Here is a 144179-nt window from a genome sequence, read left to right as displayed (position 1 = left end):
ACCTCAGCTTCCACCTCTGTAAAATGGGTTTGTTGTGAGGCTTCAGTGGGAGGTGCTCTGGAGCCGCAGGCAGCAAGTGCTCAATGACTGTGGCTGTGTTAGCTGGTGTCGCCAGGGGCCCAGGCAGGCGCTGGGGCTCCCAGCTGTGTTATCCCATAATCCCCACATCAGCTCTGACAGGACACTGGATGGGCAGAGAGCTGAACGAGACTGGCCTCAGGGGCTCGGGGTCTTGCTTGGGGAGCTTGGCTTTGGGCTGGTCCTGTAGCCCCGTGGGAGGTGGGTGGAGGGACAGAGAGGGCATTTTCTGCTCTGAGAAAAGTTGTAGTCTGGAAACCCGCACACTGGATTCCTTCCCTCCTTCCCTGTCTCACTCCTCCGGTCCCTGCTGGGGCTGCCTGGAGTCCCTGCAAATAAACCACTGGCTCCCACATCCTGGTCTCCCACCTGCTTCTTTCGGAACTCAGCCTGGCACAGTGCCGAAGCACTAACTGTAACCATGAACCCATCAGGTTCCTCCTCGGTCCTGGTCACGACATCCTGGCCTTTTTCATGTCTATCCCCCAATCCATCTGTATCACAAGGCCTTTCTTGGGCCTTCAGTGCAAGGTGAACTTTCAGGGATGGGCATCTGGCGGGTTCCAGACCCGAGGGGAGGGTTGGGTGGGCAGTGACCTAGGGCACCATTCACTTCTTGTTTGGAGGTGATTCTGAACCTGTTGATGGGTGTAATTAGCTAAGTCATCTCTGGAACTCATTCTTCATCGGTGTGATTTTTCACTTATCTCTTGATATAGACGTGTTTTTGCCTTGCAAAGTAACTAAGACAGAATTTCCAGCAGGTTAATGCTCCAGAGGTATCCCAGGAGGGTGTGTGACTGAGGCAACAGGAACAAGGGACAGACCCTAGACAGGGAGGCAGGAGATCTGGGGCAGCCACCACTGTCCAGCTGACCGGCTGTGTGGCCCCGGGCAGGCTGCTAGCTGTCTCTGAGTCTTCGTTTCACAGAACGTCAGCTCAGGAGGGCCTTAGGGATAGTACAGTCCAACTTGTCCTTCACACATGGGGAAGATGAGGCCCTGCGAGGGGAAGCGACTTGCACGGGTGTCTGAATGGAACAGAGCCTGAACCTCCTGGGTGCCCCCTGTGGCACCTGCTCCCCAGCTGGGTGACCTTGGGCCAGTTACCTGACTTCTCTTTGCCTCTGTTTCTTCATCTCAGGAAGTCAATTCACAGAAAAGCAATTCATCAAATGGATGGGGTTCCTTCCCTTACCAGCAGTCACTGCAAGTCCTGGTTTTTGCAGGTTTATGTCCTGGTTCTTTGTAGCTACAGTCCTGCCTGTTTCCGCCACTCTGGTGAAACAGCTGCCTGGTTTCTAGACCCAGACCAGGGCTAATGTATCTGCCTGTCTCTGAGCATCTCACGGATCATTGGGCAAATGAATTTTTGGTAATTGGTCACTTGATGAATTGACTATTTACTAAATGGATTTTCAGCATATTAACCCAGAATCGCTACTCCTTAGGACTGTTCAAAAGATTAAATGAGATAATGTACGAAAAACATTTAGCACAGGGCTGACACATAGTTGATACTCACTAAATGTTTCCATCACCACCATCATCATCATCATCATTATTGATGCTGTTGTTGTAGTGACAAAGTGGATGCTGGGCAAGTGGGGTGGTGAGACCCTAAGCTTGGTGGATGGGGCAGTGGAGGGGGGAGGGAGGGGCTGCAGGAGGAGAGTGGGGCCTAGACACCCATGTACTTCCCAGTTGCTGTGGACAAAAAATATTCCCTTTCAGCTTAAGTTGATTTAGGTGGTTGGCTTTTCTACCATTTTCAATGAAAACATTCCACACGATTTTCCACGTTGCTGTCTTGGCAGGGCAGAGCTGTGGGTGCAATGGAGTGACTGCTCTGGGCCAGGCGATGTGATGAATTTCCTCCCCCTCCCATCACCCGTCACAACCCTTCCAAGCCATCACCCCCATTTCAGAGTGAGGATGTGAGGATGCTGAGGCCCATGGAGAGGGAGGGACCTGTCCAAGACTCCAGACCGGGAGCTGGTCCAGCCACTCTCCTGCACCAGCTCTCTTCCCTCCCAGCTCAGTGCTCAGGCCCTTGGGCATCAGGGGACAGAGACTGAGGGGCACTGTCCAGTCACCTCTCTGGGTCAGTCTGTGGACCTGGCAGGAGTCAGGGCCTCCAAGCCCGGCTGATGAGACGGTTGGGGGGTTGAAATCTGAGCATCAGAAAAGACCAGATTTAGATACAGGGAATTTTTAAAAATTAGAGTTAAAATTTTTCTCAAGTTGATGAGCTGCTAGAAATCTTGGAAAAAACCCAACCCATTACATTAAAGGGTTGTGCACTCTTTGCTTCTAGAAGACGGTTATCCTCTCTCTTCCCCCTGTGTCTGCTTCACCCCCTCCGAGGGAAGTCCCACCTCCTCCTCCTCTCTCTCTCTCTCTCTCTCTCTCTCTCTCATTTCTCCCCCCCTCCCCTCGCTCCTCCCCTAGAGCTGTAACCAGTAAGGTCCCAGTAGTGGGAGGCAGGCCCCAGAGACTCCAGGCTGGGACATCTTCTTCCACCCTGGGTGATCAGGTCCAGTTAATAGTCAACCAAGGACCCGAGCAGCTATGCGTCAGCTTGCCCTTCCCCCACAGCCTCTGGCAATGGGGAGGAGGGAAGGACTCCTATTTCCTGCTGTCCCCTGCTGTCCCCAGAGCAGAGGGCTCCAGGAGTCGGGGCATCGCAAGATGTTTAGGAAGAAGAAGGAAGCTGAGGCTAGCTCTGCAATCCCTTACTAAAGCAAAAAGATGTTTTTAAGAAGTTTGGGCCACAACTGTCACCACAGCTGGCAATGACGAGGTGCTGCTGGGTGGTGGGCACGTTCCCCACATCACCTGCAGTGTCCCACCCACCCTTCCAGCTGCAGGCAGGAGGTGGACACTCACGGAGGCCAAGGGCAGCAGGGCCAGAATCAAACGCGGGTCTGTCCACCCCTGGCCCTGGCTCCTCCCACTGGGTGGGCGGCCTCTGAGGCTCCATCCCTCTTTCCCTCACTCATCCACTCCTTCCTCCAGTAAACATGGCTGAAGACCATCAGGGCCCAGACCCTTGGGAAGCTTGGGGTCCAGCACAGGCCCCAGAGAAGATACAACGTGGGCCTGGGGCCCAGAGGGGTGCAGACCACTGATCGGCTTATGGGGAAACAGGAGGGTCAGGAGGCTTGGGCTGGATTCAGTCAAAGCTGGGAACTGATTACGCAAATGGGGGCGGGGAAGGCAGCACAGAGACCTAAGAGGCAGGGAGAGGGCAGCAGGGCCCGAGGAAGAAAGACTGCCAGACCCCTCTCCTCTCATCCTGGCTCCATGCCCTCCCTCTGCAGCCCAGCCTTTCCTCTTTCCTCTCCATGGGGCCCACAGGCACCAGAGTATGTCTCCCATGGCTAGCCACCAGCAGGGACTGGCCAGGGTCTCTCAGGTCAAATCCAAGCCTGGTTGGTCTGGCCTGGGTCAGGTGTCAGCCCTGGTCCAATCAGCAGAGGCCGGGAGCCTGGTGGTCCCATCCCTGCAGGGCCCAGAAGGAAGGAAGGAATAAATGAATGAATGCTAACAGGGAACAGAAGTCTTAAAACAGGAGGAAGTCTTAAAACAGGAGGAAGTCACAACCCCTGGTTTTATATTTTACTCAAGCAGCTGTTCTAAATAGAATCATCACTAATAATAAAAATGAATATTCATTGCAGATTGGTAAGTGCTGGGCCTGTGCTGAGGGCTTTACACTCATTTTCTCATTTGATCTCTAACCACAACCTTGGAGGAGGTGAGGGTGCTCTCACCCTTACAGGGGAGGACAGGAGACCCTCGGTGCAAAGCGCCCCAGGGCTGTGGCTGGTGAAGAGTGAAGCTGGGCCCTGAGGCCCTGCTCGTGGGACTCCAGGTCCTTCTTAGAACCTAAGTGCCCCAAGAGCAGGGACCTCTGTGTCTCGTTCAGTGCTCATCCCCAGTGCCTAGTGCAGTGTCAAGCACATAGTAGACGCCCAATGAATACCTGACCAATAAATGAGCGAATGTGAGATCCCTTCTGTTTCCCCAACATTTTCACAAGGTGGGAGGCTTCTCATGCACCTTGTGCTTACCCAGGCCATGGCTCATGAGCCCAGTTTTCAAAGTAAAGTGCTCCTGGTTTGGAGAGGTCTAATGACTCACCTGGTGCTCCAATGGGCTCCACTGGGCTCCACTGGAACGTGAACCCGGGACCTGGGCTCCTAGAGGATTCTGTATGGTATGCACAGTGTAGACTCTGGGCACAGACAGACCTGGTTCAAGTCCTGGTTCTGCCTTTCCCCAGGTGAGTCATGGTGGGTGACTTGCTTAAGCCTCAGTGGGTCTCAGTTTCCTTTTCTGTAAATTGGGAATGATGGTAGTCCTACTTACAGGGCAGCTATGAGGTTTAAATGAGAAATGGATACAGAGCCGGGGTCCTCAACCTTGGTCCTATTGCCATTTATAGGATGTGTAACAGCATCCCTGGCCTCTACTCACGATGCCAGTAGCATTCTCCACCTCCCCCCAGGTGTGACAACCAGAAATATCTCTAGATGTTGCCAGGTGTCCCCTGGGTGGGCACCGCAGCAGTAGAGCCGTGAGCACAGAGGAGGCGCAGAGAGCACTAAGGACTGTGATTTACTATCATGACCGTGATGGTGTCTGTGGGCCGGGCCTGTCTGCTACTGCATCCCTGAGACCCATGCTGGCCTGGCACACAGTAGGTGTTCAGAATCCACTGCCAGTGGCTGGGGTCCCCTCTGCCCAGCTGGATGGACCTCCCTGAAGCCCCTCCTGCGAAAGGAACAGCAGCAGAACCACGCGACTCTAAAGAAGGGACAATTTCATGGAATTCTCAGCCTCTCCCTTCCTCCCTTCTTCTCACTCTCACTCTCCTCTGTGGTGTCAGCCGGGCTCCAGCAGAGCTGGTGGCAAAACGACAGGGAGCCAAAGTCTCGGTGCCCTTCGCTCCGGCTTTTATCTGCCTGATTTCATGCAGCCTGAGGCCTGGCTGCCGATCAGCTTGAGAAAGGTCCAAACTATACTAAATCATAGGGCATGAGTGAGCAGTAAGAGAACACTTGTCACCCACCTCCAGCCTGTTCCCTGAGGTTCCTGCGTCCCCAGTGCGGGGGGACTGTCTTGGTCTGTCTCATTTCCCCTGCCCTCTTCATAATTACACCTGTGGGACGTGAGGTGATTTTTTCCGGAACGAGAGCTGGAGGAGGCTGGGTGTGCTCGTCCCCACGCTGTAGCCAGTGATGGCCAGCATGCCAGCCGGGGAGCCCTCGGCCAGGGCGGTGCAGGGGTATAGAGCACACAGCAGAAACCACTCATGGAAAACAGCTGACGGTTAGGGTTATGGTCCCCATTTCCACTTTTGTTAATATATTTTAACAGCTTTATTGAGGTATAATGACATACAATAAACTTCCTTTTTTTTTTTTTTTTTTTTTTGTGGTACGCGGGCCTCTCACTGTTGTGGCCTCTCCCGTTGCGGAGCACAGGCTCCGGACGCGCAGGCTCAGCAGCCATGGCTCACGGGCCCAGCCACTCCGTGGCATGTGGGATCTTCCCGGACCGGGGCACGAACCTGTGTCCCCTGCATCAGCAGGCGGACTCTCAACCACTGCGCCACCAGGGAAGCCCTAAACTTCCATTTTTAAAGTGTGCAATTTGATGAGCTTGACATAGGTCTACACACGTGAAACCATTCCCACCGTCATGATAGTGAACAAACCCAAATCCTTAACTTTCCTCGTGCCCCCTTGGTCATCCCACCGTCCTGCCCTCCCTACTGCCTCTTCTGCTGATCTGCTTGCTGTCGCTATAGATTTGATTTCATTTTCTACAGTCCTACCGTATGTGTACTCAGCATAGTTATTTTGAGATTCATCTATGCTGCTGTATGTTTCAGTAGTTCATTTCTTTTTAATATTGAATGGTATTCCATTGTAGGGATATACAACAATTGGTTGATTCCTTCTCCGGTTAATGGACATTTGAGTTGTTTCCAGTTCTTGGCTATTACAAAGAAAACTGCTATGAACATTTGTGCACAAGCCTTTGTATGGATATATGCTTTCTTTGGGACAAATACTAAAGAGTGGAATGACTGGATCGTATGGTAGGTATATGTTTAAGTTTCTAAGAAATGAACATCCTGTTTTCCAAAGTGTATGGCATCAGCATGTAGATTTCAGTTGCTCCACATCCTCTCCAGCACTTGGTATAGTGAGTCTTTTTACTTTTAGTCATTCTAGTGGGTCTGTAGTGACCCATTATGGCGCTAATGACATTGAACACTTTTTCATTTGCTTATTCGCCATCCTTATTTTTCTATTTTGCTGATGTTTCTGTTCAAATCTTTGGTCATTTTTTAAATTAAGTTATTGTTTTTATTATTAATTTTCCAGAATTTTTATAGATTTTGAATACAAGTCCTTTATTAAATATATAATTTTCAACTATTTTCTTCTGGTTTGTGGCTTGTCTTTTTATTCTTTTTCGAAGAGCAGACATTTTAAATGTTGATGAAGTCCGATTTGTTGATTTCTTCTTTTAAGGATGCACTGTTGGTGTCATATCTAAGAAATCTTTGCCTAACTAAAGGTGATAAATATTTTCTCTTAAGTTTTCTGTAGAACTTTTTATAGATGTAGGTTTTGAATTTAGGTCTTGAATTTAGATATATAATAAATACTGAGCTAGTTTTTGTATATGGTGCGAGGTATAAATTGAGATTTTTTTTGCACGTGGACAGCCAATTGTTGAAAAGACTATCCTCTTTCCACTGAATTGCCTTTGCACTTTTGTCAAAAATCAGTTGTCATATATATATATATATATATATATATATATATATATATATATATAGGTCTATTTCTAGACTTCTGTTACACTGATCAATTTATCTACCTTTACCAGCACCACACTATTTTAACTACTCTAGCCTTACAATAAATGTTGAAGTCAGGTAGTGTTAGTCCTACAATTTTTCTCTTCTTTTTGGCCATTCTAGGTCCTTTGCATTTCCATATGATTTTTAGAATCAATTTACCGTTTTCTATAAAAAAAAAGACTGTTAGGATTTTGCTTGTTATTGCATCGAATCTATTCATTAGTTTGGGGAGAACTGACATTTTCCAACCAAGAATATGGAGTTTTTCTCCATTTATTTAGTTCCTTTTCAATTTCTCTCAACAATGGTTTGGATTTTTCAGAGCTCAAGTTGAACAGAGCTTTTGTCAGATTTGTCCCAAAGTATTTCATATTTTTGATGTTATTGTAAAGAGTGTTTTAAAATTTTTATTTCTGATTTTCATTGCTACTATATAGAAACACAATTGATTTTCACATATAGATTTTTTATTTTGCAGCCTTTCTAAATTTACTTCTTTATTCCAGCAGCTTTTGTTGTAGATTCCATTAGATTTCTACATTGGCAATCATGACATCTATGAATAAAAGCAGTTTTACTTCTTCCTTTCCAATTTCTTGCCTCTATTTCTTGTTCTTGCCCTTGGACATTGGCATTCCTTGTTTTCAGGCCTTTGGACTTAGATTAGAAGCTATATCATTCATACCCTGGCTCTCAGGCCTTTAGGTTTGGACTGGAACTACATTACTGGCTTTCCTGGACCTCCAGCTTAAAGATGGTAAATTGTGGCCTTCTCAGCCTCAGTAATTGCATGAGACAATCCCCATAATAAATTTCTTTCTATATATCTATATATATTCTTTTAGTTTTGTTTCTCTAGAGAATCCTAACTAATACATATAAGTATATGATTAATTTTATAAGTACCTGTCAAACCATTTTTTAGTGTTAATCTACTATTTTGCATTCCCACCAGCAATGTACAAAAGTTCTAGTTGATCTGCTTCCTTGCTAGCAATTGGTATTTTATTTTAGCCCTTCTAATAAGTATGTGTTGGTATCTCACTGTGGTTTTAATTTGTATACTTCTAATGGCTAATCATGTCAAACATCTTTCCATGTGCTTATTTGCCACTGTCTATGCTCTTTGGTAAAATCTCTCTCTATATCTTTTGCCGACTTTCTAGTTGGATTTTTTTGCTGTTGAGCTTTGAGAGTTCTTTATATATTCCAGACATTAGTCCTTTGTTGGATATGTGGTTTGCAAATATTTTCTCCTACTCTGTAGATTTTCTTTTCATCCTCTTAATGAAGTATTTTGAAGGGCAAAAGTTTTTATTTTGATGAAGTCCAATTTATCAATTTTTCCTTCTGTAGATTGTGCTTTTGGTTTCAAGTCTATGAAATCTTTGTCTAGCCCTAGATCTCAAAGCTTTTCTCCTATGTTGTTTTCTAAAAGCTTTATAGTTCTACATTTTACATGTAAGCCCATGATCCAAAGTTGAGTTAATGTTTATACAGGTGTGAGGCTTAGGATGAAGTATTATTCAGCCTATGGAAGTTCAACGCTCCAGCACTATTTGTTGAAAAGGCTGTTTTACTCCACTGAATTGCTTTTTTTAAAAAAATAGATCTTTATTGGAGTACAACTGCTTCACAACACTGCACTGGCCTCTGTCGCACAACAAAGTGAATCAGCCACATGCACACATATGTCCCCATATCCTCTCCCTCTTGAGCCTCCCTCCCACCCTCCCTATCCCACCCCTCTAGGTGGTCACAAAGCACCGAGCTGATCTCCCTGTGCTATGCTGCTGCTTCCCACTAGCTAACTATCTTATATTGGGTCGTGTATATATGTCGATTCTACTCTCACTTCTTCCCAGCTTCTCCCTCCCCCCATGTCCTCAAGTCCATTCTCTATGTCTATGTCTTTATTCCTGCCCTGCCACTAGGCTCATCAGTACCATTTCTTTTTCTTTTTTAAGATTCCATATATATGTGTTAGCATACGGTATTTGTTTTTCTCTTTCTGACTTACTTCACTCTGTATGACAGACTCTAGGTCCATCCACCTCACTACAAATAACTCAATTTTGTTCCTTTTTATAGCTGAGTAATATTCCATTGTATATATGTGCCACATCTTCTTTGTCCATTAGTCTGTTGATGGACATCTAGGTTGCTTCCATGTCCTGGCTATTGTAAATAGTGCTGCAATGAACATTGTGGTAGTTGCTTTTTTGATTGTTGGCATATTTCTGTGGATCTATCTCTGGGTCCTCTGCTCTGTTCCATTGATCTATATGTCTAACTCTCTGCCACTATCCTTACCTTTATTTTAATTGGATTGTTTTCTTATTTTTGAGTTTTGAGAGTTCATTTTTTGTTCTGCACACGAATCCTTTGTTGAATAAGTTGTTTGCAAATATTTTCTCCCACTCTGTAGCTTGTCTCTTCATTGTTTTGATAGTGTGTTTCCCCAGAACAATAGTTTTAAATTTTTATGACCTCCAAGGTACCATTTTTTTTCTTTTATGGATTATGCTTTTGGTGTCATTTGTAAGAACTCTTCATCTAAATCCAGGTCAATGATATTTTATGCTAAAATTTTTATTGTTTTATGTTTTCTATATTTACCTATGATCTATATTTATTTTGAGTTAATCTTGTGTGAGGTATAAAGTTTATGTCAAGGTTCTTTTTGGGGGGGTAGATGCCTATGGATGACCAATTGTTAGAGCACCATTTGTTGAAAAGACATCCTTTCTCCATTGAATTACTTTTGCATCTTTGTCAAATATCAAATGGTTGTATTGGTGTGAGTCTACTTCTGGACTATCTATTCTGTTCTACTGATTTATATTTCTGTCTCTTTACCAAGTACCACATTGTCTTGATTACTGTAGCTTTATAGTAAATCTTAAAATTAAAGTGTGTGATTCCTCCAACTTTGTTCTCTCTTTTAAAAATTGTTTATCTATTCCAGTTCTTTTGCCCTATCAGATAAATTTTAGAATCAACTTCTCTATGTATACAAGAAAATTCTGCTTGAATTTTGACTGGTATAGTATTAAGTCAATAGATAACTTTGGGGATACATAGACCTCTTATTGATTCTTCCGAGTCATGAACATGGTATGTCTTTTCATTTATTTAGGTCTTTTTTGGATTTCTTTCAACAGCGTTTTGTGGTTTCCAGCATACAGATACCATATATGATTTATTAGATTTATACCTGGTATTGCATTTCTCTTGGGGCTATAGTAAAAGGTATCATGTTTTCAAAGACATTTTTCACTGGATTTAGAATGATAGATTTACCGTGTGTGCGTGAGTGTGTCTCAATTATTTTTAAAGAAATTTTAAAAATAAGAAACAATTTACATTTCTGGTACTCTTTTTTTTAAAAAAGTTAATTAATTAATTAATTTTTGGCTGTACTGGGTCTTTGCTGCTGTGCGCGGGCTTTCTCTGGTTGCAGCGAATGAGGGCTACTCTTTGTTGCAGTGCATGGGCTTCTTATTGTGGTGGCTTCTCTTGTTGTAGAGCAAGGGCTCTAGGTGCGAGGGCTTCAGTAGTTGTGGCATGTGGGCTCAGCAGTTGTGGCTCACAGGCTCTAGAGCACAGGCTCAGTAGTTGTGGTGCAGGGGCTTAGTTGCTCCTCGGCATGTGGGATCTTCCTGGACCAGAGCTCAAACCTGTGTCCCCTGCATTGGCAGGTGGATTCTTAACCACTGCACCACCAGGGAAGTCCTCTGGTACTCTATGGCTTTCTGTAGAGCCATATTTTCATCTGGTATCATTTTTCTTCTGCCTGAAGATCTTTACATGTCTGAAAAAGTTTTTATTTCACTTTCATTTTGAAAGACAGTTTTCACTGTTATAGTATTGTAGGTTCAGAGGTTTGTTTTCCTTTCAATACTTTAAGGATGTGGCCTCACTGTCTTCTTGCTTTCATTGTTTCTGAAGAGAAATCTGCTGCCATTGTTACCTTTGTTCCTTTGTACTTAAGGTTTCTTTTTTCTCTGTTGGCTTTTAACCTCTTCTCTTTATCACTGGCTTTAGGAAAATTGATTATGGTATGCCTTGGTATAGTTTTCTTGCGTTTGGAATCTGTTGAGATTCTTAGATCTCAGGGTTTAGAGATGGTACCAAATTTAGAAAAATTTCTGCCATTTTTTTCTTCAAATATTTTTCTACTCCCACTCCTTTTCTCTTTTTTTTCCTTTAGGAACTTGAATTGCATGTACATCATCCTGCCTGAAGTTGTCCTGTAATTCATGGATGCTCTTTTCATTTCTGTAAAATTTTTTTTTCCCTGTGTTTTATTTTGGATAGTTTCTATTGTTATGACTTTTCATTCATCAATTTTTTCTTCTGCAATTTCATATCTCTTAATCCCATCTGGATTTTCATCAGACATTGTAATTGTCATCTCTAGAATTTGATCTAATTCTTTTTAAAATTTTCCATGTTTCTACATAGCATTTTGAACATAGGGAACACAGTGATAACAACAGTTTAAACGCCCTTGTCTGCAAATTCTAACATCTCTGTTGGTTCAGGGTTGGTTTTCTTTTTCTGTTTTTTTTTTAACATCTTTATTGGAGTATAATTGCTTTACAATGGTGTGTTAGTTTCTCCTGTATAGCAAAGTGAATCAGCTATACGTATACATATATCCCCATTTATCCTCCCTCTTGCGTCTCCCTCCCACCCTCCCTATCCCACCCCTCTAGGTGGACACAAAGCACTGAGCTGACCTCCCTGTGCTATGCAGCTGCTTCCCACTAGCTATCTATTTTACATTTGGTAGTGTATATATGTCTGTGTCACTCTCTCACTTCGTCCCAGCTTACCCTTCCCCCTATCTGTGTCCTCAAGTCCATTCTCTATGTCTGTGTCTTTATTCCTGTCCTGCCCCTAGGTTCTTCAGAACCATTTTTTTTCTTTTTTTAGATTCCATATATATATGTGTGTTAACATACGGTATTTGTTTTTCTCTTTCTGACTTACTGCACTCTGTATGACAGTCTCTATGTCCATCCACCTCACTACAAATAACTCAATTTCATTTCTTTTTATGGCTGAGTAATATCCCATTGTATATATGTGCTACATCTTCTTTATCCATTCATCTGTCGATGGACACTTAGGTTGCTTTCATGTCCTGGCTATTGTAAATAGAGCTGCAATAAACATTGTGGTGCATGACTCTTTTTGAATTATGGTTTTCTCAGGGTGTATGCCCAGTAATGGGATTGCTGGGTCATATGGTAGTTCTATTTTTAGTTTTTTAAGGAACCTCCATACTGTTCTCCATAGTGGCTGTATCAACTTACATTCCCACCAACAGTGCAAGAGGGTTCCCTTTTCTCCACACCCTCTCCAGCATTTATTTCTTGTAGATGTTTTGAGGATGCCCATTCTGACCGGTGTGAGGTGATACCTCATTGTAATTTTGATTTGCATTTCTCTAATAATTAGTGATGTTGAGCATCCTTTCATGTGTTTGTTGGCAATCTGTATATCTTCTTTGGAGAACTGTCTATTTAGGTCTTCTGCCCATTTTTGGATTGGGTTGTTTGTTTTATTGATATTGAGCTGCATGAGCTGCTTGTATATTTTGGAGATTAATCCTTTGTCAGTTGCTTCGTTTGCAGATATTTTCTCCCTTTCTGAGGGTTGTCTTTTCATCTTGTTTATAGCTTCCTTTGCTGTGCAAAAGCTTTTAAGTTTTTTTAGGTCCCATTAGTTTATTTTTGTTTTTATTTCCATTTCTCTAGGAGGTGGGTCAAAAGGATCTTGCTGTGATTTATGTCATAGAGTGTTCTGCCTATGTTTTCCTCTAAGAGTTTTATAGTGTCTGGCCTAACATTTAGGTCTTTAATCCATTTTGAGTTTATTTTTGTGTATGGTGTTAGGGAGTGTTCTAATTTCATTCTTTCACATGTAGCTGTCTGTGTTTCCCAGCATCACTTATTGAAGAGGCTGTCTTTTCTCCATTGTATATCCTTGTCTCCTTTATCAAAGATAAGGTGACCATATGTGTGTAGGTTTATCTCTGGGCTTTCTGTCCTGTTCCAATGATCTATATTTCTGTTTTTGTGCCAGTACCATACTGTCTTGATTATTGTAGCTTTGTATTATAATCTGAAGTCAGGGAGGCTGATTCCTCCAGCTCTGTTTTCCTTTCTCAAGCTTGCCTTGGCTATTTGGGGTCTTTTGTGTTCCATACAAATTGTTTAATTTTTTGTTCTAGTTCTGTGAAAAATGCCACTGGTAGTTTGATAAGGATTGCATTGAATCTGTAGATTGCTTTGGGTAGTATAGCCATTTTCACAATGTTGATTCTTCCATTCCAAAAACATGGTATATCTCTCCATCTGTTTGTATCATCTTTAATTTCTTTCATCTGTGTCATAGTTTTCTGCATACAGGTCTTTTGTCTCCTTAGGTAGGTTTATTCCTAGGTATTTTATTCTTTTTGTTGCAGTGATAAATGAGAGTGTTTCCTTAATTTCTCTTTCAGATTTTTCCAGGGTTGTCTTTAATTGATTGATTTTCTCCTCATTATGGGTCACATATTTCTACTCTGTATGTCTGCTAATCTTTAATTGGATACCATTCTCAATTTTGCCTTGTAGGATGGTTGATATTTTTGTATCCTTATAAATATTCTTGGGACCCAATTAAATTGCCTGGAAATGGTTTGATCCTCTTGGATCCTGCTCTGAAGCATCGTTAGGTGAGTCCAGAGCATCATTTAGCCTTGGGCTAATTTCTCCCACTACTTAGGCAAGATTCTTCTGAGTACTCTACCCAATGCTCTGTGAGTTAGGATATGGGAAAAGCGCTGTTCCCGTCCAGTGTGAGCACTGGGCACTGTCCCCTCCAATCCTCTTGAATGGTTCTTTCCTCAGACTCAAGTATTCCCGTCACTCATATATACTGGTTAGTACTCAGCTGAATACTCCAGGAGGACCCTCTGCAGATTCCCAGCATTCTTTCTGTGTAGCTCCCTCTTCCACAGTGCTCCGTCCTGTGAACTCTAGTTTTCTTGTTCTCCCTGGACTCACTGCTCATCATCTCTTCAATTCATTGTGCCCACTGGCTCCTGGATTCTGCCTCCCTGTATCATGAAACTCTCTCATTGTTTTCACTGGAGCAACCACTGACTCACCTCATTCATTCCTGTCTCTTAGGAATCACTGTCTCTCATTGTCTGGAGTTCAGTGTCTTGAAAACCGTGGTTTCATATATTTTGTTTGTTTGGTTGATTGGTCAGTTATTTCCAGCAGGAAGGTAAGCCCAGACTCAGTTCCTCCATCCTGGCTAGACGCAAAAGTCTGGCACATGGGTTTTCCCATGGCCATAAAAGGGCAGGGCAGACAACTCTTTTCTTTTCCAGGACTGAACAAAGTGAATGTTTCAAATCTCCATTCATCTCTGGACCAAGACCTGGGTTTGCCTTGTGAGAGAGAGTGCAACGTGGAGAACTTGTTCTTGCAAGGCTGTGCCCATCTGTGGGCCCTTTGCTGGAATGCAGTTCTTCATTATCATTCTCGATACTGTGGATTTAGCAGTCCGCCATCAATTTCCTAATAGTTTCTAGTGAAAAAGAGACATGAGCACTTTCAATGTACTTTTCAATTGTGAGACACATGCCACTTTTTAGAAATAGTGAAGTATGAAAAAAATCTTTAAAAAAATACAGAATTAATAGCTAATGAGTTTGGAGTGTTGACTCCATGCTAGGCCCTGGCTTGGGGCTTTCCAGGCATTATCTCCTTTAATTCTCCCAAAGAGCCTGTGGAGTGGGCACTGGTATGATGCTTATTTCACAGATGATTAAACTGAGGTTCAGAGAGGCGGGGTTTCAGACCAAGCTCACCCAGCTGATAAGTGGCAGAGTTGGGACTAAAACTCAGGCCTTTTGGGTTCCCCCAAAGTCCAAGCTCTTAGATGCTGGGCTGTGTGGCCCCTTAACGCACACACAGGTGCAGAACTGAGAGCCCCAGAGCAGAAGCAGGTGACCCTGGAGGAACCTTGCCCTCCCTTCTTCTTCCTACACCCTCTCTCCTGGCAAACACGTGCTGGACTTGTTATCTCTCCAGAACTGCCATCTCTCAGACTCATGTTTTCCTCTGTTGAAGTGCATACCACGGCAGTTGACTGCCACTAGAATTGAGAGAATGCGAAGAAAACATGACTTAAAAAACCAAAAATGATGTTTTAATGTTGTTGTCTTTTTCCTTTAGATGAAGCATGGTTCTCTAAAGCATAGTGTTATTTTTTTCTTCACTTCAAATAATATCTGTTGTTTAAAATTTATTTTATTTTATTTTTTTGGCCATGCCATGCAGCATGTGGGGTCTTAGTTCCCCGACCTGGGATTGAACCCATACCCCTTGCAGTGGAAGCATGAGGTCTTAACCACTGGACCGCCAGTGAAGTCCCCTAATATGTGCTGTTTTTAATTTTGATTATTGGGAGACTTTATTAGGATCCTGGGATAGCCCCACCCCCTCCTGTGTCCCCTGGGCCATCAGTCAGGGCAGATGGGGGTCTCATGGGTCATGAGTATGCCTAAGAGAAGGTGGCACCCTCCACTTGCTGGGGTGGGAGCAGTCCAAGGAAACTAAAAGAGCCCTGGCCTTGAGGGGGATGCGGGCTGAGACCTTGGCGCTTCCTGTGTGCTGGGCCTTGTGCTGGGTCTTTACAAAGTCCAGTTTCCTAGTTCTTCTGCTCACTCTGTGAGGTGGGTACTATTACTACTGCTGCTTCGCAGATGGGGAAACAGGTGCAACGTACTTGCTCAAGGTCACAAAGCTGCAATGAACGGGGCAGGAGATGGACCCCAGGCTGTGTGCAGCCATGAGCTCCCGCAAGAAAGGTGAAATCAGGCCTCAGATACAGACCATCCTGTGATCAGGCCTCAGCTTCTTCACCTGTAAATTGGAGAGAATGATACCTCCCCAGGGATGGCTGGATGGGGAAGACCAGCAGAGAGTCTCTGGGTGCTCCCTAGGGCCTTAGGGTTTCTATAAGATAGGCCTCTGTTGTGCCCCCATTGGTCCTCTTGGGAAAAGTGTGTGTGGCTTTTGCCAGAACCTGGAGAGGCTGGGCTAGTGACCACACCCAGGCCGAGTTGGGCAGGGGGTGGGTACCACGCACCCTCCCTCACCTGAGACAGGGACAGTGCCTGACTCAGAGATGGGCTGTGCAAAGTACTGAGCAGCGTACACGGCACACAGCAGGTGCTCCATAAATGGTGACTACTGTTTGCCATTTGCAGAGGGCTTTAAATAAAAGCTTCACAAGAAATGTTTGTGCTCTGTCTGTTGCTGTTGCAGGCGCCTAGGACAGAACCTGGCATGCAGTAGATGCTCAGTTAAATATTGGTTGAATGAATACACAAGGGGACGTCAGTGTGTTTTTACTGAGGCTGGACCTGGTGGGGCCCGGCTGCCGGACCTTCCAGCCCAGGGCTGTGTCTGGTTCACAACCATGTCTCCAGAGGCTGCCTGGGAGCCTTGCTCCTGCTCTGGGCAGCTGAGGATGATTCACCTCTGATGCCAGGGTTAAAAGAGTGTGCTGAGCTGTCTACCACTGTGCCCTGTTTCTGAGGTGTTGGTCCCCTTCACACACCCCCATACACACTTTCTCTCTCTTGTGTTGGGCGCGCGCACGCACACACACACACACGCACGCGCGCACACACGCGCACGGCAGCTGGATGTTACACTAATGGCCCCTCTTGAGCTCCTTGCATCCCTCACGATTTTCTGGCCTTAAGGGTGGGCAGAATCAGTGGCCAGGAAGCTGGAAGGTCTCCTTCCAACGAAGTCTTCTCCCTCTGATGCCTGAGAACCTTAGTGCCCATTTCTTAGAAAGTAGATGCTGCCCTGGGGGACCAGGCACCTTTGGGATTTCCAGGGTTTTTCCTGGGTGCAGTGTTGATGGTGGAGGGACAGAGCACGAGGGCTGGACTCCTGGGGGGAGAGGGAAGCTGCTGGAAGGGAGATGGGAGGCACCAGAAACCCATCCTTCCCTCCCACACTGTGCCCAGTCTGGCTGCCCTGATTCATTAGATGCCATCTGGTGCAGGTTCATTGAAGGGCTCTGCTGAGGAGATCACAACTCCCAGGGATGTCTCTAGGGTTTCTTTTTCCCTGCACTGGGTCCCATGGGATCCCTTCTTGCTCTGTATTCCCCATACGCTTTAAGAGCATCTGGTTTAGGCATCTCATTTCTCCCCTAGGGAATGAGGCTCAGAGAGGGGCAGTGACCTATCCATCGTCACACAGCATGTTGGTGCCAGTTCAAGACAGCCTGGATCTTCTGACTCTGTCATGAGTTTTTCCCTGATGCTGGTGATCAGGATGATCTAGCCAAGGGCACCTGGTTCCGGGCAGTATGTTGTGGGGACCTGGTGTCAGTGCTGAGAGGGTCTCGGTGCCAAGCGGCTGCTTTTGTCTCATATCTGGTTTAATTACTTGGTCTTAGTGATTCCAATTTCAGGAACATTTTTTTGTGTGTGTTTTTATTCTCTCATCTTTCATTGTGCTTTCTTTCTGGGTAATCCAAGGCTTGCAGGCAGCTAACTACGATGTGTACATTCAAATGAAATGCAACAAAACATAATTGAATGTATTTATTTCATGTCTGAGCAGTGGATTAATCTCCCTGGCACATCCTATTTCCTCTGTGCTCCCTCTGCTTTTCATCTGAGTATTCCCCCCCCCCCCCAGAATCTCTGGAATCTGAAAAGCCCTGTGGCTTCTGCTCGTTGGAGATAAACAAATGACCCTTACATTACAGCCTCAGTCTTCATGATAGATAGATTGTGTTCCTGGAGCAATGGAGAGGGAGCTACAAGCTGCCAGGTCCACATAGGCCTGGAAAGCCTGCCAGCCTCGGGGGGCGGGGGAGAGGACAGGGGTCTCTGCTGACGATGATCATTCAGAGTCTCCATGGGCAGGACTGGGGGTCTCGTGGATGCACCTGTCACTTACGCAGGGGTCCCTAAGTGACACTGTCATGTCTGCACACACGCTGGGAAAAGGCAGATCCTTCTTTGTTGCTCTAGAACTGAAGCTGGATGATCGTGATAATGATTTTCAGCCAAAGCAACCATCATGGGTCCCCAGTGAGTGGAGAGATTGACCAGGATGTCTTGGATTTGACCATGAACTGCGGGCTCAGCTCAGCCAGGAGACTGAGGCATCGGATGGGGTTGAGCAGGAAGGTTCTACTGCCTCAGTTTACTTGCTGTGTGACCTTGGTGAGTGACCCAACTCCCTGAGCCTCAATTTCCCCATCTGTACTATGGGCATATATCAGTACACTCTACAAGGAGTTGTAAGGAGGAGTAAATGAAATGATGCTTGTAAAATGTCAGCAGAGTGTCTGGTACACAGCAAGTCCTGAATTAATGGAGGCTAGTAATATTCATCCATCCATTTACTCTTTCACTCATTCATTCATCCATCCAGCCCACTTTGACATCTACTGTGTGCCAGGCTATGTGCCAGGCATCAGGGTAAGAAGAATAAAACCTCCTGTAGCCTCCAGTAGCTCACGATCTAATGGTGAGACTGACACAAGCTCTGTAGGAGGGACATCTGTTGGGTCTTCTGGGAACAGAGGAGGGACAAGCAGCAAAGGGAATCAGAAAAGGCCTGGAAGAGGTGACACTTGAGCTGAAGAGTGTGGTGGATTAGGGACCAGGGGGTTGGTCTGGGGACATGATGCCCAGGGACCGTGGGGACAAATGGAGGGAGGTGAGGTGGGGAAGGTGGGTTGAGCAGGCAGCGCTGGGAGCCATGGATGGTTCGGGCGCAGGGGAGGGATGTGGTCAGAGTGGCGGGTCCTCCCGCAGATGGGAGACTTGAGCGGAGACCATGTTCCTCTGGGGAGACCGTGTCCCTCCTGGCCCTCCTGCCTCTCAGGCCTCTATCTGGGGCTTCGCAGAGTGACTCTTATCCTCTGTCCCCTGACGCAGCCTCAGGGGCTCCTGGCTGGAAATGACATACCCTGAGTCCTCAGCTGTGGGTCGGGGGCCCCTGGTCCTCCATCCTTTCATCCTGTGTTGCTGTTTTGTTTTCCAGGCACCTTCTCTGAACTGGGTGAACTCCACCGATTCTTCTCCCTCCATGCCTTCCTCCCACCGGTATTTACTGAGCACCTACGATGTGCCAGGCCCTGTTCTGGGGGCTACAGCAGTGAATGGAACAATGACACTCCCCAGCCCTGAGCTCACAGCCCAGTGGGGGCACAGACAGTCCCCAAATAACCTGGAACCTGCCCTGTGACCAGTGTGCCCAGGATGAGGTTCCCAGGGCTCGGGGGCCTGCGCCGGGGTTTGACCTTGGCAGGAAGGTCGAGGAAGGCTTCCCTGAGGAGGTCTGAGGGGTGAGGAGGGGAAACTCTGGGGAGATGGTGAGGACGTGTGCTCCAGGACATGGGAACAGCATGTGCAAAGGCCCTGTGTTGGGGGAGAGGGGGTGATGAATTCAAGGTCTGAGTGGTGGTGCCTGAGGCTGGGTGGAGACTTGGTGCAGCTCATACAAGCCTACATGTCAGCCTGTGACTCTCCTGTTTAATAGACCTGGAGATGCCGAGGTGGGGAGGTGGGCGGCGCTGGGGCCCCACCTGGTACCACCATAGGACAGGATGATGTTGAAGCTGAATTTACCAGGGAAGGGGCCAGGGCTAGGGTCACCATCCAGCTCTAAAATCGTCCTCCTGCTAGGGGACAGCCAGGGCAGGGTCTGCCCAGCTTGCAGCATTGCCAGGTTGCAAAGGAAGGTCAGGACCATTTGCTAAAGTACTACTTTTTTGCCTGTTACTTTCTCTCCATTTCCTTCCCCAACTCTCCAAGCTGCTGGTTCCCAGAACACTTGCTATTCCTCCAACATGCCTCACCCTTCATACAAGCTGTGTCCTCGGCCAGGAACCACCCACTGACCCACTCTCTCCACCATGAGCCCAGGGGCTAATCCCACCTTCCCTCTGGGCCCAGATTCAATTACACCTCCTCCAGGAAGACTTCCAGGACACCCCAACCCTCTCCTTCCTCTGAAGTCCTGTGTCCCCAGCCTAGATACCGCCTGTTTTTAGGCACCAACCTCTTTCCTGGCCAGGTATGGGCCTGACTTACTTCTACCTACCATGGCTCCATACAATGGACAGTGAGGTCACCACAGGTCTCTGGACCCAGCTCAGGGCTGTGGTCCCGAGTATACCACGCTGGGCCAGTCCTGGGCAGGATCGGTGCCCACCCCTCACCCCTCCCCTGCTCCCCTGCCATGCCTCAAGCTCCTGGCAGGCCTCCCGTGAGCCCCGGTGGATATAACACACACCTAGGTCCAGAATCTCTGATATCTGGAGTCTGCACTTCTCAGGGTCTGTGGGTCTAAAATGTGCCCTTCCTGTCGTTTGCAGACCCCCTGATGCTCTGATTGTGGGAATTTGGGAGTCTGAGGTGCTCTGGCTCTGGTTCTGTGACTCGGGGAACCTGAGCGGGTGGGGCAATGGATGCTAAGAGCCTGTGGTTTAATGAGCTCGATTCAGCTCGCTTTAGGACTTTAGGAGTCTGAGAGTTAAGAGGCCATCAGAACGGCTGGGCACCGATGGGCAGGGCTGGGCGCGGTTGGAGCCCACCACAGGTGCGGGAGGAGCTTCAGGTTTAAGGGTTTGGGGGCGGGGCCCACCACAGCCTCCAGCTGAGGGCTCTGCACTGGCTCCACCCTGGCTGCCCCTGTGGAATGGGTTTATTACAGTTCCCGACAGCTAAAGCGCCTGCTTAATCCATCCAGCATGGAACGCAGCCCAGTGAAACCTGACTGCCTTCCCTGTCCCCGCCACTTGCACTCTATTCATCACGTGGCAGGAGTTAGAGTGGGGTGGTCACACTGAGGGGGAGCATTGACCCTGCACCCCCAGACCCCGAGGGTCAGAGCTGGTAAGCAGCGGGGGAGGAAGAGGGCCCTTCTCCAGCAGGAGAGGGTCTCTGAGAGTCAGTATGGGAGGTGGACAGGCCTGTGTCCCATGTCAGACCTGTGGCCAGAAGCCAGGAGGGGAATGAGGAAGTGGCCCAGGTGCGAGCGGGCAGGGAAAGAGCAAATCACGGGCATCTGTCCCCTGGCCCTTAGATCAGCTGGGTTCCCCTGGCCAGCAGGGCCTGCTCCAGTGCCACTCAGGGTTACCCACTCGCCCCTCCCTCATGTCCAGGGCTCCCTGCCCCCTGCCCATGGCTCTGACTTCTGCTTCCCGCCGTCATCCTGAAAACTGAAGACCCCCTCCAGGGACCCCCTGTATGAACCATTCTTCCATTCAACTCACAGCTCTGTTGGGCCCATTGCATGCCAGGCTCAGGTGATAGGCATACACTGCTAGAGGAAAGATATTCATTCATTCACTCATTCATTCATTCATTCATTCAACAAACTCTCATTGAGCACCTACAAACATGTAGGCACCAAGGAAACAGTGATTAACACAAATAGACGAAGCCCCTGCCCTCATGGCACTCACACCAGTGACTCCTCCTGCCCTTGGAGGGAGGGGTGCAGACCTCACATGTGTGTGGCAGGCCCTCCCTCCAGGACCAAGGGCCGTGACTTTGGCCTCTGGACAGGATGAGGCCCCCAGGCCCCAGCTGACCCCAGCCCATCTCCTCCACAACCTCCCTGCTGGTGCCTTCCTGCAGTGGTCCAAGGCCTGTGGCCACCCCGAAACCTGGGCCCTGCTCTAAAGGACACAGTTCCAGGCTTGACACAATCCCAGTGACAGCCGGTGTCTAGCGCCCGGCATGCTCGAGGGCCGCAGGTGGATGGTCCCGCTTAATCCTCAAGACCCCACATGGTTGCAAAGCGGGGAGGGTGACAGGAGAACATGTGTGAAAGCACTGGGACTGCGTTGGTGCAAAGACACCCTCTATGAGGGAGACCCTGAGGCCCAAGGTGGTTGAGCGTCTTGCCCATGTCACAGAGCGAGCCATCGGAAGTTCTGAGACCTGGCCCAGCTTGGTCTGCCTCCTTGGTCCGGCTGTTTAGCCTTTGACTCTCCTGCCCACAGTGGAGGTGGGGGGCAGCTGGCTTCACGCTCAGGGGGCCCAGGGCTGAGCTCCATCCTTTACCAATGATGTGACCTTGGGCAAGTTGCTGGACCTCTTTGGGCCTCAGTTTCCTCCTCTGTAAAATGGGGATAACACGACTTCCCTCTCAAGATGCCTGGGAAATCACAGATCAACCCCTTGAAAGTCTCTGGCACTTTTTGGTCAAAGTCTATGAGAAACTAACCCACCTCCTTGCTTCTTCCTTTCCTCCCTCCCTCTCTTCCTTCCATGAGACAGGAAGGTAACAAGACCAAACCCTGCACACCTGTGTCTAGTGTGTCCCCAGGCACACTTATAAGGGCCCCGACATGTGGGCAGGGTCACACCTGCTGTGTGATGCACCATCACCCATGCCCGTGTCCACCCCACACCAGCCTCTCAGAGCCCAGGGCAGCCCAGGGCAGCCCAGGCCTCTTCCCTGCTTGGAGGCTCCCAGAAGATTGAAAAATGAAGAAATGCTATGACAGAATCACAGACACTGGGATAGAACTCAAATATTTACATAGTAAAAATTAACACTTTTGTCAATAAATACATGATGCATTGTAATTGTGTGATTCACCAACCACAGGATTTATGAAAAAGCACATTCCTGCCACATGAGAGGCAGAGTGGACGGGAGCTGGGACACATGTTGGAGGCTGTTAGTGGGGCCTCGCCTTCTTTCCGTCTGTCCCTATGGCCCTATTTTAGAGATAGCATCAGGAGATCACACTGGAGGCCTTGAAGGATGTGAGGTATAGGGTCCTCCCCCGTGGGGCCCTGCACACACGTGTGCACACACATACACACGATCACACACGTGTGCCCATGCACACCCTTGGTGGGAGGCAGGGGATCTGACATGTGCAGACAGGCTGTTTTTAGAGATGGAGACACTGTGTCATTCTTGTCATTTCTGAAGACACAGAAAAATGAAGGTGTTTGGGTGGGGGAGGGAAGCTGCCATGGGGAATATCCCAGAGGCATTTCTGCAAACTGTGCCTTAGGAGGGGGGCCCAGGCCCTCTCCCAAGGGTCTGCGAGGTGGGTCAGGAAGGGGGGAGACTACTTCTTGAGGTCCTACTGTGTGCCAGGCTGTGCACAGGTCTCGCATTTGTGATTCATGGAACCTGCAGCTCGCCACGGGGTAAATGGCATCAAGGCCATTGTCTTTTACGGATGAGGAAACTGAGTTAATTGGCTAATGCTGGACCTTATGTGTCCGCTCTGGTAACCTCTTTAATGATGCTTTCAAAGGAGGAAAGATGTCTTTACTATTCCCCCTCCTGGTCCTCTACCTGACTCTGAGGGAAGCAGGAGGATAAGGGCTGTTCTGGGCGGGGGCTCTGGCCTCCACACCTTCACCCACCACGTACTTGCTGATCACTGCCTCACTGGACCTTTCCAGGCACCAGGAGTGCAAGGCATCAGTGGGAAAAAGAACAACAAGAAAAGACTCATCGGTTTTGCCAAAAAACCCTCTCTGGCTAACCCACAGTATGTCAAGCGCTTAACAGATAGAATGAGTCTTATTTCATACCTTGATCTTATTTGCTGGATACATAAATTGTATCAAACTTCTGAAAGCCAACTGTCAAAGTAAGGCATGTCGGGGGAGAAAGATCTCTTACTCTGATGGCAAAATTCATTTGATTTGATTCTTTAATCCAGTTTCCCTGCAAAACCCGGAGCTGAAATTTTACAGCCTGTTCACCCTAAATGGTTTTCCTCACTTCTCCCGCCACCTCCTCTCCCAGTGCCCTGTCCTCCGTCTCTTACAAAATAATGCAGCAAAGAATTGCCGCTGAAGTAATGATAACCATTTGGTTGCTCGCAACAATTTTTGGGGGGGAAAATGACAGAGCACAAAGCCCATCTCTCTGGCTTGGGGAAGGAGGTGCTGGCTGTCAAAGGCTCCCTCAACCCAGGGAAGTGACTGCGCACGGGGTAGGTGGGACGTCTGTGTCAGCAGGACGGAGAGGCAGGGGGACATCTGGGAAGAAGACACAGCCCCATTTCCCTGAAGAATCTTTTCCTCCAATCCCTGCTCTCCACCCTGCACCTTCTTCCACCTCTCATCTCCATGTAACTTCCAGCACCTTACCTGGTATTTGTAAAGCACTTTCACATCCACTACGTTCACTTAGTCCTTAATTTACCCCTTCCCTCATTCATCCATGTTACTCAGCTCATGGCAATCGGGGCTCACTGTGGGGTCGTGACCCATGTGGAGCTCTGGGGGGCAGATGCAACAAGGTAAACATTCACCTTCAGAAGTCCAGAGTCTGATATGGGAGACAGACAGAGATGTAGACGAATAGCCCTGACTCTGTGTGTGGAAGGTTATGTGAGACATGGGCTGGGCACACAGTAGGTGCTTCCATCAGTTGGGATGTGTTGGGTATCAAGTAATAGAAAATGCAACAACAGTGACTCAGGTTATTGAGATGTGAAATGACGGAGCGCAAAAAGATGTCTGGAGGGAGGTAGATATGGAGTTGGTAGATACTCAGTGATGTCAAAAAACCAAGGTCTTTCCTTTTTCCTAATTATCATCATTGACCATTCCTGCCTTTTTCCTTAGCTTATTGTCTCATGGTTGCAATATGGCTGCCACAGCTCCAAACATCATGTCTCACATGATAACATTCAAGTTGAGAAGAAGGGAGTGGAGTAAAGCAGAAAAAATATTTCCCAGAAGCAATCCTTCCACCAGCAGATTTTCCTTTACATCTCCGTGACCAGCTCTGGGTCACACTCCAACCCCTGAAACAATCTCTGGAAAATGGGGTTGGGGTAACAGGCTTGGCGTCACCCCTGGGCTGGGGAGACCTATTACTGCAGAACAAACCGAGGGCTCTGCAAGTGAAGAAAGGAGGTGTGGGCTGCTAGGCAGGCAGCCATGAGTGTCCGCCACCTTCTCATCAATGCTCTTGACTGAGTGTCCTGGGTCGCGTGGAGTCTGGGGTGGTGGCCCAGCCTGGGCCCTGGGGGCAGAAAGCTCTGCTCTGAGCCTCTGCTCCCTGCAGGCTGTGTGATCCAGGAGGTACTTGACCCACCTGAGGCACAGCTTCCCCCTGTGCAGAGGGGGCCAGAACAGCACCTGCCATGTAGGGCGCCTGTGAAGGGGACATGGGGTCGGCTGTGCAGGTGCCTGGCCCAAGGTGGTGTCAGCAGCCAGGAGCCATCACAGCTATTATCCCCATTTGTGAAATGGGCCCATGTGCCTTCTCTGTCACAGTCCTGGGGTGACAACAGCAGGGGCATCAGTTCACACGAGTGAGCACTTCCTGCATCTGCTGGGTGCCTTTCACTTGCACTAGCTCCCTTAATCCTCACAGCCACCCCTCAAGGAGGGAGCTGCTTTCATTCCCATTTTACAGCTGAGGAAACTGAGGCTCAAGCATGACCCCAAGTGAGTGAGGGAAGCTGGGGCTCCAGCTCTGACCCCCTGCAGGGCCCTGGGTGGAGCCACAGGCAGGTGCTCAGGTAACCCCTCCCCCCCTCAACTGTCACCTGGTCCAGGCTGGTGGCTGGGGCTGACCTGTCTCCTGACCCTGCTCTCTGTCCTCCCAGAGCTCCAGGACCCCAGGACCTGCCTGTGGTGTGGGGAGATTTGCCCACCTTCTCCGCTGCCCCTCGTCCCCAGGATGATGAATGTTCATGTTCCATGTTCTGCGTGATGGGGACACATGAGCGTCAGGCTGGGGTCCCTGTGTCTTGGTCGTAAATTGGCAACTTGGATCCTTGGGGAAACAATGTACACTTATGCAGAACATAAGCATATGTTAGTGATGGATAATTACAATCCATATTTATAGATTTATCAAAATATGCAAAACCATTCTGACAATTATACACCTACAGCACATCGCATTTAATAACTGCACACGAGGCTCCTGGCCAGCACCGTGATGCACGCTCGGGCACTGAGTGTGAAATGAAACTGCAGCCCAGCCCTGTGGGGGGCCTTGGCTGTCTCCCCTCTGAGAGCTGGAAGGAGCAGGGCCACATATGGGGGCGTCTGTTGTTCCTTCCTACCCCGAATCCCCTTTCTTCTGTTGAACTGTCCCCTGACTGCAGCCGTTTCTCCTGGAGACACTCACTGTGGTGTCCCCCCACCCGCCCCGGACCTCAGTGATTGGTAGAGGTGGGCACCTTGGGGGTCAAGCCCAGACAGAATTCTTCCGAGGATTTTACACTTAGTTGCAGACAGAGGCTGCTTCCTCTTCCTTTTGGGCTCAATAGATGGAGGGATGGCTGGGTCCTTCTCGCTTCCCACCCACCTAACCCCATTGCTCTTTAGAAGAGAGAAAGGAGGCTGATTCATGGAGAGACTCATAGAATCAGCACTGGAAAGAAGGGGGCGGGGGGAGGGGAAGGAGAGGGTGGGAGATCTGATACCCTCCCCGTCCTGCAATCTTGCATTGCCCAGGGAGTTGAGCTAACACGTTCCTTCTTCTGCTTCAGTCTGAGCTGTCATTTGCAACCAAAATGTCCCGGTGAACATACATATGCAGAGCTGCGTTGATGGGGCACTTACTTGGTTGTAGATGCAGATGACTTTGTTTCACCACCTCAGCCCTGCTGTGGGGTGGGTGCTGTTATCATCACTCTGTTTTACAGACAAGTAAACAGAAACAGAGGGCAGAGGCACTTGCCCCACGTCTCCATGGTTTCGAAGTGATGGAGCTGGGCCGGGCCCGAGCATCCCTACGCTGAAGGCCCGACGTGCACTGGGTGCTTAATAACAGCTGTTGGCTTGAACAGCCAGCATGTAACACAGCTGGGGGCCCAGAGGTGAGGAAGTGGTCACAGAGATGGAGACACTAACCTCAGTCCGGAGGGAAGAGGAGGGGCTCCTGACAAGAGGATGGGGAAGGGTATGCCTGGCAGAGGGCACAGCATGGTCGAAGGCTTAGAGGGTGCAGGCGTGTGGTGCTCTGGGGCGCTGAGTGTCACTGTGTCCTTTATAAAAGCACATTTCAGGTATGGCTTTTTTTTTTTTTTTTTTGCGGTACGCGGGCCTCTCACTGCTGTGGCCTCTCCCGTTGCAGAGCACAGGCTCCGGACGCGCAGGCTCAGTGGCCGTGGTTCACGGGCCCAGCCACTCCGCGGCATGTGGGATCTTCCTGGACCGGGGCATGAACCCATGTTCCCTGCATCGGCAGGCGGACTCTCAACCACTGCGCCACCAGGGAATCCCTGGCTTTCTTAACCTTCATCCTGATCTGCAGAGTGCAGGGGGGAATCAGTGGCCCTCTTGACGTAAGAGGAGAGTACGGCTCAGAGAGGGATGGGGCTTGCTGAAGTCCCCACATTCAGGAGGGTCAGGGTCAAAATTCGAACCCAGGGCTTTGGGTTCAAAGACCATGATCTGCCCTGAACTGGGTCCTTCCGTGAGGCATCAGGGGACTCCCAGTTCCTTCCCTGTGCCCCTCCTGGGACTCCTGCTCCGAAGCTCTATGAGTATTCAGGCCTCTGGCTGCCCAGGGCCCACGTCCGGCGCCCAGGGTCTCCGGGTGGGGCAGCCAGGGCAGGAGGGCAGGCTGTGTCCAGCCTCCACCTGAATCCTTCCAGACCGTGACCCTGGTCTGCCCTGTTGCCCCCCATCAGAGCACTGTCCTCCATCCTGGGGGCCCCAAGGGCCATGTCCCCTCTGGCCCATGGGCCTGTGTGTCCCAGCTGGCCCTGAGTGAGTCTTCAGCTCTGCCCTCCTTTGTTCACTCATTCCTTCACCAGCGTGCAATGCTGGAGCCCTGCTCTCTGCCAGCTGTGCGGGGCCCCAGGGCTGGGAAGCTCTTGTGCAGGGCCAGGGACCAAAGGGTCCCATAATCACATCAAAATTGCAAATGGGATCGTGACTCTGAAGGTGGCGTTCAGCACCTACCCAGGCCAGGTGTTCAGGTGGCTTCTCCTGGATGTCACGGCTGTAGGCGGGTCTGGAGGGTGAGCTGGGGACTCAGGGGAGGGGCAGAGGCCATCCCAAGGGGCAGAGGGAACAGCACGCGTGAAGGCCCTGGGGACTTGGGGCGCCTGAGCCAGACAAGCTGTGTGAGGATGGAGAGGCTCGGTGGGGTGGGGGAGGGGCAGACAGGCGGGCCTGGTGCACAGGCTCCAGAGGAAGGGTGGGAAATCCGGCTGCCCCAGGGAGGAGGGATGGGGAGGCAGTGAAGGCCCCAACACCCGGCTCTGGGCAGAGACCCCTGTTTTAGGGGGTTGGGGTCCCAAAAGAGTGAGGGGCAGGGCGGAGGTACAGCTCCGTCTCACTGGAGAGAGTTCTCAAATGTTGACCCGAGATGGTCTCAGGGGCCCGGGATGGGGTCCGCTGGCTGCCTGTCTAACGGGAGGTCCGAGGCTCAGGAACGGATGCCCCGAACAGCAGGCTCAGGTCTCCCGGCCCTGCCCTGTGCAGAGACACCCAAAGGCTACCTAACGCCTGCCAGAAAAGTTCTAGCGCCTTTTGCTGATGCCAGCGCTCAGGACCCCAGGCCTGGGCCTCTCCCTGGCACCCCGCCCCACGCGGGAGTTCCTGGCTGAACAGCGGACGAACGTGGATGGGTGGATATAAAACAGAAGGTGCCCCCAGAACCCCTGTGCCAGGCCTGTGCAGCTCTCTGAGGGTTCACAGTCTTCCCTGAGGCTGGCGCTACCCCCTGCCCCACCCCGACGTCACAGTAGTGAAATGGAGGTGCCCGGGCTCCTAGGGCGAGGATTTCAACTCCCATCTCCTCACCCGAGGCCATAGCAGCCGCTGTCTCAGCCTCTTAAGCTTCATCGTCTATGCATTGGTTCATCTATTCAAGAATATTTATTGTGCCCTGACTCTGAGCCAAGCCCATTGCTGCTGCTGAGGATGCGCAGGGACAAACCTGAGCGGCCCTGCTGGCGGGGGCCTGCGTGGAGGGTGTGCTAGAGGCCTCAGGTGATTCCAATGAGAAGTAAGAGGTCTGCAGGTTTCAGAAGAGCCCTTCTAGCCCTGACTTTATGTCTGTCTATCATTTATCTATCTATCTATCTACTCATCATCTATCATCCATCATCCATCATCTATCTATATCTGCAGCCACATCTCTCAGTTACAACGAGGTGCACAGCGCTGTGCTCTGCACTGTTCACCCATCACACCATTTAGGACCCACCAACTCCATGAAGGAAGCTTCCAGTCTACCGGTTTTCTAGACACCATGAATGAGTGGTCCCAGTGCTAATAAGCAGCAGAGGTGAGAGTAAATCCGAGCCTCTTCCCTAGCCCTCATCTCACACTGCTTCCTCCTCTCAGTGCTCCAGAGGCTGTCATGTTTTTTTTTTTTTTTTGAATTTTGTTTTATTTATTTTTTATACAGCAGGTTCTTATCAGTTATCTGTTTCATACATATCAGCGTATATATGTCAATCCCAATCTCCCAGTTCATCCCACCACCTCCCCTTCTCTTTCCCCACTTTGTGTCCATACATTTGTTCTCTGCATCTGTGTCTCTATTTCTGCCTTGCAAACCGGTTCATCTGTACCGTTTTTCTAGATTCCACATATATGCGTTAATATACGATATTTGTTTTTCTCTTTCTGACTTACTTCACTCTGTATGACAGTCTCTAGGTCCATCCACTCTACAAATGACCCAATTTCGTTCCTTTTTTATGGCTGAGTAATATTCCATTGTATATATGTACCTACCCAAACTTCTTTATCCATTCATCTGTCGATGGGCACTTGGGTTGCTTCCATGACCTGGCTATTGCAAATAGTGCTGCAATGAACATTGGGGTGCATGTGTCTTTTTGAATTATGGTTTTCTCTGGGTATATGCCCAGTAGTGGGATTGCTGGGTCATATGGCAATTCTATTTTTACTTTTCCAAGGAACCTCCATACTGTTCTCCATAGTGACTGTATCGATTTACATTCCCACCAACAGTGCAAGAGTGTTCTCTTTTCTCCACACCCTCTCCAGCATTTGTTGTTCGTAGATTTTCTGATGATGCCCATTCTAACTGGTGTGGGTGATACCTCATTGTAGTTTTGATTTGCATTTCTCTAATAATTAGTGATGTTGAGCAGCTTTTCATGTGCTTCTTGGCCATCTGTATGTCTTCTTTAGAGAAATGTCTGTTTAGGTCTTCTGCCCATTTTTGGATTGGGTTGTTTGTTTCTTTAATATTGAGCTGCATGAGCTGTTTATATATTTTGGAGATTCATCCTTTGTCCGTTGATTCACTTGCAACTATTTTCTCCCATTCTGAGGGCTGTCTTTTCGTCTTGTTTATGGCTTCCTTTGCTGTGCAAAAAAGCTTTTAAGTTTCATTAGGTCCCTTTTGTTTATTTTTGTTTTTATTTCCATTACTCTAGGAGGTGGATCAAAAAAGATCTTGCTGTGATTTATGAAAAAGAGTGTTCTTCCTATGTTTTCCTCTAAGAGTTTTATAGCGTCCGGTCTTACATTTAGGTCTCGGATCCATTTTGAGTTTATTTTTGTGTATGGTGTTAGGGAGTGTTCTAATTTCACTCTTTCACATGTAGCTGTCCAGTTTTCCCAGCACCACTTATTGAAGAGATTGTCTTTTCTCCATTGTATATTCTTGCCTCCTTTGTCATAGATTAGTTGACCATAGGTGTGTGGGTTTATCTCTGGGCTTTCTAACTTGTTCCATTGATCTATGTTTCTGTTTTTGTGCCAGCACCATATTGTCTTGATTACTGTAGCTTTCTAGTATAGTCTGAAGTCAGGGATTCTGATTCCTCCAGCTCCGTTTTTCTCCCTCAAGACTGCTTTGCCTATTTGGGGTCATTTTTGTCTCCATACAAATGTTAAGGTTTTTTGTTCTAGTTCCATAAAAAATGTCATTGGTAATTTGATAGGGATTGCATTGAATCTGTAGATTGCTTTGGATGGTATAGTCATTTTCACAATATTGATTCTTCCAGTCCAAGAACATGGTATATCTCTCTATCTGTTGGTATCATCTTTAATTTCTTTCATCAGTGTCTTACACTTTTCTGCATACAGGTCTTTTGTCTCCCTAGGTAGGTTTTTTCCTAGGTATTTTATTCTTTTTGTTGCAATGGTAAATGGGAGTGTTTCCTTAATTTCTCTTTCAGATTTTTCATCATTAGTGTATAGGAATGCAAGAGATTTCTTTGCATTAATTTTGTATCTGCAACTTTACCAACTTCATTGATTAGCTCTAGTAGTTTTCTGGTGGCATTTTTAGGGTTCTCTACGTATAGTATCATGTCATCTGCAAACAGTGACAGTTTTACTTCTTGTTTTCCAATTTGTATTCCTTTTATTTCTTTTTCTTCTCTGATTGCTGTGGCTATGGCTTCCAAACCTATGTTGAATAATAGTGGTGAGAGTGGACATCCTTGTTTTGTTCCTGATCTTAGAGGAAATGCTTTCAGTTTTTCACCATTGAGAATGATGTGTGCTGTGTGTTTGTTATATATAGCCTTTATATGTTGAGGTAGGTTCCCTCTATGCCCACTTTCTGGAGAGTTTTTATCATAAATGGGTGTTGAATTTTGTCAAAAGCTTTTCCTGCATCTCTTGAGATGATCATATGGTTTTTATTCTTCAATTTGTTAATGTGGTGTATCACAGTGATTAATTTGCATATATTGAAGAATGCTTGCATCCCTGGGATAAATCCCACTTGATCACAGTGTATGATCCTTTTAATGTGTTGTTGGACTCTGTTTGCTAGTGTTTTGTTGAGGATTTTTGCATCTATATTCATCAGTGATATTGGTCTGTAATTTTCTTTTTTTTTTAGTATCTTTGTCTGGTTTTGGTATCAGGGTGATGGTGGCCTCATTGAATGAGTTTGAGAATGTTCCTTCCTCTGCAATTTTTTGGAAGAGTTTGAGAAGGATGGGTGTTAGCTCTTCTCTAAATGTTTGATAGAATTCATCTGTGAAGCCATCTGGTCCTGGACTTTTGTTTGTTGGAAGATTTTTAATCACAGTTTCAAATTCATTACTTGTGATTGGTCTGTTTTTATTTTCTATTTTTTCTTGGTTCCGTCTTGGAAGGTTATACCTTTCTAAGAATTTGTCCATTTCTTCCAGGTGATCCATTTTATTGGCATATAGTTGCTTGTAGTAGTCTCTTATGATGGTTTGTATTTCTGCAGTATCCATTGTAACTTCTCCTTTTTTCATTTCTAATTTTATTGATTTGAGTCCTTTCCCTGTTTTCCTTGATAAGTCTGGCTAAAGGTTTAAGAATTTTGTTTATCTTCTCAAAAACCAGCTTTTAGGGCTTTCCCTGGTGGCGGAGTGGTTGAGAGTCCGCCTGCCAATACAGGGGACACGGGTTTGTGCCCCGGTCTGGGAGGATCCCACGTGCCGCGGAGCGGTTGGGCCCGTGAGCCATAGCCGTTGAGCCTGCACGTCTGGAGCCTGTGCTCTGCAGCGGGAAAGGCCACAACAGTGAGAGGCCCGCATACCGCAAAACAAAAAACAAAAAACCCCAAAAAACCAGCTTTTAGTTTTATTGATCTTTGCTATTGTTTTCTTAGTTTCTATTTCATTTATTTCTGCTCTGATCTTTACAATTTCTTTCCTCCTACTAACTTTGGGTTTTGTTTGTTCTTCTTTCTCTGGTTCCTTTAGGTGTAAGGTTAAATTGTTTATTTGAGACTTTTCTCGTTTCTTGAACCAGTCTCCACCATGCTGTTTCTAATGTCCTGTGATGCTAATGTCCTGAGGGTCCAGAAGTGTTCCATCAAACTGTCTTCTTCTGTATCCCTTAGATTATGATTGTGACATTTACCTTAAGCTCTGCATTGATAATCGCCAATGATTTTAACCTTTCATTATCCAACTTTGCTTAACAGGCTCTGATTCTAATCTTCTGTGAGCGTAGCTTTCAGTGAAACTATGAAAAGACACTCTGTCCCCAGAACACACAGCCAGTCCCCCCAGCCTGAGCCCTCCTGCTTCCCTTTGAATCCCATCCAAACCATCTTCAGCTGCTCCCTTCTCCAGGGCCCACTTCAGACTTTTTGAGTTTATGGCTGTCACCTAATGTTATTAGCCATGACACTGGTAATTATAACAATTATGCTGGGCCATAAACTTCCACAGGATTTAGGACTGACAGTGAGTTTCTGGAGCTGAGGTGGCTGCCAGTCACCCCACTGTGCCCGACAGTCTACCTGGCGGACAGGGCTAGCCACAGTCACAAACGGACGTTGCCCCTCTGGAGCAGTGCTGCCTGTGGCACCTGGGCCCCTGCAGGGGCAAAGGCCCCCATCTTGACATTGGGCATCAAGCCCTCAGCACAGTAAAGGCCAACACTCAATAGAGCAGGAAGAGCAGGGACTGAAGAGCAGACTGCTGCAGTTCAAGGTCCAACTCTGGTACTTCTGAGCTGTGTGACCTTGGATGAGTTTCTAAACCTCTCTGTGCTTCAGTATCTTCATCTGTAAAATGGGGGGATAGCAACAGTGCCTCCTTCATAGGATTGTTAGATGATTAAGTGAACTCATGCATGTGAAGGGCTGAGCACCAGGCCTGGCACAGAGTCAGCTCTTATTATTCCAGGCCCTGAGGGAGTGCTGGCTTTGAGGGCCTCTAAAGATCTCCCTTTCTGCCACCACTGCACTCAGAGATGAGAAAGTGAGGCCAAGAGACACTAAATTAAACGTTTGAGAACAAGACAGTAGATGACCTGCTAAATTATGCAGGGAGGACAATTAGAGAACAAAACCATCTGTAATAAAGGACTAATTGGGTGGGACAGATGCTCGGTGCACCCAGAGCCTGAGATGCAGCCTGGGATGGGGACGGCCTCGCCAGCGCCCAGCACTCTTGATAATAACATTGAGTTTTCTTTTAATATAACTCGTACTTACTGTAAAACACTGAGAATGTGCAAAATATATGTAAAGCACTGGCATCTCACCTCCAAAGACAGTAGCTGATGCCTTTCCTCATTCTTTTTCTATTTATATATAAGTACATATTTTCATAATTGATTTCCCATTGGTGTGACTGTGTTCTGATCACTTCCTATTCCCGTCATCAGTGAGGGAGGGATCCTCCATCCTAAGCAGAATGAAATGGCTTAACCCACAACACCTGTCCCCGGACAGATGCACGGGACAGCAGTTTCTTAGTCACGTATACTTGCAGCCTAGGGGAGGAGGATGCTGCCTGCCATGTGGGGCCACACTAGGCTTGCACTTGGGAGCAGAGTGAACCAGCAGGGGCAGTGGGAGGCAGGCTTTGTAGTAGCAAGAGGGTGAGGTGCCTCCTGGTTCCTGGGGAGGATGTGATTGGTTTGATCGAATAACTCCACTCGGGCTGGCAGCTGAAGCCTATTAGGCTAGGACCTGATGGAGCACGGCTGCTCCAGCTGATAGGGGAACGAGCTGGATCGCGGGGCTTTTCTGCTGGTGGGGGCATATCTGCCAGGAGCAGGGGAAGTCTGGGTGGGCCTTTGAGGTCCTGTGAAGGTCAAAGAGGTCGAGGCAACACATGAAAACTTAGGGCTTACAGACCCGGGGTGTGCTCTGATAACCTCCTGCCCCTCCTGAAACAACAAAGCTTGTGTCACATGTCCACTGCGGTCAGTGGGGAGGGCTTTGCTCATCGCACACCCCCAGGGATTCAGACTGATGGAAGCACCATGGACTTAGGATGCTGGCATTCCCACATGTGCCTCCATGGCCACTTTAGGAGGGAGAAGGGATGGGAATTTGAACCCTGGGTGTGAAATGCTCCCTCCGGGAACTATTCACCTCTATTCACATCTACTTGGCCAAAGCGAGTCTCACAGTCAGGCCTGACGTGAAAGCTGTGGGATGTGCTGTTCTCCTGGGGGTGGGGCGGGGCCGAGGAGGACTGGGTGCTGATGAACCCCAACTGTGTCCTCCACATGCTGCACATATAGATCTGGGTCTTTCTTACCTGTAACTCTGATCTGACCAGTTTTCCATTTTATTTTATATTTTTGGAAGTACAGTTGACTCTTGAACAACATTGGTTTAAATCGTGCAGGTCCACTTATACATGGATAAATTTTTTTTTTTTTTTGCGGTACGCGGGCCTCTCACTGTTGTGGTCTCTCCCGCCGTGGAGCACAGGCTCCGGACACGCAGGCTCAGCGGCCATGGCTCACGGGCCCAGCCGCTCTGCGGCATGTGGGATCTTCCCGGACCAGGGCACGAACCTGTGTTCCCTGCATCGGCAGGCGGACTCTCAACCACTGCGCCACCAGGGAAGCCCCATGGATAGTTTTTGATAGTAAATACTACAGTTCTACAGGGTCTATTGTTGGTTGAATCTGCGGATGCTGAGGAACCAAAGATACGGAGGCCCAGCCTGGAAGTTATACATGGATTAACCACCACGTTGTTCAGGGCTCAACTGTAGTTCATTTAATTAATGTCCCATAATTTATTTAACTAAACTCCCATTTCAACATTTTGGATGATTCCAATTATTTAGCTCATAAATAAGACTGCTACAGAATTCATTCTTGAATCTTTCTCCTATAAGAGGATGTTGGGTGAAATAGTATGAAGTTTTACGAGTCAGTAATGCTTAATATTTCTGGAGAGACACCCTCAGCTCCTGTTAGCCCTGCCTTCACGCGACCCCACATCCGGGATCTTCTCCTGCCCCTCAGCCTCTCGCCCTGGTCCCTCACCATCGCGCCTGGCCCCTGCCTCTGCCCTGGCCCTGCTCCCCTCACTCTCCAGGCAGAACCGGGGGACCCTGTGAGACTCGGGGCGGGGCCACCCCTGCTCCGCTCCGTCCCAGGGCTCCTGCCTCACAGGGACACAGTCCACGCTGACAGTGGCCCCGGGCCCTGCCTCTCCCCCATCCCCCCAGCCCATCCCCCTCACTCACTTCCCTCCATCCTTCCTGGACCAGGAGCCCTGGGCCTGCTCCTCCTCAGGGCCTGGCCCTTGCCCTTCCCTCTGGCTGGATCTTCTTCCCGTGTCTACCCGGCTCCCTCCCCGTCCTCCTTCAGGTCTTTGTGCCAGTGTCACCTGCTCTGACAGGCCTTCCCTGACCCCCCTGTTTACTAATGTGACCTCCAACACCCTCCACCCCCTCCCCGCCGCCTTTTACTCCTGGCTCTTACCGTTGGCTTCCACACTGCAGGTCACCGTTAACGCTGGGGTGTCTCCTCTTTCTAGAACCTAGGCTTCTCCCTGTTGCCGAGACAGGGCCCCCCAGGTGGCCTCTGGTGGACATTTGCTGAGGAAGTGGCACCCTGAGCGCTGGCTCCGCTCCCCGTGTAAGACGCTGTCCTCAATGATGTGTTGTCCCTTATTTGTCACAGCAGCTCTATGGAGCGGCTTCTAGGGACACCCCTATTCTCACAGGAGGTCACAGGCCTGGCTCAGGAACTGCCTGGCGTCACACAGATGCCGAGGGCTGGGGCCGGGGCTCCCAGCTGACTTGTCAGGATCCAGAATGGGGCTCTAAATGCTTCTGACACGGCTCTCATGCAGGTGTGATGCTGCTCTGGGACCTTCCAGGAAGAGCATGGATGCTGAGTAGTGTGTGAGGTGACCTCACCACACCACTGCCAGCACTGAGGGTCTTGCTAAGTCCTGGGGAGAAATGGATCCACAGTGAGATTCCATTTGCATCTCTCCTTCCCATTCTGAGCTCTGAGATGCTCAGTATTGGGGTTGCATGAAACCCAGGAGACCAGGACATGCCCTGACAGCTCTCCACCCCCTGTTCTCCCCTCTCAGGTCGGCTCATCCAACCCCAATGGTTTCCTCATCACCAGCCACCGGGAACCCCAGACCTCTCTGTCTTTATCCCAGGATGCAGCCACTGCATCCGGGGAGACCCAAAGCAGCGTTCCTGCAGGTGCACAGGCTGCTGGAGGGATGGTGCTGGTGTCAGGGGAGCTCAGCCAGATGAGCCTTCTTGGGAGCAGGGAAAGAGGCGCCCCCTGGTGGTCAGGTTACGAGGAGTCTCTTGCCCTGGGCTGACGCGGCACTGGTTGCATTTGTAAACATTTTGTCTCCCAACACGTCTACCTCCCAAATATCACTGATATCATTGATACCAATATCCTATCAATATTTCTTCCCTACCCACTGCTTCTCCGCCACATCCAGGCGAGGCCGCCATCACTGCTCACCCTCACCCCTGCAGCAGCCTCCATCCTTCGTCCTGCTGCTTCCACTCTCTCCCCTTCGACCACCCATTCTCCACACGGCCGCTAGAGGGAGCTTTAAAAGCATGATTTAGTACTCTGTGCTGGCTTCCTGTGGACTTGTCCCAAAGTCCCTTCATTCACTGGGCATTTACCAGACACTGTGCAGGAAAGCAAACGGGCATTTATTGAGCAACTATTGTGTGCTGGTGACCTCAGTTTATCCTTTCAACAATCCCTTCTTACAGTCCAGGAAGTCAGGGCTCATGGCTCAGGGCTGAGGTCCCACAGCACCTGCTCCGGTTCTCTTGGCCACCCAGTGAGGGTCTGACCAGTGACACTTGTCATCCATACCTGTCTCCCCAGTACAGGGGGCTCCAACTCTCTTCAGGGGACAGTATATTATTGTTACTGCTGCTGCTGCTGCTGTAATTGCCATAACAACCACACCCCAGAAACAACAATGGCAGCTACACTTCCTTGTGTAGCTGGCACTGTCACTATCTGCTCCTATAATGACCTTTGACACGTTGTAACTGTGCAAGGCAGGACTTGGCCTTGGAGACAGACATGCATCTTCAACGCTAAGGATTTTTCCAGGGTACCAGTGATCTGGGTCTAGTGCATCACTTTTGCTGGGCTCAGATACAGGGGTGCATGATGTCCAAGAAAGGCAGGAGGGCCATGTCTGCAGGTGAATAAGAAGCTGAGAAAACCTGGCTGCAGAAGGAAGCATGAGACAGAAGAGCAGAGAAGCAAAGATGAAACCCACAAGAAGACGGGGTGGACAGTGCTGCCGGGTGTCCTTGGTCCAGGCCTGAGTCAGATCCAAGTTCATTAAGGTCTGCAGGACCCCCAGGAACCAGTCCCCTCCCCCTTCCCCCTTTTTCTTTTGCTTAAACTAGACAGAGTGTTTTCTGTTACATACAAGGAGCCCTGACTCAATGCCAAGGAAACCTGTTTATTTTAAAAATCTGCATTGAAAAAAGCTTCATTTCTAACGATGAATGTCTCTCTCAGAGAGCCCTCATAAATAACAGAAAGGAATTTTTGCAAACCGTTATGAAAATTAAGCATGCAATCTGGGAACACACTTGTTTAACAAGTGATAATTAACTGCTGACAATATAATTTCAGCATGTTTATCATTACGAAGTAATCAAAGCGATCCTTGCACTGGGGAGTCCGGTCTCATCTACAGAGCTCAGCCCCTCTGTGGATGGATGCAGAATGAGTGCTGAGCATCCGCTTCTCCCTACCAGCTGGGATTTGGACCCCAAAAGTGACATTAGTATTTCATATCCCTGGGATTTCTGGGCTCCACAGACTCCTGGCAATTCCCAGAATGTGGCTGCTGCAGCCACTCTCTCACTAAGACACTGCCCTCTCCTCTGGGTGTCCCCAGCCTTGAAGGTGCCTAGAACCAGAGCAGGGACTTGGCACCAACTGAAGCTTTGTGGGGGGGACTCTCATCTCTGCAGCCCCTGCCAGACCTTGGGTCCTGCAGGGGCCCTAGCCCATCCCGCATTTGACAGAGGAGGAAACTGAGGCTCAGAAAGGTGGAGTCACTTGCTCAAGGCTACACAGCTAGGTGAGGGGCCAGATGGGGATGTGAACTCTGACCTGCCTGACCCCCCAGGTCTGTGCCACCCCACCCTACATCAACTCTCTTTCTCTAGTGAACTCAACTGCTCTGTGCCTCAGCTTCCTCATCTGTATAACGAGGGTAAGACTAGTACTCTCCTTAGGAGGGCTTTTGAGGATGAAATAAACCGATATATACACTACACACACACACACACACACACAGAGCACTTAGTTTAGTGCCCGGCACAAAGTAAGCCCTCAACGCGTGTTAGCTATAATGCTTATTAATTATTATTAATAATATTACTACTAATAATATCAACAAAATACTGCTATTAGTATCAATTAATCATATAAATAATATTATAATAATATCAACAGTATATTGATATACTAGGCAAACTTCTTTCCTCCACCCCATGGGTCAGTTGGCTTCGGCCCTTTAATCAGAGCTGTATCCCTATGGGACTCTGTCCAGACCTCCAACATCCATTTATGAAGGACGCTGAAAGGCACCTGTGATGCTGAGTGTAGGCTTAGGAGTTGCTTCCCGGGTCTTGAAGGTCTGAGTCCTCTGAGGACAGGCACGTCCACTTTCTGCTGGCTGCTGTCACAGACCCAAACTCAGCTCTGGCCAAACAAGACATGTTGGAACATTTTTGTCCCCATTTCCATCCCCTGAGTCTAGGTGTCCCCAGAACTTACAGTGCCTCTCACCCTCCCCCATCACACCAGCTACACAGAACCACCCACTGTCCCAGAACATTCCACACCTATACCATCTCCAGCCTTTGCATTTACTGGTTTCTCTGCATAGCAAGTCTTCCCTCACTTCCCACCTGGTGGAATGAATGTTCTGAGGACCAACTCAAACATTTCCTTCTTTTTTTTTTTTTTTGCGGTACGCAGGCCTCTCACTGTTATGGCCTCTCCTGTTGTGGAGCACAGGCTCCGGACGTGCAGGCTCAGCAGCCCTGGCTCACGGGCCCAGCCACTCCACGGCACGTGGGATCTTCCCAGACCGGGGCACGAACCTGCATCCCCTGCATCGGCAGGCGGACTCCCAACCACTGCGCCACCAGGGAAGCCCAAACATTGCCTTCTTGATGACACCTTGAACGCAGATCTGGCTGCCCTGACTGAGCACAGAGCAGAGGCTCCTGTTCCTTGTCCTGAGCATCACTGTGTGCTCAGCTTGGCACACCTGCCCATGTTGTCTCAGTCTTCAGGGCACCCTGCCAGGTGGGCTTTATTATCTCTATTTTCCAGCTGAGGCTCAGGGAAGAGAGCTGACTTACCTAAATTAACACATCTAGAAAGCACCAGAGCCCAAATGGAGACCCAGGTACTGATATAGCCCCAGGTGACCTCCTTTCCATGCTGGGCTCATATGAATCCAGATCATTTCTTCCCTAAAGGCAGCAGGGTGTGGTGCCCTGTGAGTTTGCATTCATATTTGTCACTAATCCAGGCCGATACAGAAGTTCTGGGCACTGCCCAGGTGCATAGGCAAAGGAACAGACACACAAACACATCCATGTGGATACCGGCATGTTCCCAAAGATGTTAATGAACACATCTGCTGTACTCCAAATTTGTGTCTACATTCAGCCCCATTTGCTGAGCCTTGATTTATAAACCCACCTGCTTCCTGGACCCCTGTTCTGGATACCACATGGGATCCTCAGACTCAGTCCAGATGGGCCCACGGTGGGTGGGGCAGGGGACAGACCCATCTCAGAGACTGGCTTCTAACTCCTTCCCCTGAAAACCTTCCATCTATGAACCCTAGAAACATTTGATCAAATATAGCAAAAAGAACAGGGACATCCCTAGGGAGTGGAGAGGAACGGACAACCAGGGTGGCAAGTGTATGAACTGGGGTAGCAGCTGCCATGCTGGGGGTGGGAGTGAGACTGTGAGTCTTGGTAATTTGAGCGCTCAGACATAACATTCTCACAGGGCAAACAAGGCCTCGTGCCCACGGGTACCCAGAATTTGGATATTTGGTCCCCATTTAGAGCTGGGACATTTGAAGAGCTATACCCTCAGTGAAAGAGTATATTAGAAAAAAATTCCATTAGGAGGAAATTCCATTGCAGGGAAGCGTATCTGTCTCTGTCTGGACCCTGGGTAGAGCAACAACAAAGGGTTCTCTGGGGAATTTGTAAATAGACCTGCACCTCCCTTGGGCTGAGGGTTTTAATTTACCCCGTAAGTTTGATTTCTGAACTTAGAAGCCAAGGAGCTAATCCATAACTGGTGCCAGGCTGATGATACTTCTGGAGCATCTGAAGTAGCCAATCCAGAATAGTTCAGTGGGCCACACCCTTCACTCAGGCTGTACAGGATTCCCACAGATAAGGTCCCAATGAAGAGGACCTCAAAACCCAAAATTCGAAGACGAGTGAAGAATGGACGTAATGCATGAGAATTAGCAGAAAAAAAGAATAGGAAGAGAACCTAAAGAACCTCAAATAATAGAATGATTCCAAGGGAAACTCTAAAAGATAAGTATGTTTAAAATAAAGACGTAAAAGAAAGAATCAAAATCATTCTGGGGGAGGGATGAATAGGTGGATCACAGAGGACTTTGGGGGCAATGAAACTATCTGTGTGCTATTATAATAGTGAATACCTGTGATTATACGTTTGTCCAAACCCATAGAATGTACAACACTAAGAACCCTAATGTAAACTATGGAATTTGATGTTTATTATTTATCACTGTAGGTTCATCAAAGGTACCACTCTAGGAGGGGGGCACTGACAACAAAGGAGGCTACACGTGTGGGGCGTGGAGCAGAGGGGATACGGGAAATATCTTTACTTTCCTCTCACTTTTGCTGTGAACCTAAAACTGGTCTTAAAAAATTGTCTTTAAAAAACCATACGAATGGAACCAAATACTATGAAAAAAGGAGCAGGCATATTGGAAAAGAAAATATTTCCCTAAAAATGAAATATATAACCTTTGAAATGAAAGCTCAATGAATGAATAAAGTAGCAGATGAGGCAAAGCTAGAAGAAAATAAGTAAGCAGGAATGTAGACAAAAGGAAATTATCCAGAGTATAGATCAGAAAAGTAAATTGGTGGAAAATATAAAAGTGAGATTAAGAGATATTAGACTGGAATAATATGATCCATCATACATGAAATAGGGTTCTAGAGTATAAGAAAACAAGGAATGAAACAGGAAATAATCAAATCAATAAGAAATCAAATCAACCCAGAATTTTCCAGAATTTATGGAAAGATGATTTTCAGATTCAAGAAGCCCCATGAATCCTAAGAAGGCCTTGAAAAAAATCTATGTTTATATCTAGACCTAGATCTACTTCTTGATCTACTGATACCTATATCTATACCTGTATCTACATCAATGGGAATTGATAAACTACAACTACAAACATAATGCTGAGAAGAAAGAAAAAAACAGACACAAATGAGAACATACTGTATAATTCCATTTATAAAAAGTTCTGAAACAGAAACAACTAATCTATAATGCTAGAACTGGTTAGAACTGGTGGAATGGTAGTGAATGGAAGGGAGCATGAGGGACCCCTGGATATACATTAAAAACAAGTTTATATTTTATAAAAGGCAACCAGCGAAAGAAAAGATCAGTTGAGAAAGACAGATAGACATCTGACTACTCCATGGTGACAATAGAGACCAGAAAACACTGGAATACTATTTTTGGTGCCAAGTGGAATAACTAACTACCAAAGGAGAATTTTAGCTCTAGGTAAACCATCACTCAAAATTGATAAAGAAAAAAAAGATATTTCAGATTAAAAACTGAGAGAATTTACCAGATCTTACTAAAAGCATGAATAAAGTTTCACTTCAGAAAGAAAGACATTGAGCTTAAAAGGAAGGAATAGGATGAAAGCAGGAAAAGCATGTAGAAATATTTGTGCACTTGGGATAAATTTAATTGCTTATTGCCTATATGAAGCAAGAGGAAAACTGACAACAATAATAGTAATAACTAAGTTGGGAGAAGTAGAAAAAGAAGATGGAATCATAGCACTAGACAAAACCAACATTAAGATGGGAGATTAGAGTTAAGGTATTTGATGATATTGGTGTTGTTCAAAGGGAGGGCAGAGACGTTGATTAGCTTTAAACTGTATTAAGTCTAAATAAGTACACATTTCTTTTTTTTTTTTTTTTTTTTTTTTTGTGGTACGCGGGCCTCTCACTGCTGTGGCCTCTCCCATTGCGGAGCACAGGCTCCGGACGCGCAGGCTCAGCGGCCATGGCTCACGGGCCCAGCCGCTCCGCAGCATGTGGGATCTTCCCGGACTGGGGCACGAACCCGTGTCCCCTGCATCGGCAGGCGGGCTCTCAACCACTGCACCACCAGGGAAGTCCCACATTTCATTTTAAGGTAATTAATAAATGGAGAGAAATAGGGTGCAGACTTTTGCAACCAATAGAAGCAGAAAGGTAATGAAGGATATTTGATCTATACAATGGACAGAAGCAAATGAGTCAAAAAGAAAACAAAGGAAGAAGCAAAGGAGAAAATCGGGGTGGATAGAATGCACAGGAAAGATGAAGGGATCTGACTCTGCTAGCTGTCATCTTGTGATTTTAGTTAATGACTCCACTCTGCTGAGTCTTGTTTTTCTCACCAGCAAACTGGAGACCACAGCATGTTTTGTTAAGGGTTATGATCGCACATCCATCTAAGGGCTGCCAGGAGGATCAATGCAGTGAGCACCACAGGGGAGGAAGCTATCACTGTGATCATAGATGCTCTATGCCAGGCATGTCCCATGTGTGTCCCGAGCACCATCTCACTTCCCCTCACAACAGCCCTATAAGGCAGGTACCACCATCATCACTGCTTTGCTGGTGAGGACACAGGCTTGGTGGCGAGAGGCTTGCTGAGGTCACACAGCCGGGTAATGGCCGAGCCTGGACACACACTTGGGTCCTCTAACCCTGAAGCCACTTGTTGACTCAGACCGTGCAGCTGATGTCACCTCTCTGGGCCTCCGTTTCCTAATTTGTGCATTGTGGGCGTGCAGGGTGGTTGTGAGGCTGGGCAGAGACGAAGCACATGAACCCTCAGCACATTCCCAGCACGGGTGGGTGACAGGTCAATAAGTGCTGTTATCGCCTGCATCGTACAGACAAGGGACCAGGGGCTGAGACAGGCTGGAGTTGGCACGACCTCCTGGTCTGATCTGACTCATAGGATCAGGGCCCCAGCTGGAGTGTGAGCCCCAGGATGGGGCCTGGGGGGGCCTGGTTCCACAGACTTACACCAGGGCCAGTCTGGGCTATGGGCGAGGAGTGAATGAGTGAAGGAAGGAAGGAAGGGTCCTTGGTCCTTCTCCACGCACCCATTATTCCCATAAGAGTGTTCTTCACACCCAGAAGCCTCCCTAGCAGAAAGCAGCTCTGAGATGCCTCAAGGCTGCAGGACAAGGTGCTTCATTAGAACAAACAAGGCTGTCTGACGTCGAGCTTGATTTTTCTCCTTCCCACTGATTGCCACTTGACACGTACTACGACTTCATCCCTATGGCCTGTGCCCCCCAGTATAACGCCAGCTCCGTGGAGCAGGGAATTTGATTCCTGCTGGGCCTCACCTGGCAGGTGTATAGGAAGGTGACATCATTTGACCTTGAAGTGACATCACCTCTTTGAGCCTCGGTTTCCTCATCTGCAGGATGGGAGGATGGTGCCCCCCTGCAGCAGTTGTAGGGATGCAACGAGACTCTGCCCGACCTGTCCTCAGTGCAGGGGACACAGGCAGGGGCGAGGGGCTGCCCTTCGCCTCTTTGCAACCAGGGACCTTGCGTGAGAAATGGATTTTTATGGACATCGCAGTGTGAGCATCTTTTTTCTTTTTTCCTTTGATGATAAAGCTTTCTGCAGTCGAGCTTTATTTTATCAGAAGAATAAGAGATTATCAAATTAGTTAAGCAGCCCAACAAGGAGATTTCCAAAGGGACAAAGGAAGGAAGCATCTCTCCCAAGACAACCTCTGCTTTGTCTTCATTCTTCAGGTAGTTGATAACAGCAACAGCCATGGTTTGAATGTTTGCAGTGTCCCAGGTGCTGTGCTCTTGTACCGAAGTTCTTTCATTTATACCTGAGAGAGAGGCACCATCTCCCACTTAAGAAATTACATGATGGGCTTTGGAAAGTGTGGTGAAACCTGCTTGAGGACGTGGATGAGCTGAAACTCAAACCTGGGTCTGTCTGACTTTGAAGCCCCTGGTTCTTTGCTCCTTAAATATCCAGAAACCTCCAGTCCTTTCATTATCAAATAATCTTTCCTAACAGCAGTCAGTGCATCGTGTGACAAGAATGTTTTAAATATTCATGTTTAGTTGTGTAGAAGGAAACTTGATCTCATTTCATGGGAGTCACTGTTGCCTATTTCTCCTTTCATTTTTATAACTTCTTCCTCTGTCTCCAAGGGCAATTTGTGATGATCAAGAACAAAGTGAAGAATGTAGCAAATATAAGAGGATTCTCAGCTGCCTGTCTGGCCACCTGTTGTTCCCCAACCCAGAGGCAGCCTGGGGGTGTCCTTGGCATCCTGGAAAGGTGAGCAGGGATCCCTTGGTCCAGTTCCCAGGGCACCTGCTAGGGCTGCCCCTGTGAGGCTGGACTTGCTGTGGGAGAGCAGGGGGCGTGGAGGAGTCTGGCCAGAACAGCCCTGCCAGGCAGAGCCCGTGGAGGTGACCGGCCAGATGGTCACTTGGTCTCTGTGCTCAGCACCATCAGCTGAGCTGGTAGACAGGTAGGTCCTGGCACTGGTGGGGGTCCTACAGGTGACATACCCCAAGGTAACTTGTGGTCACGGATTACCTGGGCTGACCAGGGATCCCCTCCAGGTTCCTGATCCCCTGGACGAAGGTGCCACTCAGCTCAGCTGCATGGAACTCACTGCCGTGCCCTCCCCACCTGCTCCTTGTTTGTGATAGGAGGGAGTTCGCACTCCTCCCCACGGAGTTCAGGTCTTTGTGATCGGCTTGGCCTCCCTCTTCGGCTGGTCTTCTCCTCCTGCCCCCGTGGCCAGTTCCATCAGGGCTGATTGGGGGAGGGGTTGGCTGTCACCCAAATGGTCAGGAGGGTCAGACAGAGACAAGGGGATGATGGACTGTCCATCACACCTGCAGATGGAACCTCGTCAGGTGCGGTTTCCAACACCTTAGACAGAAAGAGACAGTTTGAGTGAGATGGACTCTTTAGGGAAGCAGACGTCTGGAAGCAGGAAGAAATTCCAGAATCCCAGGTGCAAATACACAGTGTTCAATCCACACGCTGGACAGCAGGGGCGGCATCCAGGTCACTGTCAGGGACCTGGATCCTCCATCCGGCTCCTCCACGCCATCCAGGTGCTCACAGGGAACTTCACAGGTCTCCCCCATCCCTGTGGGGGGTCAAACCCCATGCTGACCTCTCATCAATGCCAGCGGCACCGGGTCAGGGTCAGTGTGGGGACCGAGAGACATGTTAGCCCTCATGCACTTTGATCAGGGCAGAGCCCCAGCCCCGCATCAAAACTCATTGATTCTCACTCTGTGCACAATTACACCAGTTTCCATACTTTCAGGCCCACCAGGTACTAGAGGCAGCGCACAGGGAGAGGGGGAGTGGCCGAGACGGGCAGACGCAGGTGGAGTCCAGGGAAGGAGTGACACCTGGGAGAGCATCAGTGACGGGGCCACCGTGAGAAGCTCCGTGAGCATGTGGTGAGAGGCCGCCTGCTCATCAAACGTCATAGTTCTGAAAGGGACTGAGTGGCTTCTCAAACCCACACTGCACAGCAAGATCCATGCACTCCTCCCCCAGTGTTCGCTGAGCATCTACTGTGTGCAGGCCCTGTGCTGGGAGCTGAGCACGTGCTGAGGACCAGATGGGTCTCGCCCTCAGTCAGGTGGGGGAGAAACGCAGGTCCAGAGGAGACCCCGTTACCCCTTGATGAGGATACGCCTGAGCTGTGGGGAAACAGTTGGGGCGTGACTAACTCTGACCCTGACCTGGGTCTGGAGTGAGAGCTCCCTGAATACCCAGGGAGTTTGGGCATTTGGAGACCATCTTCACTTCTCAGGGAAGCTGACCGAGGTGGCCCAGATGGGGGGAGGGACTTGCTTGACATCCTGGACCTGGGTCTCTCCAAACCTGCGCTCTGTCCCCAGAATCACCTGGCCTCGGGGTCTCAGGGGACAATCACGGTGACAATGCCAACCCCCTTCCTCATTCCCAAGCCACATAGCAAACTTTCCCATGCAGAAAATAATTACAACTCCAGAGGTTAATTTGTAAGGAGACAGTGAAAATATGTTATTTAAATAGTGATTATTAAAATCCTGCTGGGGATTTGCTCCTTAATAGGTAATTATCTGTGACCTAATTGTGAAAACAATGTAGCCAATTCCATCTAGCTCTTCCCGCTTAACCCAGGGTTTATTCTGGGGAGTGGCCCAGTCCGTTGCATCAAAGATATTTGCTTAAAAATGTTTCTGTTAAATCCAAACTGAAGTCACTTTTGGAAATTTCTCTGAGAACATGCTGATTTTCTAAGACCTTGGCCCCAGGTGTCTGAGTGGAAATGCTGTCACAGACTTGAGAGATTTTTGCTGTGCAAATTACTTCCCCCTCATGTGCAGCCAGAACATATCAAATCATTTATGCACTTAAACATTTATATAATTATTTATTTGCTTACTGTTTCTTAGACTTTTATGTCCATTCATTCACTCGCTTCTTCAGGTTTTTTTCATTCATTTGTTGGTCTGTCACTGGTTTCTCCACATGCTCATTTATGTGTTACTTCATTCATTCATTCTACTCCCATGCGTGTCCTTTCATCCACTCGTCCTTCCTTCCATTGTCCATTTGGGCACCCAGCTCCTCACACAGTCACCAGGGATTTCTTCTTACATCCTTTCTTTCCTTGGGTCATTCATTCGCTCACTCCTGATGGTGCTCATTCATTCATCGCTTCGTTCATGCACTTATTCCATGATTCTTTGGTTCATTCATTTACTCAACAGTTCATGTGTTTTCTAATAAATTCATTCATCCACACATCATTTGACAAAATTCACTACTCTATGACTGTACTCTATGTATTGGATGTCCCTGCCACCGCCATACCCCCAGCATATTCACGGCATCTCAGTAGAAAGGGCCCTGTTACTATTATTATTATTATTATTATTATTTTTTTTTTTGCGGTACGCGGGCCTCTCACTGCTGTGGCCTCTCCCGTTGCGGAGCACAGGCTCCGGACGCACAGGCTCAGCGGCCACGGCTCATGGGCCCAGCTGCTCCGCGGCACGTGGGATCTTCCCGGACCGGGGCACGAACCCACGTCCCCTGCATCAGCAAGGGGACTCTCAACCACTGCGCCACCAGGGAAGCCCCACATTTCATTTTAAGGTAATTAATAAATGGAGAGAAATAGGGTGCAGACTTTTGCAACCAATAGAAGCAGAAAGGTAATGAAGGATATTTGATCTGTACAATGGACAGAAGCAAATGAGTCAAAAAGAAAACAAAGGAAGAAGCAAAGGAGAAAATTGGGGTGGATAGACAACACAGGAAAGATGAAGGGATCCGACTCTGTTAGCTGTCATCTTGTGATTTTAGTTAATGACTCCACTCTGCTGAGTCTTGTTTTTCTCACCAGCAAACTGGAGACCACAGCATGTTTTGTTAAGGGTTATGATCGCACATCCATCTAAGGGCTGCCAGGAGGATCAATGCAGTGAGCACCACAGGGGAGGAAGCTATCACTGTGATCATAGATGCTCTATGCCAGGCATGTCCCATGTGTGTCCCGAGCACCATCTCACTTGCCCTCACAACAGCCCCATAAGGCAGGTACCACCATCATCACCACGGCACGTGGGATCTTCCCGGACCGGGGCACGAACCCGCGTCCCCTGCATCAGCAGGGAGACTCTCAACCACTGCGCCACCAGGCAAGCCCTGTTATTATTATTATTATTGTAAAATGTAAAACACACACAGAGGAAAGCATACACATCGTAAATCTACAGCTCAAAGAGCTCCCAGTAATTGAACACACCATTGGGATGAGCGCCCACACCCTGGAACTTGTCTGTGCTCTTCTCCCTCTCTCAGTTGTCATCTTAGTTTTGGGTCCCGTGTTAGCAGAACTTAAGGCTTCAATGACTGCAATTAAGTTGGGAGGTGAAAAGAAACACTTGAGGGCAGAGGCGAAATGAGCCGGGGAAGGGAAGCCCTCCAGAAAAGCCTGTGTTCAAACCAGGAGGCAGTGCTGCACACACATGCACGAGAAAGTGGCCCTCATCAGGACAGCTGGCTGCGTATTTACACACCAGCTACCTTGCCGTTGGTCACCATAGGTCCCAGCTACCTCGCCGTTGGCTGCCTTAGGTCGAAGGCTCTTCCCAGGGCTGGGGCATTAATGCTGGGACAAAAAAGTTCTGCCACACAGGGTACTGGGGTAGGATTTGGTGATCAAAAAACACCCCCTGGGGGCTTCCTTGGTGGCGCAGTGGTTGAGAGTCCGCCTGCCGGTGCAGGGGACACGGGTTCGTGCCCCGGTCCAGGAAGATCCCACATGCTGCAGAGCGGCCGGGCCCGTGAGCCATGGCCACTGAGCCTGCACGTCCGGAGCCTGTGCTCCGCAACGGGAGAGGCCACAGCAGTGAGAGGCCCGCGTACCGCAAAAAAAAAAAAAAAACACCCCCTGGGCCAAGAAATGCAGGGGCTGGTGGTTGGAAGTTGGTCCTGAACTGAAGTGGTAAATGCAGGACTTTCAATGGTAGCCCATCAGCAGGGTCACCAGTCCCACCACCTCTCCAGTCCCTGCCTGTTTACCATCCTCCATCCCACTTTCACTTGGACTTACTGTCACGTTCGACTCAGAAGGATCCTTAATCACAAACAGGCCTGAGGGCTCTATTTTATGCATTGGGGAAAGTGAGCCCAGAGAGTAGAAGCAAAAGGTTCCAGATCACTGGGTCAGCTGTGCGAGGACCCAAGCCCCACCCAGGCCTCTGCTCAGATTGAGGTGACCTCTGACCTCACTTCTGAATTCTCTGCCAGAAACATTCACCAAGAATAAAACCAGCAAACAGAAGCTACTGCCTTTGAAAAGCCAGAGGCTGAGTTGCTCCGGGGGGCTGTCTTTGCTTTTTAGAACTCCTCCCCCAAACAGACACACTTAAAAGCCACATTTGCAGATGGAAGGTGCCCATTAGCCGCAAGCCAAAAGAAATGCATGTGATCACTTGCCCCTATGAACAGAGCATGCATGATGTAAGTACATCTCGTTAAAGTCCCATCTGGAGGATATATTATAGGAGGAAAGGGTTTGACCTGGGACAATTCAGTCACCATATATGCACTTCAGTGCCTACACTTACTTCATTTAAATTGAGAAAGAGAACGTAGCCTTTAAAGGTTACCTTCCTTCAAAATGTTCTGGGTCTGTGCCGTGTGAGCACATGGGGAATGTGTGAAAGTTTGGTGTTTGTCACTTATCTAATCCCACCCTCTGGTCTTTCTCCACTGCTGCAAAGACCCAATTTTCTGCAACTCATCACCAGCAAATTCTCTTTGCAGCCTGAGTTTGCCATTTTCATCTCCTTGAAGAGACTGGACACAGCTCCTGGGCCAGGGGACACGAGGCCAGGCAGCTGAGAGATTATATGTCAGCTCTGTCATTTCCATCATGGACTACTAATAATAGCTACCATCTCCTGAGGGCCTACTATGTGCCAGGAGTGGTGCTGGGGTAGACAAACTTCACTGCAACTTTGCAATGTGGAGGCTTATTTATGCTCCCACCATTGCCTCCTGCCTGGATTATGTCCAAGCTGCCCAACTGGTCTCTCTGATTCCACAGCTCTGCTTGCCTGTAGATCCCACCCCACCCCTGCCTATGGACACCACAAAAAGGGACGGTTTTGCTCTCAGAGTGAATTTTGGCCATTGAGCAAGCACCACTCCTACCCCCAGCCTCACCCTCCTGGTGGTCTGTCTTCAAAGCCTCCTGACTCCATCCTCCAGGACCCTGTAATTCCTCAATTAAAGCTGTGTGGAGGGGAGGGAGATACAAGAGGGAAGAGATATGGGAACATATGTATATGTATAACTGATTCACTTTGTTATAAAGCAGAAACTAACACACCATTGTAAAGCAATTGTACTCCAATAAAGATGTAAAAAAAAAAAAAAAAAGCTGTGTGGAGAAGCTCTCTCTTCACTACCATACAAGGCACACTGATCACAGGGTTTCGGATAGACCCTGGCTTCCATACGGCCCAGGAGCACACCCGCTGTGAACCCCCAGGTTCTGAGTGAACTAAAGTTCCCAGCACATTGTGGATGCTCAGCAACGCTGGTGTGCCTGCTGTGAGCTGAGCTCCTGGTCCATCCAACTGGACTTGGGCTTTGGTGAAGGGTCAGGCAGGCGGGGGTCAGAGGAGCAGGGGTGCCCTTCCTGATGTGCAACCCAACACCCATATCCCATACAGCTTCCCTTGGGGTCTGGCACACGCCTGGTTTCAAGGCAGAGATGACCTCACCATGGTCTTCCAAACTGGGCAGTTCACATGTGAGTGGGGCAAATGAGCCCAGGGCACTGGAGAGAGTCCAGTCCCAAAGGCAGGGAGAGGGAAGAGTGGGAAGCATCTGGAGACAGAGTCAGAGTCGCGGGGAATGACACAGAGAGTCTGGGAGACAGCATGGAAGAGATGCCTGGGCCAGAGGAGGGTTCTGTATAAAGGGCCAGGTCAGCTGGTCCAAGGTGAGGTAAGAGAGGAGAAATATAGCAATGTATATTGCCAACTATCCAAACCTCTAGCGGACTCTGCATTTTCCTGGTCATTGATTTATGAAGTAAAGGACATATGGAGGCATATGCTTTGGCCATCATGTTGGAGATCTCATTTGACTCTAAAAATAAAACTGTCCCTGAGAGGCAGTTGTTATTAGCCTCATGTGTCAGGTGAAGAAGCTGAGGCCCAGAGATGCTGAGTGCCTGGCCAGGGTCACAGAGCTCGAAAGAACCTGGATCCACAGCGGGGGCTGCCTGAGCCCAAGGGCCATGACCTCCCCACTGGCCACGTTGCATCTCACATCAGCAGGTCCAGCTGGACAGCGTTTGTTTCCCCTGCAAAGTACAGACGTCTGGAAAATGTCTGCTTCTGGCCCCTCTCCCGCCTCAATTTGCCTCTTAGGCAGGATGGGTCTCATAGGCAGGAGATGTGAAGACTAGGAACTGTTGCCAGCCTTGCCTGTGGAGAGGCAGGCCCTGCCACCGTGAGTCAGCACAAGCCCGAGGGACCTGGCATAGACCTGTGGGGACTCCTCTGATCCGGAGCTGGTGCTGCCCCTTTGCCCAGCTGTTCAGGGAGGGGTGTGAGTTCCCCTCACCGTGGGCACCTGCTCTCACGTGGTGCATTTTTATTTCAGTTGACAAGTGTAATTCATTTAAGGCTCTCTGCTGGTTATTTCATGTCTCCAAAGCATTCTCTTCATGGAAAGATCAATTCCAAGGGAACACCTAGTTACCGAGGACTACAGCCCAGGACACAGTCTCTCAGAGAGCTCTGAGGAACTGCTTGGAAGAGGCAGGGGCCAGTGAGCATATATGTGATTTTGGAGAAGGGCTACATGCACTCACACACACATCTTGGTAGAAGGTTGCTGCTAGTCACAAGGCACACATATCTCAGCTAAAGATTTTAGTGCTTTTCTTTTTTTATTTATTATAAATGCTTTATTTATTTTTTCACAGAGGAAGCTTGGTGGTGGAAATGTAGCCATTTGATGCTTTTATGAATAAGAGTTAAAGTTCAGGCTCTCTTTCTTATAGAATGTAAATGTGCACCAACACATGTATCTGTAGTTGTTATCAAAATTAAGCTTAGTCACTAAAAGAAGATTCACTGTCTGAACTCTCTTCTGTATTTTTTTTTTTTTTTTTTTTTACGGTACGCAGGTCTCTCATTGTTGTGGCCTCTCCCATTGCGGAGCACAGGCTCCGGATGCACAGGCTCAGCGGCCATGGCTCATGGGCCCAGCCGCTCCGCGGCATGTGGGATCCTCCTGGACCAGGGCAGGAACCCGTGTCCCCTGCATCAGCAGGCGGACTCTCAACCACTGCGCCACCAGGAAGCCCTCTTCTGTATTTTTTTCACCTTCTACATCAGGCACTGCGGCATCTGGCCTCTAAGGAAGATCTGGGTCTAGTCCTTCCGATATCATTGTTTCTTATTGCCATCACTGGAACACCCACTTGAGCCATTTTGAGATATCTGGCATAGCTTATGTCCTTGGCTACAGTTAAGATATTTTCTGGTGTTACTTCACTTTCCCGTGGTCCAGAGTCTTGTAAACTGTTCTGTGATTGCTCTGAAGTGGTTTCAGAATGTGTTTCATTTGTGATCCTAGTGACACTTATAGGAGATACTTCAAATATGACATCGTCTAGCCCTGGGATAGATGACAACTTTGCATCTAAAATATTGAGAGTTGTTTCAATTTGCTGGATACGAAGAGAAAGGTCTGCCAGTTTCTCCTCAGAAACTGTAGAAAAGGGGTTGAGGAACTGTACAGTGTGCACCACAAATTGGTTTAGAAATGCCACCGTTCTTCTCTGTGGAATAGCTGGCACCTTAGTCAGGTCTATGCCTAACCCCGTGAGATGAAGCCTGTCCCCATCCGTCTCCTCAGCGGGCGGGGGACCCGGGGCTCACCCACAAACCCCTCCCTGACCCGGGCCGCCCAACCCGGTAATAGCGTCCTAGTGCTTTTGTAAGTGTGGGAAGATGCAACAAATTGGGTTGTCTTTGGCTGGGGCTAGGTTGTCAATCAAGGAAGGGTGGGGTTTGGAGACAACTGCCTCCTGCTGCCACCAGGCGAAGGGATCTGCAGGGTCACCGCCACTCAGCCCCGCCCTCCCCTCGGGTGGAGAAAGGGCTTGGCTGGGGCGTCTGTGCTGTTGGTCACTGGCCTCCAGCTCTGCTCAGCATGGGCTCAGCCTTTTGGGCAGCTGTCCTGTTGGTGGAGTTGGGCATTTTGTGTTCTGGGAGGCGTGGCCTGGCTGTTCCTGCTCTCCTGGGGAGCCTTGGGGAGCTGAGGGCTCTGAAGCAGCAGGAGAGACCTGCCAATGAGACGAACGAGCAAGGCCAGAATCCCAGGGCTAGGTCCCTGAGGCACCCAGGGACTCAGGGTGCCTGGTGCTGGGACGGAGCCCAGGCGTGCCCCAGGCCCAGGTCAGCCACAGTCGTGTAGGCTGTCAGGAACTACAGGGACAGGGTTTGCTCAGATATGGAGGCCTGGGGTTGGGAAAAGGCGGAGTCTTTGGGAAATGACCAAGCTGCTCCCACAGTTCAGGGTACAGGGCAGGCTGGGCGCTGCCGGGGCTCTCTGGGTGCAGGGGAGCGCAGGCCACCGCCAGGGTCCAGGCTCTGTCACCAAGGGCTCAGCCTCTGCAGCTACCAAGACCTGGGTTTGGATCCCACTTCTGACACTGCCCGCCTGTAGGATCCTGGGAAAATGACTTGACCTCTCCAAGACCTAGTTTCCTCATCTGTACAGTGGATTCTGGGCGCCTCCCATTCCAAGTTCATTTTCTCCACGTGCAGATAGGAGGTGAGAAAGTGCAGGCCCTCGAGGCACAGGCCCACCGCCCTCACCTTCTGAGGGAGCTGGCAGGCAGGAACCCTCACATCTGACTCTCCAGGGGGCATGGAAGACCACTGGCCCTGGACTGGGAGTCAGGTGGCCTTGCTGGCCCCTCCACGTGTGGCCCTGGGGCCTCAGGGGCCATGCCCTTCCCCTTGCTGCCCTAAGGGCTCTGTGAGGGGAGAGGGACCCCGAAAGGAGTAAGGAGAATTGTGGCATCTTGGGGGAGGGGGAGACATGGAGGTGGTCCAGGCCCCCCCTGATCTCACAGGAGAGGAAACACACACGTTCTCCTCATCTTCAGGTCGTCCCCAGCCCCAGGGATGACTGAGGAGCTGAGTCCTGCTTGGTTCCCACTGGCCATTCAGACCCATAACTCCTCCGTGTAACGGCCCCTGTCTCAGCCCTTTGCCTGTGGAGGCACCTGGTGCTGGGCTCCAGAAAAATGAGGGAAAAGGGAGGGTCCCCCAGGGACGTGCCCCACGTCCAAGTGCACACAAACCGGCCACTTTGCGGTTTCCCAAGCTCACCCCCTTCCTTCCCCAGCTCTCACCAGCCTCCACCCCCGTTAGGTGAGTTTCCCTGGCTGCTTCAGCCCCTCCCTCGCAGGGTGGCTGGAATCATACAGGCCGCGCGGACATGGCAGGGGCCCCACCAGTCTCCTCTGCCTGATCCCCACATCCCTGCCCCTGGGCCTCAGGGCCAGATGGGCCTTTGTCGCACAGCTCAGCAAGCCCTGTCTGCTACCTCGCCCAGTGAAGGGAGGGCATGGGAGCAAGAAGGCAGGTGGATGGCTTCACAAAAACATTTTGTCATCCACTTTTTTTTTTTTTTTTTTGCAGTACACGGGCCTCTCACTGTTGTGGCCTCTCCCGTTGCGGAGCACAGGCTCCGGACGCACAGGCTCAGCGGCCACGGCTCACGGGCTCAGCCGCTCCGCGGCATGTGGGATCTTCCCGGACCGGGCCACGAACCCGTATCCCCTGCACCGGCAGGCGGACTCTCAACCACTGCGCCACCAGGGAAGTCCATCCTACCACTTTTGAGGTGCCAGGGATACAGCAGAAAAAGGTCCAGGTCCTTGCTGAGCTTACAAATAATTGAACTCACTTCTCTATTTTTTTGAGGGGAAAACTGAGTTCTGGAGAATGTAAGTAACATTCCCACTTTATAGGTAAGGAGAGTAGATTCAGAGAGGTCAGGTGGCCGGATTGAAATCTGACACCTAGTGAGCGGCAGAGCGGGATGCAAAGCATAGTGTGTCCCGAGCCGTTGCACTAGCCACTGTGAGAAACTGCCCAGGGCCCAGCGCCTGCGGGGACGGGGACGGGGATGCACCGTGTCGGGGTGTCGGGGGCTGTCCAGCCCTGGCAGAGGTTAATGGTGTGTTACTGCAGGGGCTCCCTTTGCATCCAAGGGAGGCAGGATGCCTTCAGTCATCAGAAGCAGGTGTTCTGTGTTTGCCTCCTGGATGAAGTCTTCCTTGAAGGTAATAAGTAAAGTGGGTACATTAGGGAAGTAACAGCCCCAGGGCTTGGCGGGGGGAGGATAAGGGGGGATGTGGTGCAGACCTAGAAAGAGGGGTTTGGCCACCAGGACAGGAGATACAGCGAATGGAGGCTTTTCTGTGAGCCCACAACACCCCCGCCCCAGGGAGAAGGGGGCCTCAGTCTGTGCTTTCTTCTGAGGACTGTTATGGGGAGGGCGGTGGGGGGCAGGCAAGGCAGCCCTAGAGGAGGAGTTAGGCACACGGGGATCCCCCAACTCCCTGCTGTGTGACTTTGGGCAAGTTGCCTTCCCTCTCTGGGCCTCAGTTTCCACATCTGTAGATGGGGGACAGTGATTTGACCAGCCCTGCCCTCATAGGGTGGTTGAGGACATGAGCCTTAAAAGCTGCACAGATGGACACCCAGGAGCAGAGGGGCAGTGAGGGCAGTGGTTGGGGGCCAGGGGTGGAGTCGGCCACAGGTCCTGGTTCATATCCAGCCTGTGACCTCCGGCAAGTTCTTTCATAGTGGCCCAGCAATCTTGCCACTGAGCTCTTCGTCCAAAGCTTTTAGCCTCCATAAATCATTTTTAATAATGTACCACCTTGTAATTACTGCAAAGCCTCCAGAGGAATCAGATGCACTTTAGACATAATGAACTAATTATTGTCGGGTAAGTCACAATCGGGGAGCAGGGCTGGATTTCACACAGAGTCTCTGTTGCTGGGCACCAGCCTGGGGACCATCTCTAACAGTGACTTAGTGGGAGCTCCAGACTTATTCCAGGTAAACAATGGCCAGGATTTGGGAAGGGGACTGAGGCACGGGTTATACCTGGAGGTTACTGAAAACCACATCGCTGCAGATAAGGGCAGTGGGAGCGTGGGATGTGTGTGGGTCCCCTTCAAGGCTCCTTAGCGACAGGTGGGTGACCTTGGGGCTGAGACTTAACCTCTCAGATCCTCAGTTTCCCCACCCAGAAGGTACAGCTGTTGAACACTCCTTCACAGGGAGAATGTGAGGGTCACAGGAAGCTCTCAGCATGGTGCCTGGCACACAGCAGGAGCTCAGAGAAGCAAGTGGCTGTTGACTTGAGATGGTGCCCAGGCAACTTGCTGAGCTGGGGTAGGGAGCCTTAGCTTCCAGCCCTCACCTGTCCCATCCCTGGTCTTCTGAGGATGCTCTGGGCACCACTTGGCAGCAGGAGGGTGGGTCAACATTGAGATGGCCTGGATGTGAAGCAGTGAGGATCTGGGCAATGTGCTTCCACCAAGGTAGACAGGAAGGTGACAGGTGATGGGAGACAGAACCTGACATTCTGGTACAAGTGAGAGATGGCTGGATAGACCAGGCCAGGTGTCCAGCAATGGGTAGTATGCAGACAGGAGCAGTTCTATCCATCAAGGAGGCCTGCTCTCTGGCTCCGAACAAGGCTCCAGGCTGCGGAATCTGGGGTGCTGCTGGTGCTCCACCCCTGTCCCCTTGGCACCCCTGTCTCAGACTTGCTGAGTCTCCTACTTTAAGGATCCTTGGTGCTTCCTCTGAGGGATTCCTCTTGGCCAGCACACAGAGCAAGCTGGGGTGCTGGGGAGTTGATGCCTAGGACCAGTCCTCAGCCAGCGAAGGTTGGGGTTGGATGTAAACCCTCCCATTTCCTTGCCCCTCCCCTCCAGTGGGGCAGCTCTGAGATGTGTTCTGCATCACCTTCCAGATTGCCCCGAAGCCGGGACTGAGGCCCTGCTGCCGCAGCAGTCACCTGCTCAATATGCAACGTTTCCTGGCTTCCTTCCCTTCCCTGTCTCACTTCCCCAGTCCTCCTGATGCTTACCTGGACCACCTTCCCAATAAACCACTCACCCTCCAACCCTTATCACAGGGTCTGCTTCTGGGGAAGCCAAGACAGGGGGTAAAAAGGGAGGAGTGGCCCCACGGGAGCAGAGCTGTGACCCAAGCTGTGGTACGGGGACCTCGGTACCAGGCAAGGGTCCGAGGTGGGGATTTGGTCTCTGGAGTGAGGCAGGAGCCCATCACCCCTCCCCAAGGATGGTGATGATGAGGAGGTAAAAGTGGGAACAGCAGAAGGTGTCACAGGCACCTCCTCCACCAGGCACGGCTCACACGAATATTTATGGAACATGGCAGATCTCATTTCATCCTCCCTATAATGGAATGACTTTGGAACCACTTTTATCCTAAGTCTAGAATCCTATAGTTTTAGAGCTGAAAGTACCTTCACAATCCCTTGGTCGAGTGCCCAGATCTTGGTTTCTAATATGATTCTAAAATGAAAGGAACCACAGATCCTTAGAGGAATGGCTGATTCTAGGACTGAGGACGGGGATATACAAGACGAGCCTGGGGCATCTTGTAAGAAAGTAAGGAAGTGCTCAAAAACAGAATGATGGGAGCATGGCAAAGGGACAAAGGAACCTGAAAGAGTCCCCCAAAGACGATACAATTTGAAAAACAAGATAAATGATACAATACTAAAACTAAAACCCAAAGTATAAAATAAATATCCATGAGCCCATACTTATATGAATAAATAAATGAATAAATAAATAGGAGAGAGAAATCTTCCTTACAGAAGAATTCCAAAGAATTTATACTCCCTGCTCCAAGAAATAGAATTTAACTCCCTAACCCTTGAATTTGGGCCATACTCAATGATTTGCTTGCAAAAAATCAAGCATGGGAAGGGCAGGAGTGGGTGAGTGGGGAGTAACTTGGCAAACATCACCTTAACCATGTGACGGATGTTAACGTCACAGTGATAAATCCTGTGGGTAGCATGTGGCCCCAGAAATGATGTGATGAGAAGGGCACTTCACCTCTGTGCAATTCTCCCCCAGTCTAGTCATGAAGAAAACATCAGGCCAACTCTAACTAAGGAGGAGGGCTTCCCTGGTGGCGCAGTGGTTGAGAGTCCGCCTGCCGATGCAGGGGACACGGGTTCGTGCCCCGGTCCGGGAAGATCCCACATGTCGCGGAGTGGCTGGGCCCATGAGCCATGGCTGCTGAGCCTGCGCCTCGGGAGCCTGTGCTCCGCAATGGGAGAGGCCACAACAGTGAGAGGCCCGCGTACTGCAAAAAAAAAAAAAAAAACCAAAACCAAAGACAAAAAACTAAGGAGCATTCTGCAAAATGTTCCTCAAGACTGTCAAGGTCATATGGGACAGGAAAGGCTGAGAAACTGTCACAGACCAGAGTGGGGAGTAAGGAGATACAAGGACTAAATGCAATGTGGTGTGCTGGATGGGATTATGCAACAGAAAAAGGATATTAGAGGAAAAACTAGTGAAAATAGAATAAAGTTGAGTTGACTTAACAGTGATGTGTCAATGTTAGTTTCCTAGTTTTAACAAATGAACCCTAGTTATGTTAACGTCAGGGGAACGGGGTGAGCAGTACAAAGGTACTCCCTATACTCTTTTTGAAACTTTTCTGTGAATATAAATTCTTCTAAAAATAAAAAAAATGTATTAAAAAAAACCCACTCCTGGTTTGATTCCCTCACTTTAATACGTGAACAAAGATCTTTCAGTGACTGTGAAGCTGGAGGTCCCGGCTGGGAGAAGGACGTCGGATCTCATTGTCCTCCCAGCCTCTCTACCTTCCTCCGAAGCCCTTCAATAAAATGGCTTGATCCATCTCCCACCAAAAAAATAATACGACCCGGAGAGGCTACCAGACTGCAGAAAGTTCTCATGCGGCATTAGTGGAAAATCCAGGGACGGCCTTCCTGAGAGTAAAGGGAACCTGACCAGCAGAGGCGTAGACAAATCTGAGGCTTACTTTTCTCACCCAACGAGGTGTCTGGAAGGGGCTGGTGCAGGGCCAGCGGCTCCAAGATGCCATTGGCTCAGTCTCCTCCTTTATCTCCCCTCGATGTCCTCCATGCACTCGGGCGCCCCTGAGGTCGCATCGCAGTTGCTCACCAGGGCCTCGGGGCACCTTTTAGGATCAGCGGCAGGCTGTCCACGGAATTTCCCAGAATGCCCCCAGGAACCTCTGCTCCCATCTCATTGGCCGGAGCTGTGTCACATGACTACCTGCAGAAGGGGAAATGTGATGTTTATAAGTAGGGGAAATTGTAGTCCTGCACAAAATAGGGGTCGTGTCAGGAGGAAAGAAGAGGAGGGTGACTATTGATGGGCAGCCTGCAGTCTCTGCCCCAACATTTACAATCTCATTTTCATGTTTGCTACCTTCCTGGATCCACACAAGCATGTTTGCTGTGATCAGGCAGTGAGAGGCTGAGCCACTTGCCCGGGACCCCACAGGAGTGGCTTGAGGAACCAGGCTAGAGCCCGGCTCCCTGCAGCTCCCCAGATCTGCCCTCCTGCCCTGCGTTGTCTGCTCTCTCCTCTCTCACCGTCCCAATTCTCTGCCTCTCCAGCTCCCCAGACCAGCTGGGGTTGGCACATTCTCACGTCCTGGAGAGGAGGGGTCAGCGGCTTATCACTTACGGTTCTGGCAACGCTTTAAAGGTGAGACCCACTTTAAACAAACCTGCTATTGACTTGTCACACTCCTGCACTGCTAGTGGGATGTTCTCTGCAGTAGTCTTTGTGGAGGACACTTGAGCAGCATCTATCACAATTCAAAAGGCACTTAGCTTTTGGTCCAATAATTTTACTTCTAGGAGTTAGTGATTCTGAAACGCTCAAGGATATGCATTTATGCAAGGAGCTTATCTACAGCATTATTTGCGAGAGCAAATAAAACATTGGAGACAATATAAAGGTCCATCAACAGGAGATTGGTTAAATAAATAATGATGCATCCATGCTACTGAATACTAAGCAGTCATTAAAAAGATTGAGCTTGGTCTCTATGTACTAACATAGGAGAATCTCTATGACACGGTTTTGAACAAAGAAAACAAGTTTCTTGAAAAATATGAGCAGCATGATGCAAAAATACTCTGTCTTGGTTTGGCACAGATAAGTATGTGGAAGGATGTGCAACTTTGTTGGGAGACCCTTGGGAAAATTCATCACAGGTCTGAAACTCACATGTCCCTTTCCAAAGCCGTTTATGCATTAGATCTCATCCTTTCTCGTCTGCTCAAGAACATCACCTCGGCAATTCTCTTCTTCCTTCTGCATTATCAAAGTTCCCCTCTCCACTGGGTCCCTCCCATCAGTGTGCAAACACGCCGGTGTTTATTTCTACAGCCACAAAGAATAACACATGCAATAGGGCTTCCCTGGTGGCGCAGTGGTTGAGAGTCCGCCTGCCGATGCAGGGGACACGGGTTCGTGCCCCTATCCCGGAGGATCCCGCGTGCCGCGCAGCGGCTGGGCCCGCGAGCCATGGCCGCGGAGCCTGTGTGTCCGGAGCCTGTGTTCCGCAACGGGAGAGGCCACAGCAGTGAGAGGCCCGCGTACAGCAAAAAAAAAAAAAAAAAAACATGCAATAAAATTAAAAAGAAAAACCACCTCTCCTGCTACAAACACACGTCTTTGCTTTATGTTTACGGTCAGACCTCTTGAAAGCATCATTTATACTCATCACTTCCTACTCCTCTCCTCCAATTTTCTCTTAACACACTCATATCAGGACTTCCTCTCGACCTCTTCATCCAAAACTGCTCTTGTGAAAGTGACCAGTCACGTCACACTGTCACATCCAGTGATCAGTTTTCAGCTGTCATCTTACTCAGCCCGTTACTCTCTCCTCCTTGAAACCCCCTCTCCCCTCTGTGCCCATCCTCTCCTGGTTTTCCTCCTACTTCCCTGGCTTTCTCCATCTCCTTTGCTGGTTTCTTCTTGGCTCCTCGACTTGTAAACTTGTGCTGTCCCTGGGCTCCATCTTTGGTCCTCTTCTCCTTATCCCTTATCTCTCACTCTCCTGGGGACCTCGTCAGAGTCATATTCGTTACAAGCCATTCATATACTGGTGGATCCCAAATTTCCATCTCAGCCTAGACCTCTTCCTGAATGCCAGGCTTATACATCCAACTGTCTATTCAACATCTCCACCTGGGAGCCCAACAGGTATCCAATGTCCTTCACACGTCCCAACTGACGTCCTGTTCTTCACCTGCCTCACTTCCCAACCTGCTGCTCCCACTGTCTCCCTCAGCTCAGTTAAGGCAGCTCCATTCTCACAGTTTCTCAGGCCAGAAACCTGGAGTCATGCTTGACCTATCACACATCCTATACCACATCTATCAGCAAACATGCTGGCTGCTTTTCAAAACATTTTCAGGACTTGGCCACTTCTCGACTCCACAGCTACCTCCCTGGTCCCCCATCCCAGTCACATCATCTCTGTCTTGAATTATTGCAATAGCTTTCTAACTGCCCTCCCTGTTTCCTTTTTCCTCTAAGAGTCAGCTCTTCATAAAAGGTCCTGTGTGATCCTAGTTAACTTGTCATATCACGTCCATTATGTACTCAGAACATTTCAGTGACTCCATTTCAGTCAGGGAAGAAGCCAGGGTCCTTGCAATGGCTCACCCAGCCCTACATGAACTGAGCCCCTACCCCTACCCCTACCCCAACCACCTTGCTGACCTTATTCCTACCTACTATCTCCCTGCTCCCTCTTCATGCAGCTGCAATTAGATTGTGGGTAGAGCTGGATTTGGGGTGGAAGAGTAACATCTGGGGACTGGCTAGCCATTTTTTTTTCTTCCCCTCTTGTTGTCTCAAAGCTTCTCCATGCGGTCTCTTTCGGTAGATGAGTTTGAATTTCCTCATGATAAAAGCCTCAGGGCAGTCAGAATATTTATATGGCAGCTCAAGGCTCTAGCATGAATGTTCCTAAGAACCAAGAAGAAGCTTTATTATCTTCTATGACCCAGCCTGGAAGTCACATAGTGTCACTTTTGTATTCTATTGATTGACCAGACAGTAAGCTTACTCTAGGTTTACGATGAAGTGGCATAGACCTTATCCTTCTGTTGAAGGAGTGTCAAAGAATTTGCAGACATGCTTTGAAACTGACACAGATAATGTATATTATTCTTAAACGAAGTCTTACAAGATTCTGAGTGACCTTCTGGTAGAAAGAATACATGTCAGCACAGAGAGAAGAGGATATGAAATGATCGTCAATGTCTGTCTAAAATTCATTCTGTCTAAAGATTATGTCAAGACCTCTGGTTCTGGCCAAGATGGAGTAGCCTCATTTCACCCAGGTATTCCCTCTGACAACTAAAATCTCTGGACATAATTCAACAAAAACTCAAAGGAACACTCTGGAAGGTGGAAAGAAGGAAGCAGACTTCCCAGGACCACAGACTTTAGAAATAACATGGTGGTGAGTTCTTTGAGTTCTCTTATTGTGTCTCATATACCCTAGACAGAGTTCTGTAGATGTCTCCAACCTGGAACAATGAACAGGCACAGGCAAAAACATAAATTCCAAGAAAATCCTATTTTTCTCTAGGCAAGTAACAAGGGTACGGGTTGTCTAAAATACAAGAACATTTTGAGGCCATACCACCTGATCTAACCGAACATCAATGGGAAAACAACGCTACATTCTTATGATATCAACAGGGCAAACAGAGAGATGATCTTCCACTTTCCCCACACCCCTGAAAAGTGGGTGGTGGTGCTCTGATTTCCCCTCTGGTGGTGTCAGCAGCGTCCAGTGGTGAGCAGAACTTCCACCTCTATCTAGCATCAGTATGATTGAGTGAGGTAATGTGAGGCAGGGTTAGTCAGCGCTCCACTCACCAGCCACCCCACTCTGGTCTCAGCAGGGAACCATGGAGAGATGGACACACATTGGGCAGCAGCAAGGTTGAGTGAGGGAATGTGAGACAGTGTTAGTCAGCTTTCTGGTCTCCCCTACCTTCTCTTGTTTCCATGGGGCTCAGAGAAGAGCTGAGCTTCCACTCCCAGCTGGCAGCAACAAGGCAGAATGAGGTGGGTTTGTGAGGCAAGATTATCTGTCACTCGTCTCCTTGCCCTGTGTCAAGGAGGACAGAGTCGTGACTCCCAGCTTCTTACGTGTTGGATTGGAAATCGAAAGTCTCTGCAAGTTTTTTGTTAATGTTGTTTTGCTTTGTTTTGTTTGTTTTAGATTTCTTGGGGTTTTTTATGTAGGCAATCACATCATCCACAAGTAGGGACAGTTCTATTCCTTCCTTACCTGTTTGTATGCTTTTCTTTATTTTTATTGCCTTATTGCACTGGCTAGAACTTCCAATACTATGTTGAATAAGGTGAGACCACACCTCCTTGCCTTGTTCCCAATCTTAAGGTGAAAGTATTGTCCTTCACCATCAAATACAGTGTTAGCTGAAGGGTTCGTTGTTTTTGTTGTTTGGTAGATGCTTTTATTACATTGAAGAAATTCAGCACACCGTATTCCAAGTGTGCTGAATATTTTTTATCATGAATAGGCATTCAACTTTATCAAATGTTTACCCATCAATTTATACAATCATATAATTTTTTCTTCTTTAGCCTGATGATATGGTGGATTACATTGACTGATTTTTGAATATTAAAGTAGACTTTCACACTTAGGATATATCCTACATGGTCAAAGTTTATAATTGCTTTTATACATTACTGGATTCAATTTTCTGATACTTTGTTGAGAATTTTTGTATCTAAGCTCATGAATGATTTTGGTCTATAATTTTCATTTTTGTGCTGTCTTTGAGTGGTTTTGGTATCAAGGTAATTCTGGCCTCATAAAATGAGTCATGAAGTGCCCTCTCCTATTCTATTTTCTCAAAATGATTGTGTGAAATTGGTGTTAATTCTTTAATTATTTGATAGAATTCTTAAGTGAAACCATCTACTCCTGGGGATTTTCTTTTGGGGGAGCTTTTAAATTATGAATTCAATTTCTGTAATTGTTATAGGGCTATTCAGATTGTCTATTTCATCTTGGTTGAGTTTTGATAGTTTGTGGTTTTCACAAAATTGGTTAATTTCTTCTAACTGTAAGTTTATGTGCATGAAGTTGTTCATATTATTACCTTACTATAACGCTAGTGGCTGTAAGAGATGTAATAACATCCCCCATTTCATTCCTGAAATTGATTATTTATGTCCTCTGTTTATCTTTGTCAGTCTTTCTAGAGTTTTACTAATTTGTTAAATTTTCCCAAAGTACCAGCTTTTCATTTCATTGATTTTCTCTATTCTTTTCCTATTTTAAAATTAACTGATAGCTGTTGTCTACAAGAAACCTATTTTTAAATATAAAGATTAAAATTAAAGGGATGAAGTAAGATATACCATGCTGGCATTAATAATAATAAGAAAAGCCAGGGTAGCTATATTAATTTCAGATAGAGTGGACTTTAGTTCAAGGAAAGGTGTCAGGGATAAAAGAAGACATTGCATAATATGAAGGAGTCAATTCTCCATGAAGACATAACAATTCTTAATGTGTATGCAGCTCATAACAGAGGATCAAGTTATGTGAAACAAAAAATGATGGAACTGCAAGAAGTAGATGAATCCACTGTTATAATTGGAGACTTCAACACTCCTCTGTCAAAATGGACATGTGCAACAGGCATACAATCAGTAAGGACATAATTTAATTCAACTACACCACCAACTGGATATAATGCATATCTATAGACTACTTCATCCAACAACAGCAGAATACACATTTTTGTCAAACTCACATGAAACATTCACCAAAATAGACAACATTTGGGGCCATAATACATACCTTAATGCATTTAAAAGAATAGAAATCATATAATGTCTGCTCTCAGACCACAGTGGGATTAAACTAGAAACCAAGAACAGAAATGTAGCTGGAAAATCTCCAAATACTTGAAGGTTAAACAAAATACTTTAAAATAACACATGAGTCAAAGGAGAAAGCTTGAGGAATTAAACAATATTTTGGATTAAATAAAAATGAAAATAGAACTTATCAAAATTTGTTAGATACAGTGAAAGTATTGCTTAGAGGGAAATGTATAGCAGTGAATGTGTATATTAGAAAAGAAGACAAATCTAAAATCAATCAAAGTTTCCACCTTAAAACCTAAAAAAAGAAGAGGAAATAAAACCCAAAGGAAACAGAAATAATTAAAATTAGAGCAGAATCAATGGAATTAAAAACAGGAAATCAATAGAGGAATCAATAAAACCAAAAGATGTTTCTTTGAAAAGATCAATAACATCAATAAGCTTCTAGCTAAGCTAACAAAGAAAAAAAGAGAGAAGACACAAATTACTAATATGAGATATGAAAGAGGGGACATTGCTACAGATCCCATGGACGTGAAAAAAAGATAATAAAGAAATACTATGAACAAGTCCATGCCCACAAATTTGATAACCTAGAAGAAATGGACCAATTCCTTGAAATACACAATCTGCCAAAGCTCACACAAGAAGAAACAGATGATCTTAATAGGCCTAACTCTATTAAAGAAATTGAATCAATAATTAACAACCTTCCAAAACAGAAAACACCAGGCCCAGACGGTTCCCTGGTGAAGTATACCAAACATTTAAGGAAAAAATTATACCAATTCTCTACAATCTCATTCAGAGAATACAATCAGATGGAATACTTCCAAGCCTATTCTATGAGGCCAGCATCACCCTAATACCAAAAGTAGACAAAGACATCACAAGAAAAGAAAACTACACACCAATATCTCTCGTGAACATAGATGCAAAAATCCTCAACCAAATATAAGGAAATAGAATCTAACAATATGTAAAAAGAATTATACACCACAGCAAAGTAGGATTTATCCCAGGCATAAATCAAAAATCTATGTTTCACCATTCAAAAATCAATTAATGTACTCCATTACATCAACAGGCTAAAGAAGAAAACTCACATGATCATATCAATAGATGCAGAGACATCATTTGACAAAATGCAACACCCATTCATGATAAAAGCTCTCAGTAAACTAGGAATAGAGGGGAAATTCTTCAATTCGATAAAGAATATCTATAAAAAAACTCTAGTGCTAACATCATACTTACCAGTGAGAAACTTGAGGCTTTTCCACTGAGAAGTCAAGAATGTCTCCTCTCACCACTGCTTTTCAATGTTGTACTGGTAGTCTTACCTAATGGAGTAAGACAAGAAAATGAAATAAAAGATATATGGATTTAGAAAAAAGAAATTAAAATGTCTTATTTCACAGATGACCTGATTGTCCATGTAGACAATCTAACAAATTGACAAAAAAATAAAAACCAAAAAAACCCCAAAAACAAACAAAAGAAAAACAAACAAACCCTCCTGGAACTAAGAAGTGATTACAGTATAGTAAGATTGCAAGATGCAAGATGAATACATAAAAATCAATCACTGTCCTATGTACCAACAATGAACTTATGGACTTTGAAATAAAAATCACAGTACCATTTACATTTACACCCCCAAAAGGAAATACTTGGGTATAAATCTAATAAAATATATACTAGATCTGTATGAGGAAAACCAAAACTCTGATTAAAGAATTCAAAGAACTAAATAAACGGAGAGCTATTCCATGTTCATACATAGGAAGATTCAATACTGTTAAGATGTCAATTCTTCCCAACTTGATCTATAGATTCAATGCAAAACTAATCAAAATCTCAACAAGTTATTTTGTGGATATCGACCAATTTATTCTAAAGCCTATATGAAGAGTCAATAGACCCAGAATAGCTAACACAATATTGAAGGAGAACAACAAAGTTGGAGGATTGATGCTACCCAACTTTAGGATATACTATAAAGCTACAGTCATCAAGACAATGTGCTATTGCTGAAAGAATAGACAAATAGATCAGTGGAAGAGAATAGAGAACCCAGAAATATACCCCCATAAATACAGCCAATTGATCTTTGGCAAAGAAGCAAAGACAACACAATGAGGAAAGACAGTCTTTTCAATAAATTGTGACGGAACAACTAGACATCCACATACAAAAAGATGAAAAATGAATCTAGACACAGATTTTCCACATTTCACAAAAAGAATCTCAAAATGGATCATAGACCTAAGTGTAAAATGCAAAACTATAAAATTCATAGGATATAACATAGGTGAAAATCTAGATGACCTTTTGTTTGGTGATGACTTTTTAGATATAACACCAAAGACAAAATTCATGAAAGAAAGAACTGATAAGCCAGTCTTCATTAAAAATTAAAAATCTCTCCTCTACAAAAGACATTGTCAAGAGAATGAAAAGACAAGCTACAGACTTGGAGAAAATTGCAAAAGACACATCTGATAAAGTACTGTTATCCAAAACATACAAAGAATGCTTAAAACTCAACAATAAGAAAACAAATAACCCAATTAAAAAAATGGGCCAAAGACCTTAACAGACACCTCACCAAAGAAAATATACAAATGCAAAACAAGTATATGAAAAGATGCTCCACACTGTATGTCATCAGGGAAATTAAATCAACAGTGAGGTACCACGGCACACCTTTTAGAATGGACAAAATCCAAAACACTGACAACAACAAATGCTGGTGACAATGTAGATCAACAGTGACTCTCATTCACTGCTTGTGGCAATGCAAACTGGCACAGCCACTTTGGAAGACAGTTTGGCAGTATCTTACAAAAGAAAACATACTCTTACTATACTATCCAACAATTGCACTCCTTGGTATTTACCCAAAGTAGTTAAAAACTTACATCCACATAAAAACCTACACACAGATGTTTATAGAAGCTTTATCCATCTTTGCCAAAACTTGTAAGCAACTGAGATGTCCTTCCATGAATGACTGGACAAACTGTGGTATTACCATTCAGCACTAAAAAGTAATGAGCTGTCAAGCCATGGAAAGGCATGGAGGAAACTTGAAGGCATATTACTGAGTAAAAGAAGTCAACGTGAAAGGCTACACACTATATGAATCCAACTATATGACACTTTGGAAAGGCAAAAGTGTGGAGACAGTAAAAAGATCAGTGGTTTCCAGGGTTCAGAGGGTAGGGAGGGATGAATAGGTGGAGCACAGAGGATTTTAGAGCAGTGATACTATAATGGTGCATACATGCCATTGTACATTTGTCCAAACTCATAGAACATATAAGACCAAGAGTAAATAGTAATGTAAACTATGGACTCTGGGTGATAATGATGTGTCTATGCAGGTTCATCAATTGTAAAAAATGCACCACTCTGGTGGGGGATGTTGATAATGGGGAGACTATGAATATGGGGGGGAGGGGGTATAAGGGAAATCTGTATGCCTTCTGCTCAATTTTGCCATGAACCTAAAACATCTCAAAAAAACTAAAGTCTATTAAAAAAATTCTATAACTGGAAAGTGAGTTCAGCAAGGTCACAGTATACAAGATCAACACACAAAACTGAATCACATTTCTCTCTACTAGTGACAAAATGAGGAAATCAAAATTTATAAACACAATGAGATTTACAGTTTCCCGAAAGAAAATTGAGTTCTCAGGTATCAATGCAACAAAACCTGTGTAGGATCCTGACAATTACAAAATGCTGATAGCAGAAACCAAAGAAGACCTAAATAAATGAAAAGACATACAATGTTCACACTGGAAGATTCCACATAGCAAAGATGACAATTATCCCCAAATGAATCTATAGGTTTAATGCATTTCCTATCAAAATCTCAGGAAAGTCTTTTGTAGACATAGACAAGCTTTTTCTAAACTTTATATGGAAAAGGATAGGGAATAGAACAGCTAAAACATCTTTTAAAAAGAATAAAGTGGGAGGAATCATTCTACCTGATGTTAAGGCTTTCTATATACCTATAGTAATCACAACAGCATGGTATTGGTGGACAGGTAGACACAGACATCAGTGGAACAGAATAGAGACCCAGAAACAGTCCCGTGAATATATATGCCCAGCTGATTTTTGAAAAAGGTGCAGAAGTAATTCAATGGAGGAAAAGTAGCCCTTTCAACGAATTTTGCTGGAACAATAGGCATCCATAAACCACATCTTACTGAAACCTCAAAATCAACTCAAAATGGATCACAGACGTAAATATAAAACATAAAACTATAAAAGTTTCAGAAAGAAACATAGAAGAAAACCTTTGGGATCTAGGGCTAAGTGAAGAGCTCAATACAATTAAAGCCAATTAAAACTGCACAAAAGACACTGAGAGACTGAATATATAACTGGACCATGGGCCGGCCATAGAGAAAAACAGAACTTTGACCTGCAACCTGCAGCAACCTGCCCAGGAAGCCAATCTCTTACTTACAATAAATAGCCCAGGAAGCCAGCCTGCTGTCAGTCAGACTTGCAGGAAGCCGAATTGCTATCTCTAGTGACCATCTAGTAGGCTAAACAATAGCTTCTGTAATACATGGCCCCAAAGCATTAGGACTTTGTTAGTAACTGACAGCTTCCTCTATTTTTGTTTCTGCTTCCAACTTAGGACCAACCAGAGAAAGCCAAATATGCCCCCTACCCAATCACAAGGGATGCCTTGCTTCTAGGCAGCCTGTCTGCAGCTCTCCCAGGACCACAGCCTCCAACAGGGTGTATCTGAAGCCTTCCCTTTTTTCCAGTATAAAGCTTTCCCACTCCTCTGCCTTCTTTTGAGTCTCTGCCAAAACGCAAGTGATGGTGGCTGACTCCCTTGCTTTGGTGAGCTCAGAATAAATAGCCTTTGCTTTTATCATTTGGTTGATCTTTGCTTATTTCCATAATGTAGAGAGACATTTCGCTGAAGAGGACATACAGATGGAAAATAAGCGCATGAAAAGATGTTCCGTATCATTAGCCATTAGGGAAATGTGAATTAAAACCACAGTGAACTATCAGTACATGCCCATCAGAATGAATAAAATGAAAATTAATCACAACAGCAAATGCTTGTGAGGATGTGGAGAAATGGATTACTTCATACGTTGATGGTGGGAATATAAAATGATACAACCACTCTGGAAAATAGTATGGCAGTTTCTACAAAAGTAAATGGATCAATATATAACCTTGATTTATGGGTGTTTCTGTTTAACTACAACTTATTTAATATATGTTGTTGATTCGTTAACATTGAGTTCACAGCCAACAGCGCTATAAACCCATGCCTCAGTGAAACTTGTCTCACACACATATTATCTCCGTAAGGCACATCACAGCCCTCTTGCACTTCAGCACTGTGCTTGGAGGCCGTTTTAAACAGCGAAATCACCAACAAAAAGCACAAAAATGAAAAAAACGTGGCACTAAATAGGGCAAAAGACACTAGTTTATAGAATGAGAGCTGAAACAAGATGGCAGAGCATTGTTTTGTTTGACTCGGCTGGCATCGGGTCACTCAAATTTTTCCCTGCTTTTTGCGTGTACATGAATGACAGCAAACGTGCCTTAAGTATTGATTTGGGGTTACAAATACATTTTAGCAAGCAGGCAAAATTTCAAATATGGAATCCATGAATAATTATGATCGACTCATTATATATAGTGAGAGAGGTGTTATGTGTGTGTGTGTGGGGGGGCGGTGTTGGAAGGATCCAGCTTCCTGAGTCAGGACTATTTACAGTTGAAAGAAATTCTGCACTTTACCCAAGTATTGGTCAAAGCCCTCCTTGAAAGCGCTATACCCTCCAGGGGCCAAGAAAAGGGTTTTAATTTACAAACAGTTGCTTTCCATGCTCTGATGCACCCCTTGAAAGCTTGTTCACTTCCTGTTTCATGTTCTGTCCAATTCAACCAGAGATTTTCTAAGGTCCTACTAAGCGCCGGCACTGTTCTTGGCCCTGAGAGGGGGCACAGGTCAGTAAAATAAGCTCTGTGTTCCAAGGGAAACTGGCACCGTCCACTCCCCCACAGAGGAGACTTTGAAAGAAGAACTTCTCAGAAGCTGAGCCCAGGGGCAATTTAGCAAGACCCTGCTCAATGTTCCCAAGTCCGCCCAGAACCAGACGGCAGAGTCACATCTGGTCTCACAGACTCATGGGGTGTCCAGGGGGGCTCGACTGCAGGCCGAGGGGGAGCTGGAGGGAGGAGGGGGGAACAGCTCTCCTGCCTCTCTCACCAAAACTGTGCATGTTACACAAAAGGGACATGTTATGAATGAATTTTTTAGGTTACACATTGATAAGATGGTCTCTGAAACTATGATTTAAAGAAAGTTCAAGGAAGCTTATGAAAGCAAGTCCTCCTCCCTCCAGAGGAGGCTGACCAGGAGTGAGCAGGGCCCTTCCAGAGTCTTGGTTCCCCACCAGCCAGGAATGGACCCTGTAATTCACCGCACTTTCAGGGTCACCCCCTACTTTGGAACGTGCTAGTTGTCTTAACTGGGCAAAAAGAGAAGTGTGTTCCTGATGGAGGGAAGAGCATGTGCAAAGGCCCTGAGGTGAGAGGGAGCACAGACATTTTGAAGGCCTGCATGACTAAGGTGAAAAAATTTAGGGTCGGGGTGGTGGGATAGTTGAAGCTGGAGAGAGGAGGGGTCTGGTTAAGCTGGAGTTGTGTCTCATCCTCGGAGCAGCAGACCATCACTAAGCTGCTTTTTGTGAGAGCTGGGGGAGCCAAGAAGGCGGAGGCAGAGAACTTTCCCATCAGTTCTTGTCTTCTCATTTAGCCATCTGCATAGAGTATACCCATATGGTTATGGTTTATTCCAATTTTCTGAAGTTTGGGGCCATCACAGAGGCCTGTCAACTAACATCTTTGTTCTGAGACCGTACAGAGCCAGGGATCAGAAAGGCACGGATGCTGACACATCTTACCCTTGGGACCTGCCTCCCTTCTCCATGTCACTCCCTGCTCTGCTAGCAGGATGGGGCCGGCCTGGACCTAGGCCAGCAGGGGAATGGGGTGGTGGTGGGCTGGGGAGGAGAAGCTCAGGGCAGGACCAAGGCCCAGACACCTGCCTGTGGCAGCTCAGCAGTTAGTTCGGAGGCTCCAGGGAGGTGGGATTCAGGGGAGACACAGGTGTGCAGATGAAGGATTTGCATCACAGGAGCTTTTTAGGCAGGAGGATGGAGCTCAGGGGTGGAACCATGAGCAGACCCCCGGGAGCCCTGGCAGGGAGGGTTGGAGCACAGAACAAGACAGAGGCTGAGGCTCAAGTCAGCATTGGCCAGCAGGAGAGAGAATATGGTTCCAGCTGATGTCAGCCACCCACCTGCATCAAATGCTCCCCAGGCCCCAGGCGCTGGGCCTGCATTGAATACTAGTCACACTAACAATAGTGAGCAACTACTGAGTGATTTCTGTATACCTGGCATGCTACTAGGCACTCACATATTTCATCTCATTTAACCTCGTGAGATATACTTGTTTAACAGAGAAGGTAAATGAGACTCAGAGAGGCCAAGTGACTTGCCTGAAGTCACACAGCATGTAGCACTGAGAGCTGGGATTTGAACTCTGGTCTGTTTGGCTCTAGAGCTCAAAGCCTGAACCACTACCCTGTGCCTCCTTGGTGATAGGTGGGTAAGAGTGGCCCCAAGAGGCAGCAAGGGAGAGGACAGGGCAGAAGCTGGGAGGGTGCTTCTCCCTAGAGCATATGTCTGGCCTCCTTCCTGAGCGGCTGCCTCCTTGCCCAGCAGCCAGGCCAGCATGGCCATGTCCAGAGGTCACAGTATAGTCACCACAGTCACCAGAGCCGCCACACAGCAACAGTAGGGCCACATCAGCCATGGATAATCAAGGGCCCAGAGTAAATGCACCAGCGATAGGCTCGGGTCACAGACGGTCTCCTTGCCTTAGGACACAGCTCCCCCTGCTCTGTTCATGCCCCACGATCCGCCATCCACCCCCCTCCCTGAGTTCACTGCTTGTCTTGTCTCTCACTGACCCTCTCCAGCCTCGCTAGCCTCTGGCTGTTCCATAAGTGCATCTTGCCCCACTGCACCCAAGCCGCCTAAAGCTCATTGGTCTCTCCCCTTAGCAACCCCACCCCCAAGCCCTCTGCCTGGCTTGGCTCTAGCAACTTGCCACTTCTGCACACCAGCCTCCAGCCACCCCTCCCCCAATCCAAATGAGGTAACTGACTCTCACTGATCATTGTATCACTAATTATTTTACATAGTTCATCAAACCCTATAATCATATATCAGTTAGTGGCTATTTAACATCTGTGAGCCATGACCCAGCTGGACTGTTGATTACCTGAGGAGAGGGCCGGAGCTGTGATGATCTCTGCTGTGGCCCCGTGTCTAGCACAGAGCTAGGTGTATAGTAGTTATTCAATAGATAGTTGCTGAATGAATAAATGGGTTGTTATCCCCATTTTACCATAGAAACTCAGGTGTGAGAGGTAATGCCAGAGTCTGGATTTGACCTTGGGTCTGTCTGACTCCCTAACCAGTTCTCATGACCATGAGCTGTGTTCTGCCCATCACGCCACATGTTTCAGGTAGAAATGACTTAATCAAAAAAAGTATGAATGTCAGTGATGTGCCAAGCCCTGTGGTAGATTATGGAAATTTAAAAAAAGGACTAAGAGGGCTTCCCTGGTGGCGCAGTGGTTGAGAGTCCGCCTGCCGATGCAGGGGACACAGGTTCGTGCCCCGGTCCGGGAAGATCCCACATGCCGCGGAGCGGCTGGGCCCGTGAGCCATGGCCACTGAGCCTGCATGTCCGGATCCTGTGCTCCGCAACGGGAGAGGCCACAACAGTGAGAGGTCCGTGTACCGCAAAAAAAAAAAAAAAAAGGACTAAGGCACAATGTTTACCTTCGGGGAATGAGTCAGAAATGTGTATCAGGGTTATGGGAACCCTGAGGAGGCGGGGGGGGGGGTCACCTTACCTGGTGGTTGGGAGGAGGAAGGGGTCAGGAATTCATAAGGGCAGGGCCTTGGAAGATCAGTAGAATTTCCCCTACAGAGCAGGGAGCTGGGCTCCTGGCAGAGGGAACAGCAGGGACATTACCTAAGCCCATGTTGTAATTCACACATGGAAAGAAGTCCTGTAGGCATCTTTTATGGGAAAACAGGGGGAAGGGATCCCAGGCATCAGCCTCTCCAGCCTCATCTCTCACCTCTGCTCCACCCCTGAAACATGCACCCCATCCTCCAGCCATTCCAGACCATGTGCTCTTTCTTGAACAGGCCAAAGGCTTCCCAGCCTCTGAGCCTCTGCACATGCTGTTCCCTCTGTCTGGTGTGCCCTTCCCACCACGACATCCTGACAAACTCCCCCTCCACCTTCTCAGTTCAGTGTCACTCTGTGAAGCTTGCCCGACCTCCCCAGGCAGATTCACACAAGCCCTGCTTGGAGCTCCCCCAGCCCCCACATGTCCCTGCAGCTGGCACCTCCCACCCTTCTTCTGTATGTTCCTCACCCACCAGGCTTAGACCTCCCAGAGGAATGAGCGACAACTTATAAAGTGCTAAATAAATGCTCCTGGGAGCCTGAATGAATGAATCAGTGAGCGGGTGAGTGAATCAGTGAGTAAGTGAGTGAAGGCATCAGGCCATAGAGAGGTGAAGGGACCCCTGCAGTCATCCCTGTCCTCCTGAAGGGTTAACATCAAATGTCACCAACGCTGCTGTGACTCACAAGTGGATTTTTAGGACTGGAAATGGCATGAAAAGATCTTCAAGTCCATCTCTCTGCCTCTAGGCAAGAAAGCAGGGTCATTCTGATTCTTTAAAAAATAGCTTTATTGAGATATAAGTTGCATAACATAAAATTCACTCTTTTAATGGGTACACATCAGTGGTTTTTCGTATATTGATGGAGTTGTACAACCACCATTACTATTTAATTTCAGAATATTTTTATCACTCCCCAAAGAAACCCTGTTCCTATTAGTAGTCATTCCTTATCCCTTTCCTCAGCCCCTGAAACCACTAATCTACTTTATGTCTCTCTGGATTTGCCTATTCTACACATTTCATATAAATGGAACTGTCTTAGTCAGCTTGGGCTGATATAACAAATACCCTAGCCCCAGTGGCTTGAACAATAGAAATTTATTTCTCATAGTCCTGGAGACTGGGAAGTCCAGGATCAGAGTACTAACACAGTTGGGTATTGGTTTTTCAGACAGTCACCTTCTTGCTGTGTCCTCACATGGCAGAGAGAAAAGAAAAATCATCTCCCTGTGTCTCTTCTTATAAGGGCACTAATCCTTTTCATGAGGGCTCCACTCTCATGACCTAATTACTACCCAGAGGTCCCACCTCCAAATACAATCATATTAGGAATTAAGCTTCAACACATGAATTAGGGGGGAAAGCATTCAGTCTATAGCAGGAAACATACAATACATGGTCTTTTTGTGACTGGATTATTTAACATAGATTTCAAAGTTAATTCATGTAGCTGTGTCAGTACTTCATTTCTTTTTACTGTAGAATAATATACCATTGTGTGAATACACTATATTTTGTTTATCCACTCATCAGTTGATGGATACTTAGGTGGTTTCCAGACTTTTACTATTATCAATAATGCTTCTATGAACACTTGTGTACATGTTTTTGTGTGGACATATGTTTCCATTTCTCTTGGGCATACACCAAGGAGTAGAACTGCTGGGTCATATGTTACGCAATGTTTAACACTTCGAGGAACTATCAAACTATTTTCAAAACAGCTGCACAATTTTACATTCCCAGTAGCAATGTGTGAGGATTCCAGTTTATCTACATCCTTGTCAACACTTGTTATTATCCATCATTTTTTATGTGAATTTTTGAATTTTATTTCATTTATTTTTTTATACAGCAGGTTCTTATTAGTCATCAATTTTATACACATCAGTGTATACATGTCAATCCCAATCGCCCAATTCATCACACCACCATCCCCAGCTCCCCACGGCTTTCCCCCCTTGGTGTCCATACGTTTGTTCTCTACATCTGTGTCTCAACTTCTGCCCTGCAAACCGGTTCATCTGTACCATTTCCCACATACATGCATTAATATACGATATTTTGCTTTTCTCCTTCTGACTTACTTCACTCTGTATGACAGTCTCTAGATGCATCCACGTCTCAACAAATGACCCAATTTCGATCCGTTTTATGGTGAGTAATATTCCATTGTATATATGTACCTACCCAAACTTCTTTATCCATTCATCTGTCGATGGGCATTTAGGTTGCTTCCATGACCTGGCTATTGTAAATAGTGCTGCAATGAACATTGGGGTGCATGTGTCTTTTTGAATTATGGTTTTCTCTGGGTATATGCCCAGTAGTGGGATTGCTGGATCATATGGTAATTCTGTTTTTAGTTTTTTAAGGAACCTCCATGCTGTTCTCCATAGTGGCTGTATCAATTTACATTCCCACAAACAGTGCAAGAGGGTTCCCTTTTCTCCACACCCTCTCCAGCATTTGTTGTTCGTAGATTTTCTGATGATGCCCATTCTAACTGGTGTGAGGTGATACCTCATTGTAGTTTTGGTTTGCGTTTCTCTAATAATTAGTGATGTTGAACAGCTTTTCATGTGCTTCTTGGCCATCTGTATGTCTTCTTTGGAGAAATGTCTATTTAGGTCTTCTGCCCATTTTGGATTGGGTTCTTTGTTTCTTTAATATTGAGCTGCATGAGCTGTTTATATATTTTGGAGATTAATCCTTTGTCCGTTGATTCATTTGTAAATATTTTCTCCCATTCTGAGGGTTGTCTTTTCATCTTGTTTATGGTTTCCGTTGTTGGGCAAAAGCTTTGAAGTTTCATTAGGCCCCATTTGTTTATTTTTGTTTTTATTTCCGTTGCTCTAGGAGGTGGATCAAAAACGATCTTGTTGTGATTTATGTCAAAGAGCGTTCTTCCTATGTTTTCCTCTAAGAGTTTTATAGCGTCCGGTCTTACATTTGGGTCTCAAATCCATTTTGAGTTTATTTTTGTGTATGGTGTTAGGGAGTGTTCTAATTTCATTCTTTTACATGTAGCTGTCCAGTTTTCCCAGCAGCACTTATTGAAGAGACTGTCTTTTCTCCATTGTATATCCTTGCCTCCTTTGTCATAGATTAGTTGACCATAGGTGCGTGGGTTTATCTCTGGGCTTTCTCTCTTGTTCCATTGATCTATGTTTCTGTTTTTGTGCCAGCACCATATTGCCTTGATTACTGTAGCTTTCTAGTATAGTCTGAAGTCAGGAAGTCTGATTCCTCCAGCTCCGTTTTTCTCCCTCAAGACTGCTTTTCCTATTCGGGGTCTTTTTTGTCTCCATACAAATGTTAAGATTTTTTGTTCTAGTTCCATAAAAAATGTCATTGGTAATTTGATAGGGATTGCATTGAATCTGTAGATTGCTTTGGATGGTATAGTCATTTTCACAATATTGATTCTTCCAGTCCAAGAACATGGTATATCTCTCCATCTGTTGGTATCATCTTTAATTTCTTTCATCAGTGTCTTACACTTTTCTGCATACAGGTCTTTTGTCTCCCTAGGTAGGTTTTTTCCTAGGTATTTTATTCTTTTTGTTGCAATGGTAAATGGGAGTGTTTCCTTAATTTCTCTTTCAGATTTTTCATCATTAGTGTATAGGAATGCAAGAGATTTCTTTGCATTAATTTTGTATCCTGCAACTTTACCAACTTCATTGATTAGCTCTAGTAGTTTTCTGGTGGCATTTTTAGGGTTCTCTATGTATAGTATCATGTCATCTGCAAACAGTGACAGTTTTACTTCTTGTTTTCCAATTTGTATTCCTTTTATTTCTTTTTCTTCTCTGATTGCCGTGGGTAGGACTTCCAAAACTATGTTGAATAATAGTGGTGAGAGTGGACATCCTTGTTTTGTTCCTGATCTTAGAGGAAATGCTTTCCGTTTTTCACCATTGAGAATGTTTGCTGTGGGTCTGTCGTATATGGCCTTTATTTTGTTGAGGTAGGTTCCCTCTATCCCCACTTTCTAGAGAGTTTTTATCATAAATGGGTGTAGAATTTTGTCAAAAGCTTTTTCTGCATCTATTGAGATGATTGTATGGTTTTTATTCTTCAATTTGTTAATAAGGTGTATAGCATTGATTGATTTGCGTATATTGAAGAATCCTTGCATCCCTGGGATAAATCCCACTTGATCATGGTGTATAACCCCTTTAATGTGTCGTTGGATTCTGTTCACTAGTATTTTGTTGAGGATTTTTGCATCTTTATTCATCAGTGATATTGGTCTGTAATTTTCTCTTTTTTTAAGTGTCTTTGTCTGGTTTTGGTATCAGGGTGATGGTGGCCTCATAGAATGAGTGTGGGAGTGTTCCTTCCTCTGCTATTTTTTGGAAGAGTTTGAGAAGGATGGGTGTTAACTCTTCTCTAAATGTTTGATAGAATTCACCCGTGAAGCCGTCTGGTCCTGGGCTTTTGTTTGTTGGAAGATTTTTAATCACAGTTTCAATTTCATTACTTGTGATTGGTCTGTTCTTATTTTCTATTTCTTCCTGGTTCAGTCTTGGAAGGTTATACCTTTCTAAGAATTTGTCTGTTTCTTCCAGGTTGTCCATTTTATTGGCATAGAGTTACTTGTAGTAGTCTCTTAGGATGCTTTATATTTCTGCAGTGTCTGTTGTAACTTCTCCTTTTTCATTTCTAATTTTATTGATTTGAGTCCTCTCCCTCTTTTTCTTGATGAGTCTGGCTAAAGGTTTATCAATTTTGTTTACCTTTTCAAAGAACCAGCTTTTAGTTTTATTGATTTTTGCTATTGCTTTCTTTGTTTCTATTTCATTTATTTCTGCTCTGATCTTTATGATTTCTTTCCTTCTGCTAACTTTGGGTTTTGTTTGTTCTTCTTTCTCTAGTTCCTTTAGGTGTAAGGTTAGATTGTTTATTTGAGATTTTTCTTGTTTCTTGAGGTAGGCTTCTATAGCTATAAAATTCCCTCTTAGAACTGCTTTTGCTGCATCCCATAGGTTTTGGATCGTCGTGTTTTCATTGGCCTTTGTTTCTAGGTATTTTTTGATTTCCTCTTTGATTTCTTCAGTGATGTCTTAGTTATTTAGTAACGTATTGTTTAGTCTCCATGTGTTTGTGTTTTTTACATTTTTTTCCCTGTAATTCAGTTCTAATCTCATAGCATTGTGGTCTGAAAAGGTGCTTGATATGATTTCAATTTTCTTAAATTTACTGAGGCTTGATTTGTGACACAAGATGTGATCTATCCTAGAGAATGTTCCGTGCGCACTTGAGAAGAAAGTGTAATATGCTGTTTTGGATGGAATGGCCTATAAATATCAATTAAATCTATCTGGTCTATTGTGTCATTTAAAACTTCTGTTTCCTTATTTATTTTCATTTTGGATGATCTGTCCATTGGTGTAAGTGAGGTGTTAATGTCCCCCACTATTAATGTGTTGCTGTCGATTTCCTCTTTTATAGCTGTTAGCAGTTGCCTTATGTATTGTGGTGCTCCTATGTTGGGTGCATATATATTTATAATTGTTATATCTTCTTCTTGGATTGATCCCTTGATCATTATGTTGTGTACTTCCTTGTCTCTTGTAACATTCTTTATTTTAAAGTCTGTTTTATCTGATATGAGTATTGCTACTCCAGCTTTCTTTTGATTTCCATTTGCATGGAATATCTTTTTCCATCCCCTCACTTTCAGTCTGTATGTGTCCCTAGGTCTGAAGTGGGTCTCTTGTAGACAGCATATAGTTGGGTCTTGTTTTTGTATCCATTCAGCAAGCCTGTGTCTTTTGGTTGGAGCATTTAATCCATTCACGTTTAAGGTAATTATCGGTATGTATGTTCCTATGACCATTTTCTTAATTGTTTTGGGTTTGTTTTTGTAGGTCCTTTTCTTCTCTTGTGTTTCCCACTTAGAGAAGTTCCTTTAGCCTTTGTTGTAGAGCTGGTTTGGTGGTGCTGAATTAGCTTTTGCTTGTCTGTAAAGCTTTTGATTTCTCCAATGAATCTGAATGAAATCCTTGCTGGGTAGAGTAATCTTGGTTGTGGGTTCTTCCCTTTCATCACTTTAAGTATATCATATTAACCTTATGGGAGTTCCCTTGTATGTTATTTGTCGTTTTTCCCTTGCTGCTTTCAATAATTTTTCTTTGTCTTTAATTTTTGCCAATTTGATTACTATGTGTCTTGGCGTGTTTCTCCTTGGGTTTATCCTGGACTTGGGTGGCTATTTCCTTTCCCATGTTAGGGCAGTTTTCAACTATAATCTCTTCAAATATTTTCTCGGGTCCTTTCTCTCTCTCTTCTCCTTCTGGGATCCCTATAATGCAAATGTTGTTGCATTTAATGTTGTCCCAGAGATCTCTTAGGCTGTCTTCATTTCTTTTCATTCTTTTTTCTTTATTCTGTTCCACAGGAGTGAATTCCACCATTCTGTCTTCCAGGTCACTTATCTGTTCTTCTGCCTCAGTTATTCTACTATTGATACCTTCTAGTGTAGTTTTCATTTCAGTTACTGTATTGTTCATCACTGTTTGTTTGTTCTTTAATTCTTCTAGGTCTTTGTTAAACATTTCTTGCATCTTCTTGATCTTTGCCTCCATTCTTCTTCTGAGGCCTGGATCATCTTCACTATCATTATTCTGAATCCTTTTTCTGGAAGGTTGCTTACCTCCACTTCATTTAGTTGTTTTTCTGGGGTTTTATCTTGTTCCTTGATCTGGTACATAGCCCTCTGCATTTTCATCTTGTCTATCTTTCTGTGAATGTGGTTTTTGTTCCACAGGCTTCAGGGTTGTAGTTCTTCTTGCTTCTGCTCTATCCATCTTTTTAATTATAGCCATCCTATTGGCTGTGAAGAGGCATGTCATTGTAGCTTTGATTTGCATTTCCTTAACGACTAATGATGCTGAGCATCTTTTCATGTGATTATTGGCAGTTTATACATCTTCTTTGGAGAAATATCTATTTAAATCCTCTGCCCTTTAAAAAAAATCAGCTTACTTGTCTTTCTGTTGTTGAGTTGTAAGTGTTCTTTTAGATTCTGAAACCAGTCTCTTATCAGATATATGACTTGCAGATATTTTCTCCCATAGTGTAGGTTGTCTTTTCACTTTCTTGGTGATGCCTTTGGAAGAACAAAAATTTTTTAATTTTGATTGAGTCAATTTATCCATTTTTCTTTTGTTATTTGTGTTTTTGATGTTATAATTAAGAAATAATTCACTAATCCAAGGTCACAAGGATTTAATTCTATGTTTTTTTCTAAGGGTTTTATAATTTTGGCTCTTACATTTGGTCTATAGTCTGTTTTGAGTTAAATTTTATGCATTGTGTGAAGTGGGTGTCCAGCTTCATTCATGTGTTCATCTAGTTGTACCAGTATCATTTGTTGAAATGACTGGTGTTTTTTCTTTGAATTATCTTGGCATCCTTCATCCTTGTTGAAAACATTTGGCCACATGTATCTTTTATTTGTAGACATTTTATTGTTTTGGTGTAATCATAAATAGAATTGTTTACTGAATCATTTTCAGATTGTTCATTGCTAGTCTATAGAAATACAAGTTATTTTTGTATATTTATTTTATATCCTGCAATCTTGCTGAACTCATTTATGAGTTCTGATAGTTTTCTTTTCTGTGAATTCCTTAGGATTTTCTGTATTCAAGATCATGTTATCTGTGAAAGGAAATAATTTGAATGCTCTCTTTCCAGTATGGATGTCTTTTATTTCTTTCTCTTGCTTAACTGACTGGGCTAAAACCCCCAGGTTTGAATGGAAGTGGCCAGAGTGGACATCCTCTTCTTGTTCTTGATGTTAGGAAAGAAGCATTCAATCTTTACCATTAAGTAGGGTGTGAGTGGGTTTTCGCATTATTGTTTCCTTTATTAGGTTTAGGAAGTTTTCTGGCATTCTAATTTTAGAGATGAATTCACCAAGGCCAGAGAGGTTGACACACTTGCCCAACTCTCATGACAAGAACCTTGATTTCCAATGGCCACAACTATTATCAGCCATAATAATTAGAGAAGCCTGGCAGCTATAGGCATTGCTCACCCAGCACATGCTTGGCCCTGCACTGTGGGCATTGAAACATCTCCTTAACCCTTACTGCAACTCAGTGAGGTATGTAATTTTATTTATTCATATTTCTTAATTTTATTTATTTATAGTTCCATTGCATTTGATTTTCTCATCATAAAGGAAAATGTATGCTTGTTTTAAAGAATTCAAATGTTAGAAAAATGTAAATACCAGAAAGTGACAGTCTCCATCATCCCATTCCTGTTATTCCCATTTTACAGATGAGGGAACCAAGGCTTACTGTGCTTTCTACATGGCCAAGCCTTAGTCCCAGCAAACACAGAGCTAGGTTCTCTGCTTACCTGATGTGATACCAACAACTCAGTGAGTTGCAAGAGAAACCAAGGCCCTGGGGAGGTCTCGGGCAATTGGAAACAACTGGTTCACTTGAATGGACTGTTTTTCTGCTGGGTTAGTGCCAGCAAATCAATATTCAATTGTGCCATCTAGTATGGTAGCCCACCTCCCCTCTCAGTGATGACAGAGAAAAACAGTCCTAATGAAATCTAAATAGAGGTTTCCTGAGAAACCTGGATGGAGACGTGTGCAGATGCTCTTGAGGGGTCCATTAATCTGAGGCTGATGAATTACCTGGGCAGGGGCCACCGGCATCCTCGCTCAGGACAGGAGAGGTGTAATTACTTCTCTCGTGGTAGTTATAGGGAGCGAGCTGGTCCATTTCTCTCCTTTATTACCAATGAATTTCAGGAAAGTATCTGCTGATCCCTCATCCCTGTCCTCCGTTTTCTAAATGTTGGATTTATTTGATGACTCCACTAGGCCTGGTGGTGGGGGCCAGAAGGAGCCCTGTAGCAAAAAGGACTTGGCCCTAGAGCCCACTTGCACAGATGGTTCCTTCTTTCTCTTTTTTCTTTCTTTCCTCTTTCTTTCTTTCCTTCTTCCTTCTTTCTTCCTTCCTTCCTTCCTTTCTTTCTTTCTTTCTTTCCTTCTTCCTTCCTTCCTTTCTTTCTTTCTTTCTTTCTTTCTTTCTTTCTTTCTTTCTTTCTTTCCTTCTTCCTTCCTTCTTTCCTTCCTTCCTTCCTTCTTTCCTTCCCCTCTCTCCCAGTGGGTGCAGCTGCCTCAGAGGAGGGAGAGTGTTTTCCATAAAGGGAGGAGCCAAGCAGAGGGCAGGCTATGTGTTGGCAGGAAGTTGTATGGGCAGCTCAAGCTCTTGATGAAGTAGAGGCCTGGGGAGGGACTGGACAACCTCTGATGTTCTTTCCAAGGCTAGGATTCTGGAATTCCATGCCCAGAGAGATTGGAAATAGGCCAGTGGCTGGCAAAGCCTTCTCACCATGACCCACTTTATCTTCCTCTTCACAGCCTTTGACATTTTCTGCTGTAGCCCAGAGCACCAGTAGGAATGAGACTTGAGACAATTTCCTATTCAAATGTTTCTGAGCCCCTAGCCTTATAGGGCCCTAAATCCCAGAATTAGACATCAATCTCTTCCAGATCAATTGCAAAAATGGTCCCAATTTCTCCCCCTTCCTGTATTCATATTCTTTACAGCTCCTCCTATCAAAGGGTAGAGTCTCTTTACCACCCCTGACTTGCTCTGGCAAACAGAATGCATGGAAATAGTGACATGCCAGAGCCCATGTATCTTACATATGTTTACCCTATCTAGGAACCCTTCCTTTACTCTGAGAACAAACCCAGGCTATCCTGTTGGAGGCTGAGAGACCACAGCACCCAGCTGTCCCAGCCAACCTCCAGCCAGCCCGAAGAAGTAGAGTTATTTAGCTGACTTGCCACTGACCTCAGAGACACAAAGGAATTCAGCCAGAATGGCCCAGCCTAAATTTACGAACCCCAGAACTGTGAACTAAATAAAAGGTTGTTGTTTTAAGTCACTTAATGTTGGGGTGGTGTGTTACATAGTCTAGGTGACTGATACACAGGCTGTTTGCGTAGACTTACTTCGGAGACTTCAACTACCATGAAAAGCTGTCAGGTGCCTTGATCAGTGTATTATTAAGATATAGGAAATGAGAACCAGATAACAGTGGCTTACATAGAAGAGAAGAATATTTATTTCTCATGGAATAATCGTAGTGTCAGTGTCCTCAGCTAATGTGTTAGGGACCTGGACTCCCTCCAGCTTGTTGTTCTGCCACTTCTAAGCTATTTCCCCATCCACTGGTTAAATACAGCTCATCTCCATGGCCACCCTCCAGCCAGAAAGAAGGGAAGATCTCTTTAGGGCACAGTCCAGAGGTTGTACATATATGTGTACACATGAACGCATGCACACACACATACCATCTGCTCCAGGGCCATTGGCAGAACTTAGTCACATGACTAATTGCTGCAGGGGAAGCTGGGAAACGTAACTATTCTTGGCAGCCATATAAACGCCTGGAATGGCAGGTTCTGTTACCAAAAGAAGTAGAGAAGGATATGCTGGGAAGCGACTGGTAGGCTCCACTACAATGCAAAGTGTGTATTAGGGCAATGTTCCTGGGAATTAGGTGGGACTGGCAGTGAGGGGGAAGGAGATGGGTCTATTCTACATCTCCATTTTCCCTCTTTCCTAGGGGCCTTCTTTCTGCTTTCTCAACCTTGACACTGATGTGTCATTCTATTCTTGCCTTAATTTGTGTCTCCCAAAGTGCCGTCTGTAACACTCCTTAACTCTGGGAGTCCCAAGCTAGTGAGACCACTTGAACATACAGACAGTTTAGTTAGTGAGGGTGCCATATTCTCCTAATGAATCCTTAGCCCTTTCCAATGACCACTGTGGAATCTCCTTGTACATTCACACGTTCACCCAATCTTTACTGGGCACCTGCTGTATATTGACGTTATGCTGGGTAGTGGGGATACAACAGTGAGTGAAAACAGATGTGGTCTGGATGAACCAAAGACTAGACTACAGTGGGAGAGGGGCATTGTACCCCCAAATCATACACATATGTGGGAAACTTCAGCTTAGTGTGTCAAAGTAGAGTTGTGTGGGGTAGTGCATAGGGAGGTCTGAGGCTTGGCCAAAGAGGTGATATTTGAGCTGATCACTGGAAGTTAAGCAGGAGTTGTTTAGGTCAAAAAGGGGTGGGGAGAGCCTTTCAGGTGCAGGAAACTGTGTATGCAAATGCCCTGGGGTAGAAGGTCAGAGAGATCAGGAAGCAAGTGTGAGTGGATCAGATAATGTGAAGAAGGAGGCTGAGATGAGGCAGGGCAGAGGCTGGGATCAGGCTGGGAAGGGCCTAAAAGCCATGTTGGAAAGTTCCATTGCTCTAGTAGGGACACAAGAAGATTTTAAGGGATTTGAGCGGGGAAGTTCGGTCTCCACAATCAGGAAGCTCTCCTTGGACTTTCCTTTAAATGTAGACCGAGCTGAGCCACCCACTGAAGACGTGTCTGTGTCGTATGGGGCTTTGAGCCATCTATTCCCTGAGTGCTTGAATTTGGGAGGTTGTGGGTAGATTCAGAGCACCTGTGAGGTATAAGAAAGAAACCAGAGTAGGGCGTGGGCTGCCGCAGAGACCTCACATCTAACCCTCTGCCTGGAGCGGAGACATCTGATAGGCTGGCTGTTAAAGACTTTCCCTGGACCCCTGCTCTGTGTTTGCAGAGGATGGAGGTCATCCCATAGCCCTCACGACCTCTCTCTTGTCTCAGAACCAAATGTAAAATCTTCTCTGGATTAAATTTGACCCTGTGAGCTTTGACTTCAAAAATAGGAAAAATCAACTCTTTCAGGAAGTAGAGTCAGAAGTATTTCCTCCATGGGGCATCTCCCAACCTCCTTCCAGCTTCTGGAAGGCCTGGAAAGGGTTCTCCCAGGCGCAGGGCACATACTCAGCCCCTCTCACCTCCTACCTCACATTCGCTTCCCTGGTTGGGGTAAAGGGGAACTGCAGGCTGTTGGGGGTTTGCACATGACTTTGGTAGACCTCATCTGTCCCAGGATCTGGTTTACAGGTCTGGGGTGAGGTGAACACTTCAGGGCCACCAGGTTTGGCCAGAAAGATCAGCTGAGGTAGGGACCAGGACCCTAGCCTGGAGCACTAGGGAACAAAGGCTTGATCTGCTGAAGGTGGTGTCAGGACAGCCAGGGGCTGGTGGCTTAGGCCACCGGGGTTGGGAGCTGGACCATGGGTCTGAGTAATGGATCCAGTGAAGCAGCAATAAGACAGGACCCTCAGCCCATAGGCACAGAGAGGTTAAGTGACTTTCCAAAGGTTACACAGTAAGCCCCACGGCCAGGATTGAGATCCAAACTTGGAGCCCAGGGAGCAAAGAGTCTGCTTTCAATATCAGGAAGGTCCTCCCTTTTGGCTGTTCCAGCATGATGTTTCCCCTGAATCAGCTACAGTTACTGTTGGCATCTTTCAACCCGGGAGCTCTGGGCTCTCTCATCTCCATTGTCCCAATTAGCATCAGGACTGTTTTTATTAGGTGATTTCCTGTTGGGAGAGATCCAAACATGTCTCTAAAGAATGCACAGTTTCCGTTCTTTCCCTGCATTACCTGTCATGATGAATTCCCCTTTCAATGGAGTCTTTCCTTTGGATTTTGAATCAAACTTCAAAAGCTGCAACATAAAAGGCCAGCTGGAAAGGCCATATTTTGAGCTAATGCCCTTCCTCATGGCCCTCCTGCTCCCTCCGCCTCCCCCTCCCCCAGTGGGCTGGTCTCCCCAATGAGAGCCACTCCCACCAAGTGAATGGTCACCGAGGGCCAGGCCCTGTGCTGACCACTGTCTAGGAGGGGCCACTCACAGCCTCATGGCAGCCCTGTGAGGTGGGCATCAGGACCTCTATTTACAGATGCAGAGCCTTAGGCTTGGGGGGTGATGGGACCTGCCCAGTTTACACAAGCTGTTAAGGGAGAGAGCCAGGCTTTGAACCTACACCTGCCTGGACTCTTAACTACTCTCCACCTTTCTCCAGGACCCCACAATGATATGAGGAGGTGATGACAGTGGCAAATACGGCCGTGCTGTCCATGGGGATGTGGGTAATGAGTGTGAGGGGCTGTGCAGAGTTGTGGCTGGGAAGGGGATGCCCTGGCAGGACCACATTTCCCAGCCCCTCTTGCATGTAGGTGGGGCCACATGACCAGCTCATACCAGGGCACTGGGACAAGTGAGGTGTCACTTCTGGTCCAAGGTGATTAAGAAGCAAGTGTGCCTTCTCCAGTCTCTATTTCTCCTCTGGAAGCAGAGAAATATGAGGCCTTGGAGGAGGGTGGAGCCATGAGATGGAAGGAGCCTGGACCCTGAATCACCATGTGGAGGGAAGCCACCTGCTGGCTGGTGGTGTCAGAGGCAATGGGAGCCTTTTGTGGGTTTGACTGGAGGCAAGGCATGATGGGAAAAGGCAGCTTCGTCCTGTAGGCCCGTGAGACTGAGGAAAGGGGCGCTGGTGGCCCATGGCCTTTGTTGGTCTTTGAGGATCAGGGCCTCCTGGGATTCCTGGGAATAGAATCCCTGGGGGACAGCAGTGATAGTGGGCCTGCACCACTGCATTCCAAACTGGCCCCAGAAATAATCTCCTATGTCCTCCCTGCAGCCGGGCCCTGCTCTTTCCTGACAAACAGGAGGAGATGGATATCTTGTATGCCTGGCTTTCCTCTCTGGCAAGGTCCGTTATTCCATTGTTGACACCCTGTGAAGAGCAGCTCCACCCAGAAGGCACAGGGGCCAGCTGGCCTTTCTAGGCTGAGCCCAGAGGGAGCAGGCTGTGTCCCTGACACCTGTCAAACATGCAGGGAATCCCAGGCCTTACTCATATCCTTCCTGATTCCTCTTTGGAGGGAGGACACGGGTCAGCTAGGCCTCTAGTGCTGGGCTGTGGGACTTCAGCTGCTCTCAACCCCTTGGTCACTGGCGTGAGCCTGCTAGGATGCCCTCCCCACACCTGGGCTAGGTCCCGGAGGCTGATGGTGAACAGAATGTGCAGGGCCAGGCCCTGGATGCCTCCTCCTGCCAGAAGTGAGGAGGATGGACTGGACAATGATGCAAACCCAGAGGCACCTTCAGAGCTGGGTTGTCAGTCATCCATGAACCTGCCGCTTATTCCACCAGCACAGGCCAATTGGCCAAGGGAATTTAAGTGAGCATCTCACAGTGTGCCCCCTCTCTTTCCCCACTGCTGTGCCAAGTCAGACCCACCCCAGCTCCTGCCTGGACACTGTCCCTGTCCGCCAGACCTGCCCCCACACTGCCTCTGAGTGGGTTTCTAAAGCACAGCTCTAACAGTCACAGCCGCTATATTTGATGGCTCCTCATTTGCTACTGGAGGAAGCCACTCAGCTTCCCAGGCCAGGCCACCAGGATCAGGCCTGTGACAGCCACGCAGGAGGGTGTGGCAGTGCAGTGATTAAGACCTAAACTCTAGAGTAGAGATGCAAATTAGGTCTCTGCCATCTACTACCAGCTGTTTGGCCCTGGGCATGTTACTTAACCTCTCTGAGTCTTAGTTTCCTCATCTATAAACTAGAAATCCTAATATCCACCCCCGAGTGTCGTTTCAAAGATAAATGAGATAATACATGTAGAAGGCTTACAACAGTGTCAGATGCATGTCAGCTCTTCGTTTGTGCTGACTCTTGTGAATATGTTTTTTCTTTTGGTCTGGTCAGCATTTTTCCTTTGAGATCAGGCCCTCCTCTCACTCTTGCTCACCTTACCCTTGGGCTGACCACTCAGAGGAGCCCATGCATTTCCTTTTAACTCAGCCAGGCGGAGTTGGATTTTCTGTCACTTGCAACCACGCAGGCCAAGTGTGCCTCTGCAACCATCCTCATCCTCCCCTATCCCTGGAGCTGAACCCCCTACCTCAGCCTTACCGACTGGCCCTTCCAACATGCCTGGCATCTTCCTGCCTCTGTGCCTTTACTCTTGCTGTTGCCTCCGCCTGGATGCCACATCCCCTAAACTCTTGGTTCACCAAGATGCTGCACACCCTTCAATGCACCAGCACCCACGGGCCTTGGAGGCAGAGCACAGAGGACAGAAAGGGACTCTGGGGTCAGAGGGCTGTGGTCTCATCCCCGCCCCACCTCTCACTGGCCGGGTGACCTGAGACTTGTTATTTAACTGTTCCAAGCTTCGGTTCAATCATCCCGCACGTGGAGCTGGTAATGCCAACCCCACAGTCTTCTTAAATAGATTGAATGTGGTAGTTCATGCGAAGGGCTTGGTACACAGTGGGTGCCTAATAATTGCTGGTTGACACAGTCGGTGCTGGGCTGACATAAGCAGGTTCTGCTCCAGCACTTCACCTCCAGAAGAGCGGGCAAGATCCCTGGGAAATCGCAGCCAACAGACTTGCTTTGAGAAAGAGAAATAGAAAATATTCTAATTCCAAAGAGTAAATGTCAGAGGCTTGGGAAGGAGTCTGAGTTTCTGAAAATAAACATCGGTGCAGAAGGGAAGGAGGGAAGAAGGGAGGGGGAGGGGGAGAGGCACAGGTGAGTTGCCGACCCTGGGAGAGGCAGAGTGTGGGAGTGGGGGTGTGGCTGGGACACAGGGTGCTTCCCTGAGACCCTGGGGAGGGGTTTCAGACAACCTCTGGGCGTTCCTGGAGGGGGGAGCAGGGGGCCTGCCCCTGATGAGGGGACTCTGGTGTCACTGAGCACAATGTGGGGATGATGAGTCACCTTCTTCAAATCTCTCATCAAACCTCGATGCTGCGAACCCAGCAGGGCTGCAGATGCCGTCTGGGGGTGAGGGTGTTGGAAACCCTGAAAAACCGCCAACACCATCACCTGCCAATTGAAAGGTGGCTCCTCCTGACACCTCTACCTCTACCTAGAAGCCTTCCCTGAACACCCCAATCTACGTGGAGTTCACTCCTCCCTCTTCTTCATTGTATCTGTACCCTCCACATGCTTCCCTTCTTGCTTATTTCACATAAGTATCGAAATATAATTTATATTAGAACCCCCCTGCCCTATAACCGGGAACTTCCTCAGGGCAGGGGCTGTGTCTGATTCAGTTCTGTGTCCCCAGCCCTCATCAAGGTTCATGATGGTTTGTCCCTTACTTTGTTCTCAAATGCAACCAAACTGGACAGTTCCCCATGAGTAAACCTCTGCTCTTCTCCGGGCCTCAGTTTCTCTTCCTGTAAAATGGCACGGTAATACCCCTCACCTCGCCGGGGCTGTGAGGACACAGTGAGATGTGCGTGAGATGCCGGGTGCAGCGCCGGCACCCTGACAGGTGGGGCAGGCAGGGCGTCTGTCCACCCACCACCCCAGGACATCTGCTGCCATTTCCTGGGATGCTGCTGAGACATCACTGGTCTAAGCTTTCAGCAGCATTTTACCACTTTGTTCTCATAACCCACAGGCGGGCTGAGATGACGGTCCTGGTGATCCATTTGAAATGCAAACTTCTGTCTGCCAGCTCCTTAAATCACCACAGAGACCCCGCTGCTCCTAAAGCAAAGACCACCAATCCTGAGCTTGGCTTTCAAGACCCCAGGAGGCCAGCTCCTGCCCCGGCCCCTCCAGCCCCACCCACACTGACCCGGGTGTGGAAACTGAGGCTGAGAGAGACAACAAGACTCCCCAAGGCCACCTTCCTGGAGATGGCAGAGCCGGATTCAAACCCAGGCCCGTTGGGGTCAGTCCCTGGGCTCCACCGGCCCCATAGGCCGCCCAGAAATGCCGCCTCCAGGTAGTTCGTGCCCTGCCCACCCCACCACCACCCGGGCCTTGTCACAGCTGGAAGAGATGCTTCTTCCCCAAGTCTGTGTTTCACAGTCACAGGCTGTCCAGCCCAGGGCGCTCAGTGACCCGCGCTCCACTTGCCTCCTGCTCTGGCCCTCCCCGCAGGCTCAGGCTCATCCTGATTTGCTTCCCCCAGCTTCACCACACCCATCCATGTAGACAGGAGCCCGTGGGAGGCACCGGAGGCTCTGATCTGTGTCAGCTGTGTTTGCTGAGGACACGGGAGCCTTTGAAGGGATGACTGATCATAACCACGTGGTTTGTGTCCGGCCCAAGCCTTGCGTGGATGTTCCCTTGGCACCTCATTAAAGAACGAATATGGCAGGTTTCAGAGGATCTGAGGACAGTGCAGTTGGTGTGTCTCCTCTGACCTTAGTAGGGTCTTTAGAAGCATCTACATGCAGTCACACAGGTGTGGCTGAGCATCAGCAACCAAGGACAGCCATGCTGGTGTCACCAGTAGTGATTCACCAGTAGTGGCCTGGGTGGATCACAGGGGCTGTGGGCACGTGGGGGCTCCCTGCCTTCCCTGATTCCTCCTGCAGCCCATCATGTAGCAACATCTCTGGGTGCTGTTTGGATCCTTCATTCAAGAAGTATTGTTGAGCCAGGCCTGCCTCCGTCTTCCTATCTCCTTTATTCAGTTACTCAGGCTTTCAGGCCCTGAGCTGGGGGCATACAGGAATAGAAATAGTGTGTTTACCCTCAGGGGCTCACAGTCTGATGAGGGAGGCCAGTGCCTAAGAGGACAAGCACAACACAAAATGGTTCTTGTCATGATGGGGGTAAAATTGGGTCTGTATTTTAGAGACACTGAAGCCAGGTCAGAGGCACTTGTGCTTGAGTTCTGGCTCTGCCACTGACTGGCTATGGGACTCTGGGCTAGTTACTTACCTCCCTGAGCCTCGGATTTGTCATCTCTGCAACGGGATCATGTTGGGACATTCAGTGCTTGGCCCAATGCCTGGCACACAGTAGGTGCTTATTAGACAGTAGCTTTTATTTATACGCCCAGTGAGCAGGTATTAGGTGAGCATCTGCTATGTGCCAGGCCCTGAGCTGAGAATTCAGCGGTGAAGAAAAGACAGGTGCAGTTCCTGTCTTCAGGGATTTTAGGGTCTTGATCAGAGGGCCGAATTAGAATCATAAACAGATCAGCACTGAAGGGAAGAGTGGAGTCCTAGGGGGCCTGTAAAGAGGGTCCTTCCTGGAAGATGGAAAGGGCAGAATGGATGCAGTTATTAGAGGTAAATGACAGGGCTGGATGTCAAGTTGGGTGCCAGAGGAAAGGAGACGTCAAGGATGGCACCCAGGATCCTGGCTGGGTCCCTGGATGGGTGGATGGAGGTGTCTTTCATGGGGAGCGAGGACTGGGGAGAAGCCAGGTTTCTAGGGCAGGGAGCTCATGAGCTTCGACTTGGGCATGTTGGGTTTGTGATGACATTGAGCCTACTCACGTGATGCAGAGCTGGGTGCCTTGGGGGTCTTGCTCTGCCAACCCTGAGCTGAGAAGTCCTGAGGGATCCAGAGAAGAAAGGCTGGCTCTGTCCTCAGGGGCTCACACTGGCGTCCGTGGGCCAACACAGGTGGAGGTCTTGTTGGGCACAGTTGATGGGGGTGCAGGGAGGAGGTGGGGTCGTCTCTGCAGGGGTCACCTCTGGGCTGAGGCCTAGAGGATGTGTAGAGTCACCAACAGGGAAGGGGAGAGTGAGTGGCCGGCCCGCAGAGGCTCAGGTGCACGGAGAGAGAGCCACACAGTCAGGGAACTGGGAGCATTCGGGATGCTGTAGCGTTGGCAGCACAGGAGGCCAGGAGCCGGCAGGAGTCAGAGCAGGAGGGGCCTGGAATGCTGGGTACAGAGTTTGCACTTCAACCCATGGGCCACAGGGACTCAGCGTACTTTCTTGTTTCAGCAGGAGCATGTGCTCAGGGCCACGCATTTGGGAAGGTACCTGGGTGCAGGTGAAACAGGGAGGGAGACTCTGGCAGCAAAGACATCAGTTAGGAGGCCTCTGCAATGGTTTGGGTGCAGATGAGAGCAGGGCGGCAGCAGTGAAGACGGCAGGAAGTGGGTGGGTATGAGTGGCCTCAGGGGAGCTAAAAGGAGTTGGGGCCCGTGACGGGCATGGCACCGATTACGATCAGGGGGTTCAGCAGTACAGAAAAGCTGGTAACACTGGCTGAGTGCTCTGGAAGCCACCAGCAGGGATGACAGGCAGGTCCCTGAAGGGTCCCTCGGCAGTGGATGAGTCACGCGACATGAGGAGCACCTCACCCACCTGGGGAGCACAGGTGATGGTGGTGGGGTGATTGGAGGGGATAGAAACAAACACGCGGTGTTTATGACAGGCTGGGCCTTGTCATCAGGGCTTCACATGGACACGTGATCATCTTCACAACCGTCCTGTGAGGTATGTGCAGCTATCACCCCATTTTACAGATGAGACAGAGAGAGGTTTAGTAACGTGCCCAAGGTCACACAGCTAGTTAGTGGAAGAGCAAGGACTTGAACCCAGACAGTAGTTTCTGAGTCTGAGCTCTTAACCATCATTTTCCACGGGCTGTAGGAGATTACTGTGCTGGGCCACTGCCTGGGAAGAGCTACCATGACGCAGGCTAAGAGCACCAGCAAGGCAGGTAGTGGGCAGTCACTTCTAACTGTAGGGATCAGAGAAGGTTTCCAGGAGGAGGCAGCACTTTAACTTGGTGTTAAGGAGTAGGGAGTGTTCGAAGAGCAGAGTGGTAACACGTGAGAGTCGAACTTTAGGTCTCCATAGTCGGTGTGTTATTACAAATAACACCAATTGGTAATAATAACTGGTATAATAACCAATCATGGTGGCTATTACAAGCAACAGAACTAGTTCTGGATGATTTAAGCAGAAAAGAAGTTTATGAAATAGTTGGGGGTTGTTTGCAGAATCACTGAGAGAGTTGGAGAGTCAGGTTTGGGGGCTGCAGCACCAGGGGGCAGTGCCCCAAATCATCCCACTGGTGACAGCACCTCAGCCTCCTCCATGGAGCCCTGGACCCACAGCTTGTACCACCCTCACCACCACCACCAGATGCCTCAGACTACAGCGGACCACTGCCATCTCATTTCCCATGGATGATAGGGGGCATGTTCCAACCTCTGTCCCCACCATCACCAGAACAGACTCAACAAAGAGAACCGCTTCCTATTGGGCTTTTTGCCCAAAGGGTAGACCGTGAGGTGGGGGATCTGATTGGAGGAGCCACATCACATGACCTGGGCCAAGCTGCAAAGGAGGCTGGGAAAAAAAACATGTCTGGCATTTTCGGCTCTATGTCCGGTGATGGCAAATTCTCCAATCATAGGAAAGAATTTCACCAATAGCATAAGAAGCACTTCGACAGGGCAATGGCCATGATTTCAGGTGACAAGGTTGGTGATTGGGACAATAAAGAGGAGGGAACGACAAAGGATATATGTGGAGAACTCTTCGGGAGAAGCAGGAAGACGAGAACACAAGCTTCTGTCCAAACCTGCCTCTCAGATCCTATCCATCAAGTCCGTTGAAAACTGAAGGAGGTTGGGACTGGACAGCGTGTGTATGTGTGCCTCTGTGTGTGTTTGTGTGTCTGTGTATGTGGTGTGTGTATACATAAGAATGGGGCTGACATTGCCTTGCCCTATGCTGTTTCCTCCATGAATTCCGATGTCTGAAGTTGAGTGACAGATGCTGAGATGCTGTCCATGATGCTGCAGCCTAATGATTCCTGCCTTGCTTTGACCTTGGTCAAGCCATTTAACCTCTGAGTTTCCTCCTCTGTTAACAGAAAGGCTGGGGCTTCCCTGGTGGTGCAGTGGTTGAGAATCTGCTTGCCAATGCAGGGGACACGGGTTCGAGCCCTGGTCTGGGAAGATCCCACATGTCGCAGACCAACTAGGCCCGTGAGCCACAATTACTGAGCCTGCGCGACTGGAGCCTGTGCTCCGCAACAAGAGAGGCCGCGATACTGAGAGGCCCGCGTACCGCGATGAAGAGTGGCCCCCACTTGCTGCAACTAGAGAAAGCCCTCGCACAGGAACGAAGACCCAACACAGCCATAAATAAATAAATAAACAAACAAATAAATAAAATTTTTAAAAAAAAGAGAGAGAGAAAGGCTGGCTTTATGCTCCCATTCACTCTAGGGTTCTATGGCTTATTAATGAGAAAAACTCAAAAATATATTGATTACTATGTGCCAGGCATCCCATAAGCTCTTAGAAGCTTTATGTCATTTAATTATATATACATAAAACAGAAATAATCCTACTTCTGTTATTGCTCCCAAATGAGGAAACTGAGGCTCTCAGAGGTGAAATAACGTGCCCAAGGTCACACAGATCATTAATCGCAAAGCAGGCTCTCCCTGCCATGCTGGACCAACCACTCCCACCCTGCCCTTGGGCAAATTCCAAGCCTGCCTTCAAATACTAGCTCCATTTTCCCAGAGAGGGAACCACTTCATTGCAAAAGAAGAAACACTTCATTACAAAAGGCCTCTCTTCAAAAAGACAAAACAAGGAGACCAATTAAAGTCACTTGGATTCAGCATCACTTTGGAAATCGACTCTGTAAGACTGTGAATCCAGCATCTGTCGGCAGCTGCCTAATTTTAGCTGGATCTTTGCAGGCTTCTCACCAGGCTCATCCGCCTCCGTGGACCAGCAGAGCGGTTCCCAGAGCATCACTGATTTTTTTAACTAAAGTGTCCTAATGAAATACAGATCTGCTCTTACTCAGAGAGCTGTCTGCCATGGCGGCACAGAAGAAACACCACCAGGAGAACGATAACCATTATTTCACTATAAAGCCACCTTCTTGCACTGTGGCCCACACGCTTTTCCTTACTTTTATCTTGCGCTCACAGCTCAGGCCTGGAAAACGGATACATTTTACTGTCAACTTTGTCACAGAGAGATGGGGGAACAGCCATTCATAATGTGTGAAAGATATTTTTAGTTATGTGCAACCTCCCTGTGATGAGGACCCTTGGCCTCTATTTATTTGCAGGAGGTGGAGTTCGTGGGAGGGTTATTCAGTGCTCCTATCTGGGGGCACTCAGCCCGGCACCAGTGCAAGTGGCTAAGGACATGACGGGAGAATCGGGGTCCCAGAGAATGCAAACGCTGTCCTTGGATAGCAACAGCCTCTGTGCCACTGCACAGCAGGCAGGAAGAGCAAAGTGTGTGGTCTCACAGCCTCTCCCCGGACGGGGGGCTTTCCAGGAAACCAGGGGGGAGAAAAGCACAGGGCCCTTTGGAGACAGGTGCCCCTCTGGCCGGCTGGACATCACATCTGAGTGGGGGAAGCCTCTGAGTGTCCAGCCCCTCATTCTACATAGAGCTCTGACCACCAGAGGGGGAAAGGTAACTTGTTCTAAGGTCACACAGCAAGTTGGTGACAGAAGGTGGCTACTGATGTCCTTCACGAGATGGTCAGCTTGGCGACCCCAGTGTCCAGCAAGGATTAGTGAATAATCCTTGGTGATAAATGTAATGTAAACCTACACGCTGATGTAATCCATCCAGTGCAGATTCCAACCACGTGGCCTGGGTTTAAGTACAATGGTAGCTCCACTGCCTACTGTGTGACCCTGGGCGAGTAACTGGACCTCTCTGAGACTTGGTTTCTTCAGCTGTGAGATGGGGTGATGCTGGTACCCACTTCCTGGGGATGTTGGTAGGATTTACTGAGAAAAAGCAAGTCCAGCATTTAGCACAGTGCTGGAAACACAGAAACCCACTAAAGTAAGAACTTTTAACACTAGAACTATTTTTCACCATTAACCTATTTGCTGTATTCTGCGATGGCATCTATCAGAACACCATTGATTTAATAACAGCTTTTGAAGGGGGGAGAAAACAAAAGGAAAAATGAAATTAAATTTCTAGATCAATTGAAAGAAGCATCCTTGTTCTGGAAAGTTTAAAATGGATACCCCCAAATTGAAGACATGCAAAACGAATATCAAAAGGCTGTTTCTGGATTTCAGATTCCTGGAAATGCTTCCAGGAACTGCCCAAGGCAGGGCAGCCGCGCCGTGCAGGGGAGCAGACCGGAGCTCTACCCTGCTGCCAGCTGGCGAGTGGCCTCAGCAAGTCCCTCGCTGGCCTCGGTGTCTTGCCTGGACCATGATCAGGTGGCATTAGACGATCCCTCCAGCTTCTAGCCCTGGATCTGGCAGCAAAGGAGGGAATTCCTCTGCCGGCCTCAGCTGCAAAGTTGAAGGCTCTTGGGGGTGGGGTTTCTTGCCACATTTGGGGGCACCAGCCTCTCCTGGTGACCTGCACCATCCCTCAGGCCCCTGAGCAAAGAGCTTGGAGGCAGAGACCACATCCTGATGGGACTCACCTCCCAGGGGCAGCAGGCTCTGTGCTCCCAGCCCCCAGCCCTGCGTGTTCTCTGGAGGCCTCTACTCACCTCTCGGGCCACCCCCTGCCATTCTAGACTTGCCCCCAGGATTTCTGGAAGGCCGACCCTACCTACTGAATCCCCCTACTTCAGGAGCTAGGAGGGCAGCTTTGGAGGGGGTGAGATGGAGAAGCGGGAGGGTAGGAGCCCAGAGGGAGAAGGGAGATGAGATGATGAACTCCGAGTGGTTGTATTTACTCCCATTTGCTCCAAGTTACCTTTAAAGAGGATCCAATTACACTCTAATCCCCTTTATCTCCATGCAGTGCTTCTAAAAACGGAGCACCTTGACATTTTAAGAGGAAAAAAATCAGGAAAAGATGAGATATGCAATATCCAGTGTAAACTGAGGATGGAGAGATTTCAATGAACTCATAGTCAAACCTCTTTAATGCCTTGAAAATTAAAACCATAAGGAGTATTCCACGAGGAAAGCCCAGCTCTGAGGTAGAAAGAAGGCTGGTGGGGAAGGGGATGGGGGCAGGCGGTTCCTGCTGGAGCAGAGGTCTGAGATATGCAGTGGGAGTGGGTTTTGGGGAGCTGACGCAAGAAATCTGGGGCCTGGGCTCCCCAGGAATCTGCACATGTTAATCCGTCACCCACTTCCGAACCCTTTGCAAATTGTCTCCTAGGCCAGCTCTCCATGACAAGGTCTCATCAGCAAGTGCTTGCCTGGACATTTAGCTCCTGACCTTGCCCCAGTCCCAGCCTCTTTCTGGTCGCCCCTGACTCTGTGCTCCTGGGTCCCCCTCCTTCCCTCCCTCAGCTTCTGTCCACTCTGTTTCTGCTCCTACATTCCATTCACTGCTTCTTCTCTGAAGATGCCCCAAGCTGTGTTCCATAGTCCCTTCTCCTTGACCTGCTAACAGATCTGGGGCTTAGAGACTCTAAAAAGAGACTTTGTGACCGACTGGAGGGGTGGGATAGGGAGGGTGGGAGGGAGGGAGACGCAAGAGGGAAGGGATATGGGAACAGATGTATATGTATAACTGATTCACTTTGTTATAAAGCAGAAACTAATACACCAATGTGAAGCAATTATACTCCAATAAAGTTGTAAAAAAAAAAAAAAAAGAGACTTAGGAACCTGTAGGTCAGGATTACGGGCAATGGGCACAGGAAGGAAGTAAAACCATGATAATGGCAACAGATAATGCTCGTTTTCTGCTGTTTTTTTTTTTTTTTTTAATAATACAAAACCTTAGAAAGAGACCTAAGGCAAGTTCCCAGGGACCCAGTGCTGGACTCAAGGAACTATTACGGGTTACATCTCCATAGCCACTCACAGCTCCAGCGCAATCATTCCTACATCATATATTCTGTTCTTGTGGCTACAATAGATGATCTGAGCAGAGTGACCAAACACCTCAGGCCACCTTAAAGCTGAGACGGGGATCCTGCATCTCTCCTCTGGTCAGCACAGGATGGTCTTCAAATGCTCTTTCTTCAGTAGACCGGTTCCCCCCTTTCCTCTGGCACGTGTCCCCTCTCACGCCTGGCCTCTCCCACTGTCCTGTGGTCCTGAATTCTTAGCTCATCCTGGACCCCAGCCTGTGGTTTGATGGATGCTGCACTGTTCATCTTGGAAATAGCCTTTGCCTTGAGTTGTAATTTTGCTTGATGAGTGTGCTTGCTGTTCTTCCAAGCCCCACCTGCCTAGGTATGGAAACCATCCCTAGACAAAGTCTTTGTACACTTGTGCTTGACCCACGGGTACTAGTCATGTCCTCCTCTCCAGCCCCAAGAAGACAAAACCCCTTGTCATAAATGCTCATGACAAGATACTTAGTATTTGTCATCACTGGTGCTTTCCTTATAGACATGATGGATGACTTCAGGCTGATGTAAGACTGGAGGCAGCACATTCAAGGAGAAAGAAGAGGAACTGGGAAGCAGACACACCTGGTTTCAGATCCCAGTTTTACCATTTGCAGGTCATGTGACCTGACCAAGTCACTCCTCGCCCTTTGATCTCAGATTTCTCCGTAACAGTGACCTGACAGTGTTACTTCGAGGCCAAGCCCGGGGATTGACACATGTCATATACAATACCATGGTTCACCTGCCCCCATAGTACCTAGAGCTAACCTCTTCTAGAATTTCTCCCATTTTATTTATTTATTTATTTTTAACATTGGCATTTTTCACTGTTTTTTTAAAATTTATTTATTTATTTATTTATTTTTGCTGTGTTGGGTCTTCGTTTCTGTGCGAGGGCTTCCTCTAGTTGTGGCGAGCGGGGGCCACTCTTCATCGCGGTGCGCGGGCCTCTCACTATCGCGGCCTCTCTTGTTGCGGAGCACAAGCTCCAGACGCGCAGGCTCAGTAGTTGTGGCACACGGGCTTAGTTGCTCCGCTGCATGTGGGATCTTCCTGGACCAGGACTCCAACCTGTGTCCCTTGCATTGGCAGGCAGACTCTCAACCACTGCGCCACCAGGGAAGCCCCCTCCCATTTTATTTTAATCATCTGTTTATTTGCCTGTAGTCCTCACAGGCCCAAGACCTCCTTGAGGACAGGAATCACATCTTGCTTGTATTCTTAGCCTCAAGCCCAGTGTCTGCTGTGCAACAGGTGTCAGTACATGTGGCAGATTTAGTGGACCACAGTGGGATTCTCTGAATACTGTTTCACCCCAGTCACTGTGTTTCCTTCCCCAGCAGCCCTGTGTTGTTATCCAACTTCCTTGGTCTGTCCTCCACATCTACCACCCTCTCTATATTCATTTTTTTCTTAGAGTCAACATTGTGTTTTTTTATACATCTTAGATTGATACATTTCATATGTGACTTTAAAGCTTCAGTTAACAATTCAATAAAAAAGTTGTATATATATTGTAAATATATAGTATACAGTACACATAATGTATAGTATGGTATATATACAGTATAATATAGTATATGTAGTAATATATAGTATATATAGTGTATGTGTATGTGTGTGTATATACACATATCTTTTTTTATGTAGCATGTAATTAATACTATGAACCATGATAGTGGAATGTCTTCTTTTGACCTTGCTGCCTTTTTTATTGCATTTTATGGTAGCAAACAGCTTTAGTAGATACCCTATTGCTAATTGGAAACAATGAGGATGACTTTATAAACTGTATTTTCTTGAAGTCTTTAAGACCTAAGGATTGTTCTTATCCTAATGAAACTCCAAGGATGGTCCAAAGAAAATAATATTGTCCGTGAAATATCTCAAGCAACTACTTGGGAACCACTGCCCCATAACTCAGTAGCTTCAGGCCTCCCGGGATGAGGCAGTGGTGTGAGGGGTTTCTTCTCTGCGTCCCTGGAAAATGCTTTCCTTACATGGCAGTGAACTCACTGCAGGCTGAGCAGGACTCCGTGATGGCCTTGTCCGTGCTGTTAGCCTGGTTGCTGGTACATGCTGATCGCAGCTTGATAGGGTGCTCTTACAAAGAGATCAATAAAAATAAATCTCTGATTCCTTTTGAAACGTCTTCTAATAACTCCATTTTTTTAGCAGCCAAACTAAGGCATGGAAATTCCAGAACAACAGAAAAAGGCTGTGCAGTGCTTGTGCCCCAGTTTCCTGGCTGCTGAGACAGTTTGACCTGTCCTGTAACCTGTAAACCCTCTACCCAGGGCCTTTGGAGCTATGAAATACTTTGGCCAGGGGGTGAGGGACTGTAAGTAGAAAGTGTCTGTAAGTGAACAGGCTAATGAGGTTGAAGTGGGACCGGCCACCTCAGGTCAGGGTCCTGAGCATGGTCCACAGGCCACCACAGCCCCTGCTGCCCCTGTAACCCATCTTGACCGGCTGTGCAGACCCACTGGAGGTCACGCGGGTCCCAGGCAGCATGTGGCAGGGTGAGAAACACCTATGTTCACTTCTCCAAATTTGTTCTTTTCCATTTTGATTGGAGTGATTTCCTGAAGCTGATTTTCGGTGTCCCTCATGGAATCTCCATTCATGCTTACTCGCTTTTATTGATTTTCATGGCATTCATCTCTGTAACATTTTCATTCATTCTTTCTTTTCTTTCTTGAGATACACCAGCTCATTTTCAACTCTCTCTGTTTATAATTCTCATCAGAAGCTTTTCTTTGAGCTCTTGGCTCCTTGAGTTTCTTATTTTGTTTTATGTTTAGTCAACCTGCTAGGTTATCTGAACTTCTCTTCTGGATCTTGAGTAATTCTTTTTATGAAGTAAGTTCTGCATCTACCTTTTGTTTATGTTCCATTTTTCTCATTTCTTTTTCTTTTGTGAGGGGCTGTTTCTGTGTGCAAGTCCTTGTTGGTCCTTATCCATTTCTGAATAGAGTTGGCCAATTGTGCTGGGAGCAGGGTGATCCTCAGCTTCAATTTGGGTTTGTGATCTCAAACACCCTCACCCCAAATGTGTCATTTCCTTTGTCAAAGGCAGGGGTTCGGTTTTCAGGGGACAAGAATTTCGAATGCCTCTGGGCGAAATACCAGTCAGTCATTCACAGACTCTCTGTGGGCTGTGAGCTGAGATCCACCTCACTCTCTTCATCTTGGTGTGTCCAGGAGACCAGAGACGACCCTGGCAATGGCTTGTCGGCCTGAGATCTGTCTCCTCAGCCCATCACCCCTGCCATGCTGAATCGGGGCAATGGTTAGATAGTCACACATTCACCCCAACTCGCCCCAATCTAAAGGTCACTGCCCCACCTTTCAAGGATGTTTTCATGTAGAACGTAGCCTTCACATCTCATTGAATGACAATTCCATCCTTCCAGTACTTGGAAGTCATCCCTGACTCCTGTATTTCTCTCACATCCCACCATGAATCCATCAGCAGATCCATCTTGTTGGCTCCCTTTCAACATGTGTCCAGAATTCTTCCCCTTTTTGCCACCTACTTTGCAACCACCTTGGTCCATGCCACCACCGTCTCTTGCTTAGAAAACTGTCAGAGCTTCCTAACTGGTCTCCCTCCTTCCTGCTTTGCCCCCACATTGATGCAGTGAGCAGGGTGGTCCTGCTAAATGTGACATCTCATGTCCTCCCTCTGCACCAAAGCCCTTTAACCTCTTGTCATTCCCCTGCATTACAGCTCTGCGAGGGCTCCCATCTCACTCAGGCCCATGAAGCCCCGTCCACTCTTACCATCAGCGTGTTTCTGCCCTCCTCTCCTGCTCCCCCAACCCCCAGCTCCCTCCACCTCATCCACGTGGCCTCCTTGCTCTTCCCTGATGCTCCGGGAATGCCCCTGCATGGCCTCACCACCAGCTGTTCCCCCTGCCCAGAAGGCATACCCTCATCTGCATGGCTAACTTCCTTACCTTTGAAAATCTTTCCTTAATGCACTTTCTCACCAGGTCTCCCTTGGCTACATTATTTCACACTTCATCTTGCCCTCACCCTGTGTATTCTCAACCCCCTTGACTTGGCTTTACTTTTTCTTTTTCCCTGGTGCTTATGTGCCGTTTATTTCTTTATTCTGTTTGTTGGTGATCTGTCCCTCCCTCTTAGAACATAAGCTCCATAAAGACGGGGAAATTATTTTGACTAATGCAAGATCAGTAGAGCCTAGAACCGGGCCTGACACTCCGTAGGCCCTCACTAAATATTTGTGGGATGAATGAGGGAATGAATGAATGCACGAACGCAGAGATATCCATGTCCTGCTCAAGGTCGGAGCCCATCTGCAGAGTCCATCGTCATAGCTATTTCACAGTATTCCAGGCTCTCAGCAAAGTGAGGAGGTTGGTGCTGTAGCATTTCCTTGCCTGATAGAAGAGGGGGACCATCTTCTCCCACTTTTTTCGTCCTTTATTGCTTTTGCAATGAGTTTCCACCCACCATCATCAACCACACTGAAGTTCATTGTCCGGATAGCTCTGGACAATTGTACCCAGCCCAGGACCCCTCTTGTCACAGGGCCTAGGTCTGCTGGTGAGGACCCTGGAGCTGGTCACCCGTACTACGTGCTCCTGGCTGAAGGCCCCAGGGAGGAAGGGCAACAGAATCAAGGCTGGCAGTGACCCCTGTCAGAAGATGCCACCTCCAACTTCAGTCCCAGCTCTAAGACGTCAGCACGTCCACTGGTCAACTTTGCAAACTTTTTGTTCCTCTTGCAAACGATGGGACAAATCAGCCTAATGGACCTGCCTTATTTGCTGGTGCAGCAGGAGATGGAGTCTGTCGGCCACCTGTAGGCCCATTTCCAAGTAGGTTAGGCATCAAGCTGCCAGTCCGTGGCTGGTGTGAGCCCTGACTGATGGTGGTGGGTTTGTCCTCTCCTGATCTCTCCGGGGCAGCCATGTCTCCCCTCCCTCGGGGCCGAATGAGCTTGTCTTCTCTGCAGCCACGCAGGCCTGGCTCTCTTCTTGAATCTTCATTCGTGCTTCTTGGGGGATCCAGGCTCTTACCGAGGTGGGCACCTCATTAATTCTCCTGATTCTGAGTGATGTCGCAGGCTCTGTTACCCCACCATTGGCTCTCCCTCCTCTCTGCTGGGTGAAGATCTGGTTCCAGTTACATGTGATGGGCCCCCATAGAAAAGAGGAAGATGGGGGGCAGGCAAGGCCCTGGACCCCAAATGCAAGGAAGCAAGGTAAGAATCAAGCAGCCAGTCTAGCCTGGACTGTGGTGTTATAGACACTCTGACATCCTGATACACTCAGGTTATCCTTGAGGCTTCTCCCCCAGGTCAGCCCATACAAGACATTCCTGGAATCTGTCTATTTCTCCTATCTGCATGGTCATCAGCCTGGTCCATGCATCACCGTCTCTCTCCTGGACAACCCAGCTGGGGTCCAGCTGCCTCCCCTCTTCCCTATAGTCCATTCTCTGTATAGCATCCAGGTGGTTAGACCCTTCCCGTCCCTCCCCTGCCCAACGTCGTCCAGTTAGAGGTGGGTTTACATGTGGATTTAGCTTCATAGCCTTCCACGCCCAGGCCCCTCCCTAGGTCCTGGGGTGGGGCAGAAATGTGGTTAAGAAGCAACCTAATTCGAGGATTAATTGGGGTTCACGGCTGCTCAAGAAGCTTTAAAAGGCCCTGAAATCTCACAGCTCCTGTGTGAAATAACCTGATAGAGGTTTTCCCAAGTTTGACAACAATCCTAAAAATTTACAGGACAACTCATCAATAATGAATTGTGATGATGAAAATAAAACATTCAGAAACCATCAATAATAATAATAATAAAAATAATTTCTGTCAAACTCTGCTCGAGGAAAGGCTAAATTATTTTCCTATCCTTTCTATAGAAAATGATATCACAAATTATCACCATAAAAGATGTCTTCTGAGAAGATGCAGACCAAAAATATAAGGGGAAGGAGTACTCTGGAGGTATGTCAGGATGCTAATTCAAAAACATCCTGCTGGGCTTCCCTGGTGGCGCAGTGGTTGAGAGTCCGCCTGCCAATGCAGGGGACACTGGTTCGTGCCCTGGTCCGGGAAAATCCCGGTCCAGGAAGATCCCACATGCCGCGGAGCGCCTCGGCCCGTGAGCCATGGCCGCTGTGCCTGCGCATCTGGAGCCTGTGCTCCGCAATGGGAGAGGCCACAACAGTGAGAGGCCCGCGTACCGCAAAAAAAAAAAAAAAAAAAAAATCCTGCTGTTTTTTCTCAATTCTGTAATTTTGGGGGTAATTTTCAGCTTTTAAAAATCTGTGATGTATTGTAATTTCTTTTCTCCTTTGAAATGAATATTAAAGTATGATTCCTAATTCTGGGCTCTTTTAACAAGAAAGCCCCAAATTTTCTGTTTCAGGTCCCACAAAACATGGATCAGCTGCCTTGAAGGGCTTCTTACTGCACTTGGAATAAAACTTAAACTCCTCCTCCAGGTCTGCAAGCCCTCCCGATCCTGCCCACTCTGTTCCCCCTGCGACCCCTACCCCGCACTCACCATGCTGCAGACGCACCTGCCTTCTCCTTGTTCCTCTAACTGCTCAGCTCTGTCCCACCGTGGTGATGTTGTGTTTGCTGTATCTCCTGCCTGGAATGTCTTCTCCCAATTTCCCCTTCTGGTTATTCAGGGTTCAGCTCAAGGCCACCTCCTCTGAGAAGCCCTTGGGGATAATCCTACTTAAAGTGGAGCCCCCCTCCCGTAACCACCTTGTCTTGCCCCAGTCCCTGTTCTATCCTCCTTACTTGTCCACCTCACAATGTACATTTCTATCGCAACGGATAATGTCCCTTTTCAGTGGCTGACCCCTTCCCCCACCCTGGGAGCAGGGCCATGTGAGCCCCAGGAGGGCAAGGGCACGTCTATCCTGGCAATTGTGGCCTCAGGCACACAGAGCAGTGCCCGGCTCACAGTAAACACTCCACGGCTATTTGCAGAATTAATAGACTGCTGTTGGTAGTTTGAATTGACAACTTCATTCCAGAAAGCAATATGCCCTAGGGACCTTAAAATGTGCAAACCCTTGACCCATGCTTCTCATTCCTAGAAATTAGTCCCAAGGCAATTATCAGAAAGACACGCAAAATCGGAAGTGAGCTACCAGTGAAAACCATGAGAATCAATCAGATCTGTGTTTCTGTCTTGGCTCCACCAAGTAATTAGCTGCCATGTGGCCTTGAGCAAGTTCCTATCATCTCTGAGCCCTGATTTCCTCATCTGTAAATGGGGACAGACACAGTACCTCCTGGAAAGGGAAGCAGGAGGCTCATATACTGTCATGCATGGAAGATGCTTAGCATAGAGCCAGGAGTGCAAAAAAAAAAACTCAGTAAATGTCAGCTATGACTGTTCTCCATGGCTCATTACACTGTTGTTTAGAAAGTAATAAAATCTTGAAAAGTGCTTCACTATCTAACTGTGGTGGGGGACTACCCAGATCAGTGCCATCCAACTGAAGTGTAATGCAATGCAAACCACACATGTAAGCACACATTTAGTTTAAAATTTTCTAGTAGGCATGTTAAAAAAAGGTAAAAAGAAACGGGTGAAATTAATTTTAGTAACGTATTTTTTGACCCAATCTATCCAAAGTATTATTTCAACATGTAACCAGTATAAAAATTATTAGTGAGCTATTTTAAGTTTTTTATTTGGTACCAAGTCTTCAAAATCTGGTGTGTATTTTTCACTTACACCCTTTTTAACTTAGGCCAGTCACGTTTCAAATGCTCAGCAGCCACCTATGGCTGGGGCTGCCACGTTGGAGAATGTATGTCTAGATAATTTGCCACCCAACTTTAGAATATGGTACAATCATGGAAAGGCCTGTTTTAAAAATAATATTCAATCATGCAAGAAAAAGCTCACAAAATGAGATTAAGTGAAAAAGATAGTGTAAACCAAATAAAGTATGCTTCTACTTTGGTATATATAAAAAGATGCTTGTGTTTATTTGAGTATGCATTTTGATGGGCATAGTGCAAGGGAATGCAGCAAAATCCTACCAGGGAACATCTGAGGAAGTAGAATTATAGCGATCTTAATTTTCCCCTTCATGCTTTTTCACTATAAGTGTGTGTTACCTTTAAAGCAGTGGAGGAATAATGTTATTTTTAAAGTTCAGCATCCCATGCCATGACCTGACCTCAGCAGGCTAATAGCTCTAACCTTTGTTTCTAAGGGTTAAATTCCTAGAGGTGGATTTCTAGGTGGGAGTTATGTGTATTTATGAAGTATCCTGTCTTGGAGTGTCATTTTCTCATCTGTCTGATGGGAGGGATTTGAAATTGGTGACCTGCATGAGATTATCTTCCCTCTCCCAGGCTTCCTGTTGAGTCCAGCAGCCCTGAACCAACATCATCCAAAGTATCATGGCTTGGTCACATCAAATCTTCCTAGCAGAGGAGCAGGACCCTGAGAGGAACAAGAGATGTGAATGGCAAGATGTAAGTGTGTCCCTGTGTGCAAAGAGCCAGAGAGATGGATCAAGGATTATTCACTCAGCACTCAGAAAGGCAGGTCAGTGGGGGTATGAAGGTAAGAGTACCAATCTATGAAAAAAGGGGTCCCAAGGGGACACTGAGACCAACTCCGTACCTGGACCAAGTTCACAGCCAAGTGCCCTGGAGCTGTGACTCTGTCCCCCACCCATGATTTCTTCCAACAGAGAGACAATGTGTAGATCACCTGTAGCCTTCCTTACCTGCTCTCAGGTGGACCTTGTCTCAGGTCCCCATGGTCAGTCCTGTGACTCTGCCACACTCCTATTGACAGGTGGAAGGAAGAGCCTGGGGCCCTGTGCACACCTGGGAGCCTGGGCTCTAAGGAGGGCTCTGCTGTTGACTTGCCAGGTCTCCTGGGACATAGTTTTACCTCTCCGGGAGTGACAGAGACTGTCCAGCTGTTCACCAAATATGTTTCTTCTTCCTGGGCACATGGCAAAGTTACATCTCTCAGCCTCCTCTGCAGGTAGGTGGAACCAAGTGACTGCCTTCCAGACAATAGAATGTGAGCAGCAGTGACAGGTGCTGCTTCCGCAGTTGGCTCTTGAGAAACTCCCGTGAACTCCTCCCTCTTCCACCAGACTGATGCAGAGCCACAGGATGGAAGGGGCCTGGGCCCAGGATTGCCCCCTGGAGGGGATCACCCACCTGTCAGTGAGACCTAATTCTCCACCTTGCAAGGGAGGGAAATCAACTTTTATCATGTTGGACGCTTCTACATTAGAGCTTGGATTTTAGAGCTGCTAACATTGTCTTCAGTAATACTCAGGGCTTTCTTTCCTCATCTAAATGGGAGAAATGAAAAAGGGAATAAGCATTCACTGAGGCAGGACCCCATGCTCCACATATGATGCACAATTGCCCTTTAACCCTACACAACAGGACCGTGACCTTGGATCTACTATCCCCATTTTTCCAGAGCAGGGAATGAGCCAGGATTCAAACTCTGGTCTTCCAGATCCGGATCCCATGGCTGGCAAGGTTTCCGGTTCCAGATGACCAAACACTCCAGGATTTTATGTGTCCCTGAGTCCTGCCAGGTGAGCAGAGAGGTGAAGAGAGTGCCAGCTGGAGTCTGACAGGCCAGTGTCCAGGCCTCCCAAATGGAGGAATCAGATAAGGGCTCAGCTTACCTGACCTCAGTTTCTTCATCTGTCCAGTGGGATTGCAGTGAGAGGATAATATATTTTATTATCAAACATTGGGTTGTTTGAGGATGCTTTTCCTGATTATACTCAAGAGAAGCATTTTCTTCTTTACCTTCTTTGCTGAGGACCTTCAAAGCTCTGCTTTGCTGGGGGAATTGAGGCACCATCTCCATGACTCACTGTTACCCAGGAAGCCAAACTGTCTTTGATGTTTTGTTGACCTGACTTTTTTCCTCTAAGGGCCCCTAATAACTGCTGCACTGGCTTCTACCCATTTGATGAGATGAGCATCCCCCACCTCCCAAAAGGAAAAGCTGAATCTAAATCATCTAAAAGAGAAGGAAAAGGGTTTGATTTCATTTGGGACTGGTTTTGGGGGGGGCTGGTCTTGGGGGGCTGCCCTGTTTATGTGGGAATTCCCAGCAGAAGCTGGGTGCTGCTGGTGTCTCAGGTGGGTGAAGAGATCTGAGAGGGAAATGCCCCAGGAGCATGATCCTGTATCTTCTGTGTGTGGAGCCCCATGTGAGGGAGCCGTGGTGACTAAGGCTCGGGTCTCCTCTACCAGCTCTGATCTCTGTGACCTGTCCCCTACTCCCCCCACACTCCCTGGACTTCATGAACTTATTTGTGTAACTTCAATTCAAACAAGTCTGTTAACTTGCCCCAGTTAAAGTCAACATCCATTGCTGGCTTTGCTGATTCAGAGCATTTTAGAGCCAGGAGGGACTTTTGACTTTATAAGGTCTAACCTTTCAAAGACCGTGACTTGTTGACTGCTCAGACACTTCTGATGGGCCCCCCTTCCGTTTGGATAGATCCTGATCCCATTAGCACATATTAGTGGTCACATGCTGACCTGTTGACCCCCAGGGGATTCCAGCCTTGCCTCTAGCCTCTGCCCTGCCTGGACCCTCAGTACTAACCACAGTATAAATTGTCCCAATGCCTGAGACACCTCCCCAGTGCTGGGCCTTTGCACCTATGTCTCCCATCCCCATCTTCTCTCCTACCTGGTGAAATTCTCAGCCCTCACCAAAGACTAGGTGAAGTGTCACCTCCTCCTGGAAACCTTCCCTGATTCCACCAGGAAAAACTAATTGTTCTGTCTTTCATGCTCCAAACACCTCTATCAGAAAATATGAAGCCTTGACCTCTGTCATTTGTTTGCCATTCCTTCTCATAGAGATGGTGAGCCCTTTTAAGTTGGGGGCTCTCTGTTTTTCATTTTCATGTTCTTAGGATAAGTGTTCATAGGAGGGCAAGTAGAAGGGCCTAGCACATAGAGCACTGAGTAAGTGACTCACTGGGCAACTCACTTGTTCACTAAACTGAATAGGGAAAAAGAGGAAGATAATTTTGAAAGTAGAAATTTGTATCAAATGGAATCCTTTCAGTTTCTAGTAGCAGGAAACATAACACAAACTTCCTAAAACAAAGAGGGAGTTTAACTGGCTCACAGAACTAAAAAGTTCCAGGTAGGTAGGGCTTCAGGAGGGGTTTGATCATGGTGCCAAAATATTTTTTAAATTAAAAAATTTTTTACAGTGTTCTCTGCTGTGGCTCTCTTCATATGTTGATTTTGGCCTCGGGCTGGCTTCATTCATGGTGACAAAGTGGCTACATCAGGTTTCAGTTTCATGTCCTGACACCAACCATTCAAAAAGATGGAGAGCATCCATGTCCCATAATTCTAGGCAAAACCTTTAAGGTTTGCACTGGTTTAAGTACAATTGCTATGGCAAAGTGAATGGGATTCCTGAGTGGCTTAGACCAATCATGCCCCTCCTCAGTTTCTCAGGAGGGTCAGTCCCATCCAAACCACAAGGCTGTACATAATGGTGTTTTTTAAAAACATGAATTTTGGTTTTCCTTCCATCCTTCCTTCAACTCACAAACAAATAATAGACAGCTATTATAATACAGATTCTGTGCCACATGTTGAAGAGACATATAAGATTAGGACAAGATTGTGACCTCAAGGTGTTGACAATCCTACTCAAAGAGATTTTGAAAATTATCTTAAAGGTGATGAGGCACCACAAGGGAATTTTAAGCAGGCAAATGACTGTATATTAGTAATCTATTGCTGTCTAACAAGGACCTCAAAACTTAGCAGCTCAAAACAACAAATATTTATTATCTTGTAGTTTCTGTGGGTCAAGGGTTTGGGCACAGCCAAGCTGGAGGCCTCTAGCTCAAGATCTCCCACATGGCTGCAATTGAGGCATCAGCCAGGGCTGCATCCATCTCACAGCTGAGTAGGGGAGATTTGCTTCCAGCTCACTCCTGTGGCTCTGGGCAGGCCTCGGCAGATTTGCTTCGAAGCTCACTCACATGCACCTCTCCGCTGAGCTTCCTTACGACGTGGCAGCTGGCTACACCCAAGACTAGTAACCCAAGAGAGAGTGAGGAAGAACCGTCCAAATCAAAAATTAGAAATAATTCCCATCTTGTCTGGCGTATTCTATCTGACAAAAGTGAAGCAATGAGCGTAGCCCACACTCAAGGGGAGTGCATTATCCAAAAGTGTGACTACCAGGAAGTGGGGATCACCGGTACCCTGTAAAAATCTGCCTACCGCAAGGACTTCCCAACAGCTCAGTATCTCAGAGCGATGGCATGACATCAGCCTGCGACTTCCTAAGAACAGTAATTAATAAAGGAGGATTTAGGAGTGGGCAGGAGAAAACCGTGTGGGACTGGATGGATTCATTCACTCATTCATTCAACAAACATTTACCGAGTGCCCATGTGGACAGGACTGTGCTGGGTGCTGGGATGGCTGCTGTGCCAGACCCTGTCTCCCCTCATGAGTATTAGTGTCCAGCAGGAAACAAAGTTGAACAAGACACTGACCTTGAATGTCGCAGAAAAGGGCAAGAGTCAAGACTGTGAATAATACCCCCACGCAGCCAGGCCAGTCAGGGAGGGCCTCCTGGGGGAAGGGACATTTCAGCTGAGCCCTGAGGGATGAGGAGGAGAATCAGGGGAAGGGGAGGGCAGAGAGCATTACAGTGTAGGTCTCGGGGTGAGCCCCTTTCCCCACCTCTTCTTCCCCTCTCCCCATATCTGTCTCTGCTCAAAGGTCCCCTTTTCAGAGAGGCTTTCCTTGTCCTCACAGTACAAGGTTGTCACTGTCCATCCCCAGCCCCAGAGCCAGACATTATAACTTCATCCTGTTTACTTTCCTCCAGCACCTCTTCCCACCTGGGATACCCTTGTGGATGACGGTCTACCTGTTCCTTCCTGCCTCCCCACTCCAGACGTCAGATCCTGGGGGCAGGGACCTTGTCTGTTCGCTGCTGCACCCTCACCCCCAACTGGGCCGGCACATAGTAGGGCCTCAATAAGCCAGTTGGCATGAGCGGACCTGACATTGGGCCTTTATCCAGCATCCCAGGTTGTCTCCTTGAGGACTGACCTGCGTCCTGAAGTGTCCCAGCTCCTGAGCAGCACGATGCCGTCCCCTCCCCTCCGGCTCTCCTGTGCAGCACGAGGAAGAGGGGCTCAGAGCCCAGCGGGTGACTTCACCAGCCTCGCCCTGTCATGCTTCATGGCTCCTAATCACAGCCGCATTTTGAGGGTTTGGAGAAGGAACCTTAAGGCTGGTCAAGTGGATAAATCACTTCTTTTCAAATGGGCCAAACACGGATTTACGCAGTAGCCTGTGACAAACACACTTTCAGGGGATGATCTGGCAGGAAACATCCCTTTTTCCAAAGGGTGCCTCGGCCCTGGGAGAACTAATGAGGGCTTTTTCAGGATTCTAATTATTCCCGGTGCTGACAGGCTGCAGGGCCAGAGCTGCCGCCGCCGCCCAGCACTCACGCAGGCACCCAGCGTCTCTATTCCCGGATCTCCAGGTGAGCGCCCTGCTCCCAGGGGTGCCTGGGGGCCCAGGGTCCGTGCCCATGGTTCTTGCTCCCTCCTGCCAACACACTCCTTCTCAAGGTCCAGGGTCACCGTGACAGCTGCGAATCTCGACCTCTCAGCCACCCCAGGTCGCCCAGCACCTGCCTGGTGCTGCTGGGAGTAGAGAGCCGGACCTGAGGCGTGAGACAGGCCTGGCTGCCCTGTGCCCTATCCCCACACCCATGGGGGAGGGGCAACAAAGAGGGTGAAGGGTGAGGGTGAAGATTATGGGGTTCATTTAGGGTCTCGGGACCCAGTACTGTTGTCCCGCCTGACCTGGGCCCTGTGTCCACTACCTCCACCTTGGAATAAACCCCATCAGACTCTCCTGGACCCTGCAGTCACCCCGAGGGGGTCCCCCATCTCTTCCAGCCTCACTTACCATCCTTCCCCATGGCAGGTAGGGAGATTGTAGCAAAATGCTGAATCAAAAATTAAGTCCTGCCCACATTTAAAACTTCTAGTATCTTAGAATGAAATCCAAACTGCTCATCTCGGAGTAAGAGTAAAGCTGCTGGCAGAAACAGACGGTTCAGGAGAGGGAGCAATCGCAGGGCGTTCGATGGACGGATGATCATCAAGGTGAGCGCAAGAGACAGGAAACCAGAAGGGGCTGGTGAGGCACCTGCAGGCGAGCGACAGTGGGGAGCTGTGTCCATCCCAGTCCAGAAGGGACCAAAGGAGGGGGCGCTTACCAGACCCCAGAGACAGCTGCAGCCATGGGAGAGGGGCCGTCCGATGGAGCTGGGGTCACAGGAGAGAGATGCAGCCACTGCCAAGCGTGGTCAACCGGAGAACCTGGGGAACCAACACCTGACCTCTCTCCTCCTGCCCCTGGCCTCCAGGACCCAACAGAAAATGGGTCCCCAGGAGGGAGCAGGGCCCTGTTGGTGCGGCCCCTGCAGGTCAGTCTCCTGGGCACAGAGCAGGGGAGGTGGGTGAGGGTGAATCTGGAGGGCACACAGGGGACAGCAGCACATGTGGCCCCCGAGGCCCAAGCAGATCTGCCCTGCCTGCCCCCTGGGCCTTGTCTTCTGCCCTCTGCCCCTCACTCACCCTGTTTCCACCGCACTGACCTTTGTTCAGCTTCTCAAGTACATTGAACTCATTCTTGCCTCAGGGGCTTTGCGCCCCCTGTTTCCTTGGCCTAGGGGGCTCTTCCTCTTAACCCTTTCATGGCATTGAGGTCTCAGCACAAGTGTCACTTCCTCCCAGGGGCCATCTAACCACCCATCCAATCTTGTCCCCATGCTCCACCCCACCTGTCACTTTTCCTTGCTTTCCTCTCATCATAGCTCACATCGCTGACCTTTGCTGTTTACGTCTTTGTCCAGGTTAGAACCTTAGCCTCCCCTCACTCCCCAGGGCAAAGACAGTGTCCTGACTCTTCCCTGCAAGCCCTCAGTGCGGAGAGCACATGTAGCTGATTATTTAGTGTTTGTGGACTAACCCTCTGATTTCAAGGCAGTGAGTTAGAGCCCAGCCTCTGTTGTAGCACCATCTGATTATGGAGTCCAGCTTCACAGAGCTGTATGACCCAGAGCAAACCACTCAGCTCCTGCAGGCCTCTTCTGTTAAATGGAGCAATAACTACCTACCACATGGGGCTGCTGAGAGTGAAATGAGCAAAAGTACACGTTTCCATCCTGGCTCATGGCAGGCACTGAAGACACATTTCCTATTGCCCTACTGTAGTTGATTTCGGGAGCACTGAGCCCCCAGGAACTGCTCCTGCTTTGCTCCCTGATGGCTGAGAACTGCTGCTCTCCCCCTGAGCCCCAGACCCTCCAGGAAGACCCCTTCTCTGTTTAGCAGCCCAGGTGGTCATCTTCCTTCCATCCCTCAGACGTACTCATCCCTCTCCCACCTCAGAATGGGACACACTCACTTCCGTGCTCAACACTTCCCCTCCTCTCTCCTCATCTACAAATGCCGTCTCAGCTCAAATATCACCTCCTCAGGGAAGCCTCCATGATTTCACCCAGGACCAGGTCAAGCCCTGTCATCATCTCAGGTGCTCTCCCCTCTCCATACCCTGCTGGGGTAATTCATTTTACTGTAATTGACTAAGAAATATTTACTTCCCTGCCAGGGTCTGTGTATCTTGTTCCCTATTGTATTCTCAGTGCCTGATCATTTCCACATTCAATAAATACTGGAAATTTCCCCAAAGAGCTCCCCCCACGTCCCCACTCCCTGACCCCAGCCAGGTGTGTAGTTCAGATACACTGTCAGGTCAGGTCCATCTATGATGCGGATGTCAGGCTCTCTGAGCAACAGATATGTCAGGAGACTCTTTGGCTTCAGGCTTCAAAGCTGGCTCGTTGGCTTCAGACTCTTTGGCCTTCTCACAGCTGGGCTTGGGCCTGGCACTGCCTGCTCACTGGCCTGGCGTCCATCCCCTGGTTATCCTGGCCTTTTCACCTTAGGCTCAGCCCCTCCTTTCCTCCCTGGAACATTTACTGAAGGACTCCTGGCCTCCCTGGGGGCTGGCGGGGAAGGACACACACAACTAGGTGATAAGTGCTGTGAGATGATGAGAAGGGATGCAGGGAAGAGCAGGGGAGGCCCTAACCAGTCTGCTGGGTCTCTGGGGCAATGGTCAGGGAAGGTTTCCCAGGGGAGGTGATCCCTGATCTGAGTTTTGAATATAAAAGAGCTGTCCAGGTGAAGTCAAGGGAGAGGTATTCCCTGTGGAGGGGCAGCGTTTGTGGTGCATGCGGTGGGTAAGAGAGAAGGTGGGTGCATTACGGAGCCATAGCAGCTGACTGGGGGAGAGGGCTAGAGAGAGGTGAAGCTGGAGACGGGGTGTGGTGGGTAAGTTCCCATAAATTCCTGCACCTCTGAACTCAGGCCCTCTTTTCTGTTGTTGCTGCTCCTGATTCCCTTCACCCAGAAGCTGGGCGTAGGGGCATCAGCACACACAGGCAGAGGCTTGAAAAGCCTTGTGCATGTGGGCTAGTCCTGTCCTGCTACTGGGAATCCTGTGGTCACCACCATGTGGATAAGCCTGGGCTGGCCCCTCGGAGGAGAGACCACGTGGAGAGTGGTCCCAGCCATCAGAGTCTTCCCAGCTGTCCCAGCTGAGACCAAGACAGATGAGTGAGGCCAGCATGAGAGACAATTCAGCCCCAGTCAAGCCTGTTTGGACAGAAAGAACCATTCAACCAACCCACAGAATCATGAGAGATAATCAACATTTGTTGTTTTAAGCTGCTACCTTTTGGGATGGTTTGTTACGCAGTGAAAGCTAACTGATGCATGAGAGGATGGCTGGATTAGGCTGGGCCTTCTGTGTCTGGCTGGAGAGTCTGGGGTTTATCACTGTGGCTGTGAGAGTGGGCTCTAAGACACAAATCCCATTTGTGCCCTTCATCAGCCGTGGGACACACCAGGCCTTTCTGTGCCTCCATTTCCTGACATGCTATGTGGGAACAATAATGCTTCGAAGGATATTAAGAGGATTGCATGTGTACATAAATACAAAGTGCTGAGGATAGAACCAGGAAACGCTAGCTTCTTATCATCAAGCTCGTCCTATGACTTCCCATCCTAGAGTTCAAACCACACCCACCCACTCAGCCTCCCAGTCTTGACTGATGTGACCCTGACCTGGGCTTTTGTCCCTGCCTGTAGGGTGGCCTGCCATCCCTGCATGCCCAGGATTTTAGCCCAGGTTCTGATTTTAGCACTCAGAGTCCCAGGTCCCAGGAAAACCCCTCCGTAGTACCAGATAAACTGGGAGGGTTGGTCACCTTACCTGCTGGGCAACTCCCGTAGTCTAAAGAAATTCCTGGTCCTGACCCCTCAGCAGCCCAGGTCCATCCAGCTGTCCTCTGATGGCAGCCTCCTCCCCCTCATAACAGCTGAGATCCCTCTGGTTTGAAAATAAACATGGGCAACATGCCCAGGGTCCCAGGGGGAGCATAATTCCCCATGAACACAAGACAGGAGCCATATTCTTATGTTGTTTCTCTAAACATGCAGAGGCCTCAAGCATCAGAGAAATTAGAGATGATACCCGTGTTTCTACCACAGGCTGTTTGGCTTTATAAGAAGTTACTAAAGCACAGAGCCCACTCCCATATGGAGGCCGCCTGGTCTGCTCTGAGTCAGGGGCATGGGGACCCTTTGTCTTTGCCCTCCTTTCACCCCCCAGCTCAGAGCATGGAGCTCACAGGGATGTGGGCCTGAAGGTGGCCTCCCCTGGGGACCTAAGAACAGAGGATGTTGGGGGGAGTCAGTGTCCCTGGTGGGGGGCCCAGGTAAGTGATGAAGGAATCGGGTGTGTGTGTGATGACCTCCTTTTGTCAAGTTGTCATAACTGATGCCCCCTTCTCTCATGTATTTGCTCCTAATGGGGTCAGAGCCAGACCTTTTGTGATAACAAGAAGGATGTCTCAGCCCTTGAAGGCCCAGGGGAGCCTTGGGCACAGAGCAGGCTGCAGGACCTCCTCTGGTCTGGATTAAAAGTCTCAGACAGGGCCTGGGCCACTTCTCTAGCCGGGAGATCCAGCAGGGACGTGTGGCTGAGTCCTGAATCCTCCCATAAGGTGAGCGTTTCCCTGGAAGTGCCCGTGTAGATGTCCTGAGAGGCATGCAGCCCATGGCTGTGATCACAATAACATCTCCAGCCACACTAACAGCAAGGATCAATGATCGCCTTCCTTAAGTGCTGGCTGTAAGAGGACACGCAGCCCAGAGCAGGGCTGTTCTTGGCAGCCTTAAAACTCCACCATCAGGGCCAGCCTGGAAAATGGCAGCCTTGGCCCGGCACCCTAGGGGACAACACCCTCCCTGTGCCAGAACTGTGAGCTGGGACATCTGGCTGCCCCAAGCCCTAGACGCGGGGGAGCAGTATCTCTGCCCACGTGCGACCCATTCAGGACAGCGGGGTCAGGAAGTGCTGGGTGGAGTGGCAGGAGGTGGTGGTGTGCAGGCTACAGGGCAGCCTGTCTGGGCATGGGTCTTGGCCTGATAATTATTTACCAAGTATGTGGCCTGGGGGAACTCACTCCATCTCTTGTCCTTCAGCTTCCTCATCTGTGAAATGGGAACAATGATGATCCCCATCGTCATGCGATGCTGTGAGGATAAAATGAGTTAACGCCAGTCATGCCTTCAGAGAAAAGGCTGGGAAGGAAAATAATGTGACAAACTGCTTCACACTGGCAGAGGGGATGCAGTACTAAACCTCCTCTATTGGTGTGAACAGTTGCAAGCACTGTGGCCTTTTTTTTTTTCTTTCTTTCTCTCTGGCACTATCCTCCCTCTGGCCATAATTAATTATACAATTCCCACATGCGAAATATTCTCCCCCGCAGGGACCCCCCCCCGCCCCAAATCTCATCCAATTATAGCATAAACGAGGATGCCCTGGATCTCATGATCAAACCAGGTCTGTATGTGTCTGAGGCTCTCTGAGGAAGATTCTCTTTATCAAAAGACCCAGAAGCTCAAATGATGGGTTATTTCACCTTCTCCCCTCTCCACACACCAATCAAAGAACTGTGAGGCACAGATGGGATAAATGTAATGAACCCTCCCATCAGAAGAGGGGAAGAACAGAGTTCATGCAATCCTAACATCCTGGTGGGCAAATATTATCTGGTTCTGCAGAATCAGGGATGGTCCTCGACTGGGCCCTGTCTGCCCCTGGGAGTGGTTTCCTAGGATGTTGTTTCCCAAGGTGTTGACTTAGCATCATGCTGCTGCCTTCAGCCTCTAGGTTCTTCTTTTCAGTAAGAAGCAGCCTGTGTTTGCAGCCAAGTGTCTTTCTCAGCCCACTTCCTGCCCTCAGAGCGTCAGAGGCCCAGCTCCTTTGGTCCAAATTGGAATCCCTTTTGCTGGTACAACACACTCTTAACTTTTTGGGTTTTCCAAGCATCCAATTACACCCTACTCCATCCAGCAAGAGGCCCACAAAAGATTGTCTTCAAGACATGCCTCTCTGTACAAAGGCTGCATCCTGCTTTAGGATCGTATCCTTGAGCTTCTTAGAAAATCTTTTCTCTAGCTGAGAGGGTCTTGGAGTTACTGCCTTAAATCTTCAGTCTTGAAAAATCTTACAGCCTCAGCCTAGATTTAGTCTTCGGCAGCAGGCCTGGTTTCACTGAAAATTGTCTACAGGTTGGGGAGACCGAGGATAAGAATCCGTTTCATTTTCCCATCCAGCAAGGCCTCGCAACTCTATTTTCTCGAACTTTGGCCTGCAAATGGGACAGTCTCACTTCAGCCCATCTCTGCCTCCACAAGCTTCATCACAGATGAGACGCCAACAGACGCTTTCACTGTTCTGCCTGGAAATCATTTCGCCGAGGTCTGAGGGTTTGTCAGAAACACCCGCCATCTCCTAAGTTACTGTCCATCGCTCTGTGACTATATAACAAGGGCGGTCATGGCTCAAACCTGCTGCAGGCGTTTCCCCTCTGTCTTTCCCACCTCCCCTAACAATTTGCTGGCCATCTTTTCTAGACTAGGCTGCTTGCCACTTTCCTACACCTGCACGATGCCAGTTCTGTTGCATTCTGTGGATCAAAGCGAGTGGCAAGGCCAGGCGGGGGGGTATAGACTCCACCTGCTAATGGGAGGGGCTGCCGACCATTGTGGCCAGCTTTGCCCTTTTTACACCCTGAGGAGTCCTTAGGCAACACTGTTTAGTGTACAGTTTTTTATTTTTACTTTTTTTTTTGGCCATGGGGCGAAGCTTGAGGGATCTCAGTTCCCCAACCAGGGACTGAACCTGGGCCATGGCAGTGAAAGCCCGGAATCCTAACCACTACGCCACCAGGGGACTCCCTAGTGTGCATTTTTTAATGTCTCAAACTTTGATTGTCATCAGTGTGTCTCTCATAGCTCCTGAAGCCACTAGGTCTTTTGATGGTGGAGCCACCCCTGGCTGGGGGGCACTGAGCTGGCAGAGTCCTGGTCACCAGATCCCAGACCCCAGTCTCCCATTGTGTGGAGTGTCCTGCAGGGGAGTCGCTGATTCTCACTGAACCATCACTGAGCAAACAGTCTTTGAGTTCTTACCCAGAGCCAGTCAGCCTATTTGTCACATGTGGAAAGAGAAACAAAATCGTGGTCCCTACCAGCTGAAGATTGACACACAGGTGGTGGTTTCAATTCATTTGTAGTCTTAGGGACACAAAGGTATTTTTCCACCCAAGTTGGCTTTATTTTAATTTTTTAACATAACCAATATACTATTATTATACTTATCCAAATGAACTATAAATCCTTAATTCCATGAAATGTCCAGACAATATTCAATTTTTCCAAAGGTCTCATTATTTTTTTCCTTTTTCTCTTTGTTTTGTAGTTTGTTTGTTTGACTCAGGATTCAAATAAAGTTGACACGGTGATTGGTTGATAAGCCCTTTATGTCTCTTTTCATCAATAGTTTCGTCAATAGTTTCTCAATAGTTTTTTCATCAATAGTTTCTCCTTTATGTGCTCTTCATTTTTCCTCCCAATTTGTTTGTCGCAGAAACTGCATCATTTATCTTGTAAGCCTCACAACAACCTCTGAGGTAGCGCCTGTGGGCCCATAATCCCTACCCTACCCAGGGCAGACCCCAGTGATCAAACCTGGAGATCTGTGCTCAGTGTCCGATGGTTTAAATACAGACTATAACTAACCTCATGTTAGTTTCAGTCAAGTTTTGCCATCAAATTAGTTTTGACACCAAAGTTAAGGGAAAAATCCAACTCTCTCTTCTGGGAACTTTGGGGATTTGAGAATTTTAGGTAAGGGATTATGTTATGGACTGAATGTTTGTGTCTCCCCCAAATTCATATGTTGAGGTCTTAACCCCCAGTGTGATGGTATTAGGAGATGGGGTCTTTGGGAAAGAATTAAGTTCAGGTGAGGTCATAAGGTAGAAACCCCATAATGGGATTAGTGCCCTTATAAGAAGAGGAAGAGCAAGCAGAGCTCTCTCCCCTTGTTCACACAAAGAAGAGGTCATGTGCGTTCACAGCCAGAGGGTGGCCATCTGCAAGCCCGGTAGTGAGCCCTCACCAAGAATCTAATCTGCATGCACCTTGAACTTGGACTTCCTAGCCTCCAGAACTGTGAGAAATAGATATCTGGGATCTAAGCCACCCAGTCTATGGCATTTTGTTATAACAGCTGAGGTGCCTAAGGCGGACTGTGAGCCTGAATCTTTATGTAAGGTACAGGTGAGGAGACCAAGGCACCAAGAGGGTAAGTAATTGTGTGAGGTCACCTTCAGCCAGGGGAAGAGACGGGATGCACACTCAGGCAGTCTGGTGTACGTTCGTGTTCCAAACCCTGTGCTGAAGAGTCCCCCCACCACCCACTAGGCCCAGGTGTAGACAGAGGGGCTTCTAATGGTGGCTCTGCCCCCTTCCAGCTGAGTGTGGGCTCAGCTGGTGCTTTGCATATTGAACCCCACTTTCTCCATCTATTGATGCAAGATAGGAGTCATGCCACCCACCCGCAGTGCAGGAGAATGTTGTCAGGGAGGGTGGAAAGGGCTCCACCCTGTCACTTAGGGCTAGAGTATGTATGGGGACCGCATCCCGGCCTCCCTCCTCTGCCCACCCCCTGCTCTGTCCTCAACCAGTGAGGCCTGACTTGCATGGGATGCCGTGGCCTGCAAGTCCAAGAACCATCCATCCTGTCCACTCCTTGGCCCCTCGTGGGCTAGAGGTGCTCACATAGGCATTGTGGGCTGCTCTTGGGGGAAGGGTCTGGGGAGAGGCCAGCACAGGATGTAAAGTGTTCTGGGGCATTTGGGATGGGAACTCCAGGAGCCTGGACAGACAGAGCATGGTATAGGAGGGGAGGTGCAGGCTCTGGGTGGGCACATCTTCTGGGCCCTGCGGAATCCCTATGTGCCTGTGGAGCTGTGGGCCGATCCTCAGCCAGAGCATGGCTGGAGCAGGGCTGTCCAAAGTGGGACTCAGGGCAGGGGACCCTTGCACCAGAGCTAAGGGTGGGCGGCCTTAGATGTCTGTCTCCTTCCCTCCCCCATCTCCACCCACTCCGGCCTCGCTCAGCTCTGCCGGGCCTGTCTCAGCTCAGCACGGAGCACGGCTGCTGGCACTTTATCAAAACATCTAAATATGAGTTTTTCCTGCCTGTCAACCCTTCATCGTCTCACTGCACTACTCCCTGAATATTTCATAGTGAGAGAACAGGGCAAGAAAAAGAGACACCCTGGCATTTATTGAGATAAATTGTGAGAGTCTGCAAGGTTGAATTGTTAAAAATGCATCTTCCCCTGCTGCCAATGTCATGAATGCAACTGACAAGTCAGGTTTCTTTTATCTTCTCAGAGTGTCTCTGCACAGAGAGGGGGCTTCATCCCCACCTCCTCTGACTCCCTGGTATTTGGAGTGCAGGGAAATCTCTCAGCCCTCATCCATCCTGAGATGGCAGCGATTCCACACAGACCAAACTCATAACTCCATTCCCATTCTATTACAGGCAATGCGCTGGAACACTTGTGATTGATTTTTTCTTGTTGCCTCTTGTGGGAATGAGTGAAGGGAGTGACACTCGCAGAAAGGCAATCACGTTGAGGCATCATGCCCCTTGGACCACTGAGCTGTTATGGGAAACACCTCTCCAACGTGGAGAGGCCTCAAACAAGAAGAGCCGGTTTTGCCCGAGTCTGGGGATCTGCTGAGCCTAGCTGGCCCAGGACCACCTAGCTTGTCTGTGTACAGTCAGTGAGCAGTCAATGTAGGGGTGGTTTGCTGGTTTGGCGGGGGGGGCTGTCTCCTGAGCCTGGAGCCTCTGCTGTTGGTGATGGACTGATGTGGCTCTGGCCCATGCGGCTGAGCCTGTCCTTCCTCAGTGGAAGTCACAGGATACAGAGGGAGAAGTAGGCCGTCTCTTGAGGTCTACGTGCGGAAGTGGCACAAAACTGTTTCTGTACATTCTCTTGTCCAGACCAAGTCGTAAGATCGGGCTGGATTTAAGGGATGGGAAAAAAGACTCCACATCTCAATGGGAGGAGATGTCAAGTCACATGGAATGTCACATTGCAGGGGACCAGGATACAGAGGCAGGCATGGGGAATAATCACAGACATCTCTGCAAACAACCTACCTTATTCCCACGATAGCGTCAGATCCTTGAAGTCATCCTGTGAGCGAGGAGTTATTAATCCCATTTTTCAGATGCGGACACTGAGGCTGGGAGAATTTCCTTGGCTCATTCTTCTGTTCCTTCCCCTTTGATGGGGCATCTGACTGGCACTGGGGATGTGGTTGTGACTCAGAGTCAGCCCTGCACTGGGGAAGCCAAACGCGGGAGGCAGACATGGAAACAAATGAGGACGATATGGGACGATTCCTGCTGATGGGGCTCAGGGACCAGGGGAAATGAACATCAGCTGGGGTTGGGGGAGAGTCTGAAAAGTTTTCCCAGAGGAAATTTTAAGCTGAGATGAAAGGAGGTGGAGGATTGATGCTGGGCAAAGAGAGAGTAAAAAAGTGCTCCAGGCAGAGAGAACAGGAAGATAAGTCACAGCAGTTCAGTGGACAGAAGTCAGATCACATGGGCTTTCTAAGGCCACAGAAGAGCAGAGCCAGGATCCTAACCCAGGTTGAGCTGCTTTAAGTGTGGAACCCTCAGCACAGCCAGCTGTGGGTGGGTCAGCCTTTGTGGCAAACTGAGAAGACCGGAAAACCAGAGAGAATATGAGTGGTCAGGGAGTCTTCCTCTCCCCTGCCTCCCTTTCCAGAGCTCAGAGGCCCTGTGAGAAGGTAGTGGCCTCTCAGATGGGAGGACTGGATCCCCCATCACTGCTGGGAAATGCATCTACCCAGAGAGAACCAGGCACCTGTCCTTGGACTTTGCACAGAAGAGAAACCGTCTCTTACCGAGTGACCCCACCGGGAATTGGGGCTATTTGTTACTTCATCCATTTTGACTGATACAACCCAGTCACACTCTTCATCTAGCCCTTCACCCAACTAGTACTTATCAAGCTCCTCTGGGTGCCAGTCTCTGTACTGAGCACCAGACACAGTGGTGAATGAGATCAGCAGGTCTCAGAAGCAGTTGGGAAAACAGCCAGAAGAAAGATTAAATAAACAAATAAAATTGTCAACTAGCCTGGAGATTGTTGTGAAGGAAATAGGGTGATAAGACATCAAATGCCAGATCTGGGGAGGCCGTGTGGGGGCATTGGGAAGCGCCTGAGGAGGGGGGGAGCGGCTGGGTGGGAGGAGCTTCCTACAGAGAGAACAGCAGGTGCAGCCCCACTATGCTGCTGTGTGACCCCAGCTTTATGCCAATTTCTTCACTCCATTCTCACAACAACCTCAGGGGGCTGGGGACTGTTAGTGCCCATTTTACAGGAGAGGGACTGTGGCCCCAGGGAGGTAGAGTGGAGGGACCAAGTCACACAGCCAGGAAGGGCCTGGTCAGGATCAACCCGCCATCATGGAGCCGGGAGGGGTCAGGGCCAGGGAGGAAGACAAGCTTGGTGGCCTGGCTTGTCTGAGTGCCAGGGTCCTGTGAAATGGCCTGAGAGGCTCCTCTGACCCACAGAGATATGACCCCAAGGGTTGCAGAAGGCGTCTTTGGTGTCAGAAGCACAACCCAGGGTCATGGGAAGAGCATGGGGCTGGGATCTGACCTGGACCCTCCCAAGTTAGCTGTGTGCCCTTGGGCAATGCACATGACCTCTCTGAGCCTTGGTTTCCTCATGCCTATGGAGAAGCAGCAACAACCCAAGGGGCTGGGGCGCGGAGTGAGGGAGAGGAGGTGAGTCAGTGCCTTGGAACCCTTGGAGCCGCAGGTGTCTCTCTGCTCTTGACCTTCATCCTACAGATGGTTCCCAGGCTCTGACAGAGCACAGACCCTGTGTCCTGGGCCCCACGTGCCTCACCCTGATCCCCACAAGTCTAGGACACAGGAGGATTGCCCACTAGATGAATACCATGGAAGCAGGGACCCTGTCTGTCCCCCTTGCTCTGTACCTGCACCTAGGACGCTGCCTAGTACACTCCAGGCATCTAATTAATACTTGGTGAATGAATGAAATATTCCTGCTTTATAGACAAGGAAGCTGACAGCTGGCAGTCAGGACAGCCAAGATTAATCCAGGTATGGAGGGCTCCAAATCCACCAGGATGCCTCAGCAAGGGACCCTCTGGTTGGCCTTGGGTGTGACACGCTGGGGAAAAAGCTGGGAGGCGGCTCCTGGGACCTCGGGGCCAGCCCTGGCTCAGCCCTCACACTTAGATGGGTAGGGTGGGCCTCGAGGGGAGGAGGTCTCAGGAGATCACGGCCTTGTGCACAGGGCCGTGAGGAGGGCGCGGCAGGGGTCCCTCTGCTTCCTGGGGCATCAGCCCAAACCTACTTCCTTGGCGGGATGGGACCAAACGCTGGAACCCAGCCTCTTGTCAAGGCCTCTGCTGTTTTGCAGGCTGAGGGACTGGGATTACCTCTGCCTCTGACATCGCGGATGTAGCCAGCTTGGCGTGAAATGACCCTCATAAAAAATGTTTCACTGCAGAAAGTTCTTCTGAGATGCAAATTCTGACTGGTTCTCATATCCACCTGAGGCACAGCGTAATTTGTACTTGATTAAGCAAAATGTTACAGGTCAAAGTGTGACCATTTTAAATATTTCATCTTTTCTGCTTTTCTCACTTCTCACAACCCATTAATTTCCAATTTTCTCCTCTGCCTCCCGTCCTCACCCTGTGCTTATCCCACAAGTCCCTTTGTGTCTTCTTCCCTCCCCCCTTCCTCCCTCCCTCCCTCCCTCCCTCCTTCCTTCCTTCCTTCCTTCCTTCCTTCCTTCCTTCCAGTACTGCCATCCTGCTGTGTGTCCTGCAGCAGCGTCACAGGACATTAAGATTTGACACTCCTCCCCTGTTCCCCTCCTGAGTCTCTCTTCCTAGGAGGGACTGCTGAGGGCCTGGCTCATAACTCAGCAGTGACAGAGCAGGGATGCTCCCAGGGTGCTGTGGAAGCACAAAGGAGGGGAGACTCATCCTGGAGACCAGGTGGGCTTCCTGGAGGAAAACACACCTGAGCTGAGTGTTAAGGCATGAATCAGATCAGTGTGACCACAGGAAGAAAGTAGACAGAGGCCAGGGCAGAGGGTGTCCAGGGACTCATTTCAAGATTGTATTTGTTAAATGGATGAGTGAGCGGATGAATAAATTTAACCCAAACTCTCCTTTATGGCATCACCACTTAAAACACTCCAAATGCCTCTACTGTTCTTAGGATGAAGACTTAGATCCTTAATGTGGAATTTGAGGCCACACACGGTCTGGTCTGTGCCTCCTTCTCCAGCCTCCCTCCCCCACCAACTCCCTGTCCTTCAACCATGTAGGTCTTAGAGCTCTTTCTGGTCCCTGAGAGCCCTCCAGCCACAGTGCCTTTACACGTGCTGTTCCTGTGACAGGTAATTCCTGTTCATTCTTCAGACCCCAGCTCAGGCATCTTGTCCTCACAAAAGCATTCTCCAGTCTCCCTTGACTCTCCAGCCTAGTTGTATGATCTCAAAGCCCCCCAAGAGCCTCTCCTTTGTAGCCCCATCACTATACCTTTAATTGTGTGATTATAGATTAATGTCTGTCTCCCCCTCTAGACTGTGAGCTCCAGGGGGCAGGGACCATGTGGTTCTGCTTACTGACAATTCCCCTATTTTACAGGCTGTCACCTAACAGGTGCTCAACAAATGTGTTGCATAAGTAAATGAATATTGTCACCGCTGGGTTTCCTCCTATTGGCGCTCGTACCAAGACAGGCTGTCCACCAAGTGCTGGAGTCTGTCTCACTCATCCCCATAGCCTGGCGTCTACTTCAGTGTTTGCACATAATTGGCATCAATAAACATCTGTCAAAGGAACGGAGCAAGGGTGGGCAGAAGGGAGAGGGGACTTGAGATTTAAAAGAATCACTGACTCAGTGTCCAGGGTCTGGTCTGGAAAGCTGGCCTGTGAAAGGAACTGATATGTCTCCCCTGCGCGATACACAGGCATATGGCTTCTCTACCTGCGTGCAGAGAATAGCCCACAAAGCTGAACTGATGTGTATTTTCAGGCCGTGTGTGTGGTGCTTTGTTTCTCTGGGCTCACGATGGGGAAATGGGCTCTCAACATGTGCTTCGGGGGCAGAAACTGGACGGGAAACAATTGTGGACCTAATGGGGGGATTCTTACCTTCACAAGGTCTGTGGGCAATGAAGTTCTCAGGCTTATAAGACACTTTTGGGGAATTGGGTCTAGTGTGGCTGCTTGGCTGATGGAATATGGTCTAAAGGCCTCATCAGAGCTCTTGTGAGACCATTGTCGTCCCAGAGCAGACGGGCAAGGACACTGTCTTCCTCACTCCCATTCAGTAGCGCCTGGGACAGAAACCAAGTGAAAGAATGTTCCCAGGAATTCCTGCTCCTCCCTGCCCACCACCCCCTACCTGGGGGCTGCCTCCATCTTGGCCTGGGATGCCGCTCCACCTGCTCTGGGGAGAGGTTCTGGGGCATCTGCTCAAGGAAGCCCTTGTACCTTCTCACGGAGAATTCCAGACCCAGAGGCCTAGAGATCTGGAGGCAGCAAACTGGGGAGGCTTGTCCTCCCTCTCTGCATGTTCTTCTTCTCCTCCAGTTTGTCCTTCAGGGCCCAGCTTGGGCTCCCCCTCCTCCAGGAAGCCCTCCTAGATGCCTCCAGCCCATGCTGGCCTCTTCCTTTCCTAACTCCTCTCCCGTGCTCTGCAGGGCAGGGTTGGGTGGAGCAAGGATCATGGGCCTCAGTGGCAGAATGCTGGGATTTTGACCTGCTCTGCCATCCAAGCTCTGTGATCTTGGGCAAATTATTTGAATTCTCTGGGACTCCATCTCCTCCATGTAAAATGGGGGCCGTAAGAACAGGGACGATTGCCTGCCATTCCCTCTTTGTTTCTAGGTCAGCCTCCTTCATGGGGTGATGAGATTCTTAAGGGTGGCGACTGTACTTCCTGGGCCAAACGAATACGTTCTAATTCCAGAGAGCGGCCCACTTTCTCTTTCCATCTCACTCTTAGTAGTGCGCCAACAGTTGGTCTGAGATACCAGAAACGAAATGTGGTTTCAAAAGGATTAAAAATAGATCTCACTGGTGGTCCTTGGATTAATCAACCAAACCTCATGGGCACCCACTGTGTGCTGGGCCCTGGGCTTGCTGCTTACAGAGCCTGGAGAAGCAGGTGGGCACATAGTAGGCTCAAGATAATTCTTAGCTGTTATTCTGATGATGATTATGATGACGATTATGATGATGGTGGTGGTGGTGGTGGTGACAGTCCCTCTTCCCTGCTCCCTATTCCCACGTCCTCTCTCCTGTCATTAGGGGTCAGCCCCCTCCTGGCTGGCCCATCTCCCCCAAGGCTCTGTCATGCAGGAGGGGCTTCTCTCCTTCTCGCTGGCTTAGTAAATCCTAAAACCCGCATCTCCAAGGAGGGTACCTGTGTTTGGCTCCAGGCTCACGCTGGGAACCAGCGCCCCCGCAGCCAGGCCAGCGCTGACGAGCACTAGGCTGTGTGTTTCTCATTCTGGTCCTGGTGTTCTCAGTTCATAATCAGGCCAATGTCTGTTCTCCTTTCTCACCTCCTGCAGAGAGACTGTCAGGCTAGAACATGTGCCATTTTCCCACGAAGATCTGAGCCAGGTCTCCCTGCTCAGAATCATCGATTGATGGGCCAGCAGAGAAGGGAGGAACCGAGAGATCACTCAGTCCAACCCTTCCTGGTACAGTTGGGGAAACTGAGACTTAGAGTGGGGAACGTGACCTGCCCAGGGTCACTGATAGAACAGGGACCAGGACCTGCTCTCCTGACCCGTGGCTGAGGCTCTTTCAGCCCTGCCTTTGCCACATGGATCCCAGGCCTGGGGCTGGCCGGGCCAGAACCCTAAGCCCAGCACAGATGAGAGAGGGGCAGGTCTGGGCAAGAGGCGTGGACCTGCGTGGAGGGGGTGATATTAAACCCATGGAATAAATGCCTCACACTGGATGCCTCAGGTTCTGGAGGGAACAGTGGCTGAGGGTCCCACAGACCTGACCGAGCCAGTGCATGGACCTGAACCTGATGGCAAGGCAGCCTGGGATGAAACTGTCACAGGCTCTCGGTGAAATGAGAAAAATCAGGTCAAGGTAGTCTGTCGGTATACGGCTGGCAATTATTCTTTTTGGAAAGGCCTGTCTTTTACTATGAACCTGTGTCATTCTTACTTTTTTGAGAGAAGGAGAAAACTTTCTTTTATGAAAGAATTGTGAGTACATCTTTAGCTGCTTCTTTCGAAATGTATTTGCCACCTACAGGACATCTCCGAGGTTTCAGTCCATAAATGTGTGTGATTATAATGTTACTCCAACTTATTTGACCATGTAATAAACCTTTGTTTTTGGGGCACCAGTTATCACTTGCCAGAACTAGAGTTCCCCCGAAGCCAGTTTGGGATCTGTTTCAATGTTAAGACGTCTAAACTGTGGTGTGATTGAGTAGTGATCTCCCACGGCGCTGGCTGGGCACAGGCTTAGGAGGCGCGAGTGTGTTCGCTCTCCTCCCCTGCCCTCCGGGTAATAAATCATCCTGCCGGTGCCCATGCTGTTGGGGTCCTGCTCTCCTGACCTCTAACCGTCCGATGCCCTATCATGATAGGGCATCCCCGAGGCACTTACCAAAGCCAGGAGCAAAGCCACATCCCAGGAGATCCAGGGTGCCTGGATTTGCCCCACGTCATTTGGACTGTCTCTACTGTGTGAAGACTGCTTCTCATGCCTATGTGGCAAGGCAGGTCCTGGGAACAGGGGCTGGTTTCCAGAACTTCTGGAACCTGTGACTCTGGTTGGTCTGGAGCCCCTACCTGCATGTGGGACAGAGGGGACCTCTGAGGCCTGGGCCTCATGGCAGGTTTACTGATTGTGCCATCGCCAGGGAGGCTGGGCCAACCCCCATTATTTCCAACAAGAATTGTCCAAACTCCTCCCAAGATCTTGTCTTTTGTCACCTCCCCTCAGGAGCCACCCCTGTCCTTGAGATGCAGAGCAGGCACCTGACTGGAGCCATCCAGGCTCTGTATGGCTGGGGCCTGTCTCTCTAGTCTCATCCCCCTGGGTCGCCACCCCGCAGCCACTCTGGTCTGCAGGCTCTTCCCTGTTCCCGCTCTGCTTGGTCTCCCCTCCTGGTCTCTGCACACACTGGCCCCCCTGCCTAGTGTTCTTCCTTGCTCTCTCCACCCTCACACTTTAGCTAAATCTCGTACACCCTCCCGGTCTCCCCGTCAAATCAGCTTCTCTGAGACCCTTCCCTGGGCCACTCACTGGCCCCAGTGCCTTGCCATTTCCTTTCCCGGCAATCTGCGCCTCTCTTAACACGCTAACCACTAGCGTCGGTAAATAACGAAGCCTGTCATCGTCTGCGGGAGGCGGGGGCAGGGGTCCTCCGTGGGAGCTTGAGGAAGGGTGTAAGCCTCCCCACTGCGCCCTAACCTTCCAGAAAGTCATCGGCCTCATTGCTGTGGCCCTGCAGGAATTGGAGGGTTCTGGGGACAGGATCTGAGGTTTGGATAACTTGGGGCAGAGAAAAGACCAGTGGCTGCAGGTGACCAGACAGGAGCAAGAGGGTTTTCAGGATCAAAGTGAGAGCTGGGTTTAGGAGCAGTGGGTGCTTGGAGGATGGACCTCCCACAGCTCAGGGTCTGGGTTGGGGTTCCATTATGGGCACATTAAAGGTTGGGTCTGGGCTTCCCTGGTGGCGCAGTGGTTGAGAGTCCGCCTGCCGATGCAGGGGACACAGGTTCGTGCCCCGGTCCGGGAAGATCCCACATGCCGCGGAGCAGCTGGGCCCGTGAGCCATGGCCGCTGAGCCTGCGCGTCCAGAGCCTGTGCTCCGCAACGGGAGAGGCCACAACAGTGAGAGGCCCGCGTACCGTCAAAAAAAAAAATAATAATAAATAAATGTTGGGTCTCCCCCAAAGCCTGGGGTCTGGGGGCAGGGGAGTTATGCCCAGTGTGTGCGCAGAAGCTTCTCCCTTCTCCCTGCCCCTCCCTCCCTCCCTTGGCAGCCTTGTCCAGAAGAGCAGGAGTCAACTCTCCCTGCTCTGTATCCACCTAGCCCCACTGAGATATTCACTCAGTGATGGAAACACTCGTGTTCATCAGAAACTTGGAAGTTGAAGCTGATGCTTCCGTTCCACTCTTCCAGGGCCTCAGGAAGCCTTGCAAGGTTGGACTCAGCTGCTAGATGAGCCCAGGCTCATTCCAGGAGGGGATGACAGAGTGACACAAACACAGCACCGTGGAGCTGTGATTGTATGTGCCCTCCAATCCTCAGTCGCCCCGAGAAAGTGGACATTCAGAGGTGGAGCTAACACAGGCCCGGGCCTAATCCTTTCTCTGCATTACCTTCTTAATCCACAGCAGGATCCTAAAAGGCATGGGTATCTGTCATGATGCCCATGTTGCATATGAGGAAACTGAGGTAAAGAGAGGCTGAGGGACTTACCCGAGGTCATTCAGCAAGTGAGGGGCAGAAACGGAGCTGGAACCCGGGTGTGTCTGACCCAAGCCTTTGCTTTGCTTGTGGTCACCCACTCGGCCGAGGAGCACACTGCCCCAGGGTGGGTGGACGAGGCTCACCTGTCTCTAGGGCCCAACCCCTTTCTTTCCCCTCCGCTTTGCTCTTTTCCACCTTTCTCTCCTCAGCCCTGCCTGGCTCTTCCATCTGACTGTCTCCCAGGCCAGGCCACAGCCTCTCCTGTCTCTGAGTCTCTGTGAATGTAGGACAGGGGCCACTAGGAGGTTTGCAGGTCTGCAGGGCTGTCCTCTGCCTCCAAGCAGCCCCGTTATTGTTCCTGGAAAGGATTAGATCAGGCCCATGATGAGCTTCCTTCCTGCAGGCAGGCAGCCTGGCCTCTGGCCCTTGCCAAATGCCTGGGTCTCTGTTCCTGATTCCTTGGGGGCTGCTGACAGGGGAGCAGCTCAGAGTCCCAGAGAGGTCTGGGGGTGAAAGGGGGAAAGGGAAGACCCAGGGCAGAGAACTGCCTCATCTTGATGGGAACTGGCCAAAGGAGAAGGAAGAGAGGGTGAGAGAACCAGCATGTGCAAGGGCCCAGAGGCTTAGAAGAACATAGTTCAAGGAAGTTCTGGAAATGAGACAGGATGGCCAGATCCAAGAGTGGGTGCGTGGAGGAAGATGGGGATGCAGGGGGCTGGATGCAGCATGAAGGGTCTTGAAGGCCAGGGTAAGGCCATCCATCTGGGGAGACAGGGAGCCACGGCAGGTTTCTGGCCAGTTTGCCACATAAGGAGGAGGGTGAGTCAGAGCCTGCAAGAAGCTGGGGCCACAGTGCAGGTGAGGGAGGACGGCGGCCTGAACCTGGCCAGGACAGACCTCGTGAGAGCATCTGAGGAACAACGGCCTCAGTGTCCGTGTGGCTGGTGCTTCCTTTACAGAGTTTTCCCTGTTCCAGGCCCTGTTCCAAGGGCCATGGAACCTTGGCCTGAGTCAAACTCACCCTTCACTGTGGCCAATTAATTCCAACTTGTCATAAATTTTTAATGGTTTGCTAATCGATACAAGCTGGGCCGCCGGCCACCGGTGAGTCCCTAAGGGAAAGGTACGGGAATGAAAGGCCGCCTGCCAGGTTTGTGTATTAATATATTCCATGTGTATCGCCTGTTGTTTTGAGTTAATCACTTGGTACCTAAACATATCCTCATAAATCTCAGGTAAGGCTCTAGTGATCTGTTCATAGTTAATTAACGTGACTAAGCAACAGTGCTGTGGTTTGTGACAGAAGGAGGCATCTCAGGGCTGTGGGAAGGAGGGACAGATGTGGATGAGAGGAGGGGGCACTGTACAGCCCCCAGAGGGAACCGCTGCTCCATTGCCCCACAGGGGGATCCTGACAGCCTGGAAGGGGCTCAGAGTTCCCGGACTGCTACCTGCTGCCGGGGCCTGTGGCCTCAGGAAATGACAAACCTGGTGGGTAGGAGGTTTTCTAAAATGGGGCCATAATACCAACACCGTGGGGTTGGTTGGTTTTCCCTCCCAGAATGTGAGCCTTAGGACAGGGGCCAGGCTCGGCGGATGTTGCTGGAAGGAAGGGACAAGTGAACAGAGAGGGTGGCAGGTCCTGAGGACTGAAGCCTGCCCCACAGCGCACTCTGTGCCATCCAGGAGGCTGCAGAGGGTGCAGGGAGGGGGTGGGGGTCTGTCCGCAGAGCATGGGGCCTGGCCTGGGCCTTGATGTATGGATAGGAGTTTCTTGGATAAACAAGGGAGAAGTGTGTTCCAGGGAGAGGGCGCAGCACGAGCAAAGGCCTGGGGGCATCAACTTCATCTTGCTGTTACCCGGTTACAACCTGAGCATCCGTCACAGCGGAACGAGGGCCAGGCCCTTGGGTGCCCAAGCTGAAATTTAGCCAGTTCCTGGGCACCCAGCTAGGAGGGTTGCTGGAAAAACTTAAATGTTTCTATACTTGTTCACAGGTTTTTAGAGTAACAGCCTGATGCTGAGCAAGTTACTTAAACTCCCTGTGCCTCAGTTTCCTCATCTGTGACGTGGGGATAATGACAGCACCCCCCCTCACCAGGCTGGGGTGGGGATTAAACTATGTGAAGCCCTTTAAGCAGTACCTGGCCCCCAGCATGCATTATGAGAGTGTCTGCTGGGACTGATGCTCTGTTTCTAATTCTTAGAACCAGCAGGTGGGTGGGGTCGTTGAGACCCTTGGTCCCCTTGAAGAAACTGAATCCCAAGGGGCTTGAAGAGATCACAGGGCTGAGCTGGTGAGCGCTGCCCCGTCTGCCTGACTTTGGAGCCCATCTGGGGCCCAGCACAGTGTCTGACCCATGGCGGGGGCTGCCTTGCCCTCAACCCCCCGCTGGGGAGGCTCCACTGGCACCAGCCCCGGGTGAGCCCGACCCCGGGGTTCACGCACAGACCCCCCAGATGCTCGCGGAGAACGGCCCCATCCACGCACATGGCCCAGACCCGCGGGGGCTGCCCTCCCTCCTGCCTCGTCCCACCTCGGTCCCAAGCCTCTGCACACAAAGGGCCCCCTCAGTCCCTTCCTGGGGAGACAGGGCCCTCGTCCCTCTTCTGGGCTCGCTGCAGCCCAGTCACCAGTCCTGCCTTGCAGTGAGTGTGGGAATGGCGCCCTGTGTTAAAATCCGTGTCTGGACGAGCCCCTGGCTGGAGGAATTAACTCGTGTACACACAGAAAATCTCCACAGACTTGTCTTCTAATATTTATTCTGGGAACTGGAACATGCAGATAAGGCAACCATCTGACACTGGAACTGCAGAATAAATTTGCATTCTCCACGCCACAAAGAGTTGCATATACATCCACTTTGTGAACCAGGGGAAAGCTCACGCCCACTGGATAAAAGATCCTGGCAGGTGCTTCTCTAGCGCAAAGGCCCCTACACTGGAATCCCAGACTCTAAGGAACTGACTGACAGTCCTCAAATCCCGGAGTCTTCAATTCCCAGATCTTTACTTAATAGAATCTTAAGTATGAAAGCTTGAGTCAGAATCCCGGGATCCTAGATTCTCAAATCTTAAACTTTTTACTTTAATAGACTCTTAAAACTAGAAAATAATGGGTCAGAATCAGAATCTGAAACATGTCAGATCACAGAATTTTAGGATTTCCAGGACCACAATCATCACCTTGCTCAGATACCCAGCCCACAGGCAAGCTTGCTCCACGAGGTTCCAGCAAGTGGCCTCCTGGCCTCAGATCTTGTTCCAGTGTCACCTACCCCAGGAAGCCCTCCATGACCAGATCAGAGCTCTTATTACAGGCTCTCATGGCTCCAGCTGCGCTGCCTTGTTAGTCCTGCCACAGGTGCCATTTTACATTTATTTTCATGATTATATCATTGAGTTTGTCTCTCCCCATTTCCCAGCCTGTGAGCCCCGTGGGGGTGGGTCTGGCGTGCTTTGCTTATCGCTGACTCCTAGCACAGAGCTTGGCGCATAGACGCTCAATCAATATCTGTCTAATGAATGACCAAATTCATGAATGATTTGAATGGATGGATGGATGGTTGCCAAAGTCTATGCTCTTCCCACAAGTACACACAGAACTATGTCCCACCCCCCAACGCACACACATTTGCAACATACCTGCTCCAAAAGGCTGGCCAGGAGGCCTGCGCTGTGTGGTCTCAGGCAGGCTACTGAGCATCTCTGATCCCTGGTTTACTCCTGTAAAACTGGAACATGACGCTCCCTTGGAAGATTGTTGTGAGATTTGGAAGTGGTGATGTTAAGTTGAGGGCCCGGTGTGGAACTGGCATAGGGTGGGCACTAAATACGCCAGTCTGCTTCATTTGGAGAAAAGACTTCTGCTCTGTCTTTGAGCTCAAACTTTTCTGGCTTCTAAACGTGCAGTCAGACACGAAGAGCAGTGAGTCCAGAAGCCGGAGCAGCACTCCACTGGACTCTCCTCTGCCCCTGCCTCACTGTGCAGCTTGGGGGAGCCACACCGCACCTCCCTGACCCTCAGGCTCCTCTTCTATAAGACTGAGAAAATTATACTTGCCCCTCAAGGAGAGCCAGGGGCCAAATGCCTCGAAGTCCTTCCAGGACCCAGTGTGTGAAACGCATGAGAACCTGAGAAGTAAGGCTGGAGAGGATCCTGTTCATGCTGGGTGAGAGGCCCAGATTGATATGCAGAGAAAGTGCCCTATTTGGAAGTAAACACTTCATTACTGAGCAAGTTTTCATAAAATTGATTGCATTGCCTGCTCTCTGCATTTTTAATTGCAAAATCAATTAACTTTTTGGCAAAGGGGAGGAAGACAGAGCTCAGATTGGCTTTGCAAACTCCGCCTTTTATGGTGGCCGCAGCAGGAAGCCAAGCACATGGCCAAGGAGGAGCTGGGAGGCCTCCCCATCCGCAGGGCGAGAAGATGCTCTGACACTCAGGGAGCCTGGGGTTGGGCAGACCCCTCAGAGCTGGCAGGGGGACCCTGGGGGGAGCCTCCTCCTGAACAGCCATGGATCAGCCAAAGGAGCAGACGGTCCCCAGTGGTGACCAGAAGTGGCCCAACATCAACTCCTTCTCCCCCCGGGGCCCCTGGCTCTTTCCTCGTCTGACTGCGTATATTTCTTTGAACAGATTCAGCTCCATGGAGGCATATCTGTCTTGTTCACTGCTGTCTCTCTGGGCTGGATCCTGGCACGTGTCTGCATCAATATGCATGACAGATGAATGAAGGGGTGAAGGAAGGAATTTCAGCTCACTGGAACGAGGAACGTCTGTAGTCAAGCTGTTCTTGGTGGGGGGCAGCCTTGGGAGGAGGGGACTTTGCTCTGTGACTGGGGGTGTTTTTATTTTATTTTATTTTTATTTTTTGCGGTACGCAGGCCTCTCACTGTTGTGGCCTCTCCCGTTGCGGAACACAGGCTCCAGACGCGCAGTCTCAGCGGCCATGGCTCACAGGCCCAGCCGCTCCGCAGCACGTGGGATCTTCCCGGACCGGGGCACGAACCCGTGTCCCTTGCATCGGCAGGCGGACTCCCAACCACTGCGCCACCAGGGAAGCCCTGATTGGGGATGTTTTGAAGGAAGCTGGGAGACCCACTGAAGGAGGTTAGATGGAAGAGACTCAGGCATTGACCTGGGGGGTCATAATTGTACTGAGGACCCCTGGCCTCCCCACCTGTGACCCTACTCCTCCTCCTGCAGCCAGAGATTCTGGACACCTCACTCTGTCTGAGGAGGCAGTGATTTTCTATTAGTTGAACCTGAGTTCAAGTCCGCTTGCCACCACCAACTAGCTGGAAACTCCGGGAGCAAATAGCTTGCCTCTCTGTCTCAGCTGTGTCATCTGTAAAATGGGACTAATAATTCCTTCAGCCTCTATGGGCTGTGGAGAAGGTACAGGAAAAAAAGTGCTTGGTAAAGGATTACACACACACATACACACAGTTAATTAAATTCTCCCAGCATCCTCCTGTGCCCCCTTGAATGCATGTGGTATGGGCTGCCTCAGATTCTGCTGGGAAAGAGCCTGGGCAGCCAGACTCCGATGGCCAAAGCACAGCACAGCCCGCATCAAAGCCTCCTGCCTAAGTCACCCAGGAGCAGGGAGTAGGAGGCAGAGGAGGATAGGAGGGGAGGGGGTGGGACAAGAGTTTCGTTCCCTCCTCCTTCCCAGAAGCCTCACTTGCCTGCTTGAACTGCTGCAACAGATTTCAGCTCAGAACACCTTGCTCCACCAGCACAAGCAGTGGACGAGAAGAGGCAGAGGAGATAAAGTCCAGGAAGCAGTTGGGGACATGGGGACTCATCGTGGGTCGTCACCGGTGAGTCAGCGAGCAGACAGAGGGAGAGTTTCCCCAAGAGTCTCTGGCTGGGCGGGGAGAGGGGAGGTGGGGTGAATCGGGGGAGGTCCTGCATTCGAGGAACCTTTGAGTAACAGTGCCTGCTGTTTGTTGTTCTCAGGTGTTGGGTGAGATGTCAAGTGCTGCAGGCTGGTTTACCAGGCAGCCCCTCGGCCATCCATCCCTGACTAAACAGCTCCAGCTTTAGGGAGACACATGGATGAACTCCGAGGTCTCTTAATGGGGCAGATACAAGCAAGCGGAGTCACCGGGGCTCCCTGTAGGAGGGGAACACTTCATGGAACTCACCAATGCAGGTGGGGAGTCTTCTCTCCTCCCCAGATGGAGATGTGTGGAATCCCCAGGGGTCACGACAAGGGATTTTTCAGGGAGGTAGTGACCTGTCCATGCCTGCTCCCCTACCCAGCTCCCTCCCAGCAGCTTGCACTAGAGATAAGAGCTCAGGTTACAGAGTTTACAGACCTGGGCCCAAACTCCACCTCCACTATTTGCCTTGAACACTGAGACACTGCCTCAACCTTCTTATCTGCAAACTGGGGTTGTTGATGATACCAACCTCATCTGCAACCACCACGTCCCTGTAAAGCTAGGTTCTCCTTTCCCAACCAGCCAAATAACCCTGAACCCTGAGGCTAAATGTCCTAGCCTCAGAGCTGCCCCAGCTCCCCCAGTTTAGCAAATATCCAGGGCTTGAGTCAGCCAGATGTGAGTTCAAATCCAGGCTCAGTGTCTTAGCTTCGTGACATTGGACATATCACTTAGCCTCTCTGTCCTCACTTTCCTCTCCGTAAAACGAAGTGAATAGCACCGCCAGGCAGGGATGCTGGGAATAAAAGTGTGTGGTACAGTGGATACGCGGCCAATGCTGGACCACAAAGCGGCAGCTCCTCCCCCACCTTCTCCATCACCTACTCCTTCCTCTTCGCCTTTTCTCCTCTTCCTCCTCTTTCCTCTGCTCCTTCTTCTTCCCTCCCTCCTCCTCCCCAACCTTCTTATCTTTCACTCTGCACATATTGAATTTTATGTAATTGAGATCATACAATTTATTCAGCTATTCAGGGTTTTTTTTTTATAAACTCACTATACATCATCAGCATTTTCCCACATCACTGAAAATTCCTCGAAAGCATGATGTTAATAGCTTCGCAATTGTACCTCATTTAGATGCACCATAATTTACCCCACCATCCTCGCCTGCCAGACACTTGGAGGATTTCAGCCTTTCCTCTTATGCACATCAGGCTTTGATGAACATTCTGGGACCCATGAGCCGAGTCCCTGACCGCATCCTCAGGACAGATCCCTGCTACAGAATCACGGCATCCAGAGCAGCCCTTTCTCAGACTCGGGGTTATGCTCATCCAATCATCTTCCTGAAAGTTGTCCTGATGGACACCCCCCCAGCAACTCACGAGGTGTCCATCTCAGCACCCACAGCTCTGGCCTGTGGCACCTGCTTCCCAAGGTACACAATCATCGAATCACATTCCCGGGTGTCTGGAAGCCTGACAACAAAGACAGAGGTAGCCTGGGGAGGGCAGCTCGGGCAGGGAGTCAGAGGAGCTGGTTCTGCCCCACCTGCCCTCACCTGCTGGGTGCATGGCCTGGCCCCTCTCCTCCTCTGGGTCTCCGCCTACGCACCTGTTGCAATAACTCCCCAGCTGTTCTCCCTCGCTCCAGCCCATCCAGTCAGTGCCTAACACAGGAGTGTGCAGAACAGGGCCTGACATACAGTAGGTGTTCAGCAAATATGTGTTGAACCCTGAACCACCAGAATGCTCTTTAAATACACACACATACACACACACACACACACACACACACACACGGCCTCATCATTCCTCCTTCTCCTTTGCTCCAGCTCCCCATCACTTACATTTCTTTCTCCTCACTGCCTTGATCGACAAGACACTGCCTCAACCTTCTCACCTGTAAAATGGGATTGCTGGTGATACAACAGCATTTCAGCGAGGACAGTACAAGGTGGTAGTTAAGAAAGCCAGACCACTGGCTTTCAAAGTTACTCAATCTCTTTATGCCTCAGTTTCCCCTCAGTGAAGCTGGGATAGCCAAGCCCACCTGATAGGGTTACTGTAAGGATTAGCTAAAGTACCACAGGTCAGTGTCAGTACGGTACCTGCAGACAGAAGCACCGTGGGAGTGAGTTAGATGCTGCCTCCCATCTCCCGGTCACAGCCCTAAAGCTTACAGGCACGGAGCAGGGACTTTGCTCACTCATGAATGGTCTCCTCTCCTCCTGGGAAGAAGCGGCCCACTCTTTTGCCCCTTGGTGACTAGCTCTCTCTGGTGGGTGGGAAGCAGGTGACGTGCGGCACCCCCAGACCAGAGCACTTCATTTCCAGCAGAGACCCTCTAGCTCCGTCTCCTTGCCCCAGGCATCACAGACCAGGTCTGTGTTCTAATGGTGGAGCCACGGTGGCAGCCTGCATCGTCGAATCTCTGCATGGAAGATGGCTGCCCAGGAGAGCCAGCCGGACCTACGGTGCCCTTGTTGTATGAAGCCAGTGAGATTCGGGGTAGTTTCTGCAGCCAGGCCTCGCTTTTCCTGGCCATACACAGGAGCCCCAGTGGGATGTGAGTATGGGATCGGTCCCTTGCAAGTGGTTCAAACTGGACAGCTCCTGTCCTGCCTGATGTGGCAGAAGCCACTTGATTGCAACCTCCCGCTGTAGGAAATAGGGACAAAAGAGCTTAGATGTTCTGATTTTTCCAGAGAAGTCAGGAATGAGGATTCTTATGTCAAATCTGACAGCTTTTAAGTGTTGGTAATTAAACCAAGGTTTTAAAAAATGCTGGGTGAGCCAAACAAATCCTGCTTGCGGACCAGCTATGCCCAGAGGCCCCTGTCATGACTCAGGCCTACGTGACTGACTCTAACCCCTGTGGCCTGGCATTCAAAGGCAATCATGGTCTGGCCTCTCCCACAGTTTCCAGACCCCAAACCTGAGTTCTGGGCCCCACTTAGCCACAGACAGGTCACCTACCTGGGCCTCTGTCCAAGCTGCTCCCCAGGGCCAGTGTGGTATCATGGACAGGGCATGGCCTTTGATATCAAGTCTGTCTTGCAGCCCCAGATCAACACCCTGTGAGAGCTGACCACCTCCCAGAACATCAGTTTCTTCTTCTGTAAAATGAGGGTGAACATGCCCACCTTACAAGGAGCCCTAAGAGCCATGTAAACACTGGTTCACAGGGCCTGGCCGAGAGCGGTGCTGGCTAAAGGTGAACTCTCACCCTGCTTTCCCCATGAAGAGGGAACTTTCCACAGCTGCTCACTGAAGCCTCAGCCTCCCTTTGCCTCTCTCTCTCTCTCTCTCTCTCTCTCTCTCTCTCTCTCTCTCTCTCCAAGGATCAGACCTGCACAGTGGTCTTACGGCTGTGCCAGCCCCCAGCTCCCTCCCCATGGGCCCCTCACAGGGCTTCACTGTAACGCATCTCTTGCACCTACAACCCCATCTCTGTGTATGCTTCTTGGAATATTCAGACTAACACAAGTTAGGGGTATGAAGAAAGAGGGAAACAGGTGAGAAGGGCTTTGGGACTGGCTCACCACCCCATGTAGGGTAAAGGACACCATACCAGTGGGAAGTCTGGGCACAGATAGTGTTTGGCTGAAAGTGGTACCTCAGTTGTTAAAGATTTTATCTGCGGTTACCTGGGAAGATGCCCCAGGGGAGGAGCATCCTGAGGCAGGTGTGATGATGCAGGCATTCAGAAGGCATGTGTGTATGGTGGGAGGTGGGGAGAGGGGGCACAGGCAATTGCTACAGACAGCAGAGCTGGCCGGGCACTTCCTCCACCATCTGTCAAGGCAACTCAGACATTTTTCAGAGTTTTGAGAATTGAGCTGATGAGTTGCATCCACACAAGCAGAGGGGTATTGAGAGACTGGGGGCTCCTGACAAGTCCTCAAGTGCTCAGCCTGAGAGCCAAAGGGCCTGCCTGCCGCTGGCTCACAGAGGCCCTTATCTCCTGTAGCGGAAGAGTGGACTTGGCTGAAAAGCAGACCACAGGTCTAATTGTCAGCATCACAGAGTTCTAGAGATGTTTAAAGGCTGCTCAGCCGAGGCAGGTCTGTTATACAGAGGTCGGGGCCTTGATGGGAAAAGCCAGGAACTCTGAAACACGGGTCAAGGACATCTGAGGATACTGACTCTGCAACCCTTCCCAAACCCTCAGGGCTTGCAGGGACAGCCCATCCCCCCTTTCCAAGGAAGAGCCACAACTTCTTCTGGGCCTAAAGACACCGCACAGGCCTCGCCCCTCAGGTAACAGGTGGCCCCCTCAGAAACTGGCTCACCTCTTCCTCTGGCTGCCAGGCTGATAAGTAGGGTTTCAATCCCAGCAGAATCTAGCTGGGGAGATGCTGGGCCTGATAAAGGAGGAAGTAAACCATCCACCAAAAGAGTGGGAAGAATGACCCGACTTGTAGTCATCTCGTTCAGGGCAGTGGATGGAGGGTATGCTGATCAAGGCAGCCAGGATATGCAGCTGAATGAACAGAATTCCTTGACTTGGGAACATCTGGATTTAACACAGGATTTAACAATCTAGCACAGACCCCGGTAGGGCCTCGAAAAAGTGATGGCCAATTCTCAACGATGTGAAGACACCTGAGTTGCCTTGGCAGGTGGCAGAGGAAGGAATAAAGACACTGGGAAGAGGGGCGGGCTGGCATGGAGTGTGTCCCACGGAGGAGGATGTACCGTTCACAAGGTCACCAGGAGGCTGCTGAGGGGGCCCCCGCATCACTGAGAAGCCTAGCGGTGGCTCGCCTCTCCTCTGGGATTGAGGAGCCCCTGAAGTGACAGAGGCTGGCCAGAGGCACGTACTGTTGGAAGCAAGGAGGCGGCGCTTACCAAAGTGACCGTCAAGGTCAGAAGGACTCCAAAGGGAGCTGTGGGTAGGTGTAGGTGTGGAAAGAGAGGCCAGCAGGCAGCCTCTTAACATTTATAACCAAATATAAGACAAGAATGGACGGCCACACCGTGCAATTCCCTCAGCGATATATAAGGAACAAACTATTGATATTTGTAACAACTTGGGCGGGTTTCAAGGGCATTATGTCCAGTGACAAAAAAATAAGCCAATCGCCAAAGGGACATGATTCCACTTAACGTAACATGCTTAAAATGACAAAATTGTAGAACTGGAGAACAGATTAGCAGTTGCCAGGGGTTAGGAATAGCAGGAGAAGTGGAGGAGGGTAGGTGTGACTACAGAGGAGAGCAGGATGGAGATCTTGGGGGTGATGGAGTGGCCCTGATCTTGAGGGCAGTGTGGTTTCAAAATTCTCCAGCTGTGATAAAATGGCATAGAACTATATATACAGATTGGACCAATGTCAGTTTCCTGATTTTGATATTGTACTATAGTTATGACGCTGTAACTATTGGGGGAAACTAGTTGAAGATTACATGGAACCTCCCTGGACTATTTTTTGCGACTTCATGTGAATCTATAATAAATCCATAAAAAGTTTAAGAAAAACCCAAGAATGCAGAAGGCGGCTTAGAGCAGCCACCCCAATAAAACGTAATAATCATTTGCTCAGTTATCACACCTGAGCCAATTTTCAGATCTGGACCCCACTGATGGGAGAGGTGGCCAGGTGCCTGGGAAGAAGGATCCTTGAACATCACGGCAGGTATATACCAACATGATTTTCCCCATCCTTCCCGAAAGGGACGATAGCTATTTATTCAGGTGACTGTACACTGAGGAAAGGAAATAACCATTTTAAGGGCTATTGGGCATAAGGTCTGTGTTAGACACTGGTGCCTGGCGACTCAGTGTCTCCATGACCCACTTGCTAGAGTGGGGGCCTGGGGGAACCGGGCGTTAAGTGGTGTTCTGGCTAAAGTCTGGCTCACATTGGGCCCACCCAGTGGCCCTTTCCCCAGACCCAGAGTGGATAATTAGAACTGATACACCTGAGAGTTGTGATAACCCCACCTTTGGATATCCCTGGACTGTGGGGTAAGAGCCAGCATAGTGAAGAAGGCCAAATACAAATCTTTGAAACCATCTCTCACCCTCGTCAAGATTACTATCAAAAACAATGTCACATCTGGGCCGGGGGGTGGAGGATGGTGAAGATGAGTGCCATCACTAAAAATCAAGCATATACGGTATCCCTATCATGTCTCCATCTAGGCTGCAAGTGTGACCCTTGCAGAAACAGATGTATACTGGGAAATGGCCTCAGACTAGTCTCAACCAAGTAGCCCGGTTGATTGGAGGTGATGTGCTGGACGTGATATTATTGTTAGAATAGATTAAAGAGGCCTCAGGTGGATAGTATATGGCCTGGGTTTAGAGGATGTGCTCCTTTCCATTCCTATTGGAAAAGAGGATAGAGAACAGCTCACATCCACAGGAGAGACATCAGTATTTGTTTACAGCTCTGCTACTCTGGACTCTTCAACTTTGGAGGTCCTGGTCCCAAAGAGGTATGTTCTTGCCAGGACACACAGCAAGGCTTCCATTGAGTGGCAAGGTTCCAGCTGCTCCCAGGGCAATTTGGAGCCAGCAGGAAAAGAGAAGGAGTCACCATAGCCACAGGGGAAGGTGGGGCAGGGGGAGGACACAGGGATCCCAGGTGACCCCTGGTAACCCCGTAGTCACTGTGAATGGACATGTGTAGTCCTCCTGTCATGAGAAGGATTAGCAAGTGTTCAGTGATTCCTCCCCCTTATTCCCCAGGAATCAGGTTTGCTGTCCTACTAGGCATGAGGTGATATCTGAGAGTGAGGGGACTTGAGAAAGCTTAGTGGAGGGCAGTGAGCAACAGTTACACCCTGAGATCAAATATGTATATAGGAATTGGAGCTGTGCTTTGCATCAGAAATCTGAGTTTCCCTTCAGGAAGGAAGGTCCCTGGGAACCACAGAGGTGCTGTTTCCCAAACCGCCATGGAAGGCCATAGAAGTGCATGGGCTACCGGGTGGACAGTTGTGGCCGTGAAGTGGGACCTCTCAGGTCTCCAACTGCAGGAGCATCAGTGA

At 48.6% G+C, this 144179-nt stretch overlaps 1 pseudogene across 1 annotated transcript; it reads right to left on the bottom strand.

The window, feature by feature from the left end:
• Positions 1 to 52682: 52682 nt before the first annotated feature.
• On the bottom strand, positions 52683 to 113202 carry LOC308605450 (WASH complex subunit 3-like; annotated as a pseudogene). Its single transcript has 5 exons — positions 113190 to 113202; positions 112724 to 112941; positions 53995 to 54063; positions 52937 to 53483; positions 52683 to 52715 (listed from the first exon to the last, which is right to left on the bottom strand). The product of its transcript is annotated as a WASH complex subunit 3-like (transcript).
• Positions 113203 to 144179: the final 30977 nt, after the last annotated feature.

The sequence above is a fragment of the Mesoplodon bidens genome (assembly GCF_964165515.1).
Source record: "Mesoplodon bidens genome assembly, chromosome: 2".
Taxonomy (NCBI): Eukaryota; Metazoa; Chordata; class Mammalia; order Artiodactyla; family Ziphiidae; genus Mesoplodon; species Mesoplodon bidens.
The sequence above is the reverse complement of the archived record's forward strand: the minus strand, read 5'-3'. Positions and strand labels throughout refer to the sequence as shown.